Source organism: Ptychodera flava, chromosome 12 (assembly GCF_041260155.1).
Source record: "Ptychodera flava strain L36383 chromosome 12, AS_Pfla_20210202, whole genome shotgun sequence".
NCBI lineage: Eukaryota > Metazoa > Hemichordata > Enteropneusta > Ptychoderidae > Ptychodera > Ptychodera flava.
Window position 1 is genome coordinate 5,379,752 of NC_091939.1, and position 119,063 is coordinate 5,498,814.

The 119,063-nt window shown below is 38.4% G+C and overlaps 2 protein-coding genes across 38 annotated transcripts in view; one reads left to right on the forward strand and one right to left on the reverse strand.

The window, feature by feature from the left end:
• Nucleotides 1-29,855: 29,855 nt before the first annotated feature.
• Nucleotides 29,856-104,246, forward strand: LOC139144781 (fibropellin-1-like). Of its 37 annotated transcripts, none has more exons than XM_070715515.1 (50): nt 29,856-30,087; nt 35,552-35,789; nt 36,721-36,794; nt 45,443-45,553; nt 46,598-46,720; nt 47,609-47,731; nt 51,063-51,188; nt 51,767-51,892; nt 52,472-52,597; nt 53,417-53,542; nt 54,308-54,433; nt 55,220-55,345; nt 55,901-56,026; nt 56,959-57,081; nt 57,579-57,695; nt 58,476-58,601; nt 59,868-59,993; nt 61,070-61,192; nt 63,253-63,378; nt 65,903-66,025; nt 67,382-67,498; nt 68,026-68,154; nt 69,283-69,396; nt 70,403-70,522; nt 72,044-72,160; nt 74,340-74,462; nt 75,124-75,243; nt 80,125-80,244; nt 80,585-80,698; nt 81,086-81,202; nt 81,530-81,643; nt 82,336-82,449; nt 82,876-82,989; nt 83,641-83,754; nt 84,250-84,363; nt 84,759-84,872; nt 85,696-86,055; nt 87,114-87,227; nt 87,454-87,576; nt 92,417-92,536; nt 92,831-92,938; nt 93,809-93,922; nt 94,216-94,332; nt 95,257-95,388; nt 95,891-96,007; nt 96,429-96,542; nt 97,170-97,283; nt 97,780-97,887; nt 99,763-99,906; nt 102,755-104,246. In XM_070715515.1, the coding sequence occupies exons 1-50, from the start codon at nt 29,889-29,891 to the stop codon at nt 102,925-102,927; spliced, it is 6,447 nt and encodes a 2,148-aa protein (XP_070571616.1). In that variant the 5' UTR covers nt 29,856-29,888; the 3' UTR covers nt 102,928-104,246. The 37 variants fall into 37 exon arrangements, with proteins under 37 accessions (XP_070571616.1, XP_070571615.1, XP_070571621.1 ...); XM_070715514.1 differs by lacking the exon at nt 47,609-47,731 and adding an exon at nt 49,501-49,623; XM_070715520.1 differs by lacking the exons at nt 47,609-47,731; nt 72,044-72,160 and adding an exon at nt 49,501-49,623.
• A 2,182-nt stretch (nt 104,247-106,428) lies between these two features.
• The window catches only part of LOC139144812 (ester hydrolase C11orf54 homolog), a 27,484-nt gene continuing 14,849 nt past the window's right edge, over nt 106,429-119,063 (reverse strand). The window contains exons 5-8 of the mRNA XM_070715597.1: nt 117,144-117,293; nt 110,188-110,337; nt 108,991-109,104; nt 106,429-107,626 (exon numbers count right to left, since the gene is read on the reverse strand). Of these exons, the coding sequence (XP_070571698.1) occupies nt 107,453-107,626; nt 108,991-109,104; nt 110,188-110,337; nt 117,144-117,293 (588 nt within the window). The 3' untranslated portion in view covers nt 106,429-107,452. The remainder of the gene's footprint in view (nt 107,627-108,990; nt 109,105-110,187; nt 110,338-117,143; nt 117,294-119,063) is intronic.

Here is a 119,063-nt window from a genome sequence, read left to right on the forward strand (position 1 = left end):
TCTAGTTAACTCTTTGAATGCCAAAGTCGATTTTTGTTGCATTTATAAATAAATGTAGACAATTTTTCAATTAGTAGACAATTTTTTGCTAAAATTTTCCCTAAATTTGGATCAACAACCATCTTATCCAAAATTATCAAAAGAATTACAGAAAAAATCATAAAAATTGGAAAACTGATACACAAAAATTTTGGTAGGAAAAATTAAAGCACTCAAAGGGTTAAACTCATTATCATTGATATAGTCTGTAAACAATTTTATCGGCCAAAGTCAATCACCATGTCGGAGGCTACGACGAACAGATAGCGCCACCACTTGCCGTGGCCAAGCATCACAATCCAGACATAGTACAAAGTAGTTCGAATAAAGCTATTATTTTAGCTGCAGTTTGGCTCTTTTCAAATCGAATCAAATCAAATCAAATCAAATCAAATCATAGAGTATCTGAACTTTTGACGAATGGAAGTCAGATCGAAGTATGTACCTTTAGATATATATATATAATCTGAATAATCAACTGCCAGCCAACAACAGCTTTCTAGACAAATGTCTCTGGCATTGTTGCCACGGACTACATAATGATGATAGAGACAAATTAACATATACAGTGCTGTTGATTCGATTAAAAAAACTTCAACAGCCATATGAATATTTTGAAAGAGCACTGTTGGCCTTTCTTCATAGATTACTATCAAGACAAGTAAAGGTTGACCCACTAGCTTCTCGTTTGCATGTAAAATCATCTAAAATCTTGATAAAGTGTGACCAAGCGGCATAATGTAGGTATGATGATTAGATCTGGCATGAAAACCCAATAATACTTACTGTATTAACACGGATTATTGCCTGTATTTTAGCTGAAGAGTGCATATACAGATGAATACAGTCAAGAATCCATTTTTTGTATTCAGCAAGCCTGTATTCATGTGGATTCATGTGAATTCAAGTGTATTATACTATAATACAGGCAACTCATGAATGTGAATTTATCTGAATTATTGAGTTAGAGGGTCACCATTTATACATCTCTCCCTGTACAGTTAGTCTATGGGTACCAGCCTCCTCCAAGAAAAATCATTGAAAACATCGAAATTTTCATGATAGTAGGAGTATATTTAAAGTATTGAATATTTACAAGAGCTGCGCGACAGCCCCGGATCATTGTACATTACATCTTTTTTCCCAGAGTAGGACTGTACCACCATGAGGGCCAATAAAACTTTCTTCGTACCAATGGCTGAAACCAAGAAAACTTAAAATAGTTATACATCGGTGAAAGCAAAGACGGTATATTGCAGAGGATCTTACAGTGACGTCTGCAACCGATGATTTGAGTGATTTTCAGTAAGTATATGATGCTGCTTTTATCACAATGCGGGTGCATTTCTATAACGACCAGCGCAAGGTCACTCTTCCGTGTACACAATGCCAGTATAACCATGGAGGTAGGAAGATAATTCTTTTAAGAGTTATTTTTTTAAATTGCAATTCGTGATTATTGTTTACGTTCTAACCTCGGGTTTGCCTAATATACATTTCATCTCATTTTGATTTAATATGTGAGATGTATTGATGAAGTATCAAAGTCAAGATCACTTACGAAAACATTTACCGCCACTTCAATGTTTATTCCACAGTCAAGGCAGGCAAAATTCAGCGATACAGCAATATACTACGTTTTTCTTCCTACTTTCCTGGGACAACTGAGAGGCATCCGTTCGGTGTCTTGTTTACGAAGTTAACGATTATATCCGAGGCTACACGATGCCGCATGCGCAGATGCTGGAGCTGAATTCCGGTTTGTACTGGTTTATTTGGCAAAGACTTAGAAACTTCGCGTAAGATTTCGCGGGAGATCTAATTTGCCCTTGAGGTGGTGAGTTGAACACTTCAATAACCTTTTTTCAGGGTGTCAACTTTGAAATAATTGCAAAGTGGGTGATTTCTGAATCGTCTCTTGCAACGTTCTGTTTTTTAATGAATTTCTTCAGAGCGAAGGACATGCATAAATAAATGAGCACTCCCAGCTGGTGTTTTTTCACGAACGAGTTTGTTTCGACAAGTTGGTAATTTGTCATGAACATACTGATTGTGAACAGAAATGAAATGTATCACTCATGAAGAGAAGAAGTCAATCTCTGATAATATTATATGAAATCATAGACAGTAGAATGTTTATGGCGAAATTGAGAATAAGGCAACGCATTTATGTACGCAAGAATTTGTGGTGATAGGTAGGGCTGTATTAACTAGTACCTGTGATTGGGTCTTGAAAAATTGAGTGGGAATTTCAAAATTCTTTGAACAGTAGGAGGGGACTTGAAGGTTTCACTCTAGGTATTAGGCGGATATGAAAATATGTCAGTTCCCTACATTTTTACATTTTCAGATTCTATATAGTTTGGTAGGTATTTCAATGAATACGCAGCCTAATACGAGCAACTTTGATAAGGCCTTTCCGTGTAAATGAAAGGAAGTGTACGGGGACACACAATGTTGTTTTTGCTTGTGAGTATTGTGAAGGCGGCATTACGATTTCAACTTTGTCATCATGGAGTCACAATAAGGTTCTCTATTATTCTCTATCGTGACGACGATGACGACGATGACGACGACGACGATGACGATGATGATGATGATGATGATGATGATGATCATCATCATCATCATCATTTGTCCTGCCATGAACATAAACATAAACATACAACTGCCAATTACACGTCTCTGTCACGGGGCTGCATGCAAAAAATCGTTAATTTTTTTGAAGGACATGAGTTTTGAGTTTTGTCATTATCTTTTCTCATGACAACCAGAATAAAATTATACTCTTTGGTCTAAGGTAATTAAATTGAGCACCCTAGTATAACGTTTTACATCAGCAGCGCCGCCTATCGACCACACACTATCCACAAATGAGAATTCATTTACAATTTATGATCTTATATTTTTGAAGATTGAAGATAACATTCTATTTCAAAATGGTTTTAAAAGCAAATGAAGGGAGGTGACAGTCTAGATTTCGACGGGCACAACCCTGTTAGCAAATGGTAAATTAAACTCTAACACTATCCGTATCCTTGGCGTAATTAGACGCATTCTGTATAATTATTGACAAAACCAGCATGTTGCAACTGTTACAATCAGTATTTGTATAAGAATAACAACTAACAAGATAGAAATTTCGGGGTAAAACTGTGTATATTTAGTAGGCAAGTAAATTTTGATCAAACCTTGGATGAAGGATCGTTGAATCAATTTTACAATTTTTATGCGAAAGTGTTCAAATATTGTATACCAAAGTAGGCAAGAACAAATAAAATTGTGAGAAAACACCTCAGAGGAAGACCGTTAAGAGGTACCGCTTTGACAAAGTTAAGCTTCGCCTCTAGTAGTCACCAGTGGACATTCGCTAAGCAATTCTTCGTTGCTTCCATGTTTTCATACATGTGGCTGATGTATACATAGTTATCTAGTAACTCAGGTTATTGATGTGAATAAAATTCAGTAACACGACCACACCAGACCCTAAAATCCCAGACTGCCAGGACAGTAAATTTGAATTTAGGCTGTCGAAATCACTCACCATTGAAGTATTAATCAATTATCAACAATGCGTACCCATATCACTCACCCACTCATTGTGCCCCTATCTCTAGTTAACTCTTTGAATGCCAAAGTCGATTTTTGTTGCATTTATAAATAAATGTAGACAATTTTTCAATTAGTAGACAATTTTTTGCTAAAATTTTCCCTAAATTTGGATCAACAACCATCTTATCCAAAATTATCAAAAGAATTACGGAAAAAATCATAAAATTGGAAAACTGATACACAAAAATTTTGGTGGGAAAAATTAAAGCACTCAAAGGGTTAAACTCATTATCATTGATATAGTCTGTAAACAATTTCATCGGCCAAAGTCAATCACCATGTCGGAGGCTACGACGAACAGATAGCGCCACCACTTGCCGTGGCCAAGCATCACAATCGAGACATAGTACAAAGTAGTTCGACTAAAGCTATTATTTTAGCTGCAGTTTGGCTCTTTTCAAATCGAATCAAATCAATCAAATCAAATCAAATCAAATCATAGAGTATCTGAACTTTGACGAATGGAAGTCAGATCGAAGTATGTACCTTTAGATATATATATATAATCTGAATAATCAACTGCCAGCCAACAACAGCTTTCTAGACAAATGTCTCTGGCATTGTTGCCACGGACTACATAATGATGATAGAGACAAATTAACATATACAGTGCTGTTGATTCGATTAAAAAAACTTCAACAGCCATATGAATATTTTGAAAGAGCACTGTTGGCCTTTCTTCATAGATTACTATCAAGACAAGTAAAGGTTGACCCACTAGCTTCTCGTTTGCATGTAAAATCATCTAAAATCTTGATAAAGTGTGACCAAGCGGCATAATGTAGGTATGATGATTAGATCTGGCATGAAAACCAATAATACTTACTGTATTAACACGGATTATTGCCTGTATTTAGCTGAAGAGTGCATATACAGATGAATACAGTCAAGAATCCATTTTTTGTATTCAGCAAGCCTGTATTCATGTGGATTCATGTGAATTCACGTGTATTATACTATAATACAGGCAACTCATTAATGTGAATTTATCTGAATTATTGAGTTAGCGGGTCACCATTTATACATCTCTCCCTGTACAGTTAGTCTATGGGTACCAGCCTCCTCCAAGAAAAATCATTGAAAACATCGAAATTTTCATGATAGTAGAAGTATATTTAAAGTATTGAATATTTACAAGAGCTGCGCGACAGCCCCGGATCATTGTACATTACATCTTTTTTCCCAGAGTAGGACTGTACCACCATGAGGGCCAATAAAACTTTCTTCGTACCAATGGCTGAAACCAAGAAAACTTAAAATAGTTATACATCGGTGAAAGCAAAGACGGTATATTGCAGAGGATCTTACAGTGACGTCTGCAACCGATGATTTGAGTGATTTTCAGTAAGTATATGATGCTGCTTTTATCACAATGCGGGTGCATTTCTATAACGACCAGCGCAAGGTCACTCTTCCGTGTACACAATGCCAGTATAACCATGGAGGTAGGAAGATAATTCTTTTAAGAGTTATTTTTTTAAATTGCAATTCGTGATTATTGTTTACGTTCTAACCTCGGGTTTGCCTAATATACATTTCATCTCATTTTGATTTAATATGTCAGATGTATTGACGAAGTATCAAAGTCAAGACCACTTACGAAAACACTTCAATGTTTATTCCACAGTCAAGGCAGGCAAAATTCAGTGATACAGCAATATACTACGTTTTTCTTCCTACTTTCCTGGGACAACTGAGAGGCATCCGTTCGGTGTCTTGTTTACGAAGTTAACGATTATATCCGAGGCTACACGATGCCGCATGCGCAGATGCTGGAGCTGAATTCCGGTTTGTACTGGTTTATTTTGGCAAAGACTTAGAAACTTCGCGTAAGATTTCGCGGGAGATCTAATTTGCCCTTGAGGTGGTGAGTTGAACACTTCAATAACCTTTTTTCAGGTGTCAACTTTGAAATAATTGCAAAGTGGGTGATTTCTGAATCGTCTCTTGCAACGTTCTGTTTTTTAATGAATTTCTTCAGAGCGAAGGACATGCATAAATAAATGAGCACTCCCAGCTGGTGTTTTTTCACGAACGAGTTTGTTTCGACAAGTTGGTAATTTGTCATGAACATACTGATTGTGAACAGAAATGAAATGTATCACTCATGAAAGAGAAGAAGTCAATCTCTGATAATATTTATATGAAATCATAGACAGTAGAATGTTTATGGCGAAATTGAGAATAAGGCAACGCATTTTATGTACGCAAGAATTTGTGGTGATAGGTAGGGCTGTATTAACTAGTACCTGTGATTGGGTCTTGAAAAATTGAGTGGGAATTTCAAAATTCTTTGAACAGTAGGAGGGGACTTGAAGGTTTCACTCTAGGTATTAGGCGGATATGAAAATATGTCAGTTCCCTACATTTTTACATTTTCAGATTCTATATAGTTTGGTAGGTATTTCAATGAATACGCAGCCTAATACGAGCAACTTTGATAAGGCCTTTCCGTGTAAATGAAAGGAAGTGTACGGGGACACACCAATGTTGTTTTTGCTTGTGAGTATTGTGAAGGCGGCATTACGATTTCAACTTTGTCATCATGGAGTCACAATAAGGTTCTCTATTGTTCTCTATCGTGACGACGATGACGACGATGACGACGACGACGATGACGATGATGATGATGATGATGATGATGATGATCATCATCATCATCATCATCATCATTTGTCCTGCCATGAACATAAACATAAACATACAACTGCCAATTACACGTCTCTGTCACGGGGCTGCATGCAAAAAATCGTTAATTTTTTGAAGGACATGAGTTTTGAGTTTTGTCATTATCTTTTCTCATGACAACCAGAATAAAATTATACTCTTTGGTCTAAGGTAATTAAATTGAGCACCCTAGTATAACGTTTTACATCAGCAGCGCCGCCTATCGACCACACACTATCCACAAATGAGAATTCATTTACAATTTATGATCTTATATTTTTGAAGATTGAAGATAACATTCTATTTCAAAATGGTTTTAAAAGCAAATGAAGGGAGGTGACAGTCTAGATTTCGACGGGCACAACCCTGTTAGCAAATGGTAAATTAAACTCTAACACTATCCGTATCCTTGGCGTAATTAGACGCATTCTGTATAATTATTGACAAAACCAGCATGTTGCAACTGTTACAATCAGTATTTGTATAAGAATAACAACTAACAAGATAGAAATTTCGGGGTAAAACTGTGTATATTTAGTAGGCAAGTAAATTTTGATCAAACCTTGGATGAAGGATCGTTGAATCAATTTTACAATTTTATGCGAAAGTGTTCAAATATTGTATACCAAAGTAGGCAAGAACAAATAAAATTGTGAGAAAACACCTCAGAGGAAGACCGTTAAGAGGTACCGCTTTGACAAAGTTAAGCTTCGCCTCTAGTAGTCACCAGTGGACATTCGCTAAGCAATTCTTCGTTGCTTCCATGTTTTCATACATGTGGCTGATGTATACATAGTTATCTAGTAACTCAGGTTATTGATGTGAATAAAATTCAGTAACACGACCACACCAGACCCTAAAATCCCAGACTGCCAGGACAGTAAATTTGAATTTAGGCTGTCGAAATCACTCACCATTGAAGTATTAATCAATTATCAACAATGCGTACCCATATCACTCACCCACTCATTGTGCCCCTATCTCTAGTTAACTCTTTGAATGCCAAAGTCGATTTTTGTTGCATTTATAAATAAATGTAGACAATTTTTCAATTAGTAGACAATTTTTTGCTAAAATTTTCCCTAAATTTGGATCAACAACCATCTGATCCAAAATTATCAAAAGAATTACAGAAAAAATCATAAAAATTGGAAAACTGATACACAAAAATTTGGTGGGAAAAATTAAAGCACTCAAAGGGTAAAACTCATTATCATTGATATAGTCTGTAAACAATTTCATCGGCCAAAGTCAATCACCATGTCGGAGGCTACGACGAACAGATAGCGCCACCACTTGCCGTGGCCAAGCATCACAATCGAGACATAGTACAAAGTAGTTCGACTAAAGCTATTATTTTAGCTGCAGTTTGGCTCTTTTCAAATCGAATCAAATCAAATCAAATCAAATCAAATCAAATCATAGAGTATCTGAACTTTTGACGAATGGAAGTCAGATCGAAGTATGTACCTTTAGATATATATATATAATCTGAATAATCAACTGCCAGCCAACAACAGCTTTCTAGACAAATGTCTCTGGCTTGTTGCCACGGACTACATAATGATGATAGAGACAAATTAACATATACAGTGCTGTTGATTCGATAAAAAAACTTGAGCAGCCATATGAATATTTTGAAAAAGCACTGTTAGCCTTACTTCATAGATTACTGTCAAGGCAAGTAAAGGTTGACCCACTAGCTTCTCGTTTGCATGTAAAATCATCTAAAATCTTGACAAAGTGTGACCAAGCGGCATAATGTAGGTATGATGATTAGATCTTGACTTAAAGAAATTAATCTTACAGTGTCACCATTTATACATCTCTCCCTGTACAGTTTGTGTATGGGTACCAGCCTCCTTTATTGTCGCATGAATTTTGCCAAGAAAAATCATTGAAAACATCGAACTTTTCATGATAGTAGAAGTATATTTGAATATTTACAAGAGCTGTGCGACAGCCTCGGATCATTGTACATTAAATCTATTTTTCCAGAGTAGGACTGTACCACCATGAGGACCAATAAAACTTTCTTCGTACCAATAGCTGAAACCAAGAAAGCTTAAAATAGTTATACATCGGTGAAAGCAAAGACGGTATATTGCAGAGGATCTTACAGTGACGTCTGCAACCGATGATTTGAGTGATTTTCAGTAAGTATATGATGCTACTTTTATCACTATGCGGGTTCATTTCTATAAGGATTAGGGTAAAACTTTCGAACTAAACCAGCGCAAGGTCACTCTTCCGTGTACACAATGCCAGTATAACCATGGAGGTAGGAAGATAACTCTTTTAAGAGTTATTTTTTAAATTGCAATTCGTGGTTATTGTTTACGTTCTAACCTCGGGTTTGCCTAATATACATTTCATCTCATTTTGATTTAATATGTGAGATGTATTGATGAAGTATCAAAGTCAAGACCACTTACGAAAACATTTACCGCCACTTCAATGTTTATTCCACAGTCAAGGCAGGCAAAATTCAGCGATACAGCAATATACTACGTTTTTCTTCCTACTTTCCTGGGACAACTGAGAGGCATCCGTTCGGTGTCTTGTTTACGAAGTTAACGATTATATCCGAGGCTACACGATGCCGCATGCGCAGATGCTGGAGCTGAATTCCGGTTTGTACTGGTTTATTTTGGCAAAGACTTAGAAACTTCGCGTAAGATTTCGCGGGAGATCTAATTTGCCCTTGAGGTGGTGAGTTGAACACTTCAATAACCTTTTTTCAGGGTGTCAACTTTGAAATAATTGCAAAGTGGGTGATTTCTGAATCGTCTCTTGCAACGTTCGGTTTTTTAATGAATTTCTTCAGAGCGAAGGACATGCATAAATAAATGAGCACTCCCAGCTGGTGTTTTTCACGAACGAGTTTGTTTCGACAAGTTGGTAATTTGTCATGAACATACTGATTGTGAACAGAAATGAAATGTATCACTCATGAAAGAGAAGAAGTCAATCTCTGATAATATTTATATGAAATCATAGACAGTAGAATGTTTATGGCGAAATTGAGAATAAGGCAACGCATTTTATGTACGCAAGAATTTGTGGTGATAGGTAGGGCTGTATTAACTAGTACCTGTGATTGGGTCTTGAAAAATTGAGTGGGAATTCAAAATTCTTTGAACAGTAGGGGGGACTTGAAGGTTTCACTCTAGGTATTAGGCGGATATGAAAATATGTCAGTTCCCTACATTTTTACATTTTCAGATTCCATATAGTTTGGTAGGTATTTCAATGAATACGCAGCCTAATACAAGCAACTTTGATAAGGCCTTTCCGTGTAAATGAATGGAAGTGTACGGGGACACACCAATGTTGTTTTTGCTTGTGAGTATTGTGAAGGCGGCATTACGATTTCAACTTTGTCATCATGGAGTCACAATAAGGTTCTCTATTGTTCTCTATCGTGACGACGATGACGACGATGACGACGACGACGATGACGATGATGATGATGATGATGATGATGATGATGATCATCATCATCATCATCATCATCATCATCATTTGTCCTGCCATGAACATAAACATAAACATACAACTGCCAATTACACGTCTCTGTCACGGGGCTGCATGCAAAAAATCGTTAATTTTTGAAGGACATGAGTTTTGAGTTTTGTCATTATCTTTTCTCATGACAACCAGAATAAAATTATACTCTTTGGTCTAAGGTAATTAAATTGAGCACCCTAGTATAACGTTTTACATCAGCAGCGCCGCCTATCGACCACACACTATCCACAAATGAGAATTCATTTACAATTTATGATCTTATATTTTTGAAGATTGAAGATAACATTCTATTTCAAAATGGTTTTAAAAGCAAATGAAGGGAGGTGACAGTCTAGATTTCGACGGGCATAACCCTGTTAGCAAATGGTAAATTAAACTCTAACGCTATCCGTATCCTTGGCGTAATTAGACGCATTCTGTATAATTATTGACAAAACCAGCATGTTGCAACTGTTACAATCAGTATTTGTAGTATAAGAATAACAACTAACAAGATAGAAATTTCGTGGTAAAACTGTGTATATTTAGTAGGCAAGTAAATTTTGATTAAACCTTGGATGAAGGATCGTTGAATCAATTTTACAATTTTTATGCGAAAGTGTTCAAATATTGTATACCAAAGTAGGCAAGAACAAATAAAATTGTGAGAAAACACCTCAGAGAAAGACCGTTAAGAGGTACCGCTTTGACAAAGTTAAGCTTCACCTCTAGTAGTCACCAGTGGACATTAGCAAAGCAATTCTTCGTTGCTTCCATGTTTTCATACATGTGGCTGATGTATACATAGTTATCTGGTAACTCAGGTTATTGATGTGAATAAAATTCAGTAACATGGCCACACCAGACCCTAAAATCCCAGACTGCCAGGACAGTAAATTTGAATTTAGGCTGTCGTAATCGCTCACCATTGAAGTTTTAATCCATTATCAACAATGCGTACCCATATCACTGTCACCCACTCATTGTGCCCCTATCTCCAGTTAACTCTTTGAATGCCAAAGTAGATTTTTGTTGCATTTATAAATAAATGTAGACATTTTTCAATTCGTAGAAAATTTTTTGCTAAGATTTTCCCTAAATTTTGATCAACAACTGTAGCTAATAAAATATCATGTCCATCTTATCCAAAATTATCAAAAGAATTACGGAAAAAATCATAAAAATTGGAAAACTGATACACAAAAATTTTGGTGGGAAAAATTAAAGCACTCAAAGGGTTAAAGACATTATCATTGATATAATCTGTAAACAATTTCATCGGCAAAAGTTCATCACCATGTCGGAAGCTACGACGAACAGATAGCGCCACCACTTGCCGTGGCCAAGCATCACAGATCGAGACATAGTACAAAGTAGTTCGACAAAAGCTATTATTTTAGCTGCAGTTTGGCTCTTTTCAAATCGAATCAAATCAAATCAAATCAAATCAAATCATAGAGTATCTGAACTTTTGACGAATGGAAGTCAGATCGAAGTATGTACCTTTACATATATATAAAATCTGAATAATCTACTGCCAGCCAACAACAGCTTTCTAATTAGATAGCAGACATATGTCTCTGGCATTGTTGCCACGGACTACATAATGATGATAGAGACAAATTAACATATACAGTGCTGTTGATTCGATTAAAAAAACTTCAACAGCCATATGAATATTTTGAAAGAGAACTGTTGGCTTTTCTTCATAGATTACTGTCAAGGCAAGTAAAGGTTGACCTACTAGCTTCTCGTTGTAAAATCATCTAAAATCTTGACAAAGTGTGACCAAGCGGCATAATGTAGGTTTGATGATTAGATCTGGACTTAAAGAAATTAATCTTAGAGGGTCACCATCTCTCCCTGTACAGTTTGTGTATGGGTACCAGCCTCCTTTATTGTCGCATGAATTTTGCCAAGAAAAATCATTGAAAACATCGAAACTTTCATGAAAGTTGAAGTATATTTAAAGTATTGAATATACACAAGAGCTGCGCGACAGCCCCGGATCATTGTACATTACATCTTTTTTTTTCTTCTTCTTTTTTTTTATTCAGTCCATCATCCAACAGGCGTTAGCCCAATTACAGGATGAGGTAAATAAACCAACTAACTCCCCCAATGGAGCACTGAGGAGTAAAGTGCCTTGCTCAAGGGCACAACACCGTGCTGGAGTCTCGAACTCACCATCCTCCGACAGTGAGTCCGTTACTCTGGACCTGCTAGGTCTTGAACCGGGTCTCGAACTCACCACCCTCTGACAGTGAATCCGTCACCCTAACCACTGGGCCACGGTGCCTCTTTTTTTCCAGGGTAGGACTGTACCACCATGAGGGCCAATAAAACTTTCTTCGTACCAATGGCTGAAACCAAGAAAGCTTAAAAAAGTTATACATCGGTGAAAGCAAAGACGGTATATTGCAAAGGATCTTACAGTAACGTCTGCAACCGGTGATTTGAGTGATTTTCAGAAAGTATATGATGCTACTTTTATCACTACGGGGGTGCATTTCTATAAGGATTAGAGTAAAACTTTCGAACTAAACCAGCGCAAGATCACTCTTCCGTGTACACAATGCTAGTATATCCATGGAGGTAAGAAGATAACTCTTTTAAGAGTTATTTTTTAAATTGCAATTCGTGATTGTTGTTTACATTCTAACCTCGGGTTTGCCTAATATACATTTCATCTCATTTTGATTTAATATGTCAGATGTATTGATGAAGTATCAAAGTCAAGACCACTTACGAAAACATTTACCGCCACTTCAATGTTTATTCCACAGTCAAGGCAGGCAAAAATCAGCAATACAGCAATAGACTACGTTTTTCTTCCTACTTTCCTGGGACAACTGAGAGGCATTCGTTCGGTGTCTTGTTTACGAAGTTAACGATTATATCCGAGGCTACATGATGCCGCATGCGCAGATGCTGGAGCTGAATTCCGGTTTGTAATGGTTTATTTTGGCAAAGACTTAGAAACTTCGCGTAAGATTTCGCGGGAGATCTAATTTGCCTTTGAGGTGGTGAGTTGACCACTTCAATGACTTTTAAATTAGCATTTCCCTATAAAAAATTTTCAATTCAGATGAAATTCTATTTTGTAGAGACATGCCACAATGTGTTGGATTACATTTCTGTTTCCATCATTTTGGTGGCATGCAACATGCTACTGATAAACCTTTCTCGATTCAATGATAGTAATCACTTAAGGTGGAGCTGCATGTTGCCAACAAAGTGTTTTTCAAAGCAACATTTCTCATCAGAGATGACAAGAAAACCCCCTCATACTATATATTTTCAGGAAGCAGAGACTCTAAAGTTTAGTATGGTAACAGTAGTTTACTCGAAAGATGAAGTGGGTGTATATTTATTTCTATTTTAAGATTAGAATTCAATGCAGCATTTTGTTTTGCTGTCAGGTGCCCTTCAATGATGTTAATCCGGCATGATTTGCAGACGGTTTTCCACGTGCCAGAGACAACATATATTAACCAGGGGTTTCATTAAGTTTTGAAGTAGGGGGCCAGAATGAAAAAGTAGGCGGCTTGCAGCTGCCATGACCACAAAGCGGTCGTCGTGGGGGAGGGTGCGGGAGAGGGTGTTCTAGTCCCCCTCCCGGCCAAAGGCCGGAAACCCTGAAAAATGAGTTAAAATTCACTTTTTACAGCTCAAAGTCACATGAATTTCTAGTTTTTTCAGGAGAATTGTGTTCCATGGCAATTTGTGTTCATATCATAAAAAGCCGTTTTACCTGGGAGATTAGGCCTAAATATGATAATTCAAATGTTGTAATGTTGACGATATTTTGAACAAAGAAAACTGAAGTCTTAGAACCTAAGAACCTCTATGCTTTTAGGAGGTAAACTATAATAATTCACTATTATTAATGATATAAATTTGATATTGTAGGCGATGTTATAAGTGTTACATCTAGACAGGGGGTTAGGGAATTCCCCCTCTGTTGAAATGTTGGCACCCCAATTAATTTGTCAAGGCGGACCACTCCCCAAATGAAATGGTGCCAGTCACACCGTAGAGGAACAAGTAGAACAGATGAAGTGGTGAAATCTCCCCGAAATTGTCTATTACCGTAAAGGGGGAAATCCCCCTTGTTGATGCCATCCTGGATGAAACACTGATATTTTAAGCACAGTAAACGAGAAAAATTTCATCAATGTATAATTTATGCTTTAAAAATTAATGTAAGAACCCTGATGTTTGGTATGGCAATCTGTAGATGAAGAACTTTTATGCCACTGGGGAGGTAAAAAGGATAATTTATTTAACGATAACGAAAAATAAATGACAATGATTACCATATTTCGCAAATAGAATCAAAGACCCTCAAGGTTATTTGACTATATGTGTATGCAAAGTAAGAACCTCGATATAGGATATGAAAATTTGTACGTTCAGAAGCTCACATTTGGATTTAACCTGACGATCGCTTTTGAAGTGAATTTTAGAGGTCTGATCGTATTTTAACCACTCTCTGCCATGGGTGACGTTTTTATTGGCGTCGAAAGACCGAAAAGCAGTACATATAATACGTCCAGCTGGTTATATACCTTGACAAAGTTTACGCCTACCACGGTGCAACGCACGTCGGCTTACTAAAATTCGAACTTTAATCCGGAAGTTTTTCGCTGAGAAAAAAAATCAGGTCATTGTCTTTGTTTAACAGTTTAAATCCACGTAATTATCCTCCTCTTGTTTCTTGGTCCACTTCAAAACCGCAGATCGTACAGAGAAGCTTGACCTTGCGATCGCTTCCGTCTTCATTTGTTCATCGACCATTTTGAATTGAGCTAATGACAGCCGACAGGTGTAGTACGCACGTTTTCATTTGCGTATATAAAGGTCACCACATCGGGATCAGCAATTCAGGTAGCCAATGGAATCGTCCGTTGCAATTCTGATTTTTATTAAGGCAGTATACGCAAGACCGTGCTGCATCGTAGTACAAGGCGATCGTAGTAGTAGTCTTCTAAATTTTGTTTCACATAAAAGCCGTTGCAAAGTTTGACTACACAGTTTGTGAAACTTGTCCGTATCATTTCAGAAGGTAAAAAATATTTCAGCGATGAAAGAGTTAAAATTTTCCGAAAAAGTAGCCGGCGAAATCGTGAGAGTAACCGGTCAATTTCGCCGGCTGCCGGCTCTTAATGAAACCCCTGTTAACGCAGTTTAAATGTTGATTTAATTTAATTTAATTCAATACTTTAATTATTGGCAATTTAATTTTGGTCCGGACAAGAATTTATTGGTTAGCAAAGACATTATTGAAGTGATGGCAAGACTATATATATATTTCAATACAGTTTAGGCCAAAAAAAAAAGAAGAAATGTTTCTGGTCAGGCCTTTCTTTAAAAAATGGTGCGGCGACGCGGCTTTTTTTTTTTTTTTTTTTCCTCCTCCTCAAGGGAGGGAGCAGGGTCAGTTAATGCGCCAAAGCTTAGCGGCTAATTTGCATAATCATTTGCATATCATTAATTTATATTTGCATATGGATGTAAGCTTGCACATGCATCCACACATACATGTACACTCACAACAAAATGCAATGGTAACACAAAAGTGTGCAGTTTGAACATCATGGAAACTCTTTATTACACTTAAATAAATCATCACAGTATTGTAATTACAATTGCAATTAAAACAGAAGATTCAGATTGAAACTTTGAGAGCAAGAAATGGTTCGTCTCATTGGAGTTTCATTAATACATATATTGCTAATAAATTGTCAAAACTTGCCAACAAAGAGGAAAATTCACAAGTTTAAGCTTTACACAATTCAAATGCAATTGAATTTTATATCATTTTTGAACGACAAACACCGCGAATAATTTTTCATCACGGGATAGATTTCAACCAGCGGCCCCCCCCCCCCGGGCCCCCCTCCCCGCATAACTTCTACTTCCACTGAACATCGTCGTTCGATTCTTGATTTTAAAAATACCAACAAGATGATCACAAGACATGAACTAAGTACAACTAGAATCCCTCGAAAATCAGGTGTAAAATCTTTCAGAGAACGTGTCAGAGAGGAACCACACGTGACGCCAGGATCAATGTCAACACGTTATGAACCTGTCGACCAACATGGCCGCCGCCATATTGAAATTTATGCAATGTGAACTCGATCGCGATCGTGATCGTACTCAGACAAAACTCATCGTTGTACAATCATAATCAACCTCACCAGTCAACTCTTGTTTCTTTTGCGGTCCATTTCGTTGATCAAAGCATGGTAATGTGATCAAAGGCCCTGCTAGTGCTACACCGCCTACCTCTGTGAACACTTGTCCGCGATGTATACTGTCTTTGTTGGTCGTAATAGTCGTTCTGGAATGAAAATTTGTGAACAACCAGCCGATTCTTCTATTGTTTTAACGTTCCTCTCAACACTTCCGGACAACTATCTGATGCATACCATACTTCACACCTTCCACTCTTTCACCAGGTTAAAAGTTGCAGTGAGCGCTTATGTGTAGACAATGCAGGCATCAGCTGGTAGTTACGCAGAGCGTGTGAACTCAGGATGGCGGGAATATTTTAAAGCGTAGCGGGGAGAATCAAAGCGTAGCGGGGGGGGGGGAGGCGAAATCGTAGCGGGACCGCTATGGCCTGGGGATAACACTAAGTTTTGTAGTTTTATCAATATAGTAACATTTAAACTGTTCATGCAGTCACTGATCATGTGCCCCAAAGAATTTTCTTTCTCTTCAGCCGTTTTGGTTTGGTGTTATAGCATGGAGGTAGTAGAGATCCCGGGAGTAGAGATCCATGGTTATAGTAATCAGTATGTAGTTTGCCACAGCCGCCGGCCTCAAACCAGGAAAAAAAAAGGGTGACGCGCTGTTGTTCAAGTGACGCGCGCGCTGACCAGAAACATTTCTTTTTTTTTTTGGCCTTAGGAAGAAGAAACAAAAAAAAAAAAGGTTTTTCGGACCAAAACTTATGAAAATATCATGACAAGTAAAATCTATTGTCCCTCTAAAACACTTATTTACCAGTAAGTTAATGATATCTCCATTCATACTTCGGACAATCATAAACAACAAGTAACTGAACATGTATAATAGGAGACATGAACGATAGCGCCCTCATGTGATGAGTTACACGTGACTGTCGCATTACGTTTGTACGGCGCTTATCTGACAAAACGTGCTTATCTGACAAAAATAACTAATTACTGCTTGTAGCCTTACTCATTTGTGGAAAGTAATCCCTCACTCAATACTTCGTCTGATAAAACACACAAACGAAATCTTAAAGCCCCAGTATTTGTAACTTTTAACAATTTTTTTCATATTTTTGATTAAAATGACATCCTCAGTATGTGAAAGTAGACCATAATTAATACTGAATCGCATGATTTGCATGCCCAGCCCGCCTCACAATTAACAGTAAAAGGAGTGAAAAATGACTTCTTGTCCGGACCAGAAGTCAGCTTTGTTGACACACGAAACGAAACGTAATCACACCACCGCGCATGCTCAACCACATCTACGCAAGTTTTACTGTGGCGTCCGTAGAAACCATATGTTCTTCAAAAAGGTCTGGTCCATCGAAACTGGGGACTCAGCTAAAAACGCGCGAACGTTTGGTGAAATACCGGAAAGATATAAATATGCAAGTGTTTACAGATTGTTCCGACTATAATGAGCCGTGCAAACAAACGTCTTGAACAGCTAGACTAACGACGGAGGCAGTCGATTGTAAGCTTCATGCAAGGCATTGCACGTTGTGACCGATGGTATGGAGATCAAGTTTGCTGAATGAATTGAGAGAGAAAAACATGTATGAATAAAAATTCAACACTTCACCATTGTAAGCATTGAACTAGTAGTTTCTTCCATTATGGAGTATAATGAAAATTTCGTTGAAAATAAATGACGGGACTGATTCTGCTCCTTCTACTCAAACGAAGTTTTGTGTACGGCCAGGCTACGCTGCAGGCAACACAGCCTATCAACTTCGCATATCGTTGCCGTACGGCGTAATTGAAAACGCTCAGAAAAGAAAAATTATATCTTGAATGCAGTACAAAAGTCTTCCTTATTAAATTTAAAAGTATTTCAAACTAATATCGAACGTAATGGGTATCTAATCTTCACAAGGACTACAGTAGTACAACAAGTATCGATCGGCTAGCTGCGATGCGATGGAAGTTCGAACACAAGAGAGATCCCGGCCTCACTGCAAAGTCGTCCCCTGCGCACCCGGCCCGACAGCAAACTAAACTCTTGGTTTGATTCTGTCACGTTGTTTATATTTTTGTATAAAATTCATGATACATATCTGACTTTCACAACTGTACAATTTGCTCAGGCTGTAGTCTACAGACGATCGGAGGGAGCGAAGGCAGGCCCCAAATTTGCATGGACAATGCCCGGGACAATTATAGACGCAGCTCGATGAGAAAGTCATTCACATATTAAAGCCCCAGTATTTGTAACTTTTAACCTTTTTTTATGTTCGAAATTACATGTTATTCTCTTACATCCATCGTGAAATGTTGTTCAGTAAAGAAATAAGCCAAATTTGTGCTCCTGTAGTGACATACAAACGCTAAATATTGCCCGATCGAGTTGGATTGCCGCGCGGGTTTGTTGACAACTTGTAGGCTGTGCACGTGATCGAGAACGCCGATACTGATGACATCATCGAGCCTGCAACATTCCTGGGGCCTTGCTATGCCACGCCACACTGCCCGGGTAATCGCCCATGATCGCCGGCTGAATGACCTGCGAATGGTTTTATTTTGTTCTTTTCCGTTCTAATACGCACTGCTACTGTGTTTCAGAGGATACAGAACTTTGGCAGAAGAGGCTAACATTCTATTCTGGTACAGTGTGCGTTATATACGGATTATTCAAACTGCAGTCGGCAGTGCACAGATGCGCACCCTGCAGTTGGTCACTCAGAACTCCGGGTACCGATGTAAAATCAAGACGACACTATATACACTTGGCTCACTTCTGTAGGCAAATAGCTATCAAAATTGAGTAACTTGAAGTAATAAATTTCAGCTGATTGTCGCTTTAGAGGCAAGGTGATTGCGAAATCGAAGCAACATAGTTTGGCAATGTATGGTAGGCTGTCGAATGCAGTGAACGCGATGGCCTTTGGCAGCAAGTAAGGGAACCGTCGGTATTTACGACCTGGGGGTCATTCAAAAATTGAAAGTTATAAGGTGGTGCTCAAAATGTTTTTTCTTTGTCTAACTCTGTCCTCAATGACATAATGAGTTGTTAATTATATATATTTTAATTTGAAAAAGAAAATAAATACTCTAACAGTACAAATAAATATCAACTAGATGAAGCAAGGCAAACAACTAAACGTAGCTGCTGCTACTACCAGCAATACTTATTATGAAAGAGAAGATAGTGACGATGAGAATGATATCGTTGTTCATGTACGCAATGGCACCAGCGACAGTAAAGATGAGGATCAACAGTGGTGATGATGGTGTCACACAGTAGTTTTCTGCAGTCGTTACCAGGGTTGGAAGGAGAGGCTGGGTCATGGAGAAATGTTCTCGACAGATATCACTATAAGTGCACAGGATCTAGGACAAAACTGAACTGTTGTGGATTCATCCTTTATATTATCATAGAAATGTGTATTTTATTTGACTTGAGTTCAACAACCATTTGGACATATAACCATACCATAATGACATGCTACCCATCCAAATTTAACAATACTATATGGTCGGAGACTGCTTATTAGGTGAGCTTTAATATCTACATATTGTTACATAGGCTCAGGTAAGCCAAACTTTCCGTTAAAGAGGGGGTTACTCAAAGTCATCATGGTTGGCTGGGGTGTGACTCAAAATTTCGGAGTTTCTAATGTAATTCCTCCGACCCCCAGGTCGTAAATAATGACGGCTCCCTAAACAGCTGTGAACGCCTGAGTCAGAACGATCGGCACCAGTACACACGGCTGTATCTCAGCGAAAATTTAGGAAAAAACGATGGAGCTACTGCTAAGAAATTTACAGACTCTTTGCTCTTGGTGCATCAGTTACTGAGCTTTTATACTGGTAAAAAGGCATTCTGAATACAGCGGTAAATTTCCTCCCAAACGAGAAAGGATAACACGCGGGCATTCTGCAATGGACGTTGTCAATTTTACCTTGCTGCAGGCCCCACACCAATCTCGGCCCGGCCCCGCTGCACTTGTACAGTCTTACAGGACTAGTAGTCGGCCAAACACACAAAAAACAACGTCGCAGTGTAAAATCCGTAGGTCAGAACCGTTGATCATAAATTTTCAGAACCAGTGATGTTTAAAAGTTTTGTATCGATCAGTTCATTTAGGTTTATGTGAATGACTTTCTCATCGAGCTGCGTCTATAATTGTCTCGGGCATTGTCCATGCAAATTTTGGGCCTGCCTTAGCTCCCTCCGATCGTCTGTAGACTACAGCCAAACTCACAGTCCTGAGCAAATTGTACAGTTGTGAAAGTCAGATATATGTATCATGAATTTTATACAAAAATATATAAACAACAGAATCAAACCAAGAGGTTAGTTTGCTGTCGGGCCGGGTGCGCAGGGGACGACTTTGCAGTGAGGCCGGGATCTCTCTTGTGTTCGAACTTCTAAGCTTACAATGCCTGGAGCTCCATCACATCGCAGCTAGCCGATAATTGTACTACTGTAGTCCTTGTGAGGATTAGATACCCGTTACGTTCGATATTATTTGGAAATACTTTTAAATTTAATAAGTAAGACTTTTGTACTGCATTCAAGATATAATTTTTCCTTTCTGAGCGTTTTCAATTACGCCGTACGGCAACGATATGCGAAGTTGATAGGCTGTGTTGCCTGCAGCGTAGCCTGGCTGTACACAAAACTTCGTTTGAGTAGACGGAGCAGAATCAGTCCCGTCATTTATTTTCAACGAAATTTTCATTACACTCCATAATGAAAGAAACGACTAGTTCAATGATTACAATGGTGAAGCGTTGAATTTTTATTCATATATGTTTTTCTCTCTCAATTCATTCAGCAAACTTGATCTCCGTACCATCGGTCACAACGCAACGTGCAGTGCCTTGCATGAAGCTTACAATCGACTGCCTCCGTCGTTAGTCTAGCTGTTCAAGACGTTTGTTCGCACGGCTCATTATAGTCGGAACAATTTATAAACACTTACATATTTATATCTTTCCGGTATTTCACCCAACTTTCGCGCGTTTTTAGCTGAGTCTCCAGTTTCGATGGACCAGACCTTTTTGAAGAGCGTATGGTTTCTACGGACGCCACAGTAAAACTTGCGTAGATGTGGTTGAGCATGCGCGGTGGTGTGATTACGTTTCGTTTCGTGTGTCAACAAAGCTGACTTCTGGTCCGGACAAGAAGTCATTTTTCACTCCTTTTACTGTTAATCGTGAGGCGGGCTGGGCATGCAAACCATGCGATTCAGTATTAATTATGGTCTACTTTCACATACTGAGGATGTCATTTTAATCAAAAATATGAAAAAAATTGTTAAAAGTTACAAATACTGGGGCTTTAACCTAAATGAAGTGATCAATACAAAACTTTTAAACATCACTGGTTCTGAAAATTTATGATCAACGGTTCTGACCTACGGAATTTACACTGCGACGTTGTTTTTTGTGTGTTTGGCCAGCTACTAGACCTGTATGGCTGTACTACAAGGAGGTAGTAGACTGTACAAGTGCAGCGGGGCCGGGCCGAGATTGGTGTGGGGCCTGCAGAAAGGTAAAATTGACAGCGTCCATTGCAGAATGCCCGAGTGTTATCCTTTCTCGTTTGGGAGGAAATTTACCGCTGTATTCAGAATGCCTTTTTACCAGTATAAAAGCTCAGTAACTGATGCATCAAGAGCCAAGAGTCTGTAAATTTCTTAGCAGTAGCTCCATTGTTTTTTTCCTAAATTTTCGCTGAGATACAGCAGTGCGTATACTGGTCCCGATCGTTCTGACTAAGGCGTTCACAGCTGTTTAGGGAGCCGTCATTATTTACGATCTGGGGGTCGGAGGAATTACATCAGAAACTCCGAAATTTTGAGTCGCACCCCAGCCAACCATGATGACTTTGAGTAACCCCCTCTCTAACAGAAAGTTTGGCTTACCTTAGCCCATGTAATAATATGTAGATATAAAAGCTCACCTAATAAGCAGTCTCCGATCATATAGTATTGTTAAATTTGGATGGGTAGCATGTCATTATGGTATGGTTAAATGTCCAAATGGTTGTTGAACTCAAGTCAAATAAAATATACATTTCTATGATAATATAAAGGATGAATTCACAACAGTTCAGTTTTGTCCTAGACCCTGTGCACTTATAGTGATATCTGTCGAGAACATTTCTCCATGACCAAGCCTCTCCTTCCAACCCTGGTAACGACTGCAGAAAACTACTGTGTGACATCATCATCACCACTGTTGACCCTCATCTTTACTGCTGGTGCCATTGCGTACATGAACAACGATATCATTCTCATCGTCACTATCTTCTCTTTCATAATAAGTATTGCTAGTAGTAGCACCAACTTTTAGTTTTTTGCTTTGCTTCATCTAGCTGATATTTATTTGTACTGTTAGAGTATTTTTCTTTTCATTTAATATGTTTCAGAGTAAAATATATATAATCAACTGATCATTATGTCATTGAGGACAGAGTAAGACAAAGAAAAAACATTTTGAGCACCCCCTCATGACTTTCAATTTTTGAACGACCCCCCGGTCGTAAATACTGACGGTTCCCTTACTTGCCGCCAAAGGCCATCGCGTTCACTGCATTCGACAGCCTACCATACATTGCTAAACTATGTTGCTTCGATTTCGCAATCACCTTGCCGCTAAAGCGACAATCAGCTGAAATTTATTATTTGAAGTTACTCAATTTTGATAGCTATTTGCCTACAGAAGTGAGCCAAGTGTATATAGTGTCGTCTTGATTTTACATCGGTACCCGGAGTTCTAAGTGACCAACTGCAGGGTGCGCATCGGTGCACTGCTGCCGACTGCAGTTTGAATAATCCGTATATAACGCACACGGTACCAGAATAGAATGTTAGCCTCCTCTGCCAAAGTTCTGTATCCTCTGAAATACTGTAGCAGTACGTATTTGAACGGAGAAGAACAAAATAAAACCACTCGCAGGTCATTCAGACGGCGACCATGGGCGATTACCCGGACAGTGTAGCGTGGCATAGCAAGGCCCAAGGAATGTTGCAGGCTCGATGATGTCATCAGTATCGGCGTTCTCGATCACGTGCACAGCCTACTAAATGTCAACAAACCCGCGCGGCAATCCAACTCGATCGGGCAATATTTAGCGTTTGTATGTCACTACAGGAGCACAAATTTGGTTTATTTCTTTACTGAAGAACAACATTTCACAATGGATGTAAGAGAATAATATGTAATTTCGAACATAAAAAGAGGTTAAAAGTTACAAATACTGGGGCTTTAATTGGAGCTGTCTAAAATCACAGACATCACAAAAAAGCCATATAATAGTTAAAAATACAGTAAATTTCATTGATTGCGTAAAATCGCCGAGCACCTCAATTAATCTCTGTGTATACATCGATCAACACATAGAGGCTGTCTTAAGGGGTAGAGGAGAGGGCACGAGGTCACATGAGGTCGTCCGCTCTCACGGTGGAGGGAGTATTAAAATCACCACAATGGCAAGCAGAGTACTTGTGTTTTTGTTTTTCATCACCTTCCTCGATCGCTAATTTTGCCATTTAAGTACATTAAATTGTACTCAATAAACATGCAAGTGAATGAAAAGAAAAGCACCTACATGTTGCAATACGGAGTTATCTCAATGGTCTCGACTACAGTATACTGTACAGCGAGCGAGCCCGAGCCCGGCCGATGGAAGAAGAACCACAATTAAAAAAATTACAATTAGGCCAAAAAAAGAAAAGAAATGTTTCTGGTCAGGTCTTTCTTTAAAAAATGGTGCGGCGACGCGCATTTTATTTTATTTTATTTTTTTTCCCCTCAAGGGAGGGAGGAGGGTCAGTTTTATAGTTTTATCAATATAGTCACATATATATTGTTCATGCAGTCACTGATCATGCCCTCCAAAGAATTTTCTCTTTCTCTTCAGCCATTTTTGTTTGGTGTCAGCCACGGCCGCCGGCCACAAACAGAAAAAAAAGGGTGACGCGCTGTTGTTCAAGTGACGCGCGCGCTGACCAGAAACATTTCTTTTTCTTTTTTTGGCCTTACAGGTCAACAATTTGAGAGTAGTTTACAGAAACAACATCCTTCGTACAGAAGATTTCGCATTAACGTTAAATTGGCACACTCCGTGTACACAACAGCGTACCATGGAGGTACCTACCTCCATGATCGTACGAAGCGCGAAGCGACATGTACCGCGCGCATGAAGTGCGCTGTTGCTAAAGCGACTCACAAGGGTATTGCTGAAAAGAGTTTTGTCAGATAAGCACGTTTTGTCAGATAGGCGCCGTACATACGTTTATCGTGATTTATCGAACTGAGAATTGTAGTCGTACGAGGCGAAAGTTTATAAGTATAGGATAATGCACGAGTGGAGTGCAATCGTTCAGATATTGAACGGCACGAGGGCCATAGGCCCGAGTGCCGTTCAATATCTGAACGATTGCACGACACGAGTGCATTATCCGACTTACAACACGTGACCTTGCGCCTGCGAGTGGGCACGGACCAAGCAGATTACAGCAATTAATTAATGGCCATTTTGAAATTGCGCACCTGTGTATAGTACTATTTCATTGGCTAAGGATAAACACATGGAAATTTCCACGTGTTCTACACGGAGCGTAGACGTGGCTTTCCAACGTGCACGTTTTTGTCATTGGTGACACTGCAACTGAACTGCAAGCATCATGCTGAGTGACAGCGATGAAGACTTGTTCATTACACAAAATACTTTCCGAAACCCCACTGCTAGTAATAACCCTGAAGAAGACGACTGGCTGTTTCAAGATTTTGGAGAGTTACAGGGTGAACAGGGAGAAGGCTCGGCACAAGTAGAAAGTCTCGCTGTCGACGTTGCACCTCCTGGTATGTCAAAGCCTGTTCCACTGCTTGTAAGAGACACGTTGCCTGTTCATTCTGACACACCTTGCCCCTCCCGTTTGGATATAAAAAGTGACAAAGAGATAGAAAAAATGGCGATTGAAAGGATTCCTAAAAACACCCTAAACAAAAATAGTTGGGCCGTAAACACATTTAATTTCTGGCAAAACGAGAGAAATAAGTTGGCCTAATACATCCTAAACTCGAGGAAATGACGAAAGATGAATTAAATTTTGCATTGTCACGCTTTGTTTCTGAAATAAAGAAAAAAGACTGGAATGATTATCCTGGACAAAGTTTGTATGAATTAGTGATGAGTATACAAAACCATTTGTCAGTAATGGGTAAAAGCTGCCAGTTTCTGAATGACCCCACCTTTAAACAGCTAAAAGATACTTTAGATTGTATCATGAAAACAAGGAGCGCTAAAGGAATTGGTACGGAAAAGCGACAGGCCGAGGTGTTGAGTGTAGACGATGAGAATAAATTTTGGAGCAAGAAATTGATCGGCGATTTTACACCACAAACTCTATTGGACGCTCAGGTCGTCCTTTTCGGAATAAATTTTGCTTTGAGAGGGGGCCAAGAGCAAAGGAATTTACGCCCAGGCCAAATTTGCAAAAAATACTGTGAGATTGTTGGGAAATATTATCTGGAATACACCGAGGACGTGTCAAAAACAAACAGTGGTGGCTTGACATCAAGGAAAGTGAAGCGTAAAGTTACAACTGCGTTCGAAAACACAGACTGCAAGGAGAGATGCATTGTGCGTTTGTATGATACATACAACAAACTTTGGTAGAATCCTGTTTTGCTTTAGTGTTGAAGTGTACCTTTACTAGAGCCATGGTAGATGTTCCAAGTATATTGTGCCTTGATTATTTTGGTTGTGGCGCTTTCCACTGCGCATAATGTGAACAGTTCGAACGTCCGGTCTACTGGGTCGTCCACTATGACGCTCGAAATTCTTATATTTCGATGGTTTTGTAATATTGTGAGTAAAATGTGTTGAACTAGAAATATTGGCTGATAGAGGGCGCCTTTCTTCAAAATTTAGCCCGATGACCTTTTTATTTTTATGAATAAAAACCTTGGGCCACATTCTGCCAATAGCTGAAATTATCTGACAAACATGGATAACGAGATGCGTACAACCTTAATCTTAACGTTGACATGATCAGTATACTATATTACTTCACCAAGTCCAACTTTTAATTGTTGTATTCCCAACCGATTTCGGATAATTAACACGTTTATGTCAATTTAGTCCTTCAGATCGCTCTCAAGACGTATACTATTTGCAGCCGGCCAAGAAAATAACCGCAGATTATTGGTATTCTACGATGCCAGTTGGGAGGAATACACTAATGAAAACTGTGGCAAGACTCTGCGAAAACGCGGGAATTGAAGGATACTATACGAACCACAGTCTACGGGCCACAGCAGCCACTCGCTTATTTGCCGATGGTATGGACGAACAACTAATTGCTGAAAAAACGGGCCATCGGAGTTCTGCCGTTAGATCTTACAAGGTACTAATAAATTACAACATAGTAAATTATAACTCGAGACGTTTATTCATACGATTGATCAAAAAGAAAACTTGGTATCATAAACTTTGTATTAACTGATAAACTTTTGGGTACAAACGGAAAAGTGGTACCGAATGAATGACGGTAGTTGGACTCTATCATGCGATGGCGTTTCTAAAATGTTTATATTTGCTCTGGTTTCAATGCCGTGCATTTGCTGATGTATTGTTCACGTGCATAATCAAAAATCTTAACTTCTTTAATCAGAGTTTTGTATTTGTGTCAAGCATCGAACTGCAGTTCGAGGTGCGCAAAGTTTTGCAAGGAAGGCCACCAAAAATGGCGAAGTTGGCAGATTGCCGGCCGGGAAAGCAGTCGATCAGAGAGGAGTGTGACGAAGAATTGAAGTGCCAGGTGGAAGAATGTTCGAATGTTGAAAACCATAAAGTAAACAAGAGCAGCGTCCGTTACGTTCATATTGAGGCTGATCTTCCAGAGGGAGCAAACATATCTTTGAAATTATATAAAAAGTAACGTCGTAATGTAGACATTCAATTAAATAATGGTGTATTAAAGTCCCTTCTGCTGTCATTTGTTGTTGGGTGTTTTTGTAGTGTTTCTGTTGTGTCGGTCACTGTGTGGTAACGGCCACCTGTTGTCAAGTTTGCTCTCGTTTGATTTCGATATTCGATATTGCACCGGTGCAGTGCAATATCTAGATATTGCACCGGTGCAGTGCAATATCTAGATATTGCACCGGTGCAGTGCAATATCTAGATATTGCACCGGTGCAGTGCAATATCTAGATATTGCACCGGTGCAGTGCAATATCTAGATATTGCACCGGTGCAGTGCAATATCTAGATATTGCACCGGTGCAGTGCAATATCTAGATATTGCACTGTACCGGTACAAAATTGAGAACAGGTCGATGTTTATCTCGCAGAGAACTACACGACGAAACAAAGACAATGGCCAAGAGCAGTGTTGTAAGAAAAGTCCTTAAATCATACCATTGACTTAATCTCACCTTAGATTAGACATTCAAAAGAGTTTAAGTGTATCCGGTCCGTGGAAACTGTCTTTCGATTTCACAGCCAGAGATATTAAGTGCGGTGATTGTTTTACTTATTTATCCTAGACCTTAAAGTACAGAAGAATATACAACTTACAATCTATGCCGTGTAAAAATACCATAAACAGTTCGCTGCCGAATTGCAATCCATTACTGTCTGCTCGATATGTGTGTCCGTCTGTCTGTCTTGTCTCTCCGTCCGTCTGTCTATTTGTCTGTATGTCGACGTGTATGACTGTCCGATTGTATGTGTCTGTCTGTCTCTTTCTCTATCTCTGTTTGTCTGTCCCTGTCACTGTCTCTCCCCATGACTCCCCTCGGTAGTTTGTCAAAGGACAGGCTTCGTCAAAGATGAACAATATGCTCTGATTGGTTCCTGAAATCACAGACCCTAAAGGCACGGCACTCCGACAGTGATATAATGCTTACATCAAACAAAAGGAGTCACAAACAATGGGTCATATAAAATGTAATAAATATAACGGGACGTGTGTGTACATGTCAGGGTTTGTAAAAGAGAAATGAATTTAGCGGTGGCATCTTTGTTTTCTTCAATAAAGTATTCACTGTTTCAAAAATATAACGCACAGCAAAAAGTTACACAACACAAAAAAAATGTGTGGCGCAACAAAGTCCAGTGTCCGTCTAGGTTTTATTAAGTTTTATCCATTAGTAAAATACTTTATGGACGTTGCATCTACTGACTAGCCTATTAATGTCATGAAATCTGGGACTTTTGGATGTGACTTTTATTGTACGTCACATGGCCAACACTTGTTGTTTTACAATTGTTTGCAGAAGGAGGAAATGAGAAGAAAATCAAATCCACTAAAAACTTGTACCTGTGCTGCGATATCTTTGTGACAAAATTTTCCCTGTAATCGACAGACAAACTGCAGTAAATTAAATTCCTAAAACCAATTTTGTTAATTTTATTGCTGTTCCTTATCTTTGGCGGTTCGCCGAAGGAACTGGACAATTGAATTGCTACTTGAATATATTAATATCCACTAACTGCTCCTAACTCGTATGTTTATAATTCATCATTCAATTTACATGCGGACCATTCCGACGACTGCACTATTCGTTGTACGACTTCGATCTCCAATTTTGTTTAATATTTTAGATTTAATTTTCTTTCAGTTATCACGCAACAAACACAGGGATATCACTGACTACGCTAAAAAACCGCGATGTAATTGTTATGCACGACCAGCTACCTTTTCTCTGTTATCCCACAATGCATTGCTGTGGTTGCTTCAAACACCGTATATACACTCTCCAAACAACAAAAACATACTGATTCTATGTTGCACAACGGATTGTTATACAAGAATGACATAAACTTGAAATGCTGAAATATGCCTCGTGTATTTTATATCCATCGACGACGAAATATAGGTCAGGGTGTAATATGCCATAGTGTTCCATGAGTAACGTACCCTACGCATAATCGACAGCGATAAAGGTCTATGAGTAGTATGACCTAGCGCGCACTGTATCATAAGCTTAGAACCGCCTAAAATGAACTATAGACCACATACTGTGGAGGTACCTCCATGCACATAACACTATCATGTAGATCCTGTGAACTGAGGAATGGATGTGAACAGATCTTTTGGTCATATTTGTAATAATAGGGTCTCCTCGGCTCAGTAACACAACCATCACATCAGATGAGTTGCTGACCACGGTGATGTGCAGCGTGTCGGAATTTTTAAGTTCATTGGTTGAATCACGGTCCTTTTATCAGGACTGGACATCGTCGACACTTATGAACCATTTCAAGACAGCCATAAGCAGCAACCTTACGAGCTGCCTAGGGGGAAGATGTGACAATAGACCATAATTTCTATCGTGTCACCTTTCGTGCGACTTGCATGAAAGCGTAGCATCTGCGCATGTGTGGGAGTGAGCATGATAGGTAAATTTCTACTTTGCTATACCTCCACGTCATCGCGATGGCACGGTTACATTGCGTTCAAAAGCAGTGTTATTCGCAGGCTTGTACCAAGGCTAAACCTTTCAAGCTCGTATTTGGAAGCTTCGACTTCAAATTGATCAAAGATACAAAACAACCTCCTATAACCCTGAAATATTTCATGTAAAAAACTTTGACGAATATCTAGTGATGGATTAGTTGTATTTGTCATCCAAACTACTTCTGCTCGTACAATAGGCGGAAGATACTTGTGTCGTGTTACGTATTCTCTAGGGGGGCATCTTCTATTCAAAAGTAGCATTGTTAATAAAAGTGACCTTTCCCATCCATCGGACTATCATTGTCTCCTTTGTTTTGTGACTTTTTGAAAGAAAAGAGTCACCTATAGCACGTCTCTGCCTGAGTGATCAGTCTTGCGGATAGCTAAGATGGCTGCCACTGCTGCGCGGTGGCTTGGATTTACATTCACAATTTTGTGTCTTTTCACCACCACCGTTAGGCCCCAGGGGGCTCCATCGTGGTCCTGCGACACTCTGCTGCCGGATGGTGGGTCTCCGCAGACAAGTACCAGTCCGTTCAGCCTGGAGGTGTCCGTTAATACGCAGGTGTCCCAAAGCATTGTTTCAGGTAGGAGTTCTTATGGCAAGCATTCGTTCCATTAGTGTGCCTTTGTAATGCATGCATCGGAGTCGTCGAAAAGGAAGAAAGCACTGCATCGTTTAAACCACGGTTCCGTTTGAACCAGCCCTTAAGAATAATTTAACACCGACTTTATGATTTTATTTCTCACACTTTACGAAAGGAACACTGAGGGAGATACTTTCTGACCACGCATTATACACTAGATAAACGGTTTGTTGTTTACAGTGCATTTATATGTATACATCAGCAAACATTTTCAATGTTCTAATTGGCATAAATAGATGGGACCGTGACTGCAGTAATTCTTGACAGCGTAAAGTATGACTTCACATTATTTAAAGATGGGTTCAATCATTTCATGAACATCACCATTATAGGAAAATCTACCGATATAAATGAAAATACCTGCCAAGGATTGAAAACAAACCGACTCAACAGGTGCGCAGTGAACCGTGACGATGACCGTTTGTGAACCCAGAAGTGACCGTACACGAACAAACACCTTAAAGGTGACATAGTAGAAGTTGACTTGCCAAACAAACTACTATGGTTTGTGTCGTGACACTGAAAGCCACGGCAAAGGAAAACATTGTTTGCATTCTCTGACAAGAGTCGTTTAAACTGGTCGGAGTTGGTGGAGTCGAGTCAAAACAATTCTGTGCTGCCATGCCATTCATCGTTAACCATCGGACTTGCTAAAGATTATCACAGACCATGGGCTAATCCTCACAGTTGCAAAACGTAAAGTCATGATTTTAAGTTTGTCGGGGAGGGGGGGGGGTTGTGGACAAGTTTGATAAAAATCGAGGAGCACTCATCATCTTTCCATTAATCATTTTTAATGTCCCTACAGTCTCTGTGCTTGAACATTTGAAACCGTCGACAACTGTACGCGTGCATGGGTGTGGCACATGTGATAATCACCTGATATCGCTAATACTGTACTTGGTAGCGATAGCTCCAAACAGAGAACGTTTTTGACAAAATTATTTTATTGATTTGATATTATAGACAGGTCTGAGCCATAGAGTTTCTATCCAATCCACTCTCTCGATTTTTGCGCCAACTTTCATCGAAATAAGTTCAGTAGTGACACTCTGAAAGCATATTTCTCGCTCTGACAAACACTGTACTGACGGGGTTACGTAATGCATCGCGCAGCTTATGCATTGACTTGCGCGAGAATCAACATGAAAATCGAAAGTCTGCATTCCAAGGTGCGTGAATACAGCGTCGCAAATAGCTGTGATCCTACCCCGGGGTTATAGTTGATTGTCAACCGGTAACAATTCGTATAGCTGAAAGGATGCAAGGACAGCCAACTTTGTCTCCAGTCAATATGTTTTCTTAGACGAGACATCGTTACGAAACGTTTACAAATAGCCCCTACATCTTGTATGCGTTAATACCCGCAGAACAATATTAAGTCCTTTCCTTGTCGTAGCCCATTGAAAGTTGGGAGTGGTTGTCCTATGAAGCAAGTCTTTTAAAAGACAAACAAAACATCACAAATAAATGCGAAAGTGTCCGTCACTTCAGTCTGATTTAACAATTTAATATACCGTTATCACAGAATGTACAGCAAACGATTTCGATGCGATCTGTAAATGTTTTAACTTTTCCCCATTCAAATTGTCAGACAGTTAATATCAATTATTGCAAACACATACCGAGTGTTATTACACCTCTCGTATGATTCAATTAACGTGATTGGCTCAGACTTAGTCACGTGGCACATTGAAAAACAAATGTCATAACATACGTATGCCCGGTGCGGTGTTATGTGATCTTGTCCACTGCGAACGTACCTGAGTCAAGATCTTTTCTGTGCTTAACGAAATTTCGTGCACTGTGGTATCTTAGAAAAGCACGCGTACGATCCCTGGGCATACGAGTCTACACGTAACTTGTGTTGAATATTATTAGGCGACATGAAAGTGATTAAAGTGTGAGTACGTACGACTAGCTACAAACAATGCTATGTCCGTTCTCAGAAATTATTCGAAATTAACTAGGAATAGCGATCGGCACATGGAGCCGTTCTCAGCGGTGATTCTATGTTTATGACTTTATGTTCTGCAGTGACTACGATTTCTTCCCATTGGTTTCTACACAGAACTATTGTCCGGTGTGATAAAATCTACACCTGGATGTTGTTAGCGCAAATCCAGTAACGTGAAAGAAACGTGCTATATTCGCGATATAGCACAGTTGGCACTCGCACGAGCTCGTCAGCAAGAGCAAAAATCCAATTTTTACGTTCCATACTAGAATTTCAATATACAGTTATGATATAATAGCAATAAAATCACACCCAGCGACGTTATACAACTTTGTCTTGATCAGTGAACTTCATATATGCACTCGCTATCGCCCGTACATATATGGCGTGAAGTGGTCAAAATATAGTGGTATACCATCGCTGGGTGTGCTTTATTGCTTGTAAATAGTATATGACAGCTCGACCAAGATCATGGTTTGAGTCTGTAGTCTGTCTGGTACTCATTAAGCTCTAGATAATATTGATGATATCTTTGCCTCCTAATCGGGTATCATCAATATTATATATTATAGCCCAAACATGGGACTATGTGCCCGAGGGCAGGTGACCATTTGCCCGACGTAAGGAGGGCAAATGGTCTCCTGCCCCGAGGGAACATAGTCCCATGTTTGGGCTATAATGTTTTCATTACATGCCTCTCTTACACATTTTTCGCTCAAAATATTTAGATTTATTGGCAAATGATAATCCAATGCTTTATTTCCATCTTAAACAAAAATCCGTTAACAATGGGATGATTTTCATAATCGAATGGCGCAATGATATATGTAAACTACTGTTATGCGGTTTATCAATTTTTTCTGCAAAATTTTCCAAAAGCGGATTACTTGTGCAAAACATGAAATTTCGACATTTTTACATAAAAAAGTTGTTAAGTTGAAAATAGTTCCGGTTCACTTTCAGTCCAGTGACGACTATGCGGCCCGCGACGTCATCGACGAGTTACCATTGAATCCTATGGAGCGCGCGAAGTTCGATATACGAGGCATTTAATAATACGAGGCATGTAATAATACCATCACGAGACCATCCATTTGGCGGGCAACAAATTGTGATCTTGTTCTTGCTATATCATTGCTATTATTTAGTTGTTTGTAAGTATACTTATAATATATATATGCTTATAATATTATATATATATATAATATATATATATATATATATATATATATATATATATATATATATATATATATATGCACAATTTTGGTACATACACGTACTGTTGTATTATACACGTACACACAAATACTCTTAGAAGGAATAAATGATCAAATCATGTACACATGATACTGAGTAAAAATTGCAGTGTAAATTACCACTTTATATTTGTTTAAAATCACTTTAAAAGTTTGCCACCGAGGAAAAGAGGTATGATAGCGTTAATAGTGTTCATACAATGTATGAAGTGGATAAAACTGAAATACAACAACTATATATGCTATAGTTAAACAATGACACGGTGCGGTCTTGTTCGTCGTAACAAAATCATGGTATCTCTGTAGACTCAACATTCGGGCCCCCTCACATGCGACAGTGAATTAAAAAGTCTACAAATCGCGAGGAGTTTCATGGAGGGGTCTGTGTGCGCCTGCGTTATCATGCAGAGAGGGCAAACATAACTTGCGCGCAGTGAGCTATAGTAAATGTACCAAGGCACACCTAACCAAATTTGGGATTGTCTCCTGTTCTGACTCTCCCTACCAGAAGATAGAACGACCCCTCCCCACCCCCTCCCCACTTCCGACACGGAGACAACTTTTGACAGAATAGCTCTGTGCATTTTAAGAGAGGGTGGGCGTTGGTTGGCAGCTAAGGGTCGGCCAGGAGAAGCGCGTGGATCAGAAAGTCTCATTGTACCCATGAGAATATAAAATATCCTCGTAAAACAGTCCTTCGGTAACATTTGAAGTAATTGTGTTTATTTGCCATAGAAATAACTGAAAGTATTTGAATTGAAGGCTAAATTACAACGCAGCCTTTTGATGTACATTTGTATATGTACTGTGTGTGAAACGACCCTTTATAAAAAGTCCATCTCGCTTGTACCTCCATGGCTTAGTATCTTAGTGAGGATTTGGGTTTATATGTGCTAAAGGACATATTGCAGAAGGTATATACATTCAGGGAGCAGTCCCCCATGGCCCAAGAAGTCTGTAGTTCTCTTTTTAGCGAGTCTCTTCATGTGAGTTCGTTTTTTCCAAGAAGGCCGCAAGCAGCACTGTATACTACAGAAAGCAAATGCGACATCTAAATATAGAAATGGTAGACTTTTTCCATGTTTGCACGACGAACAACTTTCACGACTTATATAGCGAGTACGTGACAGGCTTCCCTTTGTCAAGTTGAATTCGTATAGCTTTGCCGGCGGCCGGGCTTTGTCGAGTTAAGTGACTATAAGTTTCAATTGGGGTGAAGAAACAGTTATCTTACGTAACAAATTCGATATAAAACCTTATTTACACGCATGTACCGGCGAAAAGAAATCGTGTGCGAAAGCCGTTGTTATAAAGTTTCAAAGCCCGGGGACAATTATATGAATCTTTGGCATTGTCTTCACTGAGTATAGGTCGTGTGTGAACTGGGCGGTGCCTTCATGAAAAACACGTCTCAACACAGCGTTAGGAGTACTAGAAAATTCATCTGTCCCATTTCAAAATGGCGTTAAGATACGTCAAGGTAGTATGCGCCTCGAAAGTGAAAGACTTAAACTTTTGCCCAAACTTTCCTCAATGAAACTTCAACCATTCTCTTACCAAATCAACATAAAAAATCGGAGGTCACCGTGAAAAGTTTGGAACTAGCGAAACAAATTGCCCAACGCTTTGCGATATTTTAACTTCAAAATGGCCACCATTCGTGTGTTAAGTTTACTAGTACGGGGGGAATAGAATTTTATATTTTCGAAAAACTAAGCCTGTGAAAGTGCTTTTTTCTCCAAGAGCTTTAAAATGAGCCCAAACAAGTGTTAGACCAGGAAAGAATTGTAGAAATTTGGGAGTCGCATTTGAGAGGCGTGTTCTACCTTAATAATGACGACTTACTGTTTGTAGCGAAAATTTGTCCTACAATTTTATATTATTCAGTGTATAATTATCAGATGATGCTTCCGGTTATCCAGCTAATCAAGTTTGTGCCCCAACCCTTAATATTCGTTTTTTTTTTTTTGCATTCAAAACAATTCGCCATTCTGTCAAAGTTTTGTAATATTTTAAGGGGTATCACAGCAACAGAAAGGGTAAAAGCTTTCTCAACGGACCTTCGTTTTACCCTCACACTTCATATCCCAATATAAAAGTATTTTCTGTTACTCATGGAAACACCTAACAGGTTGGACATTCCAAATGACACCATCTCCATGACACAACTTTTATTTTATCTTCGCAGTAACCGTCCGTGGCGGTGACTTCGCCGGAGTGATTTTGCAAGCCAGGGCTGTTGGCACCAATGTCGATGACGCACCTCCAGTTGGCACGTGGCTGCAACCACTTCCTGATGGCACGAGGTTGGCGGACTGTACCAACGCCGGCGACACCGTAACCCACTCATCACTGACAGTCACAAAACCATCGGGAGCGCAATTTGTATGGCTGGCACCATCAACGCTTTCCGCAGTGCAATTTACGTAAGAAACCAAATAACTTTCAGAATTTTACAAGTCTTCAAAGAAAGAAAGAAAGGCACAAGTGCCTCGTGAATTCGGACTATTTCTTACCCGAAAAGATGTTATCCGGCGATGTTGAATAGTTCTTTTACAGGTTCTATTGTGCTTGGGTATACAAACATTACTTATAGAACTTTTTAGCCGCAGAGTACACGTAACTCATAGAACACTATGGCAGGGTTGCACCCTACCTATATTTTCGTCGCCGATGGATACAAAATATGTACGAGGCAATTCCTACGCTGCAAATTTGTGTATAGCAATCTCTTGTGCAACACGAAATCAGTATGTTTTTGTTGTTTTGAGTGTGTATACGGTGTTTGATACAGCCACAGCAATGCATTGTGGGATAACCGGGTAAAGGTCTATTGTGTTGCACAGTTGACTTCTGCATTTGTTCCTCATTTTCGTGTTAAATTCTACGGCATGTTATATAATGTACCTAGACATTTTTCTCTGCAGAACTTGTCGTGCTTCTAGTGGCCGTCGCCACTGAACGGACAAAAGGGTCGCTGTACGTTCCAACATTGGTCTGACTCTTAAATCTCCTGGTTGATGTCAGGACTTACTTTGTTTGTTTCTCCTTTCGAGTCACGTAATGTTTTTGTTTAGTTTAAGGCTTTGTGTCTTAGCCACTATTCTGAAGAGGAAAACACCGAGAGTTTGTGTCTGATGTTAGCAAGCATCTCATGACGACATTATACTTTTATCACGAAGTTAATATAATTTTCCATTAAAATAAGTTAAACTCACACTTATATAAAGGAAGTGTTTTACACCGGGTTGAAAAGTAAGTTTTCTGTTGAAAGTCTTGTATCATACTGAAAAAGTTAGGAAATAGCATATCACGGAATATTTTCGTCTGCACTCTGGTGTTCGTTTTGTCTTTCAGGGCCACTATCTCGCAGGCCAATGGAGATTACTGGACAGGGATAGTATCTGACACAGTGTCGTACGGCGATGGTGGTAAGTACTCACTACACTGCTCTATTATAACAGGTTTTTTTCTGACATAATTGTTATTCTCTGTGGGTCTCTAGATCTGCTAATGCTGTTGCTCTTGTCAAAGTTAACTTACTAGGTATAATGTTTATAGTATCTGACTGATATGTGTTGAGAGATACTGGCTCTCAATTCAACTAAACATTAATGATAACTCTAAACTATTCACAACACAGACCATGCTCCTCGCAAATTTGGCATTCAGCATTGGAAATTGCGATGTCACGATGATGATTGTAGCCATGAGGGTGATGGTCATCGGTTCCGCACTCTCTGTGGCATTCATGTGTTTTGTTATCGGGCTTGGAATGGCACAGAATGGTTCATTATATGTTTGTAGGGGGGTTATGCTTATTGTACGGGGTGATTACGTCAATGATAATGAGTGAAGTCAGGCGTTGGTAAGCCGTGCAGTCAGTTGCTTTACACTGTCACTCACTGTTTCACCGTGCAAACATTTCAAAACTGCCACGATATAGTTTAACAGTAAGCACTTTCTTGAATTTCACACACAGCTTTACTCGTCGCCTTTTTCTCAATCAGTGATCTAAGTTTGAGGCTTGGTCGTCACGCGCTTGGACAGTTGATCGACACCACAGAAAATTCAGTGACAATTCACGTTGTCATTAAGGAATACTGCCCGCCGCAGGCGGAATACACGAGATTTCGGTTCAATGCGCGACATATAGCACGAGCCCTTAGGCAATTGGTAGATGGAGAGAATAGACCTTTTCCCGGTTATCCCACAATGCATTGCAGTGCTATATATATAATACCATATATATATACACTCAAAACAACGAAAACGTACTGATTTGTGTTGTATAACAGATTGTTATAGAAGAATGACACAAATTTGCAATTCCAAATAATACCCCAAGTATATTCTAACCATCAGCGACGAAAATATAGGTTAGGGTGCTATCTGTCATAGAGTTACCCTGCGTGTCCCGTACAGCTTAAAAGTTCTGTGCGTAACGTACGCTTTGTATACCCTGGCGCGCACTGCATCATGTAACCGGTAAAAGAACTTAGAATTGTAGCCAAAGCGAGTGTATGCCCGCCTGTAAATGAGGTTATTTCGATTATATTATATCAACACTGGTGTTTGTGGAGTTGGGAATTGTTTTCTTCGTTGAACTCTTCGGACGAAAGGAGGTTCAAAGTTTGGGCGATCGTTATCGAACAGAAATTCGGCACCTGGGATGCAGCATATTTTACAGATACGTAGCATGCACGCTTGGCTTAGGCAGTGGAAGCGACGCGGATGACAAAAGTGACGCACGTTGTTTTTGATGAAGCGCAAGCCAAATGTTCTTATGCGCTGACACCACCTTCGTAAGAATCGCTATGTATTTAATCATTTTAATTGTTTCAATGTCGATTTTTTTTCCTGTCGTGTAAACGCTGAATGTCTGTACAGTACGTTTCTGTGCTGGCTGAAGAACCCGTTTTAGCACTTGTAAACTATGGTAAAACAGTATTTTACCACGGCGTCCTATGAGAACTACGCATTGGCGTGACTGATGTCATATACGCTATTATAAGTGCGACCTATACTGTCTTCGGGCTAATACGTAATTAATCCGTATTACGATGAGAGTTGAAGCCCCTTCCCAAATTAAATAGCCAATTGAAATAACTTATTTATTTCAAAGGTTTTCAACAAAAATATTAAGGATCTGTTCTGTGGATAAGTGCCCAAAGTTTTTCTTGGAAGCTGACCTCAATGCATTTGGCATGTAAGACGAAGAGCCTACTGACTACACGGGATCACCGTCGACATTGTTTAATATCAAATATATTTATCTTATATATATATATATATATATATATATATATATATATATATATATATATATATATATATATATATATATATAGATATGCATACCGTATACAGATATGCATACCGGACCAATTGTCGTCTGATTGCGTGCATTGTTAACAGGCATCTCCCCACACAATAACGGGTCTGTCAACGTTCCGCTGTTTACAGTGTGTTAAAACATTCCATTCACTTCGCCCCAGTCATAGTTTTGTAATTTAGTTTCGGCTAGACTGAAGTATCCAAAGGTAGGACAAAATTGAATACCATTAATACGTAACGGTTCAACCCCCTGCTCGCTGGCGGCTAAAAGTCCTTGTATAAGGCCAATCGTTTTTTCAGAAAGCTATAAAAGTTACCCATATGATGTATAAGGGCGAGGCAATTATCGATGGGAAAAATCTCCGTTCGTGCGTATAGAATTGAAACAGGTATGAATGAGACTAATACTACTATATTCTGATAATTTACACTTATTTCGGATAATACCAGTACCTTTTTTGATAACGCCAATCAGCTTTTCTGTAGCATTAGCATTACCATAATATCGTTTGGCGCACGGTACTTAACATTGGAATAATAATCCCTGATTGCCCGCTGTTACAAGCCCTTAATTTGATTGCTATAAAACAATTAATGAGAATGTAACAGGTTTCTCGCATTAGCCTTTTACGTTCACAACGGCAAGTTCCGGGTAATAGATGTCAGGGCTGTGTGCTCATGGTTCTGCCTCTGAGTTCAGTGACGGTGACGCATAACAAAGGGTGGGAGCCGTATGCTAATCAGCTTGTTATAAAAGTGAGCGTGTTTCACATGCAAAATAGCCTTCTTAAATATAGGTTTCGCCCTGTTGTCTCCGGGTGTGGACATCGTCTGCCTCCGATACTAGGCGTTACCCCCCGAAAAGGTGATAATATCAAGGAGTTCCCGTGTTTAGATATTTTTGAAACGTCCGTGTGGACAGTAACCAGCGTTTCGTGTTAAATCATGGCGACCAGTGCGTACAGGATAGGAACGCTTTCACTCCTCGTACTGTTTACAGTTTCCAGCGTCCGGTCGCAAGGTACGTATCTTAAAGCTCCACACACAGGTATACGTTCATTGCGCATTTTAAAATTGCCAGGAATTTACAGAATAGCCCAAGGATTATTGTCACAATTTTTTAATACAGTGACTATATTACACTATAATATTAGCTTCTGTAGCAAAATAGGCACGGATCCTCTCCTCGCGTCGACAGCAATACTGTGTAAAATATACAATGGCATACCGCGCTTAAACCAAAATGGCAGCGCCCATGTTGAATGCATAGGTCGAACACAATTGTGCAAACAACTCTTTCGCTTTTATGCGCTGTTGAAGCCTAACGTTTTTCATTCATACATACGCATTGTATTTTCCTTATTGTATGACTCAACTTGCTTGTGAGTATTGGAGAACAATTATTGGTGTTTTGTGTCGATTTGGACAGTCTAACTTTGCCTTTTGTGAGTACTGCATATCTTAATAGCTGCGACTCTGACAGGTTGGACTCTATGGTTGATGGCTATGATGTCAAATGATGAACATCAAGGATCGTGATGAGCCCCATCAAGACAGCAATCTTTTATTTCACCAAGTCCACGGTTACTCTACCTTGCCAAATCCATTTTTTTTACTTTTTCAAAGTGTAGCCAAATTTTTCTGAGACTCGATTATTTTGTTACGTCACCCGTGAATGATATTCTGAAGACCTAACACAATATCGTGGGAATCTCATCAATCGTTACGCAATGACATTTCTTGTCATTGAATTCGGCTGTAGACATTGTTTGCCTCTTTCATAGACCAGTGCAGCGTGGAATGAAAAGGGATCACTCATTATCTATTCTAAGAGGTAAATTATACTACCTGATTCTTCTTTGTAGACGACGATTTATGATATCCTTAACACCAGCCTACGCAATGAAGGGTCCCTTTCAAATGTGCCATGGAAGAGAGCGTTTGCCTCAAAGAATGTCGATTATCTGCTTAGCAGGCCACTGATAAGTTAGTTGGAATACAGTTTTCATCACAGGTACATATACAGGGATTTCGTCTCGTATTCACCACCATCAAACTCTCTCTCGTGACGTGACGTCAAGAGAGTAATGGTCAAATCGAAAGCATCAGCATCAAAACACTCATCTAATATTCAAAAGTGTTACGGGTTCAAAACAACTGTGGTAACTTTCAACAAACTTTAAGCTGATTAGAGATCATTGGAACATTTTCAGAAGCATGGTGTTCTGATCTTCATGATATTTTACTTCCTGAGGATAGATTCATATGAACGAGTCTCTTTCAACGACGCCACCTCCATCACAGTGATTTTACAGCTGAAACTTAAACGCACTTATTATATCAAAGCGAAGAACGTCGCATTTTTTTGTTGGGGGCAAAAGGTCGAGCAAAGGACGTTAGAGATGACACATCTGATTCCCATCGTCAAGGCATGCTACAGAAGATCTTTCCCATATCTGTCAGTGAAACGGACATGTTTATGCACTAAACTACCAGTATAAAACTGACAGCCTTCGGTATGACACCAGTCAACTTTACGAAAAGTTGGCGTGCAGTTCAAAAAACTCACTCAAAATATCACAGCAGGAAACATAACAAGTATCCATTCATGATATTCAACGACACTAGAACCCTTCAATCAGACCATGACAAGAACAGAAATACGATTCCGTTGCTCGGATCTTTCTGGCAAAGCAGCAGGGGGGCGAGCGATAATGTTAACAAACCCTAGCGGACAATTCCACGGCAATGAACCAGTTTTAAATTTGTTCACTTTGTAATAAGCAAGAACACCTAGGCTGGTGCAGTGTTCAGAGGAATCCGTATATGCAACTTTGAAACACCTTTCGGGGTTTTTTGTCCTGTATCTTGGTCATGTGGTGTCTCGACACATTTTACACAACAGTCTGACAGTGATTTGATTGATTTTTTAAAATATTACTGATCAAGGAGACTGCCTTGCACTTTACAATAGAAACAGTATGTCCGAACTGTTACAGTTATTGCCCTGCAGGAAGTCGTCTCTAGTTGCAAGTCACAACATGTCGCACAACAATAACAACACCATGGTTGTTGTAAATTGGGAATGGCGCTGAATAAAAAGTCTACGAAACAAAGTAATGAAAACAATGCAGACATTTTTGTGGCTTTTGTACGCGATTCAAAAAGTCAAATTTGCGATATTAAAAGCTAGGATACCGGAGACAATATCTTCTCAGTTTGTCTGACCATGGAGGTAGCTGCTACCTCCATGGTCTGACCAAGAAGGGAAATGTGTATTTCGTGAGACTTGTTTTGTTTTGGTTCCGTATATGATACTTCCTCCTCAGAGCTTCCTATTATATCCTGCACAATCCGATGTACATAAATATTCTGGGTCGATACTGACTAATTATCTCTGGACTTGCACACTTGATCAATACTCATCAATACACTTTACATGAATGAATGAATAATTACCAAATTATCACGCTTCGATCATTTGATGGTTTCCCATGCTTATTGAACCTACCTAGGTTGAAAACTTCGTCCGGTTTTCATTAATATAAACGTCCATGCTTTTCGTAATTTCTAATGTAGTAATTAACGCTTTGCTGTCATTCTCAATCTCAAATTCAGAGTTCCTAAGTCTACGACAGGGAAAGGCCCATTTTACGAACCAAGAAAAAGAGCTCGCTTGTTGATGTTTAAGATTTAATAACAATGCCGTTGTAAATGCCAGTCACTCCACTGAAGGTCGTGACGCGGTTGAAGGCCTGTCGGGAGATTGCCAAATCTTGAGAGCAACTGTGGAATTCGTGTTTCCCATTGTACAGATTTTAAAAGCATTGAACACGCTACAGATTTGTTTAAAGCGTATTTCTGCCAGTAAAGAGGATAAATTGATCAGTTGATGACAGGACAATCGTTTATGCCAAACAACAGAATAAAGCAAAAAAAATAAAGCAGGCATAAAGGTCAAGTAATCTATGTCACTGTAACCCTAATATTACCGTCAACTCAAAATTGGACAAAACTCCATTCTTTATTCTCTGGAATCTCAGGAAAAACATTCCATCGATACTTGAGATTCCATGAGGTTATTTTCCGTCTGTCGTTTACCAAGCGTTCTTCTCCAAGATGGCTTCTAGGCTGACAACCACGTGACTTGTTTGACGACAGCCCATACCTGTGCTAATAGCCCAACCCTACCTGTGCTGTCTTTCACCACGTTTGTCTGCATGCCCTTCGAAAGGAGCAGCAAGAAAAAAACCGGATCGAATTACGGAGAGGACTTGTAGTGTTTGACTAATTACATCATGGTAAAACTTGTGTCATAGAAACGCGATACATTATCGTAAAAGCATCATCGATTTCTATCGTCGTGTCAGGAAACCAGCGAGGTCGTGATGCCCGTACGTCGTATGGAAATTGAATTAATTAGAGCGCAATGCGTTGTCACTCATGTAAACAACACTGAGTCGTGTTGGTAATGAAAATTACATTCAAACAGCACCAGTCGATATGGCGACGCCCATTATATAAATAAAACACTCTCGCATGGAACTAGGCTACATATGTTACACTGAATGAGCTGCCTTTGCAAAAGAACTATAGATGTTAGCGATACTAGCGATAATTTTGTCAAACTAGTAGATTGACCCGCTTGAATTTACGATATCGCTAAAGCGTACACAGTCGGCTTTGGAAATCGGTCGTGTAAACGTTAAAGACTGTGGTAATGCGCCGTAACAATAAGCAGGTACAGGTTGGGCGGGAACACAAAAGTGAGGTCAACAATTATACGCCATCTTTAAAAGCTGTATTTGAGCAAGAGGGTTTATGATTCAAGCTGTAAACAGATGCGTATAATGACCCCGTTTGACCCGTGTTGTGGATGTGCGCCTTTACTCTGGTTTAGGCTTGCGTTGGGTCGTTTTCAATTTTTGCTGCCCTCTGTACTATTTTTAGAATGGGGAACGTTTGTGTTCGACCTGACTTTTGTGTACCTTGTAGTGATCAAATGATCCAGCAACAAACAGACAATGAGTGAAGGTCACGTATTTGCACAGAGTACTCTGTCAGACGATGCAGGTGTCTGCTACTATAGTCAGACGTAATCTGTTTTGTTCCCCGGTGTTATTTTGTTTGGGTTTCTCGATTGTTTTTGGGTTCAGAAGAGCAATTATACAAACACGGTTACATAAACATCTTGCAGGCTATAGGTCCCCCACTCTGTCAGTGCCGAATTCTGTATCATTAACTTTGCGTTGACCTCGGGGCATAGACGAAAAAGAGGAACAATGGAAGATTTGCTGTCAACAGACCTATTAATAGTCGCAACGAATTTTAATCGCGATTTCTAATTTTCATGTGAATGCTCCAACGGTTCAAAAAGCTGATTGTCAACTCACCATTCTCATTGAAAGCCTTCGACTGGCCGGCGTAGCTATGGACATGGATAATTAAAGCAGCACCAGATAATTACCATGCAAAACTTGATTTTTGATGTTAACATGTCCAGTTGTGTGCGTGTATATATATATATATATATATATATATATTATATATATATATATATATATATATATAAGAATAAAGATGACGGAAATTGCAGTGCTCGATGCGACAAGCAAGCAGAGCCCTATTTTTAATAAATAAGATGTAATATAATACTTTGTACTGTAACTTGTTATATATATATATATATATATTATATATATATATATATATAACACATTATATGTAACACAACTCTCTTATAGTACAAAGTCATTATATTTCTTACTTTCATGTAAGTTTCATGCATCTCGCAATCAGGTGCATGAATGCACACACACACACACATATATATATATATATATATATATATATATATATATATATATATATATATATATATATATATATATATATATATATATATATATATATATATATATACAATTTTCCGATATACGTGATAGCTTAAAGCCCCTGTAGCTGTAACTCTTCAAATTTGTTGACCTGAAAAATGCTTTCTATTTTCTCTGGTTTTCTTTAAATACTAGAGATTTAAGGGATATAGTCCTTTACCACTGAAAAATTGGACAAGTAAATTTGAATTGTAACCGTTATTTTGATTTCCCGCTATTTTTAAAAATTGGTAATATTACAAATAAAACATAGCATATGGTGTACCAGTGGAAAACATTCAGCTCTATATGCATTATATTGGACTACTCTGTTGTTTCTGTGAATATTCCAATGCACATATGCACTGTGTACTGTGTTTTTGCTTTATCTGCATGAGGGCGCCATTTTATGTTTGGGCAAACATTTATTATTTATCTTGCTCAAAATTGCACATGTAGTCCAAGTGGACAGTTTATTCTACCTGTATAAACACCCCTCAATGAGTATATTCCCATGAACTTGTTATAGTTTGAAGTAAAATCACAAAAAATAATGCTAAAAGATACAGCTATAGGGCCTTTAAATAAAATCGCAGTGTCAGCTGTTAGTGTTCATTGTTATTTTATGATTACGTCACACGATGGTCTGGTTGAATTGACTGACAATTGATGACTAGAACACTTGATCTCGTCGACCTTGTATCTGGCCAGATTTGGTTGTGAGCTTCATTGATACGTGGCATCAGAAAAAGGGAAAACGGAAATCAGCTTTTATTTTCAACCATTTGATTTTAGAACGGAAGCAAAAGGTTTCTTGTCGTTGTTTTGTTGTGGAACTGTGTCGTGTATAATTGAATTGTCGTCACTAGGTGGGCGTTGCACGGTCAACCCATGTCTAAATGGCGGTACGTGTATCGATGCCGGCGATCACACCAAGTGTAATTGTCCGACTGGCTTCACTGGAGCCATCTGTCACATAGGTAGGTTGTCTTAGCAACGTATATGTTTACAGCCATTTAACAGCATGGTTTTGGACGTTTTCACTGAGCCTAGTATACGCAGACTAACAGGTGCTGGTCTGATAAACTGCCACGCAAATAAGTAAAGCAAACTCAATATGGGCCTTTCCAATTTGCTTAATGAGATATTAGGAAAGGTTCCGTACTAAGTCTTGAATGACCTAATGCTTATAATTACATGTATGAACTAACCCTGCTTACGGCATGCAGCTTGCTAATAGTGACGCCGTATTGCTACAGCTAGCACGCTTGCCTGGCATCGTAATGACTTCCCATGCCCTGTTTTCCAACGGTCATTGTCATTGCTTTTCATCGCCTGGTTATTGTGTTGTATGCCGCGTTCTGTGAATGTTTCAATTGAATGACATCAGCTTGTGTCCATCCAATGAGACGAGCTGTGACTAGGCGATAGACGATTGCGTACGCGGGACATCAACGGTATCCATGCATTCATTTCATTGGTGACAGTGGGTCACGCTCTTGAGTGTCTCGTCTGTACATATATTGATGTTCTGTGTCTTTTTTACATGTGATTAAAATATACTTTGTTATAAAAAATGTCACATAAGTTTTGATACCACAAACGAAAATTCTCATTCTAGGTATTTGTACAGGAACCGTTTTAACAAATGAGAATTGAAAGCTATAATGAAATCAAAAATCGAAATCTAATTTTCGTCCGTACGAAGAGTACGTTTTTGAATCAGAGTTGTTTTCAAAATTTTCCTCGGGACTTACTAAATGATATGTATACCATACAGCAAATTTTATAAAAGAAATGACGTGAACAGTATCGCTTTATGAGCTAACTTAACTGGTCACTGAAAATTTGACTTGAAAGGTCACTGAACCTCCGTAATGCATCAGAACATTCATGCTGTCCAGGAGGCAATACCACGGCGTGTATGATGGCTTTCTGACAAAAAACCCTCCAAGTCAGGGTCACTTCTAAACACATATGCTGACCTTTACTGATGCCGTCAATCTGTGCCATTTGTCCGACAGGTTCACCACCTTGCACTCCCAACCCATGTCAAAATGGTGGAGTCTGTACAGCTAGCAGCGCAACGGACTACTCGTGCCAGTGTCCTCTAAATTACGCGGGGTTGAACTGTGAGACGTACACAGGTATGGAACGAATTTTGAATATTTACAAATGCCAAAACAGGTGATTGTTTCAAGAATAGTAGCACATATCTGTATCGCGACAAGTTGTAAGCTTCTGTACGTTTACCAATGAACATCAACAAGTCGACAACCCTGATCGCTACACTTCATGCGACGCTGTTTTGACATGTTTTTCTCCATACAAGTAGCCATCGAAACAGATGGTGCATTCAAAAATTCATAATTATATTAATGTCATTAATGGTGACCTATAAACACAGTTTATCTTTTACAGTTCAAGATACATACACAAGGATATATCCAACTGGTGTCAGTAATATTTAGTCTACCTCTTTCAGGTGCAGCTTCGATATTTTGCGAAGGCGCGACATGTCATAAGGACAAATTTCGTTCAACCGAGACTGTATACTATTGGTCTACTTATGTTGATATGATATGTGTTAGAATGACTTATGTACATACACATACACAGACGCATACCCACCCACCAACCCACCCACTCACCCACATACATACATACATACATACATACATACATACATACATACATACATACATACATACATACATACATACATACATACATACATACATACAAGCATGCATGCATGCATGCATGCATGCATGCATACATGCATGCATACATACATACATACATACATGCATGCATGCATGCATGCATGCATGCATGCATACATACATACATACATACATACATACATACATACATACATACATACATACATACATACATACATACATACATGAGTTTTGTCACTTAGTTACTGCTACTAATTTATTACAAACGCTTATCTCAGATTGAAATTTCAGTGCGCATGGCGCTCAGGGAGAAAACTTTACCGTTGATTATTATCACTTCTTCCCAAGGTACAAGTCCATGCGATTCAAATCCATGTCAAATGGGCGGAACGTGCTTGTTGTCATCGCTCCGTGATTCTTATTTCTGTGTGTGCCCAGATGGAAGCGTCGGCCAGTCGAGCTGTGGAGCTGGTATGTGCTAATGTTTGTGGCTCGCCACTTAACTGACGCGATCGAAATAACAGTACCGTTTGTTCCTATGCAAACTCACCCACGGAGCTAGCTGCTTTCGGTGTTTTCCACTCCTTTCATAGGTCATCCATTTTTTCATGTTCTGTCTGGCATGCCGGCAAGATTTATTTGACGAAGCTACCGATCATGCCTTCCATTCTTTCCTACACCATTAAGATCACACATCCGCCTGGAAAATCAGTCGTCACAGAAATTAGTGGCCATCACGTACACTGAACCGAAAGAAGATAAACTATCGTTTCTTGATACCGCCACGGCTTTCCACACACAGGGTTACCAAGGCTTTCGGCAACATACCCATATTGCATGACGATGCATGATTAAGCTATATGCGTCTCTGATGGCCGTGCAATTAGAATATTGCCGCTAAGTTATACACTCACCACTCTAGCTCTTGCAGTTCATCGCATCGCACATGTGTATCGGTGTAAAACAACCTTGTAAATATACTATGTACACCGCTTATAAGTTCTTTGCTTGCATGGTACATGTTACATTACCCCTAACGTTTAAGCGCGTCACAGTTTCGCTTTTTTTCCCATCGCACTGTAACTGCGCATGCTTCATGAAAGGATGAGTGACACCGTCGCTATTTGAAACACATTTCCACATAGTGAAAATGATCATGTAGCCACTCGGTATTCCAAACGATTCCAAAATTATAAGATTGCAAACAACTGCAAGGTAGAAATACCGCTTGTTAGCTTTTTCACTTTCTATTTTTAAGCAGACAGTTCAGGCACTTTTTGGCATTCTTTGGCTAGGTCGACAAATCGCCGAAAATGGCAGTCTCCGCAAAAAGATCTTATTAATTCCATAGCAGGAGCTTCTAAGACCCACCTACTTTTTCATCTAATCATATATCAGATTCAGTAGTATTGAAATCATTCAAATTTCACTTTGGTAATGTGTTTCAAAAGATCTCTTGACGGAGACAGCCAGCCTCGCCGGAGCATTCTGCCGCCTCCTCAAATCCCCTTCTTATCTAGGTGTTAACTGCTTATTATTTTTCAGAATGTGGTTGGTAATGCTTCATGATAATGCTTTGATTTATTTTTATTTGTAGTGCATGCTGCTTATGGAAGAAAGTCTTGTGCATTGCGGGCAATATTATTAATTGCAGCCGATTTTAATCGCTACTGCACTAAATCCTGACTGTAGCAATTCACGCCATGTTATCACGCAATGACGCCCCTGGCTCGTATGGTTATTAATAAAAATTATTGGCACAGATTTTCAAAAAAGTCAAAACATTCCAGGCTTCCCATTGTATCTATGATAATAATTGGTTTTGCTGATTCCGCCTGTTGGGTAACCAACTTTCAAAAAACAAGTTTGCAGCCTCTTTAATATATTCATTCAATTGTGCACAAATTGAACACAAGTTGAGGGTCTGTGACAGGTTCGACTTCTCAAAACTCAATTCTGCACGTTACTCATCTGTAAGTGGCAAAGTTTATATTTTGTTTTGCTTTTATTTGATTTATTTCAGTAAATTGTTCTTGTCTTAAGCATTTCACCATCGACTTTTTCTCTTTGTAGTTGCTTAACTTTGCACTGTTTTTATTTGATTTATATATATATTAATTTTTAGACAATTTTGCTTCTGCCTTAGTTTTGTTTTTCTCTGCCTTTATTTGATCTGCATTGTTTTGTTTGTTTCTTTTTCGCCTAAAGCATTTTCACCTCTGCTTTTTTGCACTTTGTAGTTGTAGATCCCTGCCTCTCTGATCCTTGCCTAAACGGCGGCATATGCCTCTACCACGACCAATTTGACTATATCTGCAGTTGTGCAAGTGGCTGGATTGGAACGAACTGCGAAACTTCCAGTGGTACGTCAAAACGAGGCAATTCGATATGATGCCTCCCGCAAAACATTATAAACAAAGTTCTTGGCCACTGATTTCTGTGAATTGAGGATATGATTGCATCTGTTTCGACTTTCTCAACTGTTAACATGACATTTGTATTTCATTCATACGATGCATGAAAAAAACACTAGGTACTTTTAGTTTACTGTTTCTGTCATTACATTTATTAATTTTAAATTTTATTTTTTTCTACATTCATTCTATCTTTCATCTATACCTTAAGGAGATGTAAAAGCAGGAATATTAACAACAATAGTAATATAAATAATAATACAAATCAACAACAACAACAACAACAACAACAACAACAACAATAACAACAACAATAATAATAATAATAATAATAATAATAATAATAATAATTATAACAATAAGAATAACATAAGAAAAGAGATAGTCTCATTCAACATTTCAACATGTGGTCTTAATTTAATTAAAAAGTGTGAGGGCTTGCCAAAACGTAGTGGTCTTACCATCTCTCTAAAGATGGTGACATCTTTGTGCCACTATGCATAATCATGATATAAAAGTTGATATTAAGCAAAGTGTTAAATTTTATGATACCTCTTCAATTTAAAATAGGGGCCATGTTTTGTTTAGTTCATTAGTAAATTGAAACAAGTGCAAAGTCTTTCCCAGATTCTTCTTAAAAACTGCCAGTGCTCATCTAGAGATTAATGCGTTTCTATTGTTTTTCGTTGATTCTCTCTAAGCTGAAGGTAGAGCTTAATTAACGTAGAAGGTCTTGACAGGTTTTTGGTGCCCGTTTGTCCCATACTTTAAAATATTGTTCTGTTGCGTTAGTATATTTTTTCCAAATGACAGGATCTAAATGTTAATGCGGACATACATGTTAACCAGATAGAGGCATCTGTTGTATACTCCTTCATCAGAATCCCTCTATCTTTACAACAAATCTTCTTATCAAGTACTCTTTTCACAGAGTTACCAACAGGCTTATGACCAATACAAATCTAATAGGGTTAAAGAGTATTTGCTAGAAATTGAGCCGATTTCATGTGTCATATAAACAATGGTGTACTTTACAAGCGAAGTGACCAATAGGTGGAAACTCTATAGAGTTGTCCACAGAGGGGCGAGCTATGTACATAATGTACATAATTTGCATATACTTTTGTTGTGAAAATATAGTCTTTTGTATCGTCATTAACATATGAATAGATTGCTTGGAAAATAGAAGGTTGACCCACCCGTCGATCACCTCGTGTGGAGAATTCTGGATTAATGTTGGTTTTAAATATTTCCCTTCCGTTTGACAGGCAGGAGCTTCCAAGTATTGTGAACGCGCGCGTTGTGTTTACAAAATGAGGTAGCGAAATTAACACGGCGTCGTGTTCGGTTTTATTTTACATATTTTCACTGCCTTGATTATTTTTAAGCGAGTGCCTGCGATCCCAACCCCTGCTTTAATGGTGGACAGTGCTTGCTGCAAGATGGCGGTAGCTCCTACATCTGCTTGTGCCCCCTAAGTTGGACTGGTTCCCAATGCCAAACCGCTGTAGCTGGTAAATACATACGGGATTCTAATTAAAATGCTTTCTCTGTCCTGTCTTCGCTTTTTCTTTTGCTTAGCCAATGTTCATACGTCACTTTGTGTTTAAAATATGCATAGAAATGAACTCAATATTCTCAAAGGGAAATCACTTTTTAAAATTACTGTGTTTTTTCATGGCGTTACGGTGTAACGGTGGCACAAAGTCTCACACTCCATAAAAATCTCAAGATCTGTCACACTCAAGTATTATACAGCGGATTCATCTTTTCAAATATACTCTTTGTAAAGTGGAGGTGGTAATAAAAACTTGACTGAGATTGACGTTGGCGCTCAAAGGGTTAATTGTTCCAAAATTTCTATAAACTGAATAGCGTAACAAGTGTGCATAGTCTCAAGTAGAAAATACATTTATCAAAATGTATCCTTAATGACACAACCATGAAATCTCATTTATCACCATATAGAAGTAAAAATTTAAATTTTAAAACATTCATGATTATTTTGTAATGTCGATGTTTGTATGGCTTGGCACAAATCCATTTCACTATTTTGCTTCTCCTGCATTTTTATGCCATGGTTACTTTAAAGTTGATGCATGCGACCCAAATCCTTGCTTGAACAACGGACAGTGCTTGCTCCAAGATGGCGGCAGTTCCTATATCTGCTTGTGCACGACAAGTTGGACAGGTCCTAACTGTGGAACCGCTGTTGTTGGTAAATACATATGGGCCTTTTAAGATAAAACCATTTCTATGTCTTATTTTCATTTTTTGTGTGTGCGCGAAGAAAATTTTTCGCTTTGTGTTTAAAAACAGGCATAGAAGTGCATATAATATTTTATTTAGTTTCTATGTTTTCCTTAGCGTTATAGTCCAACAATGGCTCAGTTTATCACACATTGCATCAAATTTCACCGTCTGTCAGGCTCACTCGATCTGTAGCGATTTTTTTCTTTTCAAGGACATGCCGTGTAAAACTGGAGGCGATGCCCAAAACCTTGTAGATAATTTCTCCTTTTTAGAAGTCACAAGTTTTGTGGTTCCTGTATTCTGCCTTCAACTTTCTATGACGTTTTGATCTCCTGAATAACGAAAAGCTATCAAAATATGCAACCATCGTCAGTAGAACAGTCATAAAATCTTAAACGCATCTCCATATCGACATTTAAATTCTACTCTTTAAAACATTAATAAATTGTAACTTGCTGTGATGTCGTTGCTGTACGCTTTAGCGCCAGGTCATTGCATTAATTTACTTCTCTCGCCATTTTTTATCGCCATGGTTACTTTAAAGTTGATGCATGCGACCCAAATCCTTGCTTGAACAACGGGCAGTGCTTGCTCCAAGATGGTGGCAGTTCCTATATCTGTTTGTGCACGACAAGTTGGACAGGTCCTAATTGTGGAACCGCTGTTGTTGGTAAATGCATATATTCCTCTGTGTGTAAAGTCGATGTTTCAGACATTGCTTTATTTTTTAAATATCCATGAATATGACCCCAATCCTTTTTTTGTAAAGAATACACTTTTTTCAGTCACTCCAATCTTTTTGTAAGGAATATAGACTTTTTTCAGTCACCCCAATATTTTTATAAGGAACACAATTTTTTTCAGTCACTCATATTTCTTATCACGTCCTTGTGTAAGGTGGCACAATTTATCACTTTTCATCAAAAGTCACGATCTATCATACTCATGAATTCTGAAGTAAAGTTCTTCTCTTAGGGAGGGAGTCGACGGAACTCCGCGTGTGCGACTTTCTTGTTTACAAACAATGAAGTTCATGCATTATATCTAGATGCATCACGTCAACACTTAAATTTTACGATATGCATTGTTAACAAACATGTTTTAACTTTCATCAATCGCCAGCGTACCCTAGATACAGTATTTACATCGGTTGTAGGGGTTCCTGGCAACTTTTGATCAGAGTTCCGACGATCCTTTCCCTTTAATGTGCATTCCATGGTAGTTTAGAGGTGTTTTCAAAACTTTATCTCCAATGTTCAATGATATTTAGTCACTAGAATAGCGATAATATATTAAAACATGCACACGTTTTCAGTGAGACAGCCGTTAAATCTTCAGCATATCACAGTATTGACAACAAATTCTATTCTGAAAGACATTCATAAATATCTGGTAATGGGCTACGATCTCGTTGGTGTTAGCTTTGGCACAATAGCATTGGCTGATTTGTTTCTCTCGCCATTTTTTTATCGCCATGTTTACGTTAAAGTTGATGCATGCGACCCAAATCCTTGCTTGAACAACGGGCAGTGCTTGCTGCAAGATGGCGGTAGTTCCTACATCTGCTTGTGCACGACAAGTTGGACAGGTCCCAACTGTGGAACCGCTGTTGTTGGTAAATGCATACGGTCTTCTTGTGCTTCTTATGTGTCTTCTCTTCATTCCCCTGTGTGTCAAGTTGCTGTTTCAAACATCACTTCGTGACGTCATCTGACTGTCCCTGGTCATTCCGGCTTTACATGATAAGTCGTGTATTTTCTGAACGTTCTTCATTCCTTTTGAAAAGTCAGCGATCTGAGTAATTTGAAAACAAAAGTGTAGCTAACATTTCGTCATCAATTCATCTGATTTTTTACAAAATTCGGTGTAAATATATTGCCGGATCAACCTTCATCAAATCCGCAAAAAATTATACAGTCATTGAATCAGATCTGGCGTGTAAAATGGGCCTATCATCACAGTCTTTGGCAAAGAATACGTTTTTTTCAATGACCCCTTCCGAACGAAAGCTAAGGTGTGGCTATTCGAACTTGTTTGCAAGAGTTCTTCAATTTTTAAAACTGGAATGTGAGCAGAAGGAGCTTACAGAGATCTCCTCGTAATCTAAGGACTCCGCATGCGTTGTAATCATTCTATAATTTACGCAAATTGCCACGAACTCAACAAAACTATAATCCCTAATAAATGCTATGAGTGCTTTCTGGAAATGATGCTCCCTTATAATTCATACCATTTTATTTTGTTACACAGCAGGGATTTGAAAAGATGTGATCGATTTTGATAGTAATGTGAAAAGTTGGCAATGAACAAAATTAATCATACATTAAATACAGTTAATTGACTGTTCTCTCTCATTTTTGTTGTCATGGTTACTTTAAAGTCAATGTCTGCGATCCAAATCCTTGCTTAAATGATGGACAGTGCTTGCTCCAAGATGGCGGCAGTTCCTATATCTGCTTGTGCACGACAAGTTGGACAGGTCCCAACTGTGGAACCGCTGTTGTTGGTAAATGCATACGGGCTTCTCGTTATATAGCTTTTTCCGTGTCTTACCTTCCTTTCTGTGTGTGACAAGGTGATGTGTTTTACCACTGTCCCTGGTAAATCCATTCGGGCTTTACATGATAGTCCATGCACTCTCTGAATGTCCTTCATTCCATTTGAAAAGTCAATGATCTGAGCAACTTTTAAAAAGCGGAGCTTGATCATACCAACATCAAATCATCTGTATTTTCAAGTTTAAGTGTAAAGGGTTACCAGTCCACCCTTCTTCAAGGCCTTACATATTAATTTTATTTAATGCTGAAATGTTCAATGGGTAGATAGTTTGATCTCTCTTACCATCAGTTTCCAGTCTATCATAAACCAATCACTTTGAAAGCCATTCTTTTTCCTTAACCCTTCCTTTCGAAAAGATGCAGGCAATCCTAACATGTTTACAAGAGTTCTTCAATGTTTTCAAATTTAAATTTCACCGTACAGAGAACCGAGTTTTTAGATCTTTTTTGTACTCTTTCGACTTTCAACATTACATTCAAATATAATCATTCTAATATTACTAAAATAAATGCTGTGAATTCGACAATGTTAATTCCTACTTCAAACTATACTTTAGACCTTCCTAAAATGAACTGTTACTAATAAGTTATTTTTTGCTTGTTATACATCAGTTAATTCAAATAGACATGATCTATTTTTGTAGTAAAAGTTGGCAGTGAATTTAATTACTTATACATTTAATACAGTTCGTTGACTGTTCTCTCTCATTTTTGTTGTCATGGTTACTTCAAAGTCGATGTCTGCGATCCAAATCCTTGCTTAAATGATGGGCAGTGTTTGCTCCAAGATGGCGGTAGTTCCTATATCTGCTTGTGTACGACAAGTTGGACAGGTCCTAACTGTGAAACCGCTGTTGTTGGTAAATGAGAGCTTCTCATTAAAAGCATCACGTTGTGTTTTCATAGTTTGTTTAAAATCCTGGGGTTCTTACAACAGCCTCTTGCATCTCAGTGTGTTTGGAATAGCTATCCCTTAAACTTTAGATTGACTTTCTACCTTTAAACAACGGATTTTTAGTATGTGAATAGTTCTCCATTTTGAGTAAATATGCAATTTTATCGACACTTTTTTATAGCCTTTACCAAATAAGATCTCTCCGTTTTCAAAAAGCCTACAGAGCTAGCTTGAACGACTCGTTAATGAAAAACTAATTAACTTATTGAACCGTACTAATTAAACATTTGCGATTATCCTTTACGTTGTAACTAACCAACCAAATAATCAATCAGCTAATAAGTCTAATTTTACGATTAGAAAAAAACCAAAGTAACATTGTAATGCCATGTGATGGTGTTGGTGGGTGGAGGACTGTGGTGTTGGGTAATAAATGCGTGGTTGGTCTCTGTTAGTATTCTGCGCATGCCTCTCATGGATCTGCTTATCTTTCCACATTTTTATCGCCATTATTTTTAAGTGAATGTCTGCGATCCAAATCCTTGCTTGAACAATGGACAGTGCTTGCTGCAAGATGGCGGTAGTTCCTATATCTGCTTGTGCACGACAAGTTGGACAGGCCCCAACTGTGGAACCGCTGTTGTTGGTAAATGCAATCTTAATACCATTAATCTGAGCGTCTTTGATTAGTAATCCCTTAAACTATAGAATAACTTGCAATGTATTATTGATGTATGACTACTTCTTCATTTTAATCATTTTAAAAAAGCAATGTTATAGACACTGTTTTTTATAGCCTTACCAAATCTGACCTTTCCGTTTTCACAAAGCTCGCTGAACTAGATTTTACGACTTATTAATCTGTAACTAATTTAACTTGATTACTCCACACATATTCATAATTTTCCGTCTACTGTGAAACTAACCAACCAACCAATTGCAAACAAACAAATCAGCTGAGAAGTCTTTGACGTCACAATTTACTATGTTTGTAATCTCGGCACCCACATTTCTGTGATAAAGTGATTGCACAACGCTACCTATTCATTTTCCATTCCGGAGACGTTCAAACAACGGGCAAAGTATCCTCACGATCGAGATAACATTTTGTTTACTTTCGATGCAAGTGGGTTTGGTTTTGTTAATGGTTGTCAAATTTCAAACATTGCAACATCCAATCGGATAGTATCTCCTCTAAGTAGTTTACCTTCTCTTCTTCATCTTGCCCTCTGCTAGAGGTGAGAACTTTTGAATGTGTTATTTGTTAATCTCATTTTTTATGAAAAAATGATAATTAGTAGACTTTTAGGGTATCTCTTCGGCTTTACATATGTAACCGTTATAATCTTCTCATTCTCTCAACTTCTGAAAAATATTTATTTAAAAAATAATTTCCTAAAACGAATAAAAGCTAATACAGAATGTAGATAATTTTGTAACTAATGATACAGATACTTAACAACATTTTATAATCAGATGCCTAGCGATAACAAAGTTTACTGAGCTTTACAATAAAACCGCATGCGCTTTATTAATTTTGCTATTCTTACATTTTTTCATTTGCATGGCTATCTTAAGTCAATGTCTGCGACCCAAACCCTTGCTTGAACGGTGGACAGTGCTTGCTCCAAGATGGCGGCAGCTCCTATATCTGCCTGTGCACGACAAGTTGGACAGGTCCTATCTGTGAAACCGCCGTTGGTAAATACACACGGGCTAATCTTCGAAAGTCATCGCTAGTTTAAAAAAAGTGTGCCTCGTCAATCATTTCATAACCTATCGATGTCCTCTTTGTTTTTCTTCTAAAGGTTCGCCGTCTGACCTTGTTCGCTGTCCCCTGTCTACATGCATATATATACAATCACATACACGCATACTCGTCGCATCTCACCTAAAGCTAAATATCTACCAGTTGTCTTATCCTGTCATTGAAGCTTTTCTTGAAATCGGCAGCTTCTTTCATCCGCCTGTTACTCGTCCTATGGCTGTGTAAAATAAGATCGCTTCTCACATCTGACCACCTTTCTCTATCGAATCAATATTCCAAAACTAGTTTATAAGATTGTAAAAATTAATGAAACAATCCGATTGAGATTGAGCTGTACTGGATGAGACAATTAACTTGGAATCGATATTTTGCTGTGTCGATTTTTGACTGGGCATTATTCACCATTCATACGTGTACGTGTATATTTTAGCTTCGCCCTGTGAACCCAATCCTTGTAACAATGGAGGCATATGCTTTCGATTGGAAAGCGGTAGCCTATATTTCTGTGAGTGTGCAAGCGGCTGGTCAGGAACGAACTGTGACACCGGTATGTGCATGGTGACGGATATTGTGTGGTGACAATGATGGGAGTTTTGTGTCACGCTTTGTGTGTCTTGCATTTCACTTCATAACTCCTAACACATAATACATAGCCATAACAAAGACTTTAAAGTAATAAGCGCTCTGACAATTGTGGCGGTCGAATGATTTTTTTAATTAATCCGGATATTAAAACATGCCTTGATTAAATACCATTTTTGAGACGCGTTTACATCCGTATAATGATAACCATCAACTCACTAATCAGTCGTTGATCTGTTGTAAGATCATATCACAATGACATGGAAAAGCTCTAATGGTGTTTCTGTGTTCGATTTCATAAAATAAATTCTAGCCGTCTAAAATTTTATCTTGCAGTGAACTTAAACTATTATTTGCGGGGTTTTTTTATTGTTGTGTTTAACTTATTCATAACCGAAATCATTTTAATTCTTCTTGAATCGTTTTTGTTTCACAAGCTTCATAAAAAAAACCAAAACTATTGTATATACAATGATTAATAAAACAGTTCTGAGCAAAACAAGAAGTGTTGCAAAGCAACCGAGTCAGCTGGACGATAAAATTTCGCTAGTGCCAAAATGAACTTCACTGCGCATTATATATCACAATGCGTCATACATGTGTGTTCCCATCACTTAACTTTTATTCCAACTCGTCTTGATCTTTACACTCAAAGTCTTGTCTTCATAGTGTCTGCTCGTCCTGCCTCTTCTCTGCCAATACCTTGACACAATATACTGACTATGAATGCATTGCTTCCACGCAGTACAAGACCCATGTGGTTCCAATCCGTGCTTGAACGGAGGAACGTGTCTGACAACAAATCAAAACTCGGCTTATGTGTGCGTTTGCCCTGCTGAATACACGGGTCCACGCTGTTTAACAGCTGTAGGTAAGTGTGTATAGACGTGATTCTCTAAAACACCTAATTCAATCCAACTCTGATTTATTGCCATTGAAACGATCACTGACACAAATATTATCTGCTAGAAAGCTTTTTTGGAAACCAGTGATCAAACCAGAGACCCAATAACTTTGATCAAACAATCTCCGCGGTAAAACATCATTTTTGCATGATGGCCGAGGACTTAGCTTAGGTTAGATAGATATTGTTTCTCGTCGACTGTCGATAGCTGCTTGTGTCGTTGTGGTCTTACTTTTGATTATGCGTGAAACCGTGAACCTGGGAGTTTGAACGCGTCACCAGTCACGAGCGAGAGTCCCGGGCCTTCAGCTCTTGGCTGTAAGTGAAAAAGTCTAATTCGTACCCACTTGTCCATCACACTGGCCCCGTAGGTATATTCGGGCAAAGAGTGTCAACGGTCTCTTTGTCGTAGCCGTTCGTCGAAAGCGAGGACCGACAGCATTCTCAGGTATCGACGGCCTCGGTGTTTGTACCATATTCCATCGAACCATAAATTGAACATCGTATTTCAGTGCATTTCAAATTTACCTCCACAACTGACCGTGTTGGAGTAACACTGTGCACGTGCTATATAAATGGTAAGCTTGCGTATCACAAGATGTTTCAAAGTCATTCTACCCATTACTTTGAAATGTATTGTGATGGTGCCGAAGCTAGCAACGTCTTTGTCTCACACGCTGAGTTATTGAGGTACAGTGAAATGTACTGTATCTTGTATTGAGGTATTATGAAATACACTGTGTGTACAAACTGAAATTACAAGTTTTGTTCTTAATTTGTCGTGAAACTTCATACTGGTCATTTGATCAAAACGGATTCTTACATAATCGCACGACGTTACGCTTACATTAAACCAGATTTTTTTGCCCTTACTTAACTCTTTGAGCGCAAAAGTCAATTTTTGTCACCATTATGAAATAAATATACGGTAGTAAATTGTTTCAAGATTTTTGCCAAAATTTTGATAACAAACTGTAGCAAATAAAAGATGATGTCTATTTGGTCCAAAATTATCAAGAAAATTACAGAAAATTCACAAAAACTGGTAAAATGTCGTACTAAAATTTTGGTGGGAAAAAATTACGGCACTCAAAGGGTTAACTCGAGCTTTCCTCCGAGTCGTTCAGATCGTATCAATTTAATTTCTTCTCTCGGTGTTCTTTAATCGCCCTGGCTCTTACCTATCCATAGCTTTGGCACATTACTGACTATGAATGCGTTGCTTCCACGCAGTACAAGACCCATGTAGTTCTAATCCGTGCTTTAATGGAGGAACGTGCCTGGGAGTCAATCAAAACTCGGCATATGTGTGCGTTTGCCCTGCTGAATATACGGGTCCACGCTGTTTAACAGCTGTAGGTAAGTGTGCAGACGTGATTCTCTGACTCTCTCTCTGAGTCAGTCCAAAATTTTACCATACTCGTCCGTCGTAATGAAGACAGCATGTTTTGTTTTTGGTTTTGCTGTATTGTGACTGGTTTTCTGTGTGAGTGTGTGTGTTAAGAGGATACTTTGTCAAGTCATTTTTTGTTGCGAACTGGACTCAATGTTCAAAATCGCAGAAGGTGACACATAGTGTTTTTGTAACTGTGCTACCGCTTGTAGGGACTTGGGCTGTCTTACAGACCCGAGACGCGTCCTTCCACCAGTTTAAATGAATTTAACACAACCAACCCTATCGACACAATGGTATGATTAAAGGGAAACTGTCGTCGGAACTGCGCCTGTGCGAGTTTCTTGTTTACAAGCAATGCACGATATCCGAATGCACCTGATCATCATAGCTGCAACATTTAAATTGTACGATATCGGATGTAAATTATGACAGATATGTTTTAACTTTCATCAATCACAATCGTACCTTGGATACAGTGTTTACATTTGTCATATGGGTCCCATACGACCTTTGAGCGCAGTTCCGACGACTGTATCCCTTTAAGGCAGTACGCGCCTTGAAACTGAAAGATTTTTACTCAAACTTTTTTTTCGGGGAAGCTTTCGACCATAATTACCTTTCAAAATGAAGACAAAAATCAGGGATGGCGGTGTCAATTTTGGTACTAGAGACACAAATTACTTAAAATTTACTGACATTTGAAATTCAAAATGGCCGCCATCCCAGTGCTAACTCAAAGGGAAAAATAAACAAAATTATGATTACAAAAACAAGCCGATGAAAACTTGGCTTACTCAATAAACTTCAAAATTAGACCCACACAATGATTAATCGAAATTTATTGTAACAATTTGATAGTCAAAATATCTGACCCCGAGGCGCATGCTACCTTAACAGGAAGAATATGGTGAGAGTTTTGTTCAGAATGTACTCTTCATAAAACAACTTTTCGGATGCATGTGGTTGATCTAACGCGTTGTCTGTCCTTGCACATTTTATGACACCTTGACGTACGACCACCTTCACGGAATGCGCACAGCTTCATCATGTGACCCAAACCCATGTTTGAACGGAGGGCAGTGCTTTCAAGCTCAAGGTGGAAGCAGTTACTTTTGTCAATGCACCGGTGATTGGACTGGGTCTAACTGTGAGACACCCGTTGGTATGTGCACGTGCATGTCTGGAAATTGGGACGTTGCATGATTTCATATGACTTATCTAATTTTGTGCCGATTTATACCTGAAGGTATCAATCAATGAATAAGGCGGCCAGCTGAGTAACTAACTAACTAACTAACTAACTAACTAATCGGGTGCTATCGCGCTCCTCCACTGCTGCTCTTATATCATGCCATGGTATCCATTATTAACTTCAATTTTAATATGCTATCATTTTAAGCCGAAAGTAATATATCCTTACTAATGTGTAAATAAATCGAAAGATTCAGTATGGGCGATTATTTATTTTACTAATAAGCGCCTTCAAGTTTGCTCATTGAATTGATATGATAACACTACTGCAATTCATCGCTGTAGGCCGTTGCCTTAGCATCGCCTACAAACCAATTATTACAAGCTCATCATAAGAACATGTACTTTGTAAAGAGTAAACATGTGAATTGAGAGATCGCTAACATTTTATTCGTGGAAAGCAATTCCGTAAGCATCTTACAGACTAATATACTGGCTTGAAAGGTCAACTGTTAGATGTCCACCTTGCGTCTAACTCAGATCCCTTTACTGGGGAGGTCAAGGGTCGTCCGCCTATGGGTCATCCTCAGCCTGTATTTGAAACCGCTAAATGAATATTTTCTAAAACAATCAACTACAGTAACTGTATAACTGTGTCTTCGGATGCCTCAACCGTATAAAGTTTCACTTCGTATCGTGAACGCACAAATGTAACAGAGCTAATTTGCACATGGTGATAACTATAGGGTCAAGCTATCTGCAATGCCTTCTACATTGTAAAACGTAAAGGCATCCTGGCAAAATTCGTTGTTTATCACGTTCTAGGAGTCTTCGTCTAAATGATCAAAAGTTGAGAGAGAGAGAGAGAGAGGAGAGAGAGAGAGAGAGAGAGAGAGAGAGAGTGAGTGATGCTCCTGATGACAAATGAAACAAAAATCTCAAAAAACATCGAGATAGACCTGTATACTACACTTTTCTCAACATACGATAACACCATACCTATGAAACCATGACATACCAAAGTATTTATTCGTCTTTAGTAAAAGAAAACATGAATCGATTTTCATACCACAATTAACCAAATAACAGTTAAATGCAAACATCCCCCCTCTCTCTCTCTCTCTCTCTCTCTCTCTCTCTCTCTCTCTCTCTCTCTCTCTCTCTCTCTCAATTTTTGATCATTTCGACGAAGACTTTTACACCAGTGTACCATTGAAATAGCAACGCAGATTGTGTTGCAATAGAAAAAAACTGATTCGCATTAATTAAAACCAATGTCATTTGTAGTCATAAAAGTGAACAATTGGATCGAAATGCAGTGAGCTATCCTATGTATGTATTTTCGCCAGTGTCCAAAAAAGGACTAGTTTTCATATGTTGAATAATAATGATTAACGGTATACAGTCACCAGTAATCTAAATATGCCCATATATGGTCAAAGGGGCGTTCGTTGGTATTCAAAATGCCCATGTGAGGGCGCTGTTTTTAAAAAGCGGACACCTGCTTAAAATCTGTGATTGGTTAGATTTTCTCTTTCAATGGTAACTGTGGCAAAATTGAAACAGGTGACAGTATACCTTAAGAGAAAGTTCACGAAGTTAGTTGATACACCTCGGTCTATTTCAAATCTTAAAATAATCATGTTTTCAAACAGAGACCCTCGAGAATCTCGAGGGTCTATGTTTCAAAGCATTTATGATCTTGCTACCACTAATCTATCAAGTGGACAATGATATTCATCAGTGTCATTTCGTTTCTGTGCGCGAGCATAAGGAAATTCAAGAGTTCACAGCTTCTGCTTATGGTAGTCTATCCTTGAAAACAATATTTGAAAAAATGTCGACAAGGGTTTTCAATTGCTGTTTGTAAAACCAGTTTCCAGTTTTGTAATGTAATCTCTATTGTCGGCAGCCATATATATGTAGTCATAAGGCCAACCATCAGCACTTAGTCCCACAAAGTGCTTGCTCTTGCTTCGCGACGGGATCCTTGGGAATACTAATAACTGTGAGTACACTATTTCTTCGCAGTACAAGACCCTTGCAGTTCGAACCCTTGTCTGAATGGAGGAACCTGCCTGTCAGTCAATAGCAACACAGCGTACCTCTGTGTTTGTCCTGCAGAATATACTGGTCCTCGTTGTACGCAAGTTGTCGGTGAGTGTTCATTTCTTGATTACATTCCGTCCTCCATCTTGTCAAGGAGGAAAATGATATACTTGAAGTACAACTGCTGCCTAACCGACCCGTTTTATGATTGCCTGAATGCGGTAAACCTACAAATATACAGGCCCGCCTGGTATTCATTGACGAATTAATTATAAATTACAAAAGCAAACCAGACATAGTGTCTTTGTTGTGACAAATACGTGGATTTCGATTGCTTAGAATCTCCGCAAGTATCTCCTGGATTGTATATTTTAATACCAGACTACAAGCCTGGAATTCACCCTTCCAAAAATTTCAATGACGAAGTCAAAATGGATTGACCAATCAAATCACCTGTTCTGAACAGAGTATGCAAATTTATGTTTCAAATCATTTACTTCATTTAAAACAACGTCATGCCTTTTTTTATCTCAGTAGCAAATAAATTGTCGTGTACGCCTTTAATGCATGTCACAATGCTGGTCCCTATTTGGTATACTTCTGCCATTACGTAATACTATATTAGCTTCAGTAGCCCTTCGTAATAATGGTTATAATGTAACGGGTCAATATTATATTATTCTTGTCAATCGAACTCTTGCTTGAATGGGGATAAGTATTTGTAATGGAAGATGGGGCTCAGTATTCATGAGTTTGTGTGCCGTGCTCTCGGATGGACGTAAATTTTCTGCCAGGAATCTTCGAGTTCATTCTTATGCTTGCTACTTGCAATACGTGTGTCGCGAAGTAACACTTACTCTCCCGAAAGAGATAAACACTTTAGTTCTGCGACCTTTTTTTCTGGGGAGAGAATACCAGCAAACCATAACTTGTGCGGTTTGCGTACCGATTGAATGGTAAAATATTTAGTAAACAGAATAGTTATATATCGAAGTCCCATACACCTTAAACTGCCACCCCCGTTTCGAGTCATACGAAGTTCACAATTATCTTTAATTCTTTACATTTTGTGACAAATATCGCCTAATTGTAGACCTGTTTGATGCTAAAGATGAGGATTTACTGTCAAAACTATCTAAATGGTCGCCTCACTTACAGAATGATGATTTTCTTGGGAGAATACATGTTTAGGGTTCGTGACTACAGTGATATTTTCCCAAATGCAATATTCAGCGCACCGCCTCCCGAAATTGCAATACCCTATACGCACCTTTCCATAGACAGACCACCCCATAGCGGTCACTTTTAGTCGGCATCTTTGATGGTCCACATACCCACTTAGGTCTGGCTGTATTTTGCTTTCTCGCATGAGTGTTGAAAATTAACAGACAAGATTAACTGCGTGACCTAACAGCCCGGGGGGGTCACTTCCATTACTTGCCAATATGTATACGTGCCGCCCAATGGGGTGGGTATTTCAGCAACTTGGTCTAAAATGGGGTATCAATTCCACTGTAAACCAAGGTCTAAAATGGGGTTGATTTTTGAGTGCCACACAAGAACAAATTTCAACCGTCTGTTCCCGTCTCGCTAGCAGGGTTCTGAGCTGCACTCTATAAGCATCGATATCTTTTTCCGTGGCAGGGGAACCATTAAAGAGACCCCCTGGCCTAAGCCAAAGTAAATATCGACTTGGTTGTAAAACACCGTCACTGATTGGTCAGAACTCCATATATGGAAGATTTTTGCCCAATAGAAAATACCCAAACAAAGTGGCTCCTAGTATTGATGATGACAGACAGGTCAACCATGGCCACATGAAGTAGTATTGCTTTACAGATGAACAGAGAGGTTTGTTGTGAATTGCAATTTCAGAAAAACCCCACCAGTCAGACTGTAACTGCAGATAATTGATAATTTGTAGAAGCTGGACCAAAATTCGGTGAGGGTGAAAGACAAAATTTTCTTTCACCAAATTTTTTTGGTATTTCCTGATGTTTTTGGAATCATGGCTTGGCTAGCAACAAAATTGCTGCGAAACGAGCCCTGCCACTCTTTGAAGTGTTCTGCTGGGAGTTCTGCTACCACTCCAATGACCAACCTACCCGAGTGGCAGAGGCTACGGATTCGCAGCAAGCAACAACATAGCCCTGAACGCGGTACAGCGGTAGGCTTTGCCAGGGAAAATACTTGCTTTTTCCGTTTTAAAAATTTTGACGCTTTGACTTTTGACCTGGGTCAAAGGTCATAAAGGTCTAAAATGGGGTCTTAAAATAACGGGATTTTAGGTCTAAAATGGGCCCTGGGTTTTATACCTGCGGCCGCACACTCCTACCACTTCTCTGAACAGTACCCCCCCGGACCTAACAGTTGCACTTATGAAATCTGAACTAACACTATTGACAGTCGTGTGGAACTAACGTAAATATGATTGTAAATTTTGTCTCGAGTCACTAACATCTGTTGTTGCAAGCTGTCTTTTCAAACCCCGATTCTCAATATTTGCTGTAGTGATATGTAAAAGCCACCTGTCATAATGTTTGCTGTAGCATAGTAAACGGAGCATAGTCTATTTCTGCACGTCCTGTGCCCCCTAATTTTTGCCACACCTGTATGTATGCTAATTGCACAGCTACCCCCTGTGAACCAAATCCATGTTTGAACGAAGGCTTATGCTTGCAAGATGAAAGTGGATCTGACTATTTCTGCCAGTGCGCAGAGGGATGGACCGGAGCTAACTGTCAGACGGTCGATGGTATGTGCATGTGCATTGTTGTGGGGAAAATGAGTATGGCGTGACTGCATGTGCATTTCTGTATTGTAAGCATCGTGCACCTGATTATCAAAAACGCAAGACACGCGCAGCAATCACTTTAGATGTCTATATCTCTGCTGTCATAAGCAAACTGGAATAAGTTTAATATGTCACTCGGCTTTCTGTTGTCGTTACTTTTTAGCTTTCGCGCCGTGTTTTTAATAAGCAATCAAAAAGTCGAAGCGAAAATATGTAAAAAATCTGGACATTTTGTTTCTAAAAGACCATCAATACTAGTAGTTTCTTATATCAAAATATATACAAGTTTTCAATCAATGGTGACCGTCTGAACGCCTTAGTAAATTTTGCTTCGCGAACGTGTTACACTTTCGATCGAATAACACTTCTCTCTCCAGCTCTTTCTATACAGCATACATTAGTGCGCCCCCGCGCGATGAATCTTTCTGTCTGTGATGTCACTAGCCTGAGAAGCCTGAGAACATGACCGAAACTACAAATCAAATTAACACAATTCATTTAACATCATTATTTTGTTAATCATACAACCATCAGCACTTTAACATTCAACAGTAACATGCAATTCGCAGTTTATTTATTCAGAAATTCATGGTAACCATGACAAATTCTTACCCTCTTAGATTCTCTGCAATATATCTTTGACGGCAGGGAATGTAGAGATCACGGGGAAATTCCCCCATTTTGTGTACCGTCCAACCTTTTCTATTCGCAAGAACACGAAAAGCGTTCAGGATTGTGATTATTCGCCAGATGCATTTTGTTATGGGTAACAATGCTAGCACGTGGTGTTGTTATGTCACTGATATGACCTTGTTCCCTTATAACTCTTTCGAGTGTGCTGACCAGCTTAAACATAAAATATAATTTGAATGGGTCACAGGAACGAAAGAAACGGCGTTACTAAGTACCATTGCATCCACATGTAGATGTAATGTGCCTACGTGTAGGTCACAAATACTCGGACTCAAAATTTTTTACTGTGTCAATAATTTTGGTCTACCACTCGTTGGGACTCATTTTGAAGCTCATGAGTTTATAAGTTTTTTTTTTTTTTTTTTTTTTTTTTTTTTTTTTTTTTTTTCATTTTCATGAAAATCGAAAATTTAATTTTTTTCCCATAGAGTTCACCCAGGGTTGGCTGCCATTTTGAATTTCGAGTGTTGAATATTTGGCAATTCGCTTCTCCGGTACCAAACTTTGCATCGTGACCTCTGGAAGTGTTCGAAAGTTTATGAGCAAAAGATTAAGTCTTTCAATTTCGGGAAGTTTTCTACCTTAATTTAAACTTGATTTTCTCCCATTTCTCTCTCGCATAAGACCCCTGTACTTCAAATCCTTGTCGTAACGGAGGCACTTGTCTAAAGCAGTCGGATTCCTTCAGCTATGTGTGTTTTTGCGGAACGGATTACACAGGAACGCACTGCGAAACCTTTGGTGAGTATTGTGCGATAAAGTGGCTCTAGCTAGTTTATGATATCATTTATTATTCACTGTCTGTGTTTGGGTGATTGGGTATGAAACCTTCATAGGATCTAAACCTTCAACGGTTCCGCCTCTTTGAAATTGCCCACACATATAATAGTCGTAACTCATTCTCTTGAAAATGTCAACGCAGAAAGACTGTTAATACTATAACAACATTTTTTCGCCTTTAAAGTCGGTAGAAACTCGACCAATCACATTTCAGGATACTACGAACGACCATTCATCTCTCGCCATGACATTGGAAAATTGGCGCGTAGATGTTTGGCTGTAAATAAAAAAGAGATGAATTTTCATGCGAGTCAGACATTTTTTTACAGTCTAAAAAGTTTGCGGTCGTGAAATATTAGATGAGAGAGGGGACTGGAATTTCATATGTCCGCAAAGAAGAGTAATTGTTCATCAAACGTAGGAATTGCTGACTGCAATGTATATTTTTTTATTTCAAAATCGTCTCTGGAATCACTACATCAAATCAGTTCAAAACCCATGCGACCTGACGCCATGTTTGAACGGAGGACAGTGTCTACGCGCGAACGATGCATCGGCAGATTACGTTTGCGTCTGTTTAAACGACTACAGCGGCGACAACTGTGAAATACCACCAAGTAAGTATACCCCAACTGAAGTGTAGCTATTTTCGTTTAATCCAGCGATGCAGGCTAAATAAAGTACAGAGTATGGGAAACTGCTATCAGTGACTCAAAAAGTTCGTTTTCTTATTTTCTGATTTGTGACAGCCGCAATATTAGGGTTTTGATTACGAGAATAAATTATTGCATATTCTTGTTGGATAAACAAACAATGTTGACCGTGTTTAGCAATTTTTACTCCTTCAAATTGAATTGGAATTTTTGAAGCACACCACCCTGTTACCAACGATGCTAGTTTAAGTAACATTTACATAAATATTACATACATACATACATACATACATACATACATACATACATACATACATACATACATACATACATACATACATACACACACGCACACACATACATACATACAACATACATACATACATACATACATACATACAATGCATGCATGCATGCATGCATGCATGCATCATACATACATACATACATACATACATACATACATACATACATACATACATACATACATACATACATACATACATACATACATACATACATACATACATACATACATACATACATACATACATACATACATACATACATACATACATTCATACACACATACACACATACATACATACATACATACATACATACATACATACATACATACATACATACATACATACATACATACATACATACATACATACATACATACATACATGCATGCTGCATGCATGCATGCATGCATCATGCATACATACATACATACATACATAGATACATAATACATACATACATACATACATGCATGCATACATGCATGCATGCATACATACATACATACATACATACATGCATGCATGCATGCATGCATGCATGCTGCATACATACATACAGACATACATACATACAGACAGACAGACAGACAGACAGACAGACAGACAGACAGACAGAAGGACAGATATACAGACATACTTTCAGTCTCATGGCATCTGTAGTTAATCGATAGCTTCATCAGTGCAGCGAGAATTGATGAAATCAGATCACTTGCTGAATAATTCTTCATATGATTTAAATTTATTTTTTTCCTTACCCATGTCTGTATTTTTCCATGCGCAGATGCATGCTTGTCTTTTCCATGTCTGAACGGTGGAACGTGTCTGCAAGCAGGAAGCGGTTTTATTTGCAACTGCCCACTAGGGTTCAGCGGCACACGCTGTGAAACCGTCGAACGTAAGTGTTAGATGTATACATAACATTATTAAGATGATGTAATGTCCTGCATGGAATGTTGACTTAAACAGCAATGCATGGGCATGAAATAATATGACTGGGAACCCCACCCCACCCCACCCTCAAAAAAGGTTTCATTGCACGACACCCTTGACTAGAAAATCCGTCGCTCGAGGGCACTCTTGACGCTCCCCCTATTATAAGAGGAGGGGAGCGTAGGGAACGTCCTTGAGCGACGGAGCTTTCAGTCTACAGGACACACCTGGTTCAAAAATACGGAGGCATGCGTTGTTCAGTGTGCTGATTGGATTCGCAGAGACGATAACCCAAAAAGTCGGATCTTTGAAGCTTGCCAAACAAATGAATTTAAATTGAACTCTATCGAATAATCGTTTATTATCAAAGGTTGTCTCTTCAAAGTATCCAAAGATTGTTCAAATACGTTTAGTTCTTGAATTTCATTAGTTTCGGTCATAAAGTGAGATCTTACCGGGACCAGTTCGGCAAAGCAAGGCAAAGCACTGAACTATTACTGTCGCGGCGACCCCTTCGCCATTTTATGTATACTAATAAGCTTAAAGCTTCATCAACCAACGAAGTGACATACTTGTCAACTATGTGCTACGGTTATCAATGAAGTGTTCAATAACTTTTCAATTAGCAATGAGTGGAGTGTTGGTAATGCCACAGAGAAACAAACAAACGAACAAACAAACAGGCGAATGCCATCGATCTCACAAAGGGAGAGCAAGCATACACACTTTTGTTATTGAACCTCTGGGAAGAACGAACGCAATGTGTTCCGTCTGAATGTACACAATTGAGTATTCCGACTTTCAAAAGAATCGTTCGCATCGCTCTTATCAAACGCTCAGGCTCCTCAAACGCAACGCGCGATGTGGCCAATGTGAAACTATCCACCGTTACATTACGAACATCCGGAATATTACGAGCGTCCTTTGAGGTTCAAAATAAAGTAAATTTCTTGTTGTATTAATTTTCACAGCTTGTGCTAGTAACCCATGTCTTGCCGGGGGAACTTGCACGAAGGATGCTTTGGGGACGGGGTATCTTTGCCAGTGCATCGTCGGATACTCAGGAACTCGGTGTGAGAATGGACCCCCTGGTAAGTGGTCACTAAAGTACAAATTGAACATATGTCATGGGAGACAGACAGAGCGGCAGACAGACAGACAGGCAGACAGAGAGGCAGACAGACAGAGACCGATTCCTGAAGACAAATGAAACCAAAAATTTCCAAAAATCTCGGAATGGAATGGACTTGTCTACTAACTTTTCTTCTTTCAACACACTATAACTCCATTACACATGACTATATATATATATATATATATATATATATATATATATATATATATATATATAATATATATATATATCCATTACACATGACTATATATATATATATATATAATATATATATATATATATATATATATATATATATATTATATATATATATATATATATATATATAATATATATATATATATATATATATATGTATGTATGTATGGGATAAAGCCCGAGTACGAGGGATCTTCTGGCATATAAAGTCCAACCCAAGCCGAGACATTTTATCGTAGGGTTGGACTTTATATACCAGAAGAGCCCGAGTACGAGGGTTTTATCCGACTTAAAAACTATCGCCCCTAACTGATATATTTTCGTTTTCAATGTGTTTACGTCAACCGTCCCCTTTGTCAATGTAACATGTTTAGGATATGAATTAAAACTTTTATTTGTGAAATAGCCTTCCAATGTAATGGAACATCCTATAAATGCCCTAGAGCACATTAGTTTATGTTTGTACCACCGCAGATTTTGTGTTGCAGCTGGTTTCCGCTGTGTTACCCAATTTGAATAATACAACGTACTAGATGTCTACAGAATATGACAAGTTCACTTTTGATTGGAGAGTACTTTACTACGGCGCTGTCATTCGTTTCTGGAATTTGGTAACCAGGGCTTTACGAGTAAATAAAACACCCTGAATTGAGCACTCTGATTGGTCAATATATATATATATATATATATATATATATATATATATATATATATATATATATATATATATATATATATATATATATATATATATATATACACACAAAATGTATACAATGTGCCCTCCCGGTTATCACCATAATGGCTTTATGGCAACCTCTGAACTTGGGCACAGAGAGTACGGTTTATATATATATATAATATATATATATATATATATATATATATATATATATATATATATATATATATATATATATATATATATATATATATATATATATATACTAGTGCGAATGGTTAAAAGCCTCTTCATTGTATAAGTGCCAATTAAAAGCAACCTCCACGAAACTCAGCAATCACCACATAGCCTTTTTCAGCAAGTTGATTTATCATGCTACAAAAAATGTGAATAAATGAATAAACAAGTAAAAATAAAAGTAGAAAGGTGAGATACAGTTTTATATTCGTGCCCTTACCAGTTCCTTGCTAAGACTGTGCTACTATGAGGCATTTCATTCAAATCTTTCGAGTATGTCGCCACCAACGGGCACACAGCAGCTCGCACCTGCTAACCGATTGCTTCAATTATAACTCTTTCGTCTTTCTTATTTTTCAGTCAATGCATGTGAAAACAGTCCTTGCGTCAATGGTGGCACATGCGTCAATCTTGGAAATGGCGATTTTTACTGCTCATGTCCTGCCGGGTATTCGGGAATCACTTGCGCTACTTATAGTATGTTGGCTTGGGCTGCAATATTATTATTATTATTATTATTATTATTATTATTATTATTATTATTATTATTATTATTATTATTATTATTGCTCGCACAATACATGCTCTGTATTTTGTAAGCTTAATTAATTAGGCCATGCATGCATTTTATTTACCATAAGTTCTCGCAGAATCAAAAGAAGTTTGCTTATGCCAAGAAAAATAAAAGTTTGTTTCTCATCCTCGCGCGCATCAATTCAGACCCGCCGCGTCAACTTTTTTCTGCTCATGCGGAAATAAAATGAAAAAAACACGCAAAAATGCGCGTCGATAGTGCATAATACAGTGCTGTACAAAACAGATCTGTCAACAAAATAACTGACGCTAACATTCCATTCAGAACTGTGCACATATGTCACTGTTATATTAAGCTGTCATAATTGTGCATCCCTGCACTGAAAGTCAAACCACAGAACTGTTGCTATACAAAAATACTAAAGCAACACTGCTGTGCATTTATCTCTGCGTCCATTCCTATGTTGTTTCACAAACAAATAGAAAGACAGTCTCTTTATTTGTCTATGGTTGTTTTCATGTTTTTGCGTGTTCTTGTTGGTTGAAGAATGACAAAAAATTGAGAAAAAACAGCGTCAATGTATCATTTTTGCAATATCTCTAGGATGAGAAACAAACTTTTTATTTACAGATTTTTTTGCCCTTACTGATTGTACTTAGGTATTCATCGTTTCCTGTCGCCCTCGTTTGCCGATGTATTTCTTTGCTGACGTAATAGTTGTCTTGATATTTTTTGTGTTTGAATATACCGCTGCTAGCTGAAATCAGTTTGTTTTTTCTCTTTTCCTGCTGAGATTATTTACAGTGGCCGCTTGGGCTCTGTCCAAAAGAATCGTAAATATGCTAACAATGTGTGTACGTAGCCTTAGTACAGTATGGGGACGGCTTACGGCTTAATACAGTATGGAGACGGCTTAGTACAGTATGGGGACGGCTTAGTACAGTATGGGGACGGCTTAGTACAGTATGGGGATGGCTTAGTACAGTATGGGGACGGCTTAGTACAGTATGGGGACGGCTTAGTACAGTATGGGGACGGCTTAGTACAGTATGGAGACGGCTTAGTACAGTATGGGGACGGCTTAGTACAGTATGGGGACGGCTTAGTACAGTATGGGGACGGCTTAGTACAGTATGGGGACGGCTTAGTACAGTATGGGGACGGCTTAGTACAGTATGGGGACGGCTTAGTACAGTATGGGGACGGCTTAGTACAGTATGGGGACGGCTGGGGACGGCTTAGTACAGTATGGGGATGGCTTAGTACAGTATGGGGACGGCTTAGTACAGTATGGGATGGCTTAGTACAGTATGGGGACGGCTTAGTACAGTATGGGGACGGCTTAGTACAGTATGGAGACGGCTTAGTACAGTATGGGGATGGCTTAATACAGTATGGAGACGGCTTAGTACAGTATGGGGATGGCTTAGTACAGTATGGGGACGGCTTAGTACAGTATGGGGATGGCTTAATACAGTATGGGGACGGCTTAGTACATTATGGGGACGGCTTAATACAGTATGGAGACGGCTTAGTACAGTATGGGGATGGCTTAGTACAGTATGGGGACGGCTTAGTACAGTATGGAGATGGCTTAGTACAGTATGGGGACGGCTTAGTACATTATGGGGACGGCTTAGTACAGTATGGAGACAGCTTAGTACAGTATGGGGATGGCTTAGTACAGTATGGGGATGGCTTAGTACATTATGGGGATGGCTTAATACAGTATGGAGACAGCTTAGTACAGTATGGGGATGGCTTAGTACAGTATGGGGACGGCTTAGTACAGTATGGGGATGGCTTAATACAGTATGGAGACGGCTTAGTACAGTATGGGGATGGCTTAGTACAGTATGGGGACGGCTTAGTACAGTATGGGGATGGCTTAGTACAGTATGGGGACGGCTTAGTACAGTATGGGGATGGCTTAATACAGTGTGGGGATGGCTGTCAGTAAAACTCCAAAGAAGGATGATCTATTGCCTACAGGCTGTTTTGGCCCATTTTACTTTCTCTCCAGGTTTCGAATGATCATGTCTGCATCTGTTGGCTTGCCAACGACTCAACATCCCCCATTTCTTCTCCGACAACGACTCACTCACATTTCCTCCCCGACAGATAATGGTTGCTTGCCCATCAATCCTTGCCTGTACGGAGCAACCTGCTTGGACCAAGGTCGGGGAGAATTCCTATGTCTTTGCCAAACGGGCTATACCGGTGAATTATGCCAGAACGAACCAGGTAAGCCCGTACTAATGCACAATTATAAAACTCCACTAGCCGGGACCTTTGGTGTGTTCTTCTCCAATCTTTTTGTTGTTCACAAAATAACATGTTTTCCTTCTACTCTCTAGAATACGTTGAGTGTTCCACCAACACGGAAGCCAGCATGTCTGACTGTTATTGCTGAACTGGGTTATATAGCCCAGACTTCTATTTGTAAACAATGTTATTGCACATCTTACAAAATGCGTGTGTGTTGTCAAGGCTAATACTTTGTAGTCCGACATTAGGGAGAACGTTTATCCCTTTTGATATTATGCAAACCAGTACAAACAGTCAACCGCAAGCCCCACAAATATAGGTGTTCGTCAAGAAAATAGATCCCTGGGTTTACAGCTTTTAAATAGACAACAATCTGAAATAGATTCACTGTAAAAAAAAGTTTCATCGAATTCTTTCATATCCAGACAGTAGTGCAGCCCCAGCTCTCTACTGTATGAAGTCGGACACGCTGATCCATATTCAATGACATATGGTTGTATCAGTGTACCTACTATAGTGATGATTGGAATTTATTCAAATGTGCCCGATATTCTACATAGCCTTGTGTTTTCCGTATTTTGCTTGCCGTGATTATTCATCGACTTGCCATCTTTCTTTCATTTCTTATCAATCCCAGATCCTTGCGAGCCAACTAACCCGTGTTTGTATGGTGGCACCTGCACCAAAACGTCAGCAACAACATATCTGTGCCAGTGCCCTGCTGGTTACGGGGGACAAACTTGTGAGGAAGTCCCAAGTAGGTGTAAACCAAACTATTTTACTGCAGACACTTAAAGCGAGATCTCGCTTCTGCTGTCGATGATTTCACATTTCATCGGGGGGAAACGTTGCTATATACATGACTGAACCTAAGAAGAAGTTTTACAAAATTATCAAATTAAAAGTTAGCGACGTTCTCTCAACTGGCACGCAATTTGCATCACGTCAGAGCAAAGCGATAATCAAACTTCAGCTGTTTCTATACAGTTCCGCTGTATAAAAAATTTATCAAGGTGCTCATCACTTTTGTGCGCATTGCATTCTCACAGGTCTCATGCCGCTTCATTGATTTTGACTGAAGACTGTTTTTTCAGAACATTTGATAGACTGTAATAGGTATTTTACTTTGCGTTGCTTTAACAAAAGCCCTTTTTTTCATGTTGGTCTGACTGCAAACCAACTGTTCTCTTGTTGCTTATGTTATTTTAGTTTGAACATTGGCTTCACCGCGTCTGTGAAGTTGTCAGTTGTTCAGCTAGTCCATGTGTATATCTTTGTATATCTCTGTGTGTATGTTTTTAATATGTCTATATGTTTTTCTGTCTGTTACTTGGTCTATGCTTTGTCTGTTTATCCAGTCATCTATTTTTTCACATTTAATCGTTCATGTAATTTTTTCTCTCTCTTTGAATTATTTTATCTATTCACTTTTTTGCTCATGTGTTCACACACGTGAGCATATGTCGCAGCGATGTCTGTCTGTGTGTGTGTCTGTGTGTGTGTGTGTCTATCTGTCTGTCTGTCTGTGTGCTCTATATCTCAAAAACGGCTCATCGGATCAGAATCAAATCTGGTACATTGATTTAGTTTGCAAATGGCAAGAACTTATTAGTTTTTGGCGGGTGTGGCTTGCTTACTTTTTGCTCATTTGCATAATTAATTATTTTAGAAAAAACGGATATACATGGAGAATGACTGAACACAATCTGATGAGATTTGCTACAAATGTTGATCACACCAAAATGTATCAGCCTTGAAAGATATTAAGGGTTGACATGAAAGATAATTGCTAATTTGCGTATTTAAGAACTTTCCTCATTAGGGATATATATCTTAATTGGATGGATTAAAATTGACGAAACTTGGTATGTATATTAAAGATACTATGATATTAACATTATTGAAAGTCATTAAGCATTTTTACTTCAGCCAATTCCTAATATGCATATTTAATGAACTGTCCTAATTAGTGATATATATATCTGAATTGACAGACCAAAGTTGATGAAACTTGCCACATATATTGAAGATACTATGATACAATATTCTTGAAAGCCATTAAGCTTAAGCATTTTTACTTCATCCAACTCCCAATTTGTATATTAAATAAACTTTTGAAATTAGGGATTTATGTTTGAATTGACTTGACCAAAATAAATGAAACTTGCAATGTACATTAAAGATACTATGATATAACATTACTGAAAGTCATTAAGCATTTTAGTGCAGCCAATTCCTAATTTGCATATTTAATGAACTTTCCTAATTAGTTATATATATATGATTGACTCGACCAAAGTTGATGAAACTTGCTATGTACATTGAAGATACTATGATGTAACATTATTGAAAGTCGTTAATTAGTTTTACTTCAGCAAATTCCTTATTTGCACATGTAATAAACGTTTCTAACTAGGGATATATATGTGAATTGACTAGACCAAAGTTGATGAATTTTGCTACATATATTTAAGATACTATAATACAACATTATTGAAAGTCGTTAAGCATTTTTACTTCAGCCAAGTTCTCATTTGCACATTTGATGAACTTTCTTAATTTATCTGTCTTGACTGGACCAAAGTTGACGAAACTTGCTATGTACACTAAAGATACTATAATACAACATTATTGAAATTAATTTAACATTTTTATTCCAGCCGATTCATAATTTGCATATTTAATGAACTTTTCTAATCAGGGATATAGACTGGGATTTACTTGATCAAAGTTGGCAAAACACGCTATGTACATTGATGATTATACCAGGTTATAACAATATTGAAAGTCATTTCGCGTTATCATGTCAGCTAATTTATAATTTGCATATCTCATAAGCTTTCACAGTTTTGCATATATAGCTTGGAGGACTTGACCAAATGCTATATTAAAGGTATACAGTCACCTGTAGTCTAAATATGCCCATATATGGTCAAAGGGGCGTTCCTTGGTATTGAAAATGCCCATGTGAGGGTTCTGCTTTTAAAAAGCGGCCACCTACTTAAAATGATTGGTTAGATTTACTTTTTCCATGGTAACTGTGGCACAATTGGAACACGTGACAGTATACGTTTAATTGGTGATACAATGATAGCACTCAAAGAAATTAATTATTTTTATTTAAGCTAATTACATATTTGAATACTTAATGACCTTTGGGCTTGATCTGTGGTGAATATTGTTTGTTCATTATGTTGATCATAACATTTTCAATGAAGTTGCAAACATGTAGCAAAGGTTCAAATTTGCACATAAATGCAATATAATGAAACACGTGAGCATTTTCAGTTCATATCTGGTCTATGATGTCTCAGAGTTTCCCTATAACTTTCACACCTGATCTACTTTGGAATTTTCCGATTTTGTTATTTCTTGGTATTTACAGACAAAAAAGTCTACTTTCTATCCAAACACGGCAGTAAAGTTTGGGGTGTTTTTTCATAAACATTACTCTAACACCGAACACCGAACAATGGAGTTAATTTGTAAGGGAATACATATTTTTTTTTACTATTTTAGGACAATAATTATTTATTATTAACAATGCAAACATATATGAAGTCTTTATTTACAGAAATATATTATAAACCATCTTATCATTAAATTTACCGCTTCTATGTATCAATTTTGATGTCGACAAATCTTGTTTATAAGATGACACGACTGAATGTATAAAGGTATGATTTTCGGCAAGACTGGAACATGGAACAATGATTGTCGATATATTTACATTTAACTTTAAATTTTAAATTTCAGTTTTTTAATTAAAGATTTTTAATATTTAATTTCAATTTAATTTTTATTCCTGTTCATGTTGTTTTATTTTTCTACACTTTATGTTTATAGTACTGCTCTTTGTCACAATCTGTGAATTAAACGCGAATTATCTGCTCATTTAGTCTTGTGATTTACGCATTCCACTTGAAACTTCTTTGCAGAAGGAGGAACGCCATCTATTATGTAATCTCTTGTAGAAATAGATATTTGTCTTTTTTACTGATAAGATCTCTTGAAATTTAACAGATGGCAATGACACGTTACCATGTGAGTCCAACCCTTGTCAAAATGCGGGACTCTGCCAAAGCGGTGTTGACTCGTACACGTGCTCATGCGTCGGTGACTGGACGGGAGTGAATTGCGAAAGGCGTAACGGGTCAAGTAATGGAATCATAATATTGAAAGCTACCTCGGCATCGGGAATTGAAGCTCTACTCAGCGCATCGTGAATAAGCCGTGCTCTGCGCAGCTAACATTCGCAAACTGTGATTGCTTGACCACGTGCATTGTACAAACACTTCCTTTCGGCAAGCCTTTGTCAGAATGCATAATTATCTGGGAAATAGCCTGTAAGCTTGGTTATAGTCATATCTAGGAAGGCGCTTAAAAACTGACGTTGCAGGGTCAAGTCGCCATCTTCTCTTTAATAGTTTGTTATCTCTGACGTAATGGGCCATAAGACCAAAAGAAACTATGTAAGGGTTTCGGCAGAGATATATAACAATCTGCAGGCCAATTTTTCCATTCATTTGCGCGGTCTTTTTGAATCAAACAAAACGGCAAAACTTGATGAATGCAAATTTAGAGAAATATAAACTGGAAATTCTTTTTTATTTCGTCGTAATTGTTTAACAGACCAATGACTATAGGCGGTGGAGGCAATGTTTAGAACTAGACTGAAAGGTTCAGTCGTGTGTGGGCGCTCCGGCGCACTGCGACCTGCGACCCTTCTACTGAGCGCCCGCACATGACTGAATCTTTCAGTTTATGTTTAGAACATGGCCGTAGGATTAGGCGCTCTCGTTTCTAAAGTACAAACTGACGAAAGAAAGGAGCATCAACGCATTTGTTAGTGCCTAATCAGATCAAAAAGGCTTCAGAGACCCTATTGCTCTCAACTTGAAGCACGGGAACATCCCTGATACCATTTCAAGATGGCGAGCTCATCACTATAAATGGTGTTTGAATTCATCCGCACCGCGCAGTAATAGCTAAACATATAGATTCTTCTGTCGACACGTGATCTATTTCATCTGTTTTAGTAAATTCAAAGTTTTGGCAATTTTTCAGAACCCAACACAATAAACGGGAGAAAAAGGCGAACTTATTTTTTTTAAATTGTGCGACCTACACTGAGAAGCATCTTTCCTCAGAACTACCTTACTTTGGGAGCCTGTGTAATGTGGTTGCCGCAAGCAAGCAAACTACCGATTTGCCTTGTCATACTTTCGCATTTTGGCACATGGTTCAGGTGTTTGAGCATGCGCAAACTTAAAAGAGGAATCTGAGTAGCTGTATTTTTAAACTGTCAGTAATTATTGTCCATTTTATGACAGAATTAACATTGTTATGGTTTGCTCTTTCTACCGTGATGGGAATGCTGGTCTAGTTAAGCTTATGTTTTCTGATTGTACTTCAAACACAATTTCGGTCAGTCCTTGATTGCTCTTCGTTCAACGCAGCTGTTTTCGACTCAAAGATTTGTAGAGAGAAAAAAAAAACTCAGAGCTACAGTCTTTCATAATTATCTGAGATGAAAGTCAAATCACAGCAAAGCCGAGAGAAGGAAACGATTTGATCATTCGAAAGATACAACGACCAAGTATGCTACTTTAACACGTGCGTTTTGTCCTTTCTTCAGAAAGTGGATGCGTGGATAACGGAAACCCTTGCCGTAATGGTGGTACTTGCATTGACCGTGGCAATGGCGCCTACTCATGCATGTGTCCCGTTGGATTTGATGGATACAATTGCGGCAATGGTAAGTAACAGTAGAAACTATTAGGGGATATTAATGTATTACAAGTATGCTGTTAAGCCTGGATCTTCTTGGAAGATGATGCGGCTTTGTGATAAGTTGTTTATTTATTATTTTTGATTCTTTAATTTTGAGTTTCGAAATCCATCCACCAACATCTTAATAACAGAACTGCTCAGATGCAACTGTTAATCTGACAGCAGCAAGATGACAGCGGTAAATTCACTTTTCGGAAGGGTACAGTTTTTACATCAGAGAGCATGTAGAGAGCGCCCTCGAGCGACAGATCTTTCAGTCTGTGAATGATCTGAGTTGCAATTTTCTAAGTGTATTGTCATTTCAGAAATCAACCCCTGCCTGAGTGATCCATGCCGAAATGGCGCCCAATGCAGAAACGAAATATATTTTTTCGTTTGTGAATGTCCGGATAACTACTACGGCAGTCTTTGCGAGAATGGTACGTCTTTTTTTTCTAGAATTCAGTATTCCAAGTCAAGATGCCTCTCTTGTTTGTTCGCCTTACATAAACCGCAACTGTAACACAAGTTTTTCAGAACCTTGTTTAAAGTCCCGATTAAGAACGGATATCAAATAATGGTCTTTTGGGGGATTGTCGTTAAGGAAGGAGAAACATACAGGAAAAAGAAAATCGGAGGCAGAATGTTGCTGAACTGACCGTCTCTGGTTTACTTCAACATACTTCCGTTGAGTGCAAGGAAAATAGAATACATCAAGTAGTTCAGGTACCGTAAAACCGCCTTCAAGTAAGGTCTCGTCGCCTGAAAAAGTAGTAGTACTTGCGAAATTCGTCCCGACTTAAACACCGTTTACCTTCTTTTTCCAGAGCGCAATCCATGCGCAACAAACCCTTGTCTGAACTATGCATCCTGTGTGCACTTGGGTGGCGGTGTCTACACGTGTAACTGCCAGTCAGGATTCGTAGGCAGCCACTGTGAAACAAGTAAGCATTTATGCAGCCCAGTCCATAACTTCTACACACCAGGGACACCAAATATTCCTGTGTGCTATTCATCGCTGTATCATCTCTTTAATGAATCTTTCTAATAAACTATACGTCGATATGAATGTTTTATAATTAGTTGGCAATTTAGCATCGAATGTTTTGACACGAAAATCGGTCCATGTTTATTTCTTTTACCAAAGGCGAATAAATACTTTGGTATGTCATGGTTTCATAGATATGTGTTATTGTGTGTTAAAAGAAGAAAAGTGTAGTACACAGGTCCATTTCGATGTTTTTTGAGATGTTTGTTTCATTTGTCTTCAGGAATTAATGTTTGTGACAGTAATCCTTGTCAGAACGGTGGTTCGTGCACTAATCTAGTTACGTCCTATCGGTGTGTTTGCCCTAGCGGCTACGCTGGAACTCATTGTGAAACAGGTAAAATGTTCCTCCTCCCTCCCTCCCCCCCCCCTCTCTCTCTCTCTCTCTCTCTCTCTCTCTCTCTCTCTCTCTCTCTCATTGATTATACATTCGTTTGCTAAATAAGATAGAGAACCTGTGGGATAGAAGATTGCAGTTTTCCATTGAATGCAATACACAGTGTTTATCAGGGAATACTAGCTTCCATGCTTGCTCCTAGAAATGCTTACCTCCTGACCCTCAAGAATTATCCATAAGAATGACATGAATCACCAGATATCCTTTTTGGAAATCGCTTGTTTACATCTAATACCTCCGGATTAATAACACAATATAATGCAAATAACGATCTCTCTCGTATATGCTTTGTGTTGGTACTATGAATGATCGCAAATTTGCACAAAAACGCCAACAGCAGGCCGCAATCTGATCTGAAGTTTCATGTATGATAGGAATATGTATGCGTGTTTCTGTTCTGAATCTATCATTAAGACATGCTGTACTTTATAGCAGAAACCACGGTTTTATAGTTTCGCAAGGAGACTCTAATACGGCCTGGTAAAACAACTTATACACGCTTCAGTGCTTACAACAAATTTAAACTGTCCTTTCCAAGTAACGTGTTCATCAAATGACATCATCAACAGGCGATCGCGTTATGTATCTGTATCTGTTCGATCTACGTTTACACTATATTCTCCTCTTTTCAGTCACAAATTATTGTCTGAGCGTTCCGTGTCTCAACGGTGGCACATGTACCAGCAGTCTTACTGGCTTTACCTGTCGCTGTGGAAATCGATTTACTGGAGATACCTGCCAAATTCGTAAGTAGACAACGTGAACTTCCCTTCTAGGTGAACCACTTTTTCTGCCAATAATTTACATATATTTCTCGATTACTAAGAACGGTTGTTTTTTTTGCTGCCGTTGCGTTTAGAGTTCTCTTCTCTGCCCTAGAATCAATCGTTTATGCCGAAGCTTGGTCAGAATTGAGTAGTCATTGTCGACAAAAACGTCTTTACTTTCGCCGACATCATCACCGCAGCATGAGTCGTCTCCTTCATCATTACCATTATCATCATCAGCAGCAGCAGCAGCAGCGATGGTCGTAGGTTATGCCTGGGAAAGAAAGATAAAAACAGATAGACATATACAGATAGGCAGACAAATGGGACACGTAGATGGGCGTAGGACTGATACGCACAGATTTACTCTCACATGTCTATAATTTCCCTTCCAATCTATTCCAGCTGTTAACCCCTGCGATAGCAACCCATGTCAAAATGGAGCCGAGTGTGTCAACTACTATGGATACCATTACTGCGTCTGTCCGAGTGGTTTCCAAGGAACGCTGTGTGAGAATGGTAAATATAGTTCTCTCACTCATTTTGATTTCTTGCAATTTTGACGTAAAATCGCCTCCAGTACAGATCTTGTGAGATCTGATGTGGAAGGTCATAACCATAATCATGTCAAGGCTTCGGCAGAATAAGTTTGAAAACAGGAAGGAAACAGTTACTGCGTATCTCATAAAATATATAATATAGCTTATGATTGTCAGTTTTGAGTCTACACATTCTATGGAGAACAAGAAACAAAGTCTCTCGGACTCAAATATTAGCAGGTCGTATTTCTTCTACTTTGGCATTCAGTCAAATTATTTAAAGATTGCAAGCAAAGAAAGGACAAAATTAAAGATGTGTATTTGCTAGAAGCTTGAGTGCTTTGATCTGTTTCAACACCGTGACCTCCCTGTGACCTTTCAACTTATGACATGTTAGTGACGGGTCAGGTAGGTGATGGTACTATTGCGCACACCCCTTGATGGAGAGACAGTTGTATCAAGGAAATTAAGTTTAACATATCTATATAGTGAGTTTAATTTTCATTCTTGAAAACCAAGTTCTAACGTGTAACGTCATTATTTGAAATTGCATCGGAAAATATCTCAATTTCTGTCAGAAAACACTTATCGTTCGAACAATACATTTACTATACATTTTTTTCTCGCCAAGACGTGAACGAGTGTACCAGTAACCCGTGCAAGAATGGAGGTACCTGCGTAGATGGCGCTTCACAATGGACATGTGTTTGTGTCGCTGGATTCTCTGGTATCCAATGCCAGATAAGTACGTCATCAAACTTCATCACCTCTATGACGTCATACTTACAAAGAAGATATTTGGAAAGATGAAACACTTATTGCTACATGTTCATGTTCTCAATCAAGACTGCGGCGTCAAACTGTTCCATGCAAAATCGAAATGTCCTACTCTGTTACTGCAAATATTCGAATCCATTAAAAAGGTTTTCATACTGCTTGGTGTGGGAAAAGACCAAATAACTTATGAATTTCAGAACGACAGAAAACTATTTAAATTTTATCTCGAGTCTGATCTAAACTTCTTTTACGTAAAACTGCGTCTCGCCAACCGGATTGAAAAAAAAATATTTAGAAATTCAAAATCCTCTCTACAGCAATCGTTGTCTCGCATACTGTTCAGTTGACGACGATTTCGCGTGTGTAAATGAAGTGGTATTTTGAGTTTTTCGGTTATTTTATGTACGATCTTCTTAAACATTTGTGCCAAGCCCATAATTCGCTGATCCTGTTTATCTTACAGATGATAATGAATGCATCCCAGATCCTTGTCAAAATGGCGGATTATGTTCAGATCTCGTCAATGATTACGGCTGTTTCTGCTTGCCAGGGTACACAGGCAAAAATTGCGAAACGAGTAAGTTTAGATCAACATCTTTCTACTATGTATGTATGTATGTATGTATGTATGTATGTATGTATGTATGTATGTATGTATGTATGTATGTATGTATGTATGTATGTATGTATGTATGTATGTATGTATGTATGTATGTATGTATGTATGTATGTATGTATGTATGTATATATGTGTGTGTGTGTGTGTATGTATCTATGTGCTCGGTTCAGTAATGATGAATTGATATTCAATATCAAAGACAGTCGGTACATACAACTGATCATCTTAGGTCGTGCCAAGTTAAACAATAGGTTGGCCGGACTCGTGTTGACATTTGCTGATGAATTTCGAAAACTAATTTAACAAGCGTGAAATGTGTATGATTAATTACCATTTTCCTTGCATTTTACCAGATATCGGAGAATGTGCAAGTAATCCGTGCAGGAATGGCGGTACGTGTATTGACTTAGTGAATGGATTCGAATGTAGATGCGCAAGCGGCTGGGGAGGCGTCACCTGTCAGACAAGTAAGTCTACCTAATCTCCAGCTAGCGTCAGAGGAACATGCTATCACACCTTCACAATAACCAATATTTACAACATTATGTCGTATTTTAAGCGTATGCCATCAAGGTAAGCGGTGCTCGGTTTTGGACGGTAATTTTAACTCAGTCGATTCTCCTACATCGTGTCCGATATTGGAGCCATGAGTGCCTCTTAGTTAGTGCTTTTATCCCAGATGTAGATCGGAGATCACTTCTGTGCAATTATCGCATGTGTTTCTTTTTAAGTTTGCCCTGATGCACTAATATGGTGTACACAGGCAGGTTTTTCCTGACTCCAATGCTTTCAACTGGAAACTGCATAATTTATTCAAGCATGACGACAAACAATAGGGTGAAGAAAGGAATGAATGAGTAAAAGGAAGTCGAGTTTTCCCTTCATGTGATTATCATGTGACAGGGTGGGTCAATTCTGCTATCAGGCTATGTCATGGCGTTTTAATATGTTCATGATATTGTAAGCAATTACGTAGTTCTTTTAAGGTAGTTTGTGCCTCGAAAATCAAACACTTAAACTTTTTCTCAAACTTTACTCATGGAACCTTTCAACTATCCTCTTTTTAAAATCGCGAATAAAAATTAGGGGTACCAGACAAACTAACTACTCAACAGTTATCGATATCTAAAATTCAAAATGGCCACCATCCCCCGTGTTAACTTTACGGAGAAATATAAATTTCGAAAAATTAAGACGGTGATTGTAACAGTTTGAGAGTCCGAATATCTGTCCCCGAGGCCCATTCTATCTTAAGACGTTGACAATCCGCCCTTTCTCCGCCTCTTTCAGCGGTTGGTTGCATCGCCAGCTACACGATCGCCGGGTGTGACGGCATCGAAATCCGATCTCCGAACTACCCTAGTGACTACAACAACAATGATGAATGCCTGTGGACCGTAAGCACCTCGACCGGAAACTCAATCCGTGTCATCTTCCACGACTTCAGCACAGAACAGAAGTTCGACGAACTGAATATCGGCGACGGCTCCCAGAGCGAGAACATCGGAACCCTGGTGACTAGACACACCGGTGATCAGCTACCGAGGAACGTCATGTCCAGCGATGGTACCGTTTGGATTCGATTCACAACAGACGGGGACAAAACAGAGCGTGGTTTCAGAATCGAGCTCCAGGATGAGTGCATGCCAGGTATCACAATATGACAACATTTTTTGTTGGGGGGTGGGGGGGGGGGGAGGATACGTGTATAATCACATTTCAATCAGGTGCAGCGCTCGAACAAGTCCCGCACCATTGTCTCAACTTGCAAAGGTGTTGTCATAATTATGTTTCAGCATGGACAGTAGAGATACTACTGTCTATGGTTTAAGTGGACCTTGTAAACGGCACATTAATTTCGCATGCAAGATGATTATGCTTGTTTTAAGTTAAATGCCAAAATATGCATGATTTTAAAACACACTGGATACCGAAGCACGGCCTACCCTCGTTGTATATCTTTAAAAAGAACCCTCGTTGTATATCGTATGATATCTTGAATGCATCGCATGCGTGCATGATGTAGGACGAAAATGTTCATCCTCTTTTGCTGCACTGTGTCAAACGTTGTGGTGGCACAGGCCTTTACAGAGCACAGTCCACTGTCCAGTGTGATTTTACACGAAACGAATAGATATGGTATTGTGCATTATGAAGACGTGTTCAAGCTGGATATGCAATCTCAAACGGGGTGAAGAATGATGAGGCACAGCGTTAACAGTATTGACACTCTACCACAGCGATTTGAATTGCATGTCCCTTTTTGTGTCTGTTCGTTATTGGAATGGTAAATCTTCGCGGGGATATTTCGAGATGATTCTGCCATCTGAAGTATGCATGGCTTACTTATATCCCGCCTGCCGTTAATCAGTGCACACTGTTGCAATCAATTATCACAGTATTTCATTTCACGCAATTCAATAATTGTTGTGTTAAACCCTCGTCAGGTAGGACCTGTAAAGAAAGGGTTTGCTGTGAAAACCTTACGGAATCAAATGAAGGAAGGCGCTAAATATCTAGTACTTTACAATATTGCAAATGTGGTGGTTCAGTCGACGGACGAATCGCTTGCAAGCCCTTGCCCTATCGCCCTCACCCCTCGTATAAATGCTCCCGCTTGCTTCACAAGACGTTGGCTTTTCAGAGTTACCGATAATTATGGTTGGTTCCAAACACTAGATATGTGAAATTTCAATTCTTCATTCCAGTTTCCGATCCATGCGCATCCAACCCGTGCTTGAACGCCGGTAGTTGTATGTCTACTGACAATGGATATGAGTGTAACTGTGCGGACGACTATGATGGAGTTAATTGTGAACAATGTGAGTATTTTTACCTATGTTATTATTTTATTCGGAGATATTTGTAGCCGTACAGTGGGTGTAATTCTAATTGAAACATTTTCTTCACCGTAAGCTTATTTTAAACGTCTTTTTCTGGAACCTTTGAGCCAGAAAGTATTTAATGACTATCCGATAAGTTTGAATGATTTTTCTTGCTGTAGATAATCACATTCATTTCTTAACTTTCTACGATTTTTTTTCGTAGATCGTCCCAACCCATGCTCATCTAACCCTTGCAGCAACGGGGGTTCATGTCGAATATTGGATTTTGGTACCTCCTTTGACTGTATGTGTACCGCAGACTACGAAGGACCAAGATGCGAGAACAGTAAGTCATCTAGCTCGTCGGTGTCCATTTTTTTCTATCAGTAACCCATTTATACATTGAATTCTAGCGGTATACCCTAATCTTAAATTTGCCTATGTTCTCACGGTATGGAATTATTTCTCTTTATACGAGAAAAAAAAAAATTATCTGTTCAACGGGCCCGACCGACCCATATTTGGACCACTCCACATTTTTTTTTTTTTTTTCCAAAATCTTTATGAATCTGAAGAAACGCGGAGATGTTATTCAGTGAACATCTGTCTGTAAGATGAATGACCTTCACATTTTCGATGACATTGACTTGAGTGAGATTGATACAGGCTATGATTTGAAGAGTAAAGGTGGAAGCGCATCACAAACCCGGATCACAAACATTTGGTCAAGGTGAAGGGCAGGGTTAATACGCCGTGGAAAATAAACTATTACGCCACGTGTTCCGTATAGCATAGACACTCTGTACTGTATTGTTTCACTGGCGTTTATTTCACGTCCGAGTGGTTGTACAGTCTATGTTTTCTAGTGTTCGTATTTTCAGTGTTCCTTGAAAATTCTTTATTGTTCTTTGAGTCATCACTCGTTCCGATTTCGTCATGGCTTTCTCCTATCGAATGTGTGATTGTAAGCAGCAGTTCTCACTGCAGGACGGACATGATTTGTGTTTCCGTTGTCGAGAATGCACAAGGAGTCAACCTTGTGACATTTGTTTGACTTGGACACAGGACGAATGGTCTAATTTCGCTCCCTCGCTCGACGACGTCACCCCGGACATCCCCGGGGCTGACCCGTCAGTTTCTGAGTCGCGAGTTTTGGTTGGAATGCACCGTGCTCATATGGCTGGTGACACCAACACAGAAATTAGCTCCGTTAGATTCAGGTGCCGCCAACGAAGCTGTTCGTGCAAAAAGGTGTTCGTGCGAAGTTTTTCAGTGGGCGGGCAGATTTCAAAACTAATCAGCGGGCGGGGAGAAAATATCGATATTTACTGTGGGCGGGGAAGAAATTTCATTACTTTCAGCGGGCAGGGAGAAAATTTTTGTTGACAGTGGGCACCGGAAAATACGTAGAGGGAGGGGAAAGCGGCGTTCTTAACAATGTTCCAAGGTATACTGCTAACTGCTTGCATGGTTTTGTGTTGATCTGGGTTGCATAGTGGGCATCTAGTTGGCAATGGGGAATTTCAGTAGTAGGGAGAGGGCAGCAGGGAGCTTGTATTGTTGTGAGGAGTGGGGAGCAGGCAGACTGTAGATACTGGAGGGCAGTGGGCATCAAATTCAGTGGGAAGGCACATTTTCAGTGTATACCAGTGGGAGGGCAGTTACGAATAGCTCTCACTTCCCCTCCAAGTTTTAGGTCAGGGTCAAAAATAAGAAAATCAGTATATCAGCCTTCAAAACAGATTTTGTGATGATTTTGAGAAATTCATGAAATTTACCAGTTGGCGGCACCTGTAGAGATTGAACTGTAGAAGTGAAGGCAAAGAAGCTGTTCTGAGACAACCAACCCATGTCAACAAAAATTGAAAAAATCATGAACGTACTAAACAACATATCCAGTATATGTTATTTGACTAAGAAAAAGCATGAAACACACAAAAAGTGTTTATATTAATGCTCTGTTCAAGAAAAACCAAAAGAAAATCAAAAAAAAAAATAAAAATCCGCCCTACCTACCCAACTTTGAAGTCATCCCGCCCGTTGAACAGCTTTTTTTTTTTTTTGGCCTTAGGCGAGAAAAAAAAATTATCTGTTCAACGGGCCCGACCGACCCATATTTGGACCACTCCACATTTTTCTTTTTTTTTTTCCAAAATCTTTATGAATCTGAAGAAACGCGGAGATGTTATTCAGTGAACATCTGTCTGTAAGATGAATGACCTTCACATTTTCGATGACATTGACTTGAGTGAGATTGATACAGGCTATGATTTGAAGAGTAAAGGTGGAAGCGCATCACAAACCCGGATCACAAACATTTGGTCAAGGTGAAGGGCAGGGTTAATACGCCGTGGAAAATAAACTATTACGCCACGTGTTCCGTATAGCATAGACACTCTGTACTGTATTGTTTCACTGGCTGGCGTTTATTTCACGTCCGAGTGGTTGTACAGTCTATGTTTTCTAGTGTTCGTATTTTCAGTGTTCCTTGAAAATTCTTTATTGTTCTTTGAGTCATCACTCGTTCCGATTTTCGTCATGGCTTTCTCCTATCGAATGTGTGATTGTAAGCAGCAGTTCTCACTGCAGGACGGACATGATTTGTGTTTCCGTTGTCGAGAATGCACAAGGAGTCAACCTTGTGACATTTGTTTGACTTGGACACAGGACGAATGGTCTAATTTCGCTCCCTCGCTCGACGACGTCACCCCGGACATCCCCGGGGCTGACCCGTCAGTTTCTGAGTCGCGAGTTTTGGTTGGAATGCACCGTGCTCATATGGCTGGTGACACCAACACAGAAATTAGCTCCGTTAGATTCAGGTGCCGCCAACGAAGCTGTTCGTGCAAAAAGGTGTTCGTGCGAAGTTTTTCAGTGGGCGGGCAGATTTCAAAACTAATCAGCGGGCGGGGAGAAAATATCGATATTTACTGTGGGCGGGGAAGAAATTTCATTACTTTCAGCGGGCAGGGAGAAAATTTTTGTTGACAGTGGGCACCGGAAAATACGTAGAGGGAGGGAAAGCGGCGTTCTTAACAATGTTCCAAGGTATACTGCTAACTGCTTGCATGGTTTTGTGTTGATCTGGGTTGCATAGTGGGCATCTAGTTGGCAATGGGGAATTTCAGTAGTAGGGAGAGGGCAGCAGGGAGCTTGTATTGTTGTGAGGAGTGGGGAGCAGGCAGACTGTAGATACTGGAGGGCAGTGGGCATCAAAATTCAGTGGGAAGGCACATTTTCAGTGTATACCAGTGGGAGGGCAGTTACGAATAGCTCTCACTTCCCCTCCAAGTTTTAGGTCAGGGTCAAAAATAAGAAAAATCAGTATATCAGCCTTCAAAACAGATTTTGTGATGATTTTGAGAAATTCATGAAATTTACCAGTTGGCGGCACCTGTAGAGATTGAACTGTAGAAGTGAAGGCAAAGAAGCTGTTCTGAGACAACCAACCCATGTCAACAAAAATTGAAAAAATCATGAACGTACTAAACAACATATCCAGTATAGTTATTTGACTAAGAAAAAGCATGAAACACACAAAAAGTGTTTATATTATATGCTCTGTTCAAGAAAAACCAAAAGAAAATCAAAAAAAAAAAAAAAATCCGCCCTACCTACCCAACTTTGAAGTCATCCCGCCCGTTGAAACAGCTTTTTTTTTTTTTTTGGCCTTATACGCAAAAGTACAATATCAAGGGCAGGAGTCAAGTTTCTCACACAGAATCGTCATACGCCCTCAACGGCAAAGTTATGAGTTTATACAAATGACAAATATGCCTACCGGGGTGAAATTCAGTAATTTTTTCGATCGGATTGGGATTCAAAGCGTGCGGCACCTAGTCGATCTTGCCAAGATATCACAGTCAAAGTATTTTGGTGCTAAATCGCCAGGCTAGATCGCCAACCTTGCAATACAGAGGGGCTAAAGGTACGTAACAGCCCTGTAGGCAAATTGTTCTTTTGGTAGACTAATATGCAGTTATATTATTTTTGCAAACCCCCGGGGGACTAATATAAGATATAAATACAGGTTTCAAAATTTCGTTAGAGGAACCGTACAAATCTTCGCTGTTGTACTGTTATTACCACAGTTAGAACCGCTTTAAGGTGTGGTATTAGTTAACTAACATACTGTAACAAACTGCAAAATTTTTCATCAAAGATGACATGAAAACAACTCATATTAAAATATCTTTCAAAAGCATAGGAAATTAAAATCTGCTTGCAAATGTTTCGTGTTTATGGTAAAGATTAACGTCTGTCAAAAACTTGATACCGCTTTATTAAGTGTAATGTATCATTTGAAATCAGGGTTTATGTAGGGAAAAAACCATTTTGTTTTCATTGTCTTTTGAAGTTCTGAAAAAGTGATTAAAGTCATGAAAAGTAATATTGGAATGCCTCTTATTCCAAACTGAAGAACAGAATTGCGGTTACGCTGTGTAGTATTTAAAGAATGAAATATGATAATTTCACAAAACTTGATTCAGCCACGACTAAAATTGGTGTAAATTTCAGATATGAAATTTCAGTTGTTGTCATGAAAATATTTGCCACTTTTGCTGTTTTATTTGTAAAAGAGAAACGTTAGAAATTTTTTAACTCCACTAAATACATCTCTGATATTGCCTGGGAAGTGCTGTATTCCGATGGGTTACAGAGTAAACTCTTTCTTCATCGAATATAATACAGAGATAATGTTTCGTTAGAACGACATTGATGGTAGGTCAGTCGATAATTTATCGTGGAATGAAGTACTTTAAACCACCAAACTTATGACATACATGTAGTTTAAATCACAGTAATTTAGTACGGTACGGTAGAGGAGAAAGCAAGACCATCATGGATTTCATTATTGAGCAGTTGAGAATGTTTGCCAGCGGTTATTAAAGGTATACTGTCACCTGTTCCAATTTTGCCAAAGTTACCATGGAAAGAGAAAATCTAACCAATCACAGCTTTTTAAAAACAGCGCCCTCACATGGGCATTTTGGATACCCATTGATCATATATGGGCATATTTAGACTACAGGTGACTGTATACCTTTAATCCTATAGAATGCAAGTGTATAAGTATGTTCATTATTTCCCTTTTCACTTTTGAAACGCCAGGTTTAGTGTAATGGTGCAGTGGCCATTGAGCATACTTTGTGCACATACTTAAATTTGCTTTGGTTTGCTTGCAGGCGTTCAGCGAAAGTGCCCGGACTATTTCTGCCTCAACGCTGGTACTTGCACCGTTGACAGTGATGGTGCTTTTGTCTGTCAATGTCCAGCCGATTATTCTGGTAACAGGTGTCAAAATGGTAAGTCACTGACGCATGCGCAATACAGTTTTTTTCTCGCCAGCAGAACACTTATTTGGCAGTACTGAGCTACATGGCTAAACCTCACCAACCTTACCTATAGCGACATCAGTACTCAAACTACGAATCAGTATAGCATTTTAAACCTTCTTACGTGCAGCCCCCGGTTTCAAGATAGATATTCTGTTTCAATTCTGCGAAAATAAACCATTTTCTTTCTATTATAAATTGTTTGGACGCTTGACTTTAGATTTTGAAACCAAGATAACAGTCTATTTCCCTCTGTCCCAATAGTTCAATGCACAATCAATTGTCTCAACGGCGGAACGTGTCTAGTAACAACAGCTGGTGAAAGCAGATGCAGTTGTCCAAATGGATTCATGGGCGATATCTGCGAAAATGGTAAGTTACATGTAAATGCTCTCTCTCTCTCTCTCTCTCTCTCTCTCTCTCTCTCTCTCTCTCTCTCTCTCTCTCTCTCTCTCTCTCTCTCTCTCTCTCAATCCTATGATTTTCTTCCATGTCTATGTGTTTCCAACATCTCATCTTCTATCAACAATAAACATTCTTCCTCCCCCCGAACAGTTCGTATTTAGTGCGATACATTTCGTTCACAAGACTAAAATATTTATGTAGTTTCTGCCATTTTCTTCTCGCGTAGAAACATAGACGGTCGAGAAGATGATAACTCCAATGCCCTTGACACAATATAAAGCTTACTTCAAATAAATAAGACCAGTTTTATATTCAAACTCTAAATCTGTTACTCTGCTTGTCGGGTCCACCGCTGGGGGAGGGCATTTTGAAGCTCTTCGGGTGAGAAAACTAGTACGTTTTCCGAAAATCAGAACGAAATTTTTATTTACCTCATAGAGTTAACACAATTGACGGATGGCGGCCTCAGTTTGAATTCCAAAAATCCGTAAATGTTAGGTATAGCTATGATTTGTTTCTCTAGTACAACCTTTGCATAGTGGCCCCCTGATCTGTCAAGAGAATGGTTGAAAGTTTCGTTTTGGAAATTTTGTGCAAAAGTTTAAGTCTCCACTTTCGAGGCGCATATTACCTTACACAACAAAGTCCTCCTTCGCAAAGACTATGTTTCGGGCATCTTGAGGTGCTTACGACTTGGTCTTATGGCATGATACGCTTCTGGTAAAAAAGTGTCGCGCTTTCATGTAAGCTGCCTGTAATGTCAAAACAGTAAGTCTCATGACGCTTTGTGAAAATTACTGATCCTGTCTCTATAAAACCTATATGATATCTCTGTAGAAGTGACCGACTGTGACGATGCACCTTGTAACAACGGAGCAACTTGTGTACAGTTGAATAACAACTACCAATGCCAGTGTCCCGTCGGCTTTGCTGGTATCCACTGCGACACAAGTAAGTATTTGTTCGTGAATGCCGTGGAACTAGTTTGCCAAAACCACAAGACACACGCGGACAGTATTATTGTTTGTGTTGTTCCAGGTAAAAAAGATTAGAGCTCACTTGTCACCGTTAAGTTGTGTTGTTAATGGTGAACTCAATTCAAAAGAACAAGTTGTTGTTTACATTTTGCAGATATCGTATAAATTCCGCTTCGTTCCTCTTTTTTACATTATCGGATCTTGTGCTTTCAGCAGCTTTTGCACGCGTGTCATGTTCAAAATCATCCATGAATTTTATCCCTACAGATATCGACGATTGTGCGCCAGAAAACCCTTGCATGAATGGAGGAATTTGCAGTGATGGCATTGATGGCTACACATGCAACTGTCTGGAAGGTTTTAGTGGTGACAATTGCCAGAACGGTAAGTGTACGCCCGACACGATTGTTCATTTAATTTCTTTAATTATTTTGCAAGTTCTGAGATTTCGTACTTTTGGCCAATCGGCGACCGCAGTTTCTCAGCAAAGCGTTGTGGTTCGAATTGTGTATACAGTGTAAGAGTTTTTAGTTGTTGTTTTTTCCCTGAGTAGCCTATATCTAGCCTTGGTTACCCAGACTGCTCTGTGGGGCTCTCATCCGGCCGGACGAGGGCCCCGCAGAGCAGTCTGGGTAACCGAAACCAGAGCATATCTTGCTTCAAATGAACCTCCACGGGCAGGTGCTTCGGAAATCTGTCCGGACCCTAGACCTTAGCAAATGGGCGCTCCGAACTAATGTCGGATCTGAGGCCTACACCTGTCAGTAGTTTGCGTAGACGTATATAGATACCACCTGCTGTGGAACAGCGAAATATCTTTCTAGAAACGTTCAACAGCCTGGCCTGCAATGGCAAACATGGGACTGCCGTTGGTGAACTGTTTTATCATATGAAGTTCCCTTTGTTTAGAGTCTGTGGTTTTATGTACTGAAATGTATAAAACCTAACTCCTTTTTTCAAGCACCTGTGGTGTTCTTGTCATGAAGTGTGGATCACCTCGAAGTTCCTCAGCAAATCGCAAACAGATCTAGCATCAGTGAAGAAAATGAGACAGTTTTTGATGACATTTCCTTGTCATTTGGGGTATTTTGGTATCTCTTTCAGAACGTTGTGTTGATATAATTATAACTTCCCTTACAGGTCGACAAGTTTTATACATCTGTGATATCGTCATCTCGAACGCTGCATACAACCTGCTCTTGCGAATTCCAAGTAATGATTGAGTTCATTGATTGGAAAGACAGAAAGATAATTTTGTGTTTTGTTTTGTTTTGTTTTGTCGTGACTGTTTTATTTTTCCCCAAGCAGGAGGAACACCCGCTCCGACACCGTGTGAGAGCAACCCTTGTATGAACGGGGGTGACTGCCTTGAAAACATTGACAAGCGGCTGTATGTTTGCCAATGCCCGCAGGATTACACGGGGGATCATTGTGAAATGAGTAAGAATGAAGTTAGAACAAAAAAAAACCTATATTTGAAGAGCAAAGAGAGCTTTCGGAATTTATCTTAATGTCAGAGACCAGGACAAGTAAAAATAGATATTTTTTTAATTCCACCGTTTGAAGAGAAAGTAATCGTAGCGAATGAAAGCAAAGATGAGTGAGCATAGAGCTACACGATCAAAAATGTACTCTCAACATTCCCAATTCGGTCTTTCATAGCATGGAAATCGTCTCTTTATGTGCATATTACAAATTTGACCTATTAAGTTGACCCAATATAATTCGGAGTCAGACCTCAGTAACAGCATAAGGTTGATACGATAAGATTCGCATTCAGACTGATATTACAGTCAGATCTAGGGTCGGAATCATGATATAATCAGTTTTAATATCACGAGAGCTGTTTTGAGCTTCGAATAGTATATATTAATAATTGCCGAGTTCAAATGCTATGGCGTTCAAGGACAAGACTCAAAACTCTGCCTTTACCATCCTGCAGTCGCTGTGTGTATTAGTAATCCGTGTGAAAATGACGGTACGTGTACTATGGCAAGTGAAGGTGGCTACGTTTGTAACTGTCCAATGGAGTTCACCGGAGACCGATGTCAACAGCCTGGTTCGTTTTGGTTTGCTACTATTCTTAACTTACAATCCAAATATGACGGACTCTTACCTCATTTCGGGCTCAATAATCAGATCAGTGTGTCAAGCAGCACTGAGAGACAGAAATCTTCGGTAGGGCCATACACCACAGTGGAAACCTTCCCCCGAGTTCATCGAAAAATAATGTTTTGTTTGTTTGTTTGTTTGTTGTTTGTTTCGACAACTGCGTATATTATGAGTATAATTATTTGTAAAGATTTTGTTTAAAAACTGCTTTTGCGAATTCGAACGATTTAGGATTGTAACACACAAGATAAAGACAATAGTATTGCAAGAATTTATAAAATTTATAAGTATACAAAGCTCACTTGAATTAATCCGACAAGTCTATTTGCCCTATGTGCATTTGATCATGTATCTTACATATTTTACAGTAAAATGCGTCGATTACCCGTGCAAGAACGGTGGGACATGCATTGACAATCCGAACGACGTTGGTTTCGAGTGTGAATGCCCACAACTGTATACTGGAGGAACATGTCAAACATGTATGAAACCATTCTATGCATGGAATAGTTTACCTTCACTTTTCGGGGGGAGGGGGAGGGGGAGCTTGACTTTCTCCTCGCAAAAAAGTTTGTATATATGAAGCAACTTGCGATTTTTCAATCTTACGTCAAAGTCGTTGACTGTAAAATATCATCGCTTTATTCTTGACTACTTAAGAAATTTTGATCACGGGAGAGGTTGGCTATAGAAATGAATAATCAGGCAAAATGTGCTTTTGGGGGAAAATTAAGTTTTGTTTTGCCCGCTTCTAACTTCTCTAATCTTTGGAACTACCAATTAATGCAAAGTGCATGGCAGTGCAAGGTTATGTGAATGTATTAACACACGAGGGCAAACTAACTTCAGCGGTTGTCTCGAGGATTGTAATATATCGCGCCACCAAACAGAGGCACTGGAAAAGTGCACTGTTTATGTGACTGAGCTCTCTTTCAAAACACAGTGTGAAATAATAATCAGACCTATATTATTCTGCAAAAAAATCTAAACCGTGCCATATTTCGTGAGAATCACGTGGTTTATAGTGTTTATAGATACCATACTCGAAGTTTATAGATACCGTACTCGAAGGATGACCGATACATTTTGATTGTGTATCGTGTTCACAGTCGATGCCTGCAGAAGTGGCCCCTGCACCAATGGCGGTACATGCATGTCGGAGACTGACGGATTCTGGTGCGACTGTCCACTAGAATATCAAGGAGAAACGTGCCAACAACAGGGTTCGTCAATAATGCTTAGTCCGTTGTTCTGTTGCCAGTGATGAGCTTTTGGCAAAGTTAAATACCAGAAGTTATGAAAATAAGTCTTAGCAATCGACAAATTACGAATAAAGTGTGCGGCATTAGAAAAAAAAGCTGACAAGAGCTAAGGGAAATATCGACTTTTCCTCTCTCGATGTAGATTCTACTTTCTAAAGAAATCAACTTTTGTAACATGACTGCATATTACACGATGAAGGACAATACCAAGATATGTACACGACACGGCTATGAACGAGTCTGAATGCGTTCGATGTCAAATTTTAGGAGCCAACTGGGAGGGGCGACTTAGAAATACGGACACGTTTATCATGTAAATGGATGACGAGGAGGAAAACATATTTTTGTTACCGATTTGAAATCCTTGCGCCGTTACATTAGTTCTACTTTACCCACAAATCACTTCAGAATGATAACAAGTATTGTAACTGATTTAAAGCTCCACTGTCTTTCACAGTCACATGTGCCGATCAGCCGTGTCAAAACAACGGCACTTGTTCGGTTGAAGCAGATGGCTTGATGTGTACCTGTGCGGCAGATTACACCGGAACCAGATGTGAAACATGTATGAAATTTACCATTATAACAATCGCTATGGCCTTATATTAACGCTGCAATTCCCCGCAAAATATGATCCCCAGCGTGCAAGGCTGTTTTTCCCGCGCTTATTTGTAGTCGTGGAGAGCACGGAATGCCACTTATATCGCATGCGTAGCATGATTTTACCGGTAGACACATTTGACGAGGCAGTTGGCAAAATGCCGTCTTCTTAATGCACCCGGAGCTTGATTTGTGATTCCCGCATGCGCAACTTGCTGCTTGGTCGGCCATCATGTCGCCGTGCAAGCAAAAATCCTCACAGTGCGCAATGCTCAGACTGACCCTTTTTTAAAAGAATAGATGCATAAATACGCATGCATGTATGAAATGTAAAGTATATAATGCTTACAGTATGTGTAATTGTTGCAATTTTAATATGTTACACAAAGGAGTTATTTTGGTAAAGAATCTTAATCAAACAACATGCATACTTAGTCTCATGACAAGACGTCTATAGTATTAACCCTTTGAGCGCAAAAGTCAATTTTTGTTGCCTTTATAAGATATACCCTAGTCAATTTTTTCCGGATTTTGCCAAAATTTTGATATAAAAACTGTAGCCAATTGTGATGTCCATTTGGTCCAAAATCATTGATAAAAGTACAGAAAAAATCATAAAAATTGGTAAAATGTTGCACTAAATTTTTGGTGGGAAAAAATTACAGCACTCAAAGGGTTAATGCAGAAGCGGCATAGGCTCTGCAGCTTTTTAGACATCTGACATGGATTTTTGTTCTGTTTTTTTGTTCTGAACGAAGTTTCTTGTTGTATTACCAAAGCGATATTGAAATGCAGTGTTCATTTTGTCATCGTGCCATGCATGATGCTGATAATTTAGTCCGCATGCAGTCACGTGTCAACGGTCACCGTTGCACAGTGTACACAGCATGACGTGTGGCAAGGCCAGTAATTCATAGATTTTAGCACCCTTTAGGGAGAAGACTATAAGATTTGCTTGTTTGCTTGCAAAAACAGTAAAATGCATAAAATTACAGAGCTATTATCTGATTAAGTTAAGATATCGTTCGCTGTAAGTATAAGTACAGTGCCTCTGTGTTATTGTTCAGTGACGAGCTCGATCTTGAAAGTACAGTGTAATCATGGCCAAGCGATAAAAATCGTTTGAAGCAATAAATAATATGCTGAAATCGTGAAATTATTCCGATCGTATCGTCAAATGCATTTTCGAATGTCTTCAAAATGGGAGCCTCGTTTTACTTATTACGATAATACACGGGCATTGTAATTTTACATTTCATTCGAGTTACGTACGTCTGTGTATATTTGCCAGCGCAGATGCGTGGGTGTTTGTCATACGGTATGGTTACCTGTAAATGACCACATCTGTTGAAACTGCATGGAGTTTCAGTAGCTGATACAGTAAAATAGGACATATTGCTCCGGACTGTTTCCCAGACCGAACAGCTCCTTGTTCGGTAACAACTGTAAAATCCATACTCTTTCCCTGTTCCTTGCGTTCTGCAAAGCCTGTAAACCCACATCAAATCTTCGGTCATGAAGCGTGACCTCGAGCAACTAAAGATGGCATGAAAATACCTGCATGTTACCGCTATCGCAATTATCCTTTTTATGCTTTTTGATAAATGCTAATTAAATAATAAAACCATTTTGCTTGCAGGTGCAATGTATGGGTATTGTTGCCCATTCGCTCGTTTTTGCCTATTACAGGTTTTTTGCCGGCATGTTTCCGCTTTTTCTGCTTATTAAATGTACTTTCGTATGAGTGTCGCCGAGTTTCCTTGTAACTGCATCTACATCGGAATCGGCAAAGTGTAATGTACAGTATGCCAACGTGCTCATATTTTTCTTTCGCTTTCAGCTGTCGGGGAACCTACGCCGCCGCCCTCTAGCGACGATCCATGTGACAGCAACCCTTGCATGAACGATGGCGTGTGTCTCAATGTGAACGGCGTGTACGCCTGTTCTTGTGCAAATGGCTACAACGGCATGCGGTGTGAAAACGGTTGGTGTCCTTTGTCGTATTTGTTAAATAAAGTCCTGCATGTTCAATTCTGTTCAATGCCGTTTTACGCGCAGGTGATTGGGAAATCGACCGACTAAGGGACTGGACATAAATTACAGGGGGGGGGGGGCCGGTGTTTTTGAAAAACTGCTGCGTAAAAAATAGTGACCCTTCAAAAGTTCATGCACAAAAATTAGTGACCCTCCCCCTTATCCGTGCATGAAAATAAGTGACCCTCCCCTGTTACTCAATACCCCCCAAAAAACCCGCAATGTGTTAAAGACCCCCTTCTGACTTGCTATACTTTTTAAGTCGCCCTCCCGAAAGGAAGGCAAAATGTGGCCGATATAACGCGTTGTCCAAAAAATATCAAATCATATGTGTGTTATTCATGTAAATGTACTTTGCTTAAAGTGGCAGGTAAAAAGTGCATGCCTTAACAAAAAATGTAATTTTTAGATTTTATCGATAATGTTGATTCACTATACATGTAGTCGACTATAAGAAAACTACGAACGTGTATTTTCCAGTATAAAACTAGCTATATCTGTTTATATACAGATGTTTAATAACTGATATAGATATACTTGATTAGCATGGGTTGTTTACAAGTGCACATGTGAACAAGATATTTGATTTTGGAATTTCTGTTAAAATGTTGATTCACTATACATGGGAGTCTATGACAAAACTATACATGGGGTTCTATGACAAAACTGTCAAAAGATTTTCAGAATTAAAAATTTGCACTATTTGTGCATATATGGACACTGAATAATTGACATAATTGTGCTTGATTAGAAGAGGGTGGTAAAATGTGCATCTGTGTACAATAACTTTGTTTTTGGAATTTCGCATAAAATGTTGATCCACTATGCATGGGAGACTATGACAAAACTGTAAAAAAAAAATTTCAGAATTAAAAATATGCACTATTTGTGTATATATGACCCGGAATAATTGACATAATTTGCTTGATTAGAAGAGGGTGGTAACACATGCATCTGTGTACAATAACTTTGTTTTTGGAATTTCGCTCAGTGAAATGTCGATTTACTATACATGGCAGTCTATGATGAAACTATGAATAATTTTTTTCCAATACAAAAATAGGAAAATCTGTGCATTTATTTACAATTGATTATTGGTATTAATGTTCATGATTAGACTAGAGTAGTTTCAAGACAATGGGTGTGCAAGAAATTTGATTTTCGAATTTCACTGAAATGTCCATTCACTATACATGGCAGTCTATGATGAAACTATGAATAATTTTTTTCCAATACAAAACTTGGTAAACCTGTGCATTTATGTACACCTAATTATTAGTATTAATATTCATGATTAGACTAGAGTGGTTTCAAGTCAATGGTTGTGCGAGAAATTTGATTTTGGAATTTCACCAAAATGTTGATTCACTATACATTGTAGTCTATGAGGAAACTACAAATAACTCATAGGTTATCTGATCCTAAATTGTTATTCAAAAGTTGTTCGACCTGAAGCTTCCAGTTGTTATTGATGACACTATGCACTATTCTGAACAGTTTGTATTCTGTCAATGTCCTCAAAAAATTAAAAAATGTACATGAACGTTTGACACCGACCTATACCCAATGTATTGTCAATGGGAGAATGATGTCAAATAAGTAATCTCCCAAATTGTTATTGAAAGAGTCATTATAGGGGGGGGGGGACAGTTATGCACAATAGTGTTGAATAAGTAGAAATCATGACAACTTAAATCAATGTGGCTGCTTGGATCATCAATACATTGTTTATTATACCTGAAATTTGCGCCCGAAGGGCGCGCCGAAAATGGTAATGGCAGAAAATGAAAGTGCCAGGAGGTATTTTTTCTTTTTTCAGTATTCCATAACGTGCACATGCAATTTCAGCTTTGATGCATGAAAAAAGGTGACCCTCCCCCATAGGCTTGCACAAAATTTTATGACCCTTCAAAAATGCTTGCGCGAAAAATGGCGACCCACCCCCAAAAAACACCGGCCCACCCCCCCTGTAATTTGTGTCCAGTCCCTAAAGATACTTTACTCAGTTTACTGTAGTATGTAGTATAGGCGCTCGATTTCCCACCTGTGGCATATAATGAACATTTAGAAACGCTGAGCATGACACCCGTCCATCATGCGTATTTGTAACGTTCGCGTAGCTCAAACTAAATATGGTGACCTATACCGCGATTTGAGTCTGTCGGGTACATCACTTATCCTTATACCAACGATCGTCTTCGAACATGATTTGAACTAATTTGGAATAATTGGATCTTCATATTTTTCAAATTTCTCAAAAGTGTTGGGTGCCCTGTAGCTGAATGTTGCGATATTACAAATTGCTCATAAAAAGTGTATAACTTAAAAAGGGAAGCAGATGAGTATACATTTGCAGATTAAACAGACATTACTTTACCATGCAATTGTCCCAAGTTAGTTCCAATCGTGTTTAAGTTTTGGATTTTAAAGGTACATTTATTTATTTCATGTCAAATCCTGTCTTTATACAGTCACTTTAAACAAAACCGAGGTCAAGGTTTCACCACGTTCTACATTGGCGGTAAATGCAAATTGACTGCTCACTTCGCGTGCCCGTGATCACCATGAAACTATATATTACATCAACTGTTTTGTTGAGTGCAAAAGTCAATTCAAATGAGTGCGCATGGAATTGTGAAATTACAAAGGGGTCAGCTCAGAGGATTTCAATTTGATCGGTTTGTCGGGTCTGTCAGAGAGAGAGAGAGAGAGAGAGAGAGAGAGAGAGAGAGAGAGAGAGAGAGAGAGTCTTCGTAATCGTATTTGTATCTCAACATGTTCTGTGTGACAATTTTCAGCTGTGGACGGAAACAACGATGGCCAGACCGACGGAGAAAGCGGAAGCACGTACAACCTGGCAATAGAGCCCTGGTGGATCGCCTTGATTTGCCTCATCGCACTCCTATTGGTCGTCTTCATCTGCATCGTTGTTTTCACCAGACGAAAGAGCAAGAAAGATGATGGCGTGTGATTTTTTATTTTCAACCACATCCTTGTTTTGTTTTTAAACCGCAATCTCAGAAAACAGCGATCGCAATACAGCGATTGTATGTGAATAAATTCATCTTGAGGAACAGGAATAATTTTTAACTTTTGTAATTTGCTACAGAAACAATTTACAGTGTACATGTTGCACTTAAGTGCAAAACATTATTGAGTACAAAACATCATTATTTCGGTTCTCTTTAAGCTTTCTACACACACACTCTGTTGTTACCAATGTATATGCCCTATTCTATTGTATTGACACACATGGATGTAACACACTTTAATTAAATCAGCATGTGAATTATTTGCGGTACTCTGTCAGGTTGAAACGGTGCTGTCAGCTTTCTCGAACTTTATTCATTTCTCGTATGAAAGGCATTCGCAATTTTACAAGTTTATATATACAGTGTATATGGATTTTACAATATCGGTTAGTTAATTTTAGCTTCCTTATTCATGCTTTAGCTTCAGAAGAATGTAATATTTTATCACAGAATATTAGTCGGACGTAATATTGTGTTTGTGAAAGTGTACTGCCCACATACTCTGCTTTGTGAATGACATGTTCTTTTGTGGCGATCTCAACAGTAGCAAGCCTTCTTATTGCCGCATGAGGGCGCTAACAAGAACCACAAAAAACTCTTCCTTCACTTAATAAATGAAGGAAGAGTTTTTTGTGGTTCTTGTTAGCGCCCTCATGCGGCAAAAAGAGGGCTTGCTACTGTTGAGATCGCCACAACACAGAGAAGCATATGGTCTTTGATGTCAGCACGAATGAAATTATTCTCATGGTAACTTATTCGGGGCATGGATCTTGAAAGTGGGGCATGTGGTCAACTATGTAATCTGTCTCTTTGAACGCCACACATGAGCATTCTCAACCAGTGCAGTTTTTTTTGCACAAACGTGAAGGCGCAACTGAGGTGGTAACCACCTTTGATGGAAGCCATTTTCAACATGCAGATTGCAGCGCAACAGTACGGAAACTTGGCTCATATAATTATGCACACTGTTTCCCCTGCCAACTGTTTCAAACACAAAGATATGTAAAACTATGCAATTTCTCTCAATTTAAAAATGGCGTCGATGATAAACACAAAAATGAGGCAAAGTGTTGTACAAAACAGAACTCTGAATTTTGGTGTAATTAGGAATCTGTTTGTACTTATTGCAATGATGGAATCTTACTTGGTTTTCTAACTTTAAAAAAAAATGCAAAATTGAAAAGCGTGATTGTATTCCTCTCTGGTGAAGACTCGGGTGGAATTGGTGAACCTTTTGTAATAAAGTCATTTCAAATAACTTCTTGCGCGTCCATGTGTGTTTTGCTATACGTAAAGCCGAGTCGGGGGAGTACAACTTTCGTTAAGTTTGTAACGGCGAATGTGGCACAGTCCTGCTGGCAAAGATGACCGAATGCAGGCAAATGTCGGGGTGTTGCTCATCACACTCAACTTTCGCATAAGGCAAAAAATAAATAAATTGTGCTGTTCCGATAACATGCATGGTTTTCAAAAATAGGCTACGTAGGTTGGCATGGATTGTTTTTCAAAATATTTTTATTTCTAAATATGCACTTTCCAGGGGTTCAGGGCGATCAAACGCTGGCCAAAACATTTCCAGAAAAACGTATCATACAGATAAAAAGGAATAAAAACATAAAATAGGTCCTCTTTCAAGCAAAAATCAAATGCTAGGTAACGAACACGAACACGTGATTTTACGAGTTTTTTCCTTTCTTTTTTTACTTCCGTCTTTACGTAGCTCTAAAAAGTTTAGGGTCGGCAGGCAAAAAATAGGGAAGGTCGGATTATCGGAACAGCACAATATTTTTCTTTGGCCTAAACATGAAGAATGCTGGGGTACTTTCCCGGTGTATTTCCTTAACGGAGTTGACCCAAAGTGCTTCCTCTAGACCAAGTAATTATCTAGGCCTATTGTACAGTGGCGAAGAATTCTGCTGTCGAAAACACGTAACAGCCCCGATTCATAGTATATACTCGGAAATTTTTACTTTTTTACCTCAATTGTCGCACAAGTACAGAATATTCATACATACGATATCACGTTTTCTTTTTCACGGTAATTTTGATGTAAACAATCTTGTTGCGTGGGCTAACTGGTTCATATCACCTCTCGGTTCGAGACAACTTGAATTTGATCAGTGATATTATGCATTCATGCAAGTGGGAAGTCATATTTTTGAAATTTAACCACTGCTTCATCTGAACAATTCTCCCTGTTTTCTTGCATGTGCAAACGCACACAACCTACCCAAAACAGAGAAACAAGGACGATATCTCATTACAAATTCAATTTCTAAATGAGAATCGTAAATTTTGGCACGTTTCAGATTGCGGCAATTTAGATCTTCAGAAGGGGTGCTGGAGACAGTTCACACCGTGCTTTTAGGAAGGAAATACTTTAATAGGGAAGAGTATCATGTTTCTCAACCAATTCATTTTGATCTTCTTGCTTGCAAATGCATATAGGAGTAATTTGAAGACTTCATGGAATGAAACATTAAAATGGTTATAATGAGAGAGAGAGAGAGAGAGAGAGAGAGAGAGAGAGAGAGAGATAAGGGAGGATGATCAGGGTCACAAAACTGCACTACCAGTGGACCAAGTCAACGCCCTATGAGAAACCCTTTGTACTGTGATGTGCCACATTATTACGATGAAAGGTGAGTACTTTAGAGTTTTTTGATACCATAAGGACTATGAAAAAATGCTGAAATAAAAACAATTGGACCTAAGCATAAATTCTTGATGAAATCCTTTGATGCTGTCAGTGTAAGCATACGAGCTACCAATCTACTGACTTTTCGTCGTACAATCAAGGCGTCATTTGTAAAGAAATGTTTGACTCTACACTGCAGGAAACAGCAATACTTAAGTCTTAATCTGCCCATACCTGTTTTAGAACAATAATTTCTCTAAAAGCAACAAAAGCTGCATAAATCAAAAAAGTATTTCATATTTCTCTGACATGAATCTCAAAAAGCAGGATGCAAACACTTCTTTTTCTCATAATTGTTCTCATCAACTCTCTGTACCCTACACAGTACAAGCATAAATAAGAAAAAATGGCATTATTCCCTAACCAGTTTTAACTGAATGTTTTGCTGCAATTATCCAAACAAGTGAAAAGAGTAGGATAGGAACCCCCTTTCCTACTTATTTTGATGAACCAGAAAAAACGGAAAAAAGCCTACTTATTGTAGAAGCATATAGTAGGGGCAATTCAAGACCACCTTAATAAAAAGGGGATGCCAACCTCCTTTTTCTGTTTATTTTTGTTGTTATAATTATAATTACTCAGAGCAAAACATTTCGTGGTGCAAAAATCAGTAAAATAAAACACTTGTAGAGAAGATCCCACTTTCATTGCAGTGTCTCTCCATCTTCAAGTACATTTTTTTTCTCTCGAGATTTTGAGGTAGTAAAAACACTTCATAGTAAGTGGATGAAGACTCAGTCACTGTATTTTACTGCGTTTATTGAATATAGATACTTTTTTATCTGTACATAATTTCACATTTATGAACTGGCTTTTAAAAAAATGTACATACACAAGATTTAATGCACTAACTTAAAACATAGACCCTTGAGAATGTGGGTCCATGCTTAAAACTAGCTGTTCATTGAAAGCCAGCATCGATTTCTACACGGAACAGCTGCTGTATCTCAGAATCCACCATTAATGGTAGTATGCGCCTTGAAAGTGAAACACTTAAACTTTTGCTCACACTTTCCTCAAAGAACATTTCAACCATTCGCTTTCAAAATCAAAGATATAAATTGGGGGTCACCGTGCAAATTTTGGTGTTAGAGAAACAAATTACCCAAGATTTACGGACATTTCCAAGTCAAAATGGCTGCCATCCATATGGTAACTCTATAGGGAAAAAAATTTTTCTTTTTTGATTTTTGGAAAACAGACAGTGAAAAGCTTTCTTACATCAAGAGCTTTAAAATGAACTCCAGCAAATGGTAGATCAGAAAAGAATTGTAAAAGTTCGAGAGTCCTCAATGCCAAATTCACATTTCACCACCAGCTCAAAATGGTTGAAACTAGTGAGAAGCATAACATGTCCCATACGGTACATTTGGAGGCCCCTGAAAACATACATACAGTAAACATGATTTTTACAAACTACAGCTCCTGTAACATACTACCAAGCCAAGAGGGGGAAAATGCATATGATTTTCACTCAATACCTCTTTTTAATGACGTGACAGATAAGGAAGTGATACTGTCTGGCATTATTGTTCCTCTTCAAGTATGTTGCAGCATTTCAGCCTCCACCAATTACATGGCTTGTATTTTAAACTTACATTTCAATCCTCCAATCACCTGCTTGTGTGTGTGTGTTATATTATGTGTTATATTACTTTCATCAAATCTTTGTTTCTGATGGATGTTTTGTTGGCAGCATATTCTCATGTTGTCAATCACTTGTACTCTGTTAACCAATCACGAGTTATCTTCTTCGCAAAAGCTATTTAATCTCTACCAATCATATGTGTTTTCTCTGGTGCATCGATTCTATAAATGTATTCTGCAGGAACAAAGAAGCCTCGGTATTCCACCTCTTCTGGTGTGACATCATAGTGATAATGTCCGCCGTCACCATGGTGACTGAAACAATGGGTATGTTCCACTCTTAGATCTAGGCCCTGATGAGAGATGGAAAACAGATATGGTAAAAACATGTTATGAAGAACTTCAGAAAATGTCTTTGTAATTTAAACGATTCACATGATGAAAGGAGGAATTTCCAGGACTATACAAAAGTACAGATGTCAACTACTGATCAAAAAGGAAACAGATCATAGTGACCGGTGAAAAAACTTATCTTGACCAAAATACGCATTGTCATTCCATTCTCTTGGCATTTGTTACTGAAGAATACATAACAAGAACATTTGATTATAAAATAAAGTGACCTGTCATTAATTCCCAACAGACAACAATGGCAGTGTTGAACTAATTATTCCTACTTTAAAATATCAGAGGTGTGAATCCCATTGATAGGTTTAAGAACAATTCATCTTGAATGCTCATTGACTTTCTGAGATGCTGACGAAAATAGCGCCCTCGATGGTGTTTTCACAGAAAACTATTTAATCATATAGCTCATAGGTATAGATCATATATAAAACTGCCTAAAATACCACAGAATGCCACTGCCTTCTGTCACCAAAGTCTGCATTTTAATAATCACTGATCTTTCAAAAAAGTCTTATATCTCAGCTATCCAATGAAAAAGCATCACTGAAGGTGTAAAACTCAAAAGTCAGCATAATCTTTCTGTAGAACAGTCTTCATTGAAGATGAATCTAGAATTCCACTTGTGACACCAGTATTCATCAAAGCTAACCAACTTTAACCCTTGCACGACCATGGTTTGACCCAATACAATTGTTATCAATGGTAAGTGTGGACCAGTTCACAGGGAATTGGGGGTGAACGACTTAAAGATGAGGTTGTGTTTGGTGAAAAGGAAAATCAAAACAAAACCATTAAATTAGATAAATTCATCCTAAAAATTATTATATCCAGCTTAAAAATTATTATATCCAGCTTAAGTATTTTGTAGACTTCCACTGATAGATTAGCACATTGTAGGTACGGCCTGTGGCTGCAAGTTTTGATGACTTTTTTCACTAATTTTGTTTTGTATGTTAATTCACGATCCCTAGTATAACGGGACCGTGGTTAATTGCAGGTTCTTGTTTTGCTCCCTAAAGCATGTTCAAGCACCTACTAGTTACAGTAGGCTTATCAACACAGCATCTGTCGTGTAAAATGTACTGCTAATTTTTACCATTCAATTCTAGTCCAGACCAGAATTCACTTGTATGATCGGTATTAATTAACTTTACACACATATCTCAATGCCCTTTGGGGACTAGAACAAGAAACTTAAATTGACTTTTAAAAAAACAAGAAAGTGAAAAATTCATCAAAAGTTACAGCTATAGTCCTTTAGTGTACAACACACATTCACCTGCAAACACACAGAGGGAGATAAGCTTACCGGGTCAGCGGAAATAAAAGTGCTGAGACAGACCAATGTTGCCTTCATCTCATAGAATTTCAACCATTCATTGACGGCAGCATCACTCTCTATTGGCTTCGTTGAAAATTCAGGCTGCAAGAGATTGAGAAATAGACTTGTTTAAACTCTGTCACACATGCCCTACTTCAAAAAAAAAAGATCTGTTAAGGACGACTTTGAAATTTTGTACTGAGACTGAGAGTGACACAATGGTATTAGAGACCACATCAAAATATTAATGTTGGATAAAAATGGTAGTTCTTTAAGTCTGAGGGTGGCAGTTTTAATTCTTAAAGGTTTTCAATCCAACAAAAATGTACTGTACTTCAGTTTACAGTAAACATTTCTTAAAAATGATGTAATAATTACTTGTTTCCACTCTCTCTGTGGCAAAGCCAATAGAGACCCAGAAGAGCTAGTACAGTTTCAATTTAAGCATGTGCTTTTGTTCTCTCTGTATGAAATAGTTTTGCATTCTATTCCCTGTATCATGTCTACATGTAAATTCCAATATTCAACTTGTTAAGGTAGAATGTGCCTCAGGGACAAAAATTCGGGCTTTCAAATTTTATAAGTTCTCTTCTGACCTACATGTACTACTTGAGGAGCTCATTTAAAGCTCTTGGTGAAGGAAAAGTTTTCACCCACTAAGTTTTTTGAAAATCAGAAAATTTTATTTTTCCCCATAGAGTTAACACAGGAATGGCAGCCATTTTGAATTTTCAAATATCGGGAAATCTTGGGTAATTTGTTTCTCTAGTACCGCAGTTTGTACAGTGACCCCTGATTTTTATTCTTGCTTTGGTGAGAGAATGGTCGAAAGTTTCATTGAAGAAAGTTTGAGGAAAAGTTTGTCTTTATCTTTCGAGGCGCTTTCTACCTTAACACTGATTGTACATGTGAAATATCCAATGTTATTGGTGACAAATTAAAATTTGAGTCTAAACAAGAACCAACTTATATGACAATATCATAGCATATTGTACACAATGAATTATCTTTGTAAGCCTTGTACTTCTACTTTGCACTTTAGGGAGAACAAAAAAGAAATTGTCTGGCAGGAAAAAAACAATGAGAGTATATATAACATCTACATCAACTTAGAGATTGTCCCTATAATACTTGATTTTATTTGTCACATATGATGAAGATAAAGTAACTGCACAGAATACATACCATTACATGAATCTTGGCTTTTCCTTTCTCAATGAGGAAAACGCCACCAAACCCAACTGGTTTCTCTCCATACTTGGCTTTCAAGGTTTTGCGCATACACGTAACAAAGTTTTCCTCACCTGTACGTTTGCTGGCTTTAACTTCAATAACCTGCGACGAGTTGAAGAAGAACAGTACGCATTATGCAAACCCTACGGAACCGTCAAAACTGTGTGATGAAGCAGTGAGCATGTGATATAAAAATGTTTCCGTAAAAAATGTCACTTTAATAAAGGGTTGTTAAGAAAATACATTAATGCAGGAGTGAGGATACTGATACTAACATGAGGTATATTGGACAACTGCGTTTGATAAGCAATGAACGAAACTCAAATCTGTGCATGACTAATATTTGTGCATAACCCTATTATCATTAATATGCAAAGCCAGCCCTTCAATCTACAAGTGCCTGTGTTAACCCTTTGAATGCTGTAATTTTTTCCCACCAAAATTTTTAGTGCAATTTTTGACCAATTTTTATGAACTTTTCTGTAATTTTTTGCTAATTTTGGACCAAATGGATATCACTTTTCATCAGCTACAGTTTTTGATCAAAAGTTTGGCACAATCAGAAAAAATTGACGAGGGTAAATTTTATATTGGCGACAGAAATTGGCTCTTAAAGGGTTAAGCTACCGATGTACATGTGCATCTATGTCATTAAACCATCCTGTATTATTAAAGCTCCATAAGCTGTACCTTTTGGCTATTTTTTAGAACTTTTGTTTTGTGGTTTCCTTACACTTTCTGCATTGAATCCCTGAGCTGTAATTTAATGCCAAGTATTTAGCATACAAACACAACCTATATGAGTAAAATCTACATTTTTATTGTTGAAAATTGTATCCAAGTCCAGACTAGAATTCATTTGTAAACAATAAACAATAATCACTACACGCATACAAACTGTGTTCACAAAAAGAATACTCGAAATTTCAGCATGACAAATGGATTAGGGTCAGACATGGTAGTTGATATACAGCAGCAGAATACTGAAAAACTTGCCACAAGTTACAGCTTATAACATTTATATGTATGATATCCTATTAACTGTGCTCTCTCTCTCTCTCTCTCTCTCTCTCTCTCTGTTATCCACTTGGGGATAACCTGATACATTGATACGTGTGCAAGAAGGTGTAACCTATCAGTTTTTATGACTAGATATTCAACCTCCCTAGACTAATAAGTGGCTGACGGTCTTTTTTTTTCTTTCTAATTCAATTGCCACACCACTGTATGCGAGCGGCAGACACACCCATTTTTCACACTTAATGTACCCACCTTACATACGGCCACATCATACATCATTTGAAAGCTTATTATCTCTACTTCAAGAAAATTGACGATGTGGAGCTGCCAAGTAGGGCCATAACCCCCTAATTTGCATAATTCACATGGGTACCCAATTTGCATAAATGTGATATAAAATTAGGAAATTCATTGTTAACTACTCTAAACATACTTTTAAACTATTGAGTGATATATCAAATGAAAGGTATTTGCATGTAGAATACAAAATTGATATCCAAAAAGATATTTAAAATGGTTTCACTGAAATATTTTCATATTAATACTGAAAAAAATATTTAACCCTTTTGAATAACAATATCTTAAAAATTTGAACACATACAGCCACATCGTACAGCCACATTATACATCATTTGAAAGCTTACTATCTCTACTTGAAGAAAATAGACAACTTTAGTTGTCAAGTACGGCCGTAACCCCTAATTTGCATAAGTCCCACGGGTACCCAATTTGCATAAATGCGATTAATATTAGATATTTATTATTCAGTACACAAAAAATACTTTTAAACTATCGAGTTATATATCAAATGAAAGGTATTTGCATGTAGAATACTAAAAAGACATCTAAAATATATTTAAATTCATTTTACTGAAATATTGTCATATTTATATTGAAAAGATATTTTCCCCTTTTCAATAACAATATTTAAAAGAATTTCATACAAAAAGCCAAATCTTACAGCATCATCATACGTTATTTAAAAGCTTACTATCTCTACTTCAAGAAAATTGACAATGTGGAGCTGTCAGGTACGGATGTGGCCCTTAATTTGCATAATTTACATGGGTACCCTATTTGCATAAATGCGATATAAAATTAGAAATTTATTAACTACTATAAACATACTTTAAACTATCGAGTGATATATCAAATGAAAGGTATTTGCACGGAGAATACAAAATGGATATCCAAAGAGATATTAAAATGATTTTACTAAAATGTTTTCGTACTAATGTAGAACAATATACTTTCCCCTTTTTAATAACGATATTATAATAATTTTAACACATAGAACCGCATCACACAACCACATCAAACGTTATTTGAAAGCCTATTATCTTTGCCTCATGAAAAAAGACGATATGCAGCTGACAAATAGGGCTGTAATGATTTAATTTGCATAATGCAAACGGGTACCTAATTTTCATGAACACAATATAAAATTACAAAAACCAATTGTAAAGTACTCTAAACTTACTTTTCAACTATCAAGTGATATATCAAATGATAGGTATTTGCATGTAGAATAGAATCATGAACTCCAAACGTGTATTCAAAATATTCTTATGGAATATTTTCAATTAAATCGTAAACGTTTTGACTAGTTTATAATATTCAAAATATTGTGTACTAATAACGAATAATGCTAAAGTTTTGGGGATAAATATCTGAATTTGTTTTGCAATTGATTTTTTGTTTATTAAGGATACGAAAACTGGAACATTTTCCTGTCTAATTTCCATATAGCTGAACAACAAGAATACATAAAACCAATTGGAACTGTTTCGGGATAATTGGGTCTTCATATTTTGCAAATTTTCTAAAGCGTGTTTTGTGCTCTATAGTTGAGTGTTGAAATATAACAAGTTACTCTTAAAAACATTAGAAGTAAAAAGAAAAGCAGATGAGCTTAAATTTGCAAATTAAACCGACATTACTTCACCATCCAATTATCCCAAATTAGTTCCAATCTTGTTATAAATAGCTGTGTGTTGAATGACCCTTTTGTATTATTGATGTCATTTTTGTTTCAATTTCTCTAGAAATCTTGTTTGATGGAGATATCATTGGTTACTACATCTGTGTTACATCTGTATTTTCAGTTCAGTTACGTGGAATATGTAGACGGAAGGCACCATATTTCATTTATCGTATTTATTGTCACATAATGAAGGAAAAGCAACTCAACACACCGTTCATATCTTCGTTGTTTGCATTTTGTGTATGATATTGTGTATATTGTCAGTGTATATTATGTTTGGCTGTTTTATATAAAGTGTTAATTAGCCATGGCGATTATTCTAGTTAAGAGTAAAACACTAGCACCACTTACAAGTTGGTACCTTTTGCTAAAAATACAAGTGAACAAAATGACGCCCACGAGGAAAGTTCGTCGGCCGCCCAATTATAAGTGGATGATGCAGTCCAATCTTTCACAGATCAAAATTCATTGACTATTTTCTCAAATAAATCGTGAAGAAATAAACAACATACATCAAAGATACGACTGATTTTAAACGGAAAATTGAGACAATAAAAGTTCCGGCCAATGCGACATCGGTAACACTAGACATTGTTTCAATGTACACTAATACAACGCACAATGAACCAATGGAATCAGTCGACAGAGCATTAAATCAGGAAAGATCATCAAATGATTGCATAATCAAACAACCAACAACAAAATACATGATAGCTATGCTGAAAATAATCTTGAAAAACAACACTTTCAAGTCAACAGTGAATTTTACCGTCATGTATTTGGGTGCGGTACGAGATTTCCAGTTTTACCAGAAATTCCCGACATTACATTTCACAAGACAAAATGAGAATAATTCAGCAACACACTGAACAAATATCGCTCTGACTGAGATTCAGAACGATGTATGATTCTCATTGGAACTCAACACGAGCTTAATGAATTCATATCAACATGAAAAAATGCATCATACTTTCAAATTTTCGAAAGCTCTTCTCAAGAAATCATATCGTTAGACCTCATTATCTATAAAGGTCATCGGTGGAACAAAGAGGACATTCTCGACTGCAAAACACACACAAAACCAACAGATACATTGCGGTTCACGAAACCAAACGGCAACATTCAAGGGCCTTGTTAAACGCGAAACATTACGATACATTAGAACAATCATGCAACAACAAGGCAATAGAGAATACAAGATATTTTCGAGATAAAAGTAATGAAATGCGACCAAACGATTCTAAATCTTGTTAAATTATTACTAACTTTGGACAATCGGATGACATTTAAATGTTATTAAATTTCATTAAATAATTTCAAATTTCCTTGGAATCGTAAATAGTAAAAGGGAACCAAAACATTTTCAGGTCCCCTAAATGCTGATCAAAATCTCCAAGTACCCCTCTACAATCTCCCAAAATTTTCGATTCCAACCCGAATTCCTCTGCCTCTCACCGTTATTTGTGAGCGTAGCCTAATCACATACTTAAGAAACGGTAATATAAGCGTTACGATAATGCCAAACTTCACAAAACCTACAACAGTCCGATCTCCGATTCAAATGAGCTTACACAAATACAGCCTGAACGAACAGTAGACATCCTAGCTTCCGTACTTGAACAAACTGAACTTTCAGTGGAACAACTCGATTGGTAACACCTACAATCATTCAATCAGTGCACATGTTTCACTAAAAGAAAATGAAGGACTGATGAAGACAACTCAGTACTCTCGAAAGGTAGCATCAAAGGATATCGCAGTGTCACATTAGTCTTGCTACCCCATAGGGCAGAACACGTAGATTAGGGTTACGTCTCGCCATGGCAAATCAACACTATACATAAAACGGCCCAAACATAAGATAATATACACTTACAATATACACATGTACCGTACACAAAATTCAAACAACTAAGATATGAACGATTTGCGGAGCTGCTTTCTCTTATTACATGTCACCAATTGTGTTTGCTGTTGAATTAATCTTCCCTGCACAGACCTTTGTTCCTGCCAAGGCAGCGATAACTGTGGCAACCCTTTTACTCATGACAATGCTGGTGAAGAAGAGGATGATGAATTCCTACAATTACTAGATTTACTGGAAATGACATGAATGATTTGGATCATAAATCATGCCATTACTTTGACTGTAGCTTACTCTGACACATTGTTTCCGCTACAAAGCTACATTTCAACAACTACAATAGTGTCTTTCGTGTGGATCTTTTTGTTGCATTGATACTTAAATTAGTTTTTTTAAATACCATTATTAAAAAGAGGAAATATTTATTTCGACAGAAATATGAAAATATTTCCGTAAATTAATTTAAATATCACTTTTGATATCAATTTTGTGTTTTACATGCAAATACCATCACCACAGACCATATATCACTCGATAGTGTAAAAGTGTGTTCAGAATAGTTAACAATGAATTTTCTAATTTCATATCTCATTTCTGCAAATTGCTTACCAGTGTAATTTATGGACATAAAGGGGTACGGCCTTCCTTGATAGCTCCACATTGTCAAATTTCTTCAAGTAGAGATAATAAGCTTTCAAATGACGTATGATGTGGCTGTATGATAGGACTCTATGTGTTAACATTTTTAAAATATTGTTATTCTAAAGGGGAAAATATTTTTTCCATATAAATATGAAAATATTTCAGTGAAATCCATTTCAATATCTCTTTGAATATTCATTTTGTATTCTACATGTAACTACCTTTTATTTGATATATCACTCGATAGTTTAAACGTTTGTTTAGAAAAGTTAACTATAAATTTATAATACTATATCGCATTTTTGCAAATTGGGTATGCGTGTTTATTATGCAAATTTGGGGGTTATGGCCCGATTTGGTAGCTCCAAATTGTCAATTTTCGTGAAGTAGAGATAATAAGCTTTCAAATGACGTATGGTGTGGCTGTGTGTTGTTGCTGTATGTGTTCAAATTTTTAAAATATTGTTATTCGATACGGGAAAATATTGTTTTCCATATAAACATGAAAATATTTCAGTATGATCAATTCAATATCTCTTTGAATATCCATTTTGTATTCTACATGGAAAGACCTTTCATTTGATATATCACTCGATAGTTTAAACGTATCGTTAGAGAAGTTAACAATAAATTTCAAATATTATATCGCATTTATGCAAATTGGGTACCCTTGTTAATATTGCAAATTAGGAGGTTATGGCCCTACTTGGCAGCTCCACATCGTCAATTTTCTTAAAGTAGAGATAATAAGCTTTCAAATGACGTATGATGGCCGTATGTAAGGTGGGTACATTAAACTCCTAAAATAAGGCTCTTTTTGTGGATTCGCCGCTCGCCTACTGAGTTTATATTCACAATGGTGCAATGTTCTATATTATATTACCATGCCCTGTCCATTGCGTTTTAATTGGTCGAGCTGAATCACATGACTGCCAACAAATACACAGTAATGGTTTGTTTTCATGCCCATGAATATGAATAATATCGTAAACATAGTAACTTCATGGCTAAAACGATAATTGCGATTTGTACAAAGATCGTAATCAACCACAAAATTAAATTGAGCATTTGTGGGCCAAGTTTGGATGCTTTTTTCAAAAAGATCTCCGGATTTGCAAATTTTGACGGTTTAGGGGGGGTTCGTTGATAATATAATTGAAATAACATACTCTGCGCTGACCATTAACATTTATTAATGGCCGCAGACGAGGGGAAAGCCAAATTAACGGGCTCAGCAAGCCTCGCCCATTAATTTTTGGACTTCCTCTCGCCCATGCGTCATCCATTATTTCTATAATGTACAAACTTTATAGTTGAAAGTGAACTGAATTTAAGTACTGAGGTGTTACAAAAGTCCTCTTGCATTGCTACACAAATGTTATTCCATTTTCTTCTTACCTTTCCAGGTTTGCCTTCACTTACGTACAGGTTTGCAAGCAAACAAAAATCTTTAGACTTGGCTTTCTCTAGAATGTATGAGTTATCATCCGGGTTAATTTTGCATGTGTATGTTTTGTTCTCACCACCAACTCTGATATTGGGTATCAGCTGAAAATAGAAGAACTCAAATTAAGTACTTTCATCAAAGTCTAACAAAACATGTCCTCAGTAGTGATAACTCATTCTTCATCCAGTCTGGACATTTCATGACGTATGGGGTGAGAATTAGTTTAGTCACACAGTGAAATGTCAACAACGTGATTCCTTTTTCTAACTATTGCCCACGACCAATAACCTAAATGCCCCAAGGGAATAGATATTCAGACTTTCAAACTTTTACAAAACTGTTTTCATCTTCAATTTATGCTGGCTCATTTTTAAGTTCATGGCGTAAACACCATTAACCAGCTCATTTTTGCAAAAATTGAAAACTTCATTTTTCCCCGTAGAGTTCATACAGGGGTGGCAGCCACTTTAAATTTCAAGTGTTGGTGAGTATTGGGTGATTTGTTTCTCTAGAACCATAGACCCTCGAGAAAAACGGGACAGGCAACTCTGATAGAGAACAAAAGGTCATGGGATTAGCAGCGTGCGATCCTACTTGGAATTATTAAGAGGTGTTAATGGGTCGGGGACGGAATGAAGCTGGACCCGATTGACTGCAGAACGTCCAGTTCATAGACACATGCATGCGGGTATACGGTTATAATGTTTTCGGATTACAAGTTATTTCGGATTACCCGCAAGTCCATTTTTAGAAATAAAAGTGTTACAACTATTTTGAGAAGAATTCGTCAAAATGGTTTTAAAGTACTTTTTACATATTGGTAGCGAGATTTGATGCAACTAGAAGTCTGCAGGGAGTCAGTATGTTGCTGTAAAGTGACAAAGTTTCAAATAGAAATCAAAAATACATACCGCTGCAGTTCCAGACTTAACAGAAGTTGACATCACAGAGTTGTTTACATTCCGCAATCGTCCGTGTATCTCCGAATTTTCCCTCGTTTTTGCAGTTTTTTAACCCTCGGAATATTTTCTATGCGAGGAGTGCTCCATGATTCGGTATAGTATGTTTGTTAACTACTGAAATGTTGTTGTTTGAAAACTCTGAACGGCCAAATTTACGAGGACAGCGTTCAGCTTTGTGTAAATGCATGTCTACCTTACCGCTTCTGACTCCATCAACCGATGGATAGTCCCGATTTATCGCGAAGTTTCTCCTGACAGCGAAAGTCAGTGTTACAAATGTATTTGCTAGTACTTTGCGGATGTAAACATGTGTAGCTTATCCGAACTTTGGTGTTTCTTTAGGCTAAAACAGTACCAAAATGTTAGAGGTCGTGTATTTGAGCTCCGATGGAGTAGTCATTTTTTGTGTTCCCTGATTTTAGTCAAATGTTGCGTGACAGATGAAATAAAGGTCAGATTTTCGTTTCGCAGGACTGGGGAAGTGTAAACCTGTCTAACTTGTAAATGTTTGTTGTTATCGGAGATTTTTATGGTAGGGAATGTAAACTTATATTGTCGATATCTAGCAAGAGTTTTCTGTAGCGTCTATGGCTAAATGTACACTGTTTTTATCGTCTGGTTTTTCCCGTTGGCTTCGGCTTGAATCCAAAATGTGATCTTCATCGTTACCAGAACATTCACCATGACTAGTATCAAAAAACCCTCAAAATTCTCTGTGTCATTACTCGGAACGTGCCATGAAAGAGCAAAGTGTACATATTCAGAACGTCAGTTTGATCGTCAATGAGATTCAGTGTTAAGTACGAAGTATCGTTGTTGGGGACCGCTTGGCAAATAAACTTTAATGTATTCCAAGATAGATCGCACAAAGAAACCTCAGCAGTTGCCTGTCTCGTTTTTCTCGAGAGT

Bases quoted from the DNA above. Each gene is read 5' to 3' on its own strand.
- LOC139144781 (XM_070715515.1), top strand. From the start codon at position 29,889: ATGGCTGCCACTGCTGCGCGGTGGCTTGGATTTACATTCACAATTTTG. The intron at 68,155-69,282 runs GTAAGTATACCC...TTCCATGCGCAG, and splicing joins CAACTGTGAAATACCACCAA to ATGCATGCTTGTCTTTTCCA. The intron at 81,203-81,529 runs GTAAGCATTTAT...ATTTGTCTTCAG, and splicing joins AGGCAGCCACTGTGAAACAA to GAATTAATGTTTGTGACAGT.